General features: G+C 45.3%; 1 protein-coding gene across 1 annotated transcript; it reads left to right on the plus strand.

Moving 5' to 3' along the window:
* The first annotated feature begins 30,549 nt into the window (after nucleotides 1-30,549).
* On the plus strand, nucleotides 30,550-117,634 carry LOC138661588 (complement factor B-like). The gene is made up of 18 exons (XM_069746404.1): nucleotides 30,550-30,696; nucleotides 47,190-47,393; nucleotides 47,475-47,660; nucleotides 73,569-73,742; nucleotides 75,710-75,805; nucleotides 80,454-80,587; nucleotides 82,749-82,887; nucleotides 85,242-85,373; nucleotides 86,900-86,995; nucleotides 89,710-89,847; nucleotides 90,727-90,848; nucleotides 100,209-100,326; nucleotides 101,836-101,980; nucleotides 102,924-103,003; nucleotides 103,262-103,365; nucleotides 106,623-106,755; nucleotides 111,956-112,005; nucleotides 114,991-117,634. Exons 1-18 carry the CDS (start codon nucleotides 30,663-30,665, stop codon nucleotides 115,147-115,149), a joined length of 2,244 nt encoding a protein of 747 aa, XP_069602505.1. The 5' UTR covers nucleotides 30,550-30,662; the 3' UTR covers nucleotides 115,150-117,634.
* The last annotated feature ends 26,545 nt before the right edge of the window (nucleotides 117,635-144,179 follow it).

Below are 144,179 nucleotides of genomic sequence, written 5' to 3' on the forward strand. Positions count from 1 at the left end.
GATCCTTTAGCAGTTTCTCGTAGGACATACTTAGCAGTCTGCTCACCATCCTGGTAGTTCTTCTACGAACATGCTCCCATTTTTCAATGTCTTTTTTAAAATGTACAACGAACAATAAAGGAGGCCCAGGAAGCCTTCAGAATTAAACTTGAAAAGAAACTGTCCCACAATAATTCCAGGGAGGTTTGGTCAGGAATGAAATTACTGACTGGGCTTAAGGTGAGGCCTGAACATGATGGTGGAAATCTGGTCAAGGCTAATGAGATGAATGAGTATTTCAACAGGTTTAGCAGTACTGCAAACTGATAGGCGATGGGAATTGGGTGCAAATTCTGCAACATCGATATTGGAGGATGAGCAGACTAATTTTAGAGTATCCGAAAATGATGTGAGGAGGCAGTTTAAGTCATCACTTAACATTGGTAAAGCAGCAGGACCAGATGGACTCAGCTCACGTGTCCTTAAAGTTTGTGCAGACCAGCTGTGTACTGTCTTTACACTCCTATTTAATGGAAGTCTACAAACACAGAGGGTGCCTGTGTTATGGAAAACTTCCTATCTTGTGCCGGTACCCAAGACTTCTTCTCCTGTAACCCTAAATGACTATCGCCCTGTAGCCTTAACATCTCACGCTATGAAGGCCTTGGAAAGATTAGTGCTTGCTCACTTAAGACCAAGGGTCAATGCTTTTATCGATCCCCTTCAGTTTGCCTACCGACATAGATTGGGGGTGGATGATGCTATTCTTTCTCTGTTACATAGGGTACATTCATTTCTGGAGACTGACGGTACCATGGTGCGAGCGATGTTCTTCGATTTCTCAAGTGCATTTAACTCCCTGCAGCCACTTTTACTACACAAAAAGATGACTGATATGAAGGTTGAGGAGGGGATGAGAAATTGGATAACTGACTACCTATCAGATCGGCCACAGTTTGTACAGATGGGAGCAGTGGTGTCAAGCAGATTACTGAGCAGTGTTGGTGCCCCCCAGGGAACGGTGCTTGCGCCCTTTCTATTCACACTGTATACTTCAGACTTTCAGTATAAATCTGAACTTTGCCACCTTCAAAAATTTTCGGATTACTCCGTGGTTGTGGGATGCATTAGGGGAGATCAGGGGGATGAGGAATATAGAAGGGTGGTGTCGAATTTCGTGGATTGGTGCAATGGTAACTATCTACAACTAAATGTTAAGAAAACTAAGGAGTTGGTGGCCAACTATAGCAGGATAAAGATGGAATGCTTACCGATCACTATTGCTGGTCAGGAGGTAGAGCAGGTGGAGAGTTACAAATATTTGGGGGTCCATTTGGATAGCAAACTGGACTGGAGATGCCACTCAGAGTTTGTCTACAAGAAGGGGATGAGTAGATTGTATTTCCTAAGGAAACTGAGGTCTTTTAATGTGTGCAGCAAAATGTTAGAAATGTTCTACCAGTCTGTGGTGGCAAGTGCCATCTTTTTTGCAATCACGTGCTGGGGTAGTAGTGTGCGGGCCTCTGATGCTAATAAGCTGAATAAGATTATTAAGAAGGCAAGTTCTGCTGTGTGCTGCAATCTGGACTCTTTTGGGGAGGTAGTGGAGAAAAGAACGCTGAGAAAGTGTATGGCAATTATGAACAATAATGCACATCCACTATATGAGCTATTCATGAGACAGAAGAGCACCTTCAGCAACCGGCTAATACTTCTGAGGTGTAAGAAGGAAAAATATAGGAAATCGTTTGTGCCAACTGCCATGGGAATGTACAACAATAACATTAGGGTTAAACCACCAAGGTGAATGTCTACTTATTTCTCTACATTTCAGTTCACTCGTTGTGTATGTCTTATTCTAATGTATAATGTATAATGTTCTTCTGTCAACTCCACTGTCATGTCAACTAAGTAATCCCTTTATGATTTTTATGATTTAAGTTGTGCTGCTGTGATACCATAATTTCCCACGGGATCAATAAAGTGGAAACAGAAACACATGGGCTACTTGCACAGTGAACAAGTCTGTAGGAACATGTTCACACACCACCAAGAAACCTGAAGACACAAAAGAGAATAGTAAAACCAAAAACACTCAGTTTGAAAAAAATTGCAGTAATCCGCAAGTGCTAGTAAAAGATGTAAAAAACAGGGTATTTGGTTGATACGTTTTTTGCAAAAAATGTATACTAAGCTGCTCTACCAAACTTCACGGTATACCCATATCAGAGCAGAGGTCCTCTCTCTCCTGTAGAGTGTAAGCTCTTATGGTCAGCGGGGTCCTCTCTCTCCTGTAGAGTGTAATCTCTTATGGTCAGTGGGGTCCTCTCTCTCCTGTAGAGTGTAAGCTCTTATGGTCAGCGAGGTCCTCTCTCTCCTGTAGAGTGTAAGCTCTTATGGTCAGTGGGGTCCTCTCTCTCTCCTGTAGGGTGTAAGCTCTTATGGTCAGTGGGGTCCTCTCTCTCCTGTAGAGTGTAAGCTCTTATGGTCAACGAGGTCCTCTCTCTCCTGTAGAGTGTAAGCTCTTATGGTCAGTGGGGTCCTCTCTCTCCTGTAGAGTGTAAGCTCTTATGGTCAGCGAGGTCCTCTCTCTCCTGTAGAGTGTAAGCTCTTATGGTCAGCGAGGTCCTCTCTCTCCCCTGTAGAGTGTAAGCTCTTATGGTCAGTGGGGTCCTCTCTCTCTCCTGTAGAGTGTAAGCTCTTATGGTCAGCGGGGTCCTCTCTCTCCTGTAGAGTGTAAGCTCTTATGGTCAGTGGGGTCCTCTCTCTCTCCTGTAGGGTGTAAGCTCTTATGGTCAGTGGGGTCCTCTCTCTCCTGTAGAGTGTAAGCTCTTATGGTCAACGAGGTCCTCTCTCTCCTGTAGAGTGTAAGCTCTTATGGTCAACGAGGTCCTCTCTCTCCTGTAGAGTGTAAGCTCTTATGGTCAGTGGGGTCCTCTCTCTCCTGTAGAGTGTAAGCTCTTATGGTCAGCGAGGTCCTCTCTCTCCTGTAGAGTGTAAGCTCTTATGGTCAGCGAGGTCCTCTCTCTCCCCTGTAGAGTGTAAGCTCTTATGGTCAGTGGGGTCCTCTCTCTCTCCTGTAGAGTGTAAGCTCTTATGGTCAGCGGGGTCCTCTCTCTCCTGTAGAGTGTAAGCTCTTATGGTCAGTGGGGTCCTCTCTCTCTCCTGTAGAGTGTAAGCTCTTATGATCAGCAGGGTCCTCTCTCTCCTGTAGAGTGTAAGCTCTTATGGTCAGCGGGGTCCTCTTTTTCTCCTGTAGAGTGTAAGCTCTTATGGTCAGCGAGGTCCTCTCTCTCCTGTAGAGTGTAAGCTCTTATGGTCAGCGGGGTCCTCTTTTTCTCCTGTAGAGTGTAAGCTCTTATGGTCAGCGAGGTCCTCTCTCTCCTGTAGAGTGTAAGCTCTTATGGTCAGCGGGGTCCTCTCTCTCCTGTAGAGTGTAAGCTCTTATGGTCAGCGGGGTCCTCTCTCTCCTGTAGAGTGTAAGCTCTTATGGTCAGTGGGGTCCTCTCTCCTGTAGAGTGTAAGCTCTTATGATCAGCGGGGTCCTCTCTCTCCTGTAGAGTGTAAGCTCTTATGGTCAGCGGGGTCCTCTTTCTCTCCTGTAGAGTGTAAGCTCTTATGGTCAGCGAGGTCCTCTCTCTCCTGTAGAGTGTAAGCTCTTATGGTCAGCGGGGTCCTCTCTCTCCTGTAGAGTGTAAGCTCTTATGGTCAGCGGGATCCTCTCACTCCTGTAGAGTGTAAGCTCTTATGGTCAGTGGGGGTCCTCTCTCTCCTGTAGAGTGTAAGCTCTTATGGTCAGCGAGGTCCTCTCTCTCCTGTAGAGTGTAAGCTCTTATGGTCAGTGGGGTCCTCTCTCTCTCCTGTAGGGTGTAAGCTCTTATGGTCAGTGGGGTCCTCTCTCTCCTGTAGAGTGTAAGCTCTTATGGTCAGCGAGGTCCTCTCTCTCCTGTAGAGTGTAAGCTCTTATGGTCAGTGGGGTCCTCTCTCTCCTGTAGAGTGTAAGCTCTTATGGTGAGCGAGGTCCTCTCTCTCCTGTAGAGTGTAAGCTCTTATGGTCAGTGGGGTCCTCTCTCTCCTGTAGAGTCTAAGCTCTTATGGTCAGCGGGGTCCTCTCTCTCCTGTGGAGTGTAAGATCTTATGGTGGTTAGCGAGGTCCTCTCTCTCCTGTAGAGTGTAAGCTCTTATGGTCAGTGGGGTCCTCTCTCTCCTGTAGAGTCTAAGCTCTTATGGTCAGCGGGGTCCTCTCTCTCCTGTGGAGTGTAAGATCTTATGGTGGTCAGCGAGGTCCTCTCTCTCCTGTAGAGTCTAAGCTCGTATGGTCAGCGAGGTCCTCTCTCTCCTGTAGAGTGTAAGCTCTTATGGTCAGCAGCGTCCTCTATCTCCTGTAGAGTGTAAGCTCTTATGGTCAGCGAGGTCCTCTCTGTATCCCGTAGAGTGTAAGCTCTTATGGTCAGCGGGGTCCTCTCCCTCCTGTAGAGTGTAAGCTCTTATGGTCAGCGGGATCTTCTCTCTCCTGTAGAGTCTAAGCTCGTATGGTCAGCGAGGTCCTCTCTCTCCTGTAGAGTGTAAGCTCTTATGGTCAGCGGGGTCCTCTTTCTCTCCTGTAGAGTGTAAGCTCTTATGGTCAGCGGGGTCCTCTCTCTCCTGTAGAGTGTAAGCTCTTATGGTCAGCGGGGTCCTCTCTCTCCTGTAGAGTGTAAGCTCTTATGGTCAGCGAGGTCCTCTCTCTCCTGTAGAGTGTAAGCTCTTATGGTCAGTGGGGTCCTCTCTCTCCTGTAGAGTGTAAGCTCTTATGGTCAGCGAGGTCCTCTCTCTCCTGTAGAGTGTAAGCTCTTATGGTCAGCGGGGTCCTCTCTCTCCTGTAGAGTGTAAGCTCTTATGGTCAGCGAGGTCCTCTCTCTCCTGTAGAGTGTAAGCTCTTATGGTCAGTGGGGTCCTCTCTCTCCTGTAGAGTGTAAGATCTTATGGTCAGCGAAGTCCTCTCTCTCCTGTAGAGTGTAAGCTCTTAGGGTCAGTGGGGTCCTCTCTCTCCTGCAGAGTCTAAGCTCTTATGGTCAGCAGGGTCCTCTCTCTCCTGTAGAGTCTAAGCTCGTATGGTCAGCGAGGTCCTCTCTCTCCTGTAGAGTGTAAGCTCTTATGGTCAGTGGGGTCCTCTCTCTCCTGTAGAGTCTAAGCTCTTATGGTCAGCGGGGTCCTCTCTCTCCTGTGGAGTGTAAGATCTTATGGTGGTCAGCGAGGTCCTCTCTCTCCTGTAGAGTGTAAGCTCTTATGGTCAGTGGGGTCCTCTCTCTCCTGTAGAGTCTAAGCTCTTATGGTCAGCGGGGTCCTCTCTCTCCTGTGGAGTGTAAGATCTTATGGTGGTCAGCGAGGTCCTCTCTCTCCTGTAGAGTCTAAGCTCGTATGGTCAGCGAGGTCCTCTCTCTCCTGTAGAGTGTAAGCTCTTATGGTCAGTGGGGTCCTCTCTCTCTCCTGTAGAGTGTAAGCTCTTATGATCAGCAGGGTACTCTCTCTCCTGTAGAGTGTAAGCTCTTATGGTCAGCGGGGTCCTCTTTCTCTCCTGTAGAGTGTAAGCTCTTATGGTCAGCGGGGTCCTCTCTCTCCTGTAGAGTGTAAGCTCTTATGGTCAGCGAGGTCCTCTCTCTCCTGTAGAGTGTAAGCTCTTATGGTCAGTGGGGTCCTCTCTCTCCTGTAGAGTGTAAGATCTTATGGTCAGCGAAGTCCTCTCTCTCCTGTAGAGTGTAAGCTCTTATGGTCAGTGGGGTCCTCTCTCTCCTGCAGAGTCTAAGCTCTTATGGTCAGCAGGGTCCTCTCTCTCCTGTAGAGTCTAAGCTCGTATGGTCAGCGAGGTCCTCTCTCTCCTGTAGAGTGTAAGCTCTTATGGTCAGTGGGGTCCTCTCTCTCCTGTAGAGTCTAAGCTCTTATGGTCAGCGGGGTCCTCTCTCTCCTGTGGAGTGTAAGATCTTATGGTGGTCAGCGAGGTCCTCTCTCTCCTGTAGAGTGTAAGCTCTTATGGTCAGTGGGGTCCTCTCTCTCCTGTAGAGTCTAAGCTCTTATGGTCAGCGGGGTCCTCTCTCTCCTGTGGAGTGTAAGATCTTATGGTGGTCAGCGAGGTCCTCTCTCTCCTGTAGAGTGTAAGCTCTTATGGTCAGTGGGGTCCTCTCTCTCCTGTAGAGTCTAAGCTCTTATGGTCAGCGGGGTCCTCTCTCTCCTGTGGAGTGTAAGATCTTATGGTGGTCAGCGAGGTCCTCTCTCTCCTGTAGAGTCTAAGCTCGTATGGTCAGCGAGGTCCTCTCTCTCCTGTAGAGTGTAAGCTCTTATGGTCAGCAGGGTCCTCTATCTCCTCTAGAGTGTAAGCTCTTATGGTCAGCGAGGTCCTCTCTGTATCCCGTAGAGTGTAAGCTCTTATGGTCAGCGGGGTCCTCTCCCTCCTGTAGAATGTAAGCTCTTATGATGAGCGGGGTCCTCTCTCTCCTGGGTGTAAGTTCTTATGTTCCGTGGGGTCATCTGTCTCGCCTTTAAAGTAGAAGCTCTTATGGTCAGATAAGATGGTCTCTTCTCTAGTAACACATCTTGCTATGTGCAGGCAGCCCTAAAAATACACAGGTGCAGAGCAGAAGCTTGACATGACTGGGTTTTACACCTTTTATCCATGTGTTGCTATTTATTACTGTAGGGTTTCTATACACTGTTGTTATTCTAGGACTGTATTGGGGCTGATGAATTCCAGATATCTGTATGATGTGCTGACTCCAGGAATCAAGTTCTTTTTATCTAGTCTCCAGGTATCTGAGAAATGCTAGAATGATTGATTTTAAGCTTATTTTTATTTCTCAAAACTTTTGCCATCCTGGAAAACACTGTGTGGCACACTAATATGCCGCAGCTTTTTATGACATATACACAGGAATTCTTCACCCTAAAAAGCTACCGTATATACTCGAGTATAAGCCGACCCGAGTATAAGCCGACCCCCTAATTTTGCCACAAAAAACTGGGAAAACTTATTGACTCGAGTATAAGCCTAGGGTGGAAAATGCAGCAGCTACTGGTGAATTTCAAAAATAAAAATAGATGCTCCATACTGTTCATTATTTCCCCATAGATGTACCATAGAAAGCTGTGCCATATAGTGCTCTGCACCGTTCATTATTGCCCCATAGCTGTGCCATATAGTGCTCTGCACCGTTCATTATTGCCCCATAGCTGTGCCATATAGTGCTCTGCACCGTTCATTATTGCCCCATAGCTGTGCCATATAGTGCTCTGCACCGTTCATTATTGCCCCATAGCTGTGCCATATAGTGCTCTGCACCGTTCATTATTGCCCCATAGATGTGCCATATAGTGCTCTGCACCGTTCATTATTGTCCCATAGCTGCCATATAGTGCTCTGCACCGTTCATTGTTGCCCCATAGCTGTGCCATATAGTGCTCTGCACCGTTCATTATTGCCCCATAGCTGTGCCATATAGTGCTCTGCACCGTTCATTATTGCCCCATAGCTCTGCCATATAGTGCTCTGCACCATTCATTATTGCCCCATAGCTGTGCCATATAGTGCTCTGCACCGTTCATTATTGCCCCATAGCTCTGCCATATAGTGCTCTGCACAGTTCATTATTGTCCCATAGCTGTGCCATATAGTGCTCTGCACCGTTCATTATTGTCCCATAGCTCTTCCATATAGTGCTCTGCGCCGTTCATTATTGCCCCATAGCTGTGCCATATAGTGCTCTGCACCGTTCATTATTGCCCCATAGCTGCCATATAGTACTCTGCGCCGTTCATTATTGCCCCATAGCTGTGCCATATAGTGCTCTGCACTGTTCATTATTGCCCCATAGCTGTGCCATATAGTGCTCTGCACTGTTCATTATTGCCCCATAGCTGTGCCATATAGTGCTCTGTACCATTCATTATTGCCCCATAGCTGTGCCATATAGTGCTCTGCACCGTTCATTATTGCCCCATAGCTGTGCCATATAGTGCTCTGCACCGTTCATTTTTGCCCCATAGCTCTGCCATATAGTGCTCTGCACCGTTCATTATTGCTCCATAGCTGTGCCATATAGTGCTCTGCACCGTTCATTATTGCCCCATAGCTGTGCCATATAGTGCTCTGCACTGTTCATTATTGCCCCATAGCTGTGCCATATAGTGCTCTGCACTGTTCATTATTGCCCCATAGCTGTGCTATATAGTGCTCTGCACCGTTCATTATTGCCCCATAGCTCTGCCATATAGTGCTCTGCACCGTTCATTATTGCCCCATAGCTGTGCCATATAGTGCTCTGCACCGTTCATTATTGCCCCATAGCTGTGCCATATAGTGCTCTGCACTGTTCATTATTGCCCCATAGCTGTGCCATATAGTGCTCTGCACTGTTCATTATTGCCCCATAGCTGTGCCATATAGTGCTCTGCACTGTTCATTCTTGCCCCATAGCTGTGCCATATAGTGCTCTGCACTGTTCATTATTGCCCCATAGCTGTGCCATATAGTGCTCTGCACCGTTCATTATTGCCCCATAGCTGTGCCATATAGTGCTCTGCACTGTTCATTATTGCCCCATAGCTGTGCCATATAGTGCTCTGCACCATTCATTATTGCCCCATAACTGCCATATAGTGCTCTGCACTGTTCATTATTGCCCCATAGCTGTGCCATATAAAGCTGTGCCATTGCTGCTGCAATAAAAAAAAAATACCATACTCACCTCTCTTGCTTGCAGCTCCCAGCATCCGGTCCCGGCGTCTCTCCGCACTGACTGATCAGGCAGAGGGCGCCGCACACACAATATGCGTCATCGCGCCCTCTGACCTGAACAGTCAGAGCAAGAGGACGCGAAGACAGAGCGGTGCCCGGCGTGTGGAACGCGGACAGGTGAATATGACATACTTACCTGCTCCCGGCGTCCCGCTCCCTCTGCCTGTCACACGGTCTTCGGTGCCACAGCCTCTTCCTCTATTAGCGGTCACCGGCACCGCTCATTAGAGAAATGAATATGCGGCTCCACCCCTATGGGAGGTGGAGCCGCGTATTCATTTTTCTAATGAGCGGTCCCACGTGACCGCTGAAGAGGGGAAGAAGCTGCAGCACCGAAGACCGTGGGACGGCAGGGGGAGAGCCAGGATCGCCGGGACTAGGTGAGTATGCCTCAGCGCCCTCACCCCCTCACCCGCCGACCCCACCGCTACCGTGACTCGAGTATAAGCCGAGAGGGGCACTTTCAGCCCAAAATTTTGGGCTGAAAATCTCGGCTTATACTCGAGTATATACGGTAAATAATATTTTTATATTACATATACATAAATCTGTACATGCATTTTATTTGTGATTTTAGAATGTATATTATATGCTTCAAAAATAGCAGTTAAAACTCAAAATGAATATATTAAAATGATACAGGAAAGATATATATCTTGGTACCGTGTTAGCCAGTAGATAGAATAATATTTGGAATTGAGAGTCCTCAGTGGTTGATACCTTTTAATGGCTAACTGAAAAGATGGTGACAAATTGCAGCTTTCGAGATTACTCAGGTCTCTTCATCAGGCAAAGACTAAAAGAAATTCTGAAGAATCACATATTTATGCACAACACCGCACAGAAAAATGCCATAGATAAGACCGGTGACTGTGAAGCAGAATTACCATTATGTGAGTGATAAACAGTTATGTCCATAAATATTGGAACAGTTCATAGATAAGGAGTGTGAATGTTTTATTGTCCTCTGATTGGGGTCTGGTTCTGTGTTATGAAGCCCTCACAGGGTCTGAGGAGCAAATTCCTTAATTAATTTTAATTATATTAAAATGTTAAATTTCTATTTAAAAAAATCTAAACTTTTTATGCATTTTACCAATCACTGTAAATAATGTCTTCACCGTATTGAACTGTTTGTTACAAGGATATCGGATACGTCTATATTATTTATCAGTTTGTGACTTTTAAAAAGTGGGATTATTTAAATTGATTTTCAGCATTTTTTAGTGATTTCATAGGAAAAATATGACTTTTATTTTATACTTAATATACAGGTATATATTAAGTTGCAACTTTCGATTTCCTGGAGGATCAATAATTCTTTCCACTCTTCCCTTTTGAAAAAAATTTGACTGGACTCCTGGTTCTCAAGACATTATTGAGGTGGATTTGGAGGAGGATCAGGAGTATGAGGTTCAGCAAGTTCTTGGGGGGCTACACGAGTAAGGAGACGTCTACAGTATCTCTTAAGTGAAGAGATTATGGCCCTGAGGATACTCCTGGGTCGATTCCAGGATCTTCGTGTGGATCGTTTAGTAAGGGACTTCCATCGGCAACGCCGGACGGCAGGAGCCTCTAATGGTCCGGTTACTTGTGTATGAGTAAGTTACGTGCATAACACAGATAATCGACTGTATACTGTATGTACATATGTATATAATATACAGTCATTGTTGGTCAAAATTGTTGTAGTGTGATTGTTTAGGGTATACTGTTGAGGGAACGGATCAATCCTATTGGTGCTACCCTATAAAAACTAGTGGACATTGATTGCGGCCATTTACCACTATTTTTCTTTTTCTTTTGAGGTTTGTCTTTTTTTTTATCTTTTAATTAACATTAATAAAGAGTATATTTTAGTTGGTGGTTGATTTGTTATGTTAGACACCTGTAATTCCTCCAGTCATATTTTACTTAGTCTATTTGCAGTCTTTGAGTATGGCAGGTTTTCTCACGGGTCCTGTCAAGGTGGATCTATTGGTATAAGATGCTGATCAGGTCTATCACACAAGAATATATGGTGGCGGAGGGTTATTAATTCCCTTACTTTGAAAACACTATCCATCTATCTACACCAGTTATGGATAATGTTAGACCATGGTGGGAAATCAAGGCCCTTTGAGAAATATGTTAAGCAAAATATAGTACCCAGTAGACTTCGCATTAATATCTCTCCTCCACTGAGAAAACAAGACTTTGACTTTCTTCATTTGGAAAAAAATCAATATTGTCATCTATTAGATTTATGACCCTTTTGGTAGAAGAGGAAAAAAGAATTTGGATAAATCGCCTAAACATCTGAACGAGCAGATAGCTAGACCACTAAAGTTTAAGTCAGACCCAGACTTTGCTAGGAGGGAGGCAATGTTACAAGTAAGCAGTTCCTTCGTGATTTGGGGGATTTCAGAGATAAAAAGGGACTATAATTTTGCAAGTGAGGATTCACACAAACCTTTTACTGATGTGTCTTCCTCAGACCGTGACACTGAGGAAGAACGGATGACAGATGACATCTATGGTTTAATTTCTTTGCCTGGGTGGATTGGATGGGTTGTTACCATCATCTGATGAGAATGTCATGTCAATAGCACCTTTAGAAATAGATTTACTTAGATAATTAGTGACGTGTTCAATACTCCTTTCACCAGGTGTGTGTGTGTGTGTATATATATATATATATATATATATATACATACATATATATATATATATATATATATATATGTATATATATATACATATATATATATATATATGTATATCTATATATATATATGTGTATATATATATACTGTATATATACATCTATTGTGTACAGACAGACCAACATGTTGACTCTGAGAAGGAAACAGAAATGTCACAAGCAGCATCTTAACCCAATGTCCTTAGTCGAAGGAGATCTACATGTTAGAAGTGCAAAAACACGTGATGGAAGTGAAAACTGCTGATGATCTCGGTTATTTACCAACTTCCCACTATGTGGTCAGCTTATCTTCTAGTGTGTTTATGGATTATTCTCAATAATATTGGGGCAACTCTAAAGCCCTCCATAAAAATTAGACTAATGTCGGCCAAAAGCACCCATATAGACGGGTAGGAACGGCAGTCTTATTGTAAGGTCGAATTCAGACATCTGTAAATCATTGTCCAAGTCATGTACCATGTTGTCTGGACCGGCTGAGAATCTGCTAACCCCTATTCATAAATGCCTGTGAGGCTGAGTCTGGGTTTGGGACCCCCTGGTTAGGTTGGTCATCACAGTCTGAACTCAGGCTGAACAGTCTAAAGGTACCGTTACACTAAACGATTTACCAACGATCACGACCAGCGATACGACCTGGCCGTGATCATTGGTAAGTCGTTGTGTGGTCGCTGGGGAGCTGTCACACAGACGTATCTCTCCAGCGACCAACGATCAGGGGAACTACTTCAGCATCGTTGAAACTGACTTCAACGATGCTGAAGTCCCCGGGTAACCAGGGTAAACATCGGGTTACTAAGTGCAGGGCCGCGCCTAGTAACACGATATTTACCCTGGTTACCATTGTAAAAGTAAAAAAAAAAAAAAAAACACTACATACTCACATTCCGGTGTCTGTCATGTCCCTCGCCGTCAGCTTCCCGCACTGACTGTGTCAGCGCCGGCCGTAAAGCAGAGCACAGCGGTGATGTCAACGCTGTGCTCTGCATTATGGCCGGCACTGACAGTCAGTGCAGGGAAGCTGATGGCGGGGGACATGACAGACACCGGAATGTGAGTATGTAGTGTTTTTTTTTTTTTTTACTTTTACAATGGTAACCAGGGTAAATATCGGGTTACTAAGCGCGGCCCTGCACTTAGTAACCCGATATTTACCCTGGTTACAAGTGAACACATCGCTGGATCGGCGTCACATGCCGATCCAGCGATGACAGCGGATGATCAGCGACCAAAAAAAGGTCCTGATCATTCCCCAGAGACCAACGATCTACCAGCAGGGGCCTGATCGTTGGTCGCTGTCACACATAACGAGATCGTTAGCGGGATCGTTGCTACGTCACAAAAAGCGTGACGCTGCAACGATATCGTTAACAAAATCTTTATGTGTGAAGGTACCTTAACAGTAAGTCTACCCCTCCCAAATTGCTCTATTCCCTCCGTGTAAAATAAAAACGGCTTGTACTCACCTCAGGTCTCCCGGGGCTTGCATGACATTCTCCCTTCCATTGGAGGTAAGTTACATTCGGAGGAGGTCAGAGAGAGCAGCAGCACACTCTCACTTCTGCCAGATGTCAGTTTCGTTGGAAGGAAGCAAGAGTGGCATTACAACATCATGAGAGCCCCGGGAGACATGGAAATGAGTATAGACTGTTTTTAGTTTACATTGGAGAATATAGCGATTGAGGAGGGGTTGTCCGAATAGTGGACAAGTAATCTAAGACAAGCTGGTTGTGAGGGGCACACTGCCTAACAAGGCCAAATGTGGACGATGGTTGTCAGGCAGATAATTCCTAGTAACTAAACAGTCAGGACAGTTTTTCTGGATATTATCGCTCTAGATGGAGTTGTTCTTTAATGCATTGTTCGCCATCTGCTTTTTAGGACCTTCCTGGTGACATTATGACCAATGTCCTGATCCTGTGCGTTCAGCTCCCGGCCTCACCAAGGTTGTTTGTGTAGTGAAACATTTCTGTGGAAATTCTCTTTCTGGTTTGTAAGTAAAGAGCAAAGGCCATAGAGATAGCAGAGGTGGAGGCATCTGTCGGGAGCATAACCATGTGTAATGGCCAGTGACAGGCTGAAATTCATGTAAAGTTGCCAGTACCCCTTAGATTTCATTTGCCCCAAAGCTATTTTGACCAACTCCCAGACACATATATGCTCGATTTGGCTGAGCATGCATGTGTTCTTAAAGGGGTGGTCCACTAATGTGATGTCATATCATCGGGATCTGACACCGGGTACCCAACCAATCAGCTGTCAGCAAGTCCCACAGCGGCCATTAGTGGCCGTTCTCAGGTACTGCAACTCAGCTATTATTGAAGTGAGTTGGAGATGAGCTGCGAAGCCTGAGAACGGCTATGACACAGTACAGGGCAGTGCTGTTCACATGCACTCTTCATTTCTGGCCGCAGATACTGCAAACAGCTGGTCGGTATGGGTGCCGGCTGTCAGACCTCATCGATCTGGTTTTGAAGGCCTATCCTAAGTATCTAAGTAGTATACAACCCCTTTGAGGGGAAATGGAGTACGCCTCTACTACACATTTCCAATGGAGGTTTATCTATTGTAGGAACACAAGGATTGGTCATTGAAATTCAACATGCCTGGTCCTTCTCCTCTAAAATCTGTTGGGGAAGAGTCAGGAGACTTCCATACACATTTAGCTGTCAGAAAACTAAGACAAATACTGATGGCTGGAGGTCGGACCACTCGGACCACCAATTCCGAGAATGGTTTCTCCATTATCATTGAAGGGATTCTTTACTGTAAGAGCAGTCACAAAATCCTGTGGCAGAAAAGAATTGATGGAGAGGTAAGGGGGCCCAAAGAAGGTGGCCGCATTAATCACCAAGAATGATGTCCTCCCTCTCCCTCTGACCACTGTCCTGACTGACCCTCTCCTACTTTCCGTTCCCCTTCCTCCTCCTCATCTCTCCACATTGTAAACTTTACAATGTAAAGACTGGTGTCAGGAGGACAGAACATCCCCAGTACTCCATAGGGAGTCATTATTATATACCATTATCCTCCTCTTACTTACATGGTGACAGCAGGGTCTCGTGCACCTATTGGTCTATGTAATTTGTCCTATCTGTCAAGTATCCATATCTTTTGTATTTGTTATATGATATGTATTATATTTATCAATAAAATGTGTTGTTGAAATTTTTTTTATTATATATTGGATCAGTGCTCCTTCTTTGTTCTCTTGTTGTTTATGGCTTACATTATGTGAAGGGATCCCAAATATATGAGTGAGGAAATCTATTGGTGTAATACCAGTATAATTGTTCTGATGAAGGTCTGGATGTGGATCGAAAACGTTCAACTTTTGTCTCTATGGATGCACATTGAATAAATAACTATCCACGCTAAAGTTCTTTTTGAGTGCCAAGTTTCTCTATTGCTTAAACCAGTAAAAGATTTCCCTTCGTGCATGACCAACCCTCTCCCATGCTCGGCTGGTCCCAAACATTTAACTGTATCTGTTACTGCAGTCTGTTGCTGTGACAATCTAACCTTTCACCCATATTCCAGCACACAGCTTGCATTAGTTTCCTATATTAACACTATACTAACCACACTTATACTATACCTATCACTTATACACTAATAGGACCACTACTGCTTATTTGTACTAATTTTCCTACCGCTGAGCTGAGCGTACCACGTTATCTTAGGCATTACCAACACTATGCATTTTACATCAAATCACAATAAAGTGGCATGTTAATATTCACACTGCAATTGTTGTCTTCAGGGAAGGTATATGACAGTCTACTTACACAGTTCCACCGGCTGCATAGGCGATACAGTGCCTACAAGTAGTATTCAACCCCCTGCAGATTTAGCAGGTTTACACATTTGGAATTAACTTGGCATTGTGACATTTGGACTGTAGATCAGCCTGGAAGTGTGAAATGCACTGCAGCAAAAAAGAATGTTATTTCTTTGTTTATTTTTTTTTTTTAATTATGAAAAGTCTTTTCAGAGGGTCATTTATTATTCAACCCCTCAACCCACCAGAATTCTGTTTGGTTCCCCTAAAGTATTAAGAAGTAGTTCAGGCACAAAGAACAATGAGCTTCACATGTTTGGATTAATTATCTCTTTTTCCAGCCTTTTCTGACTATTTAAGACCCTCCCCAAACTTGTGAACAGCACTCATACATGGTCAACATGGGAAAGACAAAAGGAGCATTCCAAGGCCATCAGAGACAAGATCGTGGAGGGTCACAAGGCTGGCAAGGGGTACAAAACCCTTTCCAAGGAGTTGGGCCTACCTGTCTCCACTGTTGGGAGCATCATCCGGAAGTGGAAGGCTTATGGAACTACTGTTAGCCTTCCACGGCCTGGACAGCCTTTGAAAGTTTCCTCCCGTGCCGAGGCCAGGCTTGTCTGAAGAGTCAAGGCTAACCCAAGGACAACAAGGAAGGAGCTCCGGGAAGATCTCATGGCAGTGGGGACATTGGTTTCAGTCAATACCATAAGTAACGTACTCCACCGCAATGGTCTCCGTTCCAGACGAGCCCGTTAGGTACCTTTACTTTCAAAGCGTCATGTCAAGGCTCGTCTACAGTTTGCTCATGATCACTTGGAGGACTCTGAGACTGACTGGTTCAAGGTTCTCTGGTCTGATGAGACCAAGATCGAGATCTTTGGTGCCAACCACACACGTGACGTTTGGAGACTGGATGGCACTGCATACGACCCCAAGAATACCATCCCTACAGTCAAGCATAGTGGTGGCAGCATCATGCTGTGGGGCTGTTTCTCAGCCAAGGGGCCTGGCCATCTGGTCCGCATCCATGGGAAGATGGATAGCACGGCCTACCTGGAGATTTTGGCCAAGAACCTCCGCTCCTCCATCAAGGATCTTAAAATGGGTCGTCATTTCATCTTCCAACAAGACAACGACCCAAAGCACACAGCCAAGAAAACCAAGGCCTGGCTCAAGAGGCAAAAAATCAAGGTGTTGCAGTGGCCTAGTCAGTCTCCTGACCTTAACCCAATTGAAAACTTGTGGAAGGAGCTCAAGATCCACATGAGACACCCAAAGAACCTAGATAACTTGGAGAAGATCTGCATGGAGGAGTGGGCCAAGATAACTCCAGAGACCTGTGCCGGCCTGATCAGGTCTTATAAAAGACGATTATTAGCTGTAATTGCAAACAAAGGTTATTCCACAAAATATTAAACCTAGAGGTTGAATAATAATTGACCCACACTTTTATGTTTAAAATGTATAAAAATTTAACTGAGCAACAAAACTTTTTGGTTTGTAAGATTTATGCATCTGTTAATAAATCCTGCTCTAGAAGGGGGGCTGTAATGGGCGTAGCTTGATGGAAGCCCCCACATGACTGCGTGGCCGAGAAGGGGGTTTGGAGTTAATTTTGAATAAAAACAAGGATTGCAAGGGGATTGGTGGGAATTTTGAGTAGGGGGGTGTTTTCAGTGGAAGAAGGAGGCGGGGGCCGGAAAAGCGCGGGAAGGATCACTTGCGAGGTGAATCAAGAGGAGAGAAGACGTGTGCAGCTACTCACCATGGCCTCCATAGACAGCCTCGTGGAGCAGCTGTGCAGGGAATCCAGGTCCAGGAGCGATGGATGGCTGGAGGAGCAGCTCACCAGGCTGCTGGGCGACTGCGGGAGCCGGGGCAGCAGGACCAGGAGGACCCGGCCCCCAGAAAGATTGTCCCCCGACATGTCACCGCGCGGCAGGCGCAGGCCGCGGAGCCCCTCCGGGGACCCTGCGGGGGCTGCGGGACGCGGCGCGACCATCCAGCCCGCTTCCCCCTCCGGCAGGAATCCACCCGGCGGCTCTGCCGGCGCGAGTCGGCGGCGTGGAGCGGGGACCAGCCAGGCGCGGCCCGATGCCAGGGCCGCAACGGAAGTCAGGGCCGCACAGGAAGTGCGGCCTAGTCCAGGAGCGAGGGGGAGTGCGGCGCCCCCCAGCGGCGCCAGGAACAGCCGAGTTACAGCGCAACCAGCGGCGGCAACAACAGGAGGAGCCAGGAGTCCAGCGACGCCAGCAGTGAGGGGGAGATACGGAGCAGCGGTGGCAGCGGCGGGCTCACCTTCCCCAGGTGGGCCTGGCAGAGGCACCGGACGACAGAGCAGGGCGACGGGCAGGCTGGCATCGGTGGTTCAGCTGGGCCCGGGACGTGGTGGTCGTGGAGCAGGTGCCGGTCGGGCAAGTAGGCCAGGAGGCCGAGGTGGATTACAAACAGCCGTCAGGTCAAGATCCGCCAGGAGGTCCAGCGACAGGAGTGTATCGCCAGTCTCGGTCCCCCCTGGTGACGTGGAGGCCAGGGGCGCGGGCCTGGGGCACCTCAGTGGCAGCGACGACCCTGGATCTGGGAGCGAGCATCCAGACGATGGCGAGCAGCGGGATTCCGTAGACACGGCTGGTGGGGACACAGCACCTGCGCAGCCTCGTGAGTATATGTCTAGTCCTTTTTCGGTGCCGGGTTCGGCGGGGTTAGCGGAGGGGGTAGGGGAGGCCGGTTCAGGTTTTCCTGGAGTTAGAGAACTTTTGGCGGGCATGTCGCACATTTTGAGGAGATTGGATGCGGGGGCAGCAAGCAGTGTGGGAGGGTCACCCACTGGGGCTTGGTTGGTGGATTCTGGTAACGTAGCCGGGGGAGGGGTCCCTGGTGTTTTAGTGGGGTCTGGGGCTGCTGCGTCGGATCAGGCAGCTGGGGTGTCAGTCTCGGTTCAAACGGAGACGGGTAAGAAGGATGAGGTGAAGCTGGACGATCGGGCAAAAGGGGAAGTTTATGTGTGCTTTGAGGGTCCCCTCGGTGCCCATTTAAAGAAGGAGGTGAAAGAGAAGATTTGGAAGGACGAATTTGTGGAGATTTTCTCCCTCCTCCCTTTGGAGAAATTTAATTTGGACAAAGGGAAGAAGGATGATAGCAAAAAGGAGGAGGAGGAAAAAAGGCGTTGGCGCTTGATCCCGCAGACGTTTGTAAATTGGCAGCAGGCTTTTGCTATCTTGGCCAGTGTGATAGGAGAAAAATTCCTGGAGAATTGCTCGGGTCTTTTCTGTTATTTTGATTCTATCGGGGAGGCACATCGTACGTATGGAGGCCAGGCTTGGCTGCGGTGCGATGAACAATTTAGGCAGCGGAAGGCGGTGAGGCCCGAAATAAAATGGGATCAAAAAGATATTGGATTGTGGCTGAAGGTGATGGCCCCGGTGCGGTACGGGCAGTCCTTTCAGGGGGGGGGGGGTAATAGTCAGCAGTCCGGACAAGGGGGAGGAGGACAGGGGTCACAGGGGGCTAAAGAAAAAACGAGCACATGCTGGCAGTTCAATGACGGCCAGTGCAAGTATGGCAATACCTGTAGGTTTAAGCACGTATGCTCCCATTGTAGCGGAGCCTCACACGGGGCTTCAAAATGTTTCAGAAAAGCAAGGGGCAAGCCAGGGGTGGGTAGCGGTCATGGGGTTGACGCCGGTGAGGCTTCAAAAGATGGCCCCTTATCTAAGTAGATACCCGGACCGGTTGAAGGCGGCGATTATTAGGGACGGTTTTGCTGAAGGTTTTAGGATTCCTTGCCCGAATCATGCGGTCCCTTTTTCTACAAAGAATCTGAGGTCAGCAAGTTTGCATGCGGATGTTGTTTCATGTAAGTTAGCAAAAGAGGTGGAGTTAGGGAGAATGGCGGGCCCGTTTGGTTCGCTGCCTATGGAAGGGGTGATTGTTTCTCCGTTGGGAGTGGTGCCCAAGAAGGAGCCGAATAAGTTTCGTTTAATTCAGCATCTGTCGTACCCAAAAGGTTGTTCTGTTAACGATGGCATTGCAGAGGAATTATGTTCGGTTGTGTATACGTCGTTCGATGCGGCAGTGGAGTGGGTTCGTATGTACGGAGCGGGGGCCTTGATGGCAAAGACAGACATCGAGTCTGCCTTTCGGCTTCTGCCGGTGCATCCGGAGAGCATTCCGTTGCTAGGTTGCTTTTGGAATGGAGGTTTTTATTTAGATAGGTGTTTGCCGATGGGCTGTTCAATTTCCTGCTCGTTGTTTGAAACTTTCAGTACATTTTTAGAATGGGTAGTTAGAGACGTTTCTGATGTTCCTTCGGTCATTCATTACTTGGATGATTTCATGTTTGTGGGCCCCCCGGGCTCTGCGGTGTGCGGCAATTTATTGGCCACCATGGAATGGGTGGCCGGGCATTTCGGGGTCCCTTTGGCGCAGGAGAAAACAGAGGGCCCATGTACGTTTTTAAGTTTTCTTGGGATTCTTATTGATTCTGGTAAGATGGAGTGCAAGTTGCCCGATGACAAATTGTTGTTGCTAAAGCAGGAGGTATCCAGAATCGGAAAGTTGAGGAAAGTGACGTTGAAGGAGTTGCAGTCATTGCTAGGTCGCCTGAATTTTGCGTGCCGCATCATGCCCATGGGCCGCATTTTCTGCAGAAGGTTGTCCAGGGCTACGGCGGGTGTCCGTGCAGCTCATCATTTCATACGCCTGAGCAAGGAGCACAGGGAGGATCTGTTGGTTTGGCAGCGTTTTTTGGAGAATTATAATGGCAAGGCGTTGATTCAGCAGGAGGATTTGAATGCCTTCGATTGTGAAATTTATACGGACGCAGCAGGGGGTGTCGGGTATGGGGCCTACTGCGGAGGCAAATGGAGTGTCGGAGTGTGGCCGGAAGAGTGGCAAAAAAATGGGCTTACAAAAAATTTGGCATTGTTGGAGTTGTTCCCAATTGTGGTGGCAGCGTTTATTTGGGGCAACATGTTTAAGGATCGCCGGGTACGCTTTCATTGCGATAACTTGAGTGTCGTGTCAGTTATCAACAGTTTATCTTCTTCTTCTCCCCTTGTTATCAGGTTGGTTAGGGAATTGGTGTTAAGGTGTTTGGAATTGAACTCGTGGATTTCGGCAGTGCACGTTCCAGGTGTACAAAACACTATAGCCGATGCTTTATCTCGTTTGCAGTGTGATCGATTCCGGTAACTGGCGCCAGATTCGGAACCTACAGGAGCGGGATGTCCTTCGCATTTGTGGCAGGTTGTTGCGGACGGGGAGGTCGTTTAATACAGGCTTCATTGTCGAGGCGAACGTGGTCGGATTACGAAGCGGCATGGGAGATGTGGGAAGGTTGGTTGGTCCAATGCGGGCCGGTTGAGTCGGAAAGCGATAGGACTATGGCTTTGCTGGCATTGATGGGTAAGGCGGCTGAATGGGGATGGTCTGTGTCTAAGTTGAATAAAGTTATTGCGGGTTTGGCTTTTGGTTTTCGTTTGCAAGGTTCGGCGGACGTGACAAAGGATTTTTTGATAAGACAGGCGTTGAAGGGTTTCAGGAAAGGCAATGTGTCTTTTGATAAACGCAGGCCGATTTCTTTTGGGATGCTGGAACGGCTCGGAGAGGCTTTGGGCGGTATTTGTAGTTCTCAGTTCGAGGTTTTATTGTTTCGGTTAGCCTTTTCTCTAGCGTTCTTTGGGGCTTTGCGCCTGGGGGAGTTGGTTTCCCCGAATAAAGATAAGGCGGGTGGTCTGTTAGCGGAAGATGTTGACTTGTGGGCGGGGGGCATTGTTTTTTGGATTAGGCGTTCTAAGACTGATCAGCTCGGTAAGGGTAAGCGGGTGGTGCTGGGAAGAGTTGGAGGTAGCGTTATGTGCCCGCAGCACTGTTTGGAGTCCTATTGGCGTCTGTGGCCGCTGAGGGCAGGCCCTTTGTTACGACACCAGAACGGGGAATTCTTGTCATGCTTTCAATTCACGGCTCTATTGAAGAGGGGTTTGGGATTGCTGGGTGTCGACCCGAGGAATTTCGGGTCGCACTCGTTTCGAATTGGTGCTGCGTCCGAGGCTGATGATCTGGGTTTGGGATCGGAAGTGATTAAGAGAATAGGCAGATGGAGCTCGAATCGTTATCTGTCTTATGTTAGGCATTGAGTCTGGGGGTTGATGGTGGCAAGTTATGTATGGCGCTAATCATTGTTATATTTTTCAGGTCGATCCTCCCTCCTGGCCTGGATTATTGGACACTCATTTGTTCACTGGGGTGCGCTTCAGGCGGATGCCAGGCCAAATGGTAGGCAATTAGGCTTCGCACGGGATTCGGTGGTTATTAGATGGTTGGGCTTTCGGGGTATGTTATGGCGGAGGTTGTTGGTGGAAGTTTCTAATGCCGCCAGACTTGATCGCCCCCCGGACATTTTGGTGGTTCACCTTGGAGGAAATGACTTGGGTAGGAGGCCAGTGAGGGAATTGATTAGAGACATACGTTTCGATTTTCTAAGGTTGTGGGTAGCTTTTCCTGGTGTTCTGACTGTTTGGTCGGACATTGTGCCACGGCGTAAGTGGCGGGATGCACGTTCCCATAATGGGATTAATAGAGCCCGGGTAAAACTGAATAGGGCGGTGGCGGGTTTTGTGTCTCGGAACGGGGGTATTGCCGTGAGACATTTGGAACTGGAGGCTGGGGTTGGCAATTTTTGGAGAGATGATGGAGTGCACCTTAATGATGTTGGTATGGATTTATGGGCGCTCGGGCTACAGGAAGGAGTTGAAAGAACTCTGGTGGTGGTGGGGCACTCACGAGCCTGAGGTGGTCAGGGCTGTTCGTGTGTGGCGGGGGGTGGGGTTCTTGGAGGTGGTGATGACGTTTTACGGGGTTTGATCTGGCTTTTGTTTACGGGCTCTGGACGGGGAGTTTACCTCGGGAGCTTTGGGGTTTTGGTTTGCCCGAAATGGGTTACATGGTGCCCTTGAGCTGGGCAAGAGGGTAAAGAAGTGTGTGGTTTTCCAAGTTTTGGTGGTGGCTTTATGCCTATTTTTGAGCCAGATTTATTACCCCAAGAACCCTCCCCTCAAGGTTTATTACATATGGTTTATATGTTGTTATTCATGTTATTGTTTGTTTAATAAAATGGCCGCTGTGGCCAAATTATCCAAAGAAACTTACGTGTTGTGTGTTAATTTAAGGTTTAACAGAAGGCGGGGAGGATGGTATAATGGGTACGTGGGGATTTAGGAAGATGGGGCACGGAGAAGACCCAGTTTGGCGATACGCGGTCATGTTTGAAGGCTCTAAATTATTTGCATCTTATTAAACCTGCTAAATCTGCAGGGGGTTGAATACTACTTGTAGGCATTGTATGTCTGCCCCTGTTTCAAGATAGAGTATAGACAGTGGATAATATTGGTTTTTACTGTATGTGTCCAGAATGAAGAGAGTTGAAGACCGACACCAGCAACCTCCCAAGAGCGGTTTCCTCTGTATTTTAAGAGGGCTGCAGCCCTGCTCTATGTAGCACAAGCGACTTCTAGTCTCCCATAGGGACTTTTGAAGCGAGTAAAAAGTTTAAAAAAAAGTTTTAAAAAATATTTAAAAAATATAAAGGTTGAAGTTCAAATCACCCCCATTTCATCCCATTCAAAATAAAACAATAAAAAAAATCAAATATATACATATTTGATATAGCTGCATTCAGAATCGCTCGATCTATCAATATATAAAAATAATTAATCTGATTGGTAAATGGCGTAGCGAGGAATAAATAATAATAATAATAATAATTTTATTTATATAGCGCCAACATATTCCGCAGCGCTTTACAAATTATAGAGGGGACTTGTACAGACAATAGACATTACAGCATAACAGAAATACAGTTCAAAACAGATACCAGGAGGAGTGAGGGCCCTGCTCGCAAGCTTACAAACTATGGGGAAAAGGGGAGACACGAGAGGTGGATGGTAACAATTGCTTTAGTTATTCGGACCAGCTATAGTGTAAGGCTCGGGTGTTCATGTAAAGCTGCATGAACCAGTTATCTGCCTAAGTATGTAGCAGTACAGACACAGAGGGCTAATACTGCATAAAGTGTATGAGAACATGATGCGAGGAACCTTTTTTTTTTTTTTTTTTTATTATAAATAGGCCACACAGGGATCGTTAGGTTAATGCATTGAGGCGGTAGGCCAGTCTGAACAAATGAGTTTTTACGGTACGCTTAAAACTGTGGGGATTGGGGATTAATCGTATTAACCTAGGTAGTGCATTCCAAAGAATCGGCGCAGCACGTGTAAAGTCTTGGAGACGGGAGTGGGAGGTTCTGATTATTGAGGATGCTAACCTGAGGTCATTAGCGGAGCGGAGGGCACGGGTAGGAAAAAATCAAATGTTAGAATTACATTTTTTTCACTGCAACATTGCATTAAAATGCAATAACTGGCAATCAAAAGATTGTATCCACACCAAAATGGTATAATTAAAAACATCAATCTAAGTACGCAAAAAAATAAGCCCTCATCCAGCCCCAGATCACGAAACATGGAGACGCTACGAGTATCGGAAAATGGCTACATTTGGGATTTTTTTTCACCACTTAAATAAAAAAGAACCTAGACATGTTTGGTGTCTATAAACTCGTAATGACCTGGAGAATCATACTGGCAGTTCAGTTTTAGCATTTAGTGACCAAAGTAAAAAAAAAATCCAAAAAATAATTGTGGAATCTCACTTTTTTTTGCAATTTTACCGCACTTGGATTTTTTTCCCCCCATTTTCCGGTACATTATATGGTAAAATCAATGGTGCCGTTCAAATGTACAACTCGTCCTGCAAAAAAAAGCCCTCACATGGCCATATTGCCGGAAAAATAAAAAAGTTATGGCTGTGGGAAGAAGGGGAGCAAAAAATGGAAACGTGAAAACGGAAATACCCCTTAAGGGGTTAAAGATGAAGCTAGGACATGTTGTTGTACATGCATTTCTCCTTGAAAGAAGAGAAATATGGGTTGTGCGAGACATTGATGAGAAGAAGCGTACCTTGAGTAAAAAGTTGATTATAGAGAAGTGCAGACAATGATCGGCTGTTCAGCTAAAATGATCTCCAATGCTTTATAATGGAAAACCAAACCTGAGAGACGAGGAAGAAAAAGGAAAAAGGAGGACGACCATTCTAATGGATGGAAGAATAGCCAGAATGGCAAAGACTCAGCCAATGATCAGCTCCAGGATGATTAAAGACGGTCTCAAGTCACCTGTGAGGACTGTGACAGAAGACGCCTGTGTGACGCTAATATCTTACCAAGAAGTCCCTGCAAAGTCCCACTGTTAAAAAACAGACATGTACTGAGGCGGATGTAATTTGCCAAAGAACATATCAACTGTTCTAAGGAGAAATGGAGAAACGTTTTGTGGACTGATGTTTTCTTTGGGACCAAGGGCCCCAGACAGTTCATCAGACGACCCCCAAACTCTGCATTCAGGCCACAATACAGTGTGCACACAGTGAAGCATGGTGGAAGCATCATGATATGGGCAGGTTTCTCTTACTATGGTGCCGGACGTATATACCACATACCAGGGACCATGGACCAGTTTAGATATATTAAAATACTTGAAGAGGTCATGTTGCCTTACGTTGAAGAGGATATGACTATGAAATGGGTTTCAACAAGACAATGACTCTAAACACACCAGTAAAAGAGCAAAATCTTGGTTCCAGTCCAACAAAATTGAGGTTATGGAGCGGCTGGACCTTACTCCAATAGACACTTGTGGGTGACATAAAAAAAATGCCGTTTCTAAGGCAAAGCCAACAAATGCCAAAAAAATGCGGGATGTAGTCCGAGCATCCTGGGCTGGAATAACAGGTGACCGGGGCCAGAAGATGGTGACTCCCTGCAACAAAGATGTGAAGCCGTTCTAAAAAACTGTGGGGAACAACTAAATATTAGGTCAGTGATTCACAGGAATGAGAAATCCACAAAAATACATATTGTGAGTCTGGAAAGACAAATGCAGATACTGCTATTTTTTAGAACAGGACAATGTTGTTATTTTCTGTAAAGTAGTTAAAAATTATTATCCACATTTCTCTTCGATTAGAAAACAGTGTGCGATGTTCCCAATGCTGGAAATAAAAACCAGGAGAAAGATTTTGTTATTAACTTTTTCTATTACTGGTAAAAAGTGCAATTGCAGAAAAGGGAAAGTCCATTATGGGACACTAGAAAAAAAAACAACTTGTAAATAGAGGAATGGGGAGGGAAGTTTTGGCCGCAGCGAGAAAGCTGATGGCACATATTCCCCGAACAACACAGTGAACCGCTCCCTTATTAACCCAATGTGGCCTCATTACATGTGTCGGAATTAATTAATCCAAGCTCTGGACCGAGGCCCAGCAGGAAATCGCTGCACGAAACCACACGGATAATCGCAACCTGAGTTTACATCAATAATTCGAAAAGTTCCTGGTTTGCTGCTGGGGAAACCTTTGTAACAGCAGAATCATCCGCCGGTTATCTTGGCATTTCAGCGTCTGTGCTACTGTTCCATGCCAATATTGGATTACATATAAGTCTAAACTAATAGGTGCAGAGTACATGAAGCAAACAGGGATTAAAGGTGAAACTCCCAACACGGACATTGTATAACACATACACTGGGTACGGAACGCATTCAGACCCCTTTAAATTTTTCACTCTTTGCTTCATTGCAGCCATTTGGTAAAATTCAAAAAAGTTATTTTTTTTCTCATAAATGTACACTCTGCACCCCATCTTGACTGAAAAAAACAGAAATGTAGTCATTTTTGCAAATTTATTGAAAAAAAGAAAACCTGCGCTCTATAAACAATACATCAAACAGACTACCCCCTATAGGCAGCAACTCATTTTATGTACTTCACTTACTAAAATCTGGCTACCTCTTCCGGCCAGTGGGGGAAGCTCACTTAATTGTAAATATGCAGCCAGCTCCCTCCAGTCATGGCAGCCGTTAGTTTTTTTCGTGGAGACTTTCCTACTTTGCCAGTAGATCTCTCTTATTTTAGAGAAGATCTAAATGGCCTATACCAGGAATAGGGCAACCAAAACGAAGTGGAGATCGACCACTGTAACTCGGGAGGAGAAGATGATTCCTAGAAGGAGGGGGAGGTGTTGCATCCTGCTGGTGTGGCACAGGGAGGAGAGGTCGATCCAGAGGTGGAGGAGAGAGCAGTTGTATCCCAGTACTGGGTGCAAAAAGGAACAGGTTGTTACTCGCCTGTTTCGGCTTAGGCAGTGTGGCTTGTTTCCGTCCCCTATGCTTGGCTCCCTTTCTGCTAGTCCAAGCCAGGTTACTGTGATGCCCACCAACTCTGACATCATCACCCAATGCCTTTTAAGGCCTGCTCAGGCAACCATGTGATGTCTGAGTATTGAATAAGCATAATTCTCAGCTACTATGTGTCTGTCTGGAGTTAACTTCATCTTCCACTGATTATATTATTTAATATATAATATTTCATGGATCCGTACATTCCTAAACCAAGAATCTGCAAAAACCCTAGTCCATGCCCTCATCATCTCCCGCCTCGACTACTGTAACCTCCAACTCTGTGGCCTCCCTTCTAACGCTCTCGCACCCCGCCCGACTAATCCACCTGTCCCCCCGCTATTCCCTGGCCTCTCCCCTCTGTCAATCCCTTCACTGGCTCCTCATTGCCCAGAGACTCCAGTACAAAACCCTAACCATGACATACAAAGCCATCCACAACCTGTCTCCTCCATACATCTGTGACCTTGTCTCCCGGTACTTTCCTGCACGCAACCTCCAATCCTCACAAGTTCTCCTTCTCTACTCCCCTCTTATCTCCTCTTCCCACAATCGCATACAAGATTTCTCTCGCGCATCCCCCCTACTCTGGAACCCTCTACCACAACACATCAGACTCTCGCCTACCATCGAAACCTTCAAAAAGAGCCTGAAGACCCACCTCTTCAGACAAACCTACAACCTGCAGTAACCACCGATCGACCAAACCGCTGCACGACCAGCTCTATCCTCACCTATTGTATTCTCACCCATCCCTTGTAGATTGTGAGCCCCCGCAGGCAGGGTCCGCTCTCCTCTTGTACCAGTTGTGACTTGTATTGTTCAAGATTATTGTACTTATTTTTATTATGTATACCCCTCCTCACATGTAAAGTGCCATGGAATAAATGGCGCTATAATAATAATAAATAATAATAATAATAATTATCGCCTTGCTACTCCTGATTCCCTTCAACTTCCAAGGTTAACTTCCAATCTCAGTCCAGCATCTGTAGGTGCTGTTCACTTTTACAAAATCTAAAATTAAGGTACCACAGCTACAAGTTCCAGCTTTTATAAACCTTGTGGCTATTACCAGCCAGTATATACATATCTGTTCCTGTGATTAACTGCATCCCTGTTTGAAGTCATCAAATTCTATATACTCCTCTCATTCCTGTGGTTAACTACATTCCTGCTTGAAGATAGATTTCTATCTATATACTGTTCTTGTGTGTATCTGCATACCTGGCTCTGCTTCATCTGGTGCTTCCTGCTCTGTTTGTCTGCTGTCCTATATCTTCTGACGTTATGGTCCTTGAGCATCCACAAATTGTCCATCAAGACTTGTACCGCTGCACTATTGCCTTAGTCAGCTCTGTTCACCCTGACCTATAGCTTAAGTAATCCACCTCATAAAGAAAGCCCCTAACATAGTTTATCCAGAGGTGGTGGAAGAGGTATCAGTATCCACAAGGAAGTATAGTTGATCCAAAAAGCAAGGAGGAAGAGGAGTCACCTCCTACCATTGAGGCACAGGTATGAAATTATTTGGAGGAGAAAGAGGAGTTACCTTCTGACATTGTGGCACAGAAATAGGTGCGGGTGATCCAGCGGAGGAAGAGGGAGGGGTATCCAGGGGCAGACATATCATTGGTGCAAGCTGTGCAGCCACATGGGGCCCAAGTGGTAAGGGGCTCCATTTGCATCTCTAAAGTAAGTGAAATTGTGCATTTTGACTGCGATGGGCCCATATACTGTTCTTGCACAAGGGCCATTTTCCGTCTGTGTCCGCCAGTGGAGTTACCACATACAATCATTGTGGTACAGGTAGGAGTATGTGATCCAGAGAAAGCAAAGGCGGGAGAAGAGTCAGGTTCCTCTAGTGTAGTACAGGGAGGAGCAGATGATCCAGAATAAGAAAAGGACAAGAAGAGGTGCGGAGTCACATCCCGACAGTTTTGTAAATGGAAGCGGATGATCCAGAGGAGGAGGATGGAAAGGAGTCACATCCCATCAGTGGGGAACAAGGAGGATCAGGTCATCAAATAAGGAGGAGGACAAAGAGGAACATCTTATTAGTGTTGCACAGGGAGGAGCAGGTGGTCCATAGGAGAAGGGAGAGGAGTCACCTCTAATCAGTATGGAGCAGGGAGGAGTAGGTGAACCAGAGAGGGATGACAGAGAGGAGCCACATTCAGCCAGTGTAGCTCAGGAAGGTGAAGATGATCCAGAGGAAGAGAGAGGGGAGTCGCAATCTGCAAGTGTGACACTGGGAGTATAAGGGGTTGTAAAGTCTATCATCTCTTGCTAACTCCTTAAGAGATGTCCCGGTTGTATTTGTTGCTGCTGTATGTATATTCATTGTATGTCTGTGTAATATATGTGTTTGTGTAGTACCATTGTACTGTTGGGGTGAGTGTAGTGCCCAAGGTTGGCCACAGGTTGGGGTGCACCATAGGTGTAGTTGTAGCATTGTAGTAGTTAAATAGGAGTGGCATGATGGATAAGGCAGGGAGGACATCCTTGTAGATCTCAGTTGGGGCCAGGGAGCCCTTGCAGCTCACTCGGGCTAATTAGCCCTGGGCCGCACCATGCCACACAACGTTGGAGAAGTTTAAGGCCCAGTCATATAGCATCTCTGGCCAGGACCTCATCAGAAGGAGCAACAGCAACAGTGTTAGTGGTGCAGTATTAGTGGGACTGCAGTTGCTAGAATAGGCAAAGCGGTACGGGCAGGTCGCTCATCATGTGGCAGCTTATTGCATGGGCTAATGCCCTCAGAACTGGTGCGAAACGGCTGAGGGATACTCCAAATGGAGTAAGGCTGAGCAGAGAGAATGTTGAGGGATCGAAAGGTACAGTCAGAAGCGAGCTTAGAGACAGAGAGAGGACAGGGTCAGAGGAGGCGTTGCACATTGTGAAACCTGATGTTGATGCTGGAAAGAATGTGAATATGCTGCATACCGAACCTAGTAAAGCTGTTGTTGTTAATGTTGAGGTTTACTGTGTCTCCCTTTGTGCGGTACCATCTACAAAGAACCTCTTGCGGACCAGGGTGGACCCTGATGGTGAGGAGACCCAGAACACAGGTATGCAGAAGGAAAGACATTACTGTATTGTGAGTGGAGGCCAGGGTGTGATACAGGGTTTGCTCTCAGCCATGACTACCGCCCTGGCCCACTCCAAAAGGAGGAACAGGTGATACAGATGATAAAGAGGGAGAGTAGTCACATCCCACCTTCCTGCCAGTGTGGTGCGGAGCTTACATCAGGCTATAAGGCAGGACAGTTGAGAGGTATGCAAATGCATTGACTCCAGGAAAGCGAAGCCCATCCCTTCCAAAGCTCCATTACTATACATTGGATATCAAACGTTATTTTACTTATTGAACTACCTTCTGCAATCTACTTTGTACTCCCCATCAATCACCTGATCCAGTTGTTCAGGGGGCTTGGGTGTGGCTTCGCTATAAAGCCTAACAGCTATCGCACGACATATTATAGCACAGCCAATCAGGAAGGACTATCGTAGTCTGCATAAAAGCAAAAACAGGAAATGCAGCAGCCATTTTTTTTAATCGTGAATCAAGATAATTAGAGGCTGTCACAGCACGCAACTTAGCAAAAGAAATAAGGAAAAAAGCCATAAGATACTGAAGAAACTGAGCAGACAGTGTGTGACAGCAAGAAGATTAATGTGTGAGGAAAAGAAAATAATACACATTTAATGGATAAAGAGAGAAAATGGACACCTTGGAGTGTTATAAACAAGCAAAATAAATAAGAACAAATGATAATTGCCTTGACAATTTTAGGACTATTTCATCACAAATTGCACTTCCCTACGCTACATTACACACTTCTTGCTCCACTGTACCTTGTCTCAGCTTTACCTAATTGCCCCACAGTTATGTCCTGCGAGACTCGAATTTTTACACAATAAATAAGGAGGAATTTCCCTATTTTCATGTCTCTGGTGAATTGGGTAACATCACTCAGCTCCTCCTCTCTGCAAACACCTGTTGTGAAATCGAACTGTTTATTTTATCATTTACTGGAATTCACTTTGTCCTCAACCCCTGTTATATACACAGCACCAAACCCACAGCGAGGCTCAGATCCCTGGAGGAGAGGGACGCAGAAAGACGACGGGCACAAGATGTTACCGCTATTGCTCGTCAGCCAAATAGCACGTAAGTAACGGAGAACTCGGGGCGTTTATTGGGATTTACAGATGGAGCAGGTTTTATGGTACGAGTGATACGATAGAGCTAGAGCAGACGTTCTATAAAATGGAGACTCAGATTGTCTCTGAGGTTGCATTTCATGTCTCGTCCATTGAAGGTCATCATTATTTAAGTTTGGATATTTTTTTTTTAAATGTGACTTATATGATAAAGGAACCATCCTCCCTGCAGATCTCCTTACAGCGAAATGTATCTATCCTGATAATCTACAAACTGGATCATTCTTGACGACACATAGGAAATGCACCCGAGCATAAGGGATCTAAAGATCTGCAGAATTTTATCCATTTTACAAGTTTCTACCATATAGAAAGAGAATTTATATACTATAAAATAATGAAAAACGAACCAACAAATCCCGCCATAGGACCAGGACCTGTACATGTAACCTTAAGAAGATGTCTTATTTCTCGTGGCCAGATTAGATTATACATTTGCAAAAAATAAAAAAATTATTTTGCAATTCATTTATAGATTTCGGATTTTACCACTGACATCTTCACAGTTTAGACATTGTATGGCAGCATTGTTTTTTGGGTAACATTGTGTGGGAAATATATGACTGTGTTATGTGGACACTATATAATAATATTATTTGTACAGTATGTGTATGTATACATTGTATACTGCGGTGTATAGCGGTATTTTAACACTTGGTTAGAACACATTTTGGTGTTGATGTGCTCTGTTGTCTGGGAAGTATACATCATTGTTATGTTATTCAGCAGTATTATTTGTGGTATTAGTTAGGTGGTGTTACAAGTGCTTCTCCCAAAATTAGAATATCATCAAAAGTTAGTTTATTTCAATTATTCAATGCAAAAAGTGAAACTTATATATTATGTAGAGGCATTACAGAGGGATCTATTTCACGTGTTTATTTATGTTAATGTTGATGATTATGGCTTACAGCCAATGAGAGCAGAATAGTGAGTGCAGCTCTAGAGCATAATACAGTATGTGACCATGACGCTAGTCACTGCTCACGGACAAGTCATGAGGCTTGGGTAGTCAAGAGGTCCGGGATCAGATACCAAGAGGGCTTGTCATATACAAAGGGGTAAGGCAAAGGGGTAGTCAGGTTACAGTCTTACGTCAGAATTCCGGGAAGGTAGAGGATCAAGACAAAAGGGCGAGGCAAATGGATGGTCAAAGGGAAGGTCCAAAGTCGGACAACAAAGATCAAATACAGGAACACAGAGAATAGAGCAAGTGCACATCATTTGATCAAAGCTACAACTAGCACTAATTGTTGAGATCCAGCTAAATAGACAGACACATGGACACAGACACATGAAGGGAGCTCCGTCACTCCCTGGCCCTGATTAGATGGCTGAACTGGCAATCAACACACTGACAGCTCAATACGCCTCAGCCTCCGATTTGACGGCTGAGTTGTCCATAACAATACACACAGCTCAGTATGCTCATGTCCTAGATTGGGCAACTGAACTGTTACTCATTACTTCCAGATGCACAGATAATTGGAATTGTGATCAGATGATCAGCACATGATGAGCCGGAACTCAGGATCTCTCTTTGGGTCTATATCCCCCCAATTGAAAGATATATTGGAGAGAATTTTGGACCCACCGAGAATCCATGATCTTCTGCACCTCATACGCCAAATCTCCATCAACAGAAATAGGAGGAGGCGGAGACGAGGCAGACAACAACAAAGGGACAAATGGTTTCAACAAGGATCTGTGGAACACATTTGGAATGTGAAGAGTCGGAGGAAGTCTTTAAGGGGTTGTCCAGTCAAAATCGATAAGTCTGTAGTCACTCTGTGCCGGGACTGGGTCGTTATGTATGAGTTATACATATTCCCGGCCAGAGCCCGTCTAGTGGAAGCGACCTTGCTCCAACACTTGTATGGAATGAGGCTGCACCCTCTAGTCTGCCACATCCACTAGTTGAAGTGCGTTCTCGCTCAATAAAAACAAAACCATTACTTTAGAAAAAAGGCAAGTAACCTGGGAACATTCTGAACTATGATTAAGAACTAGCCGGATTGAAATGCGTAAGGCCATGAGTTTCCCGGGTTACTTGACTTTTTTCTAAACTAATGGTTTTATACCATAATTTTAACCATGTCATACATTAAAGGTTTTTGTTTTTAAATAATCCTTCACCAATGGATCTGTTGCTGGATACCTTTCCCTCTTTGATACTGCTCGTTTGCTGCTAACACAAACTTCTTTCCATGCACGGCCATTGGATTCTACTGCGGTGAGCTGGATTTTTTCTAGAAAGTTGTTTTACAACTCATACTTACTCTGCGGTCCTGGCTCAGAAACCAACGAGTCTTCGTAGTGCACAGTGCGTGTGCTGGGGGGATTGATAAGTCTGCAGTCACACAGAGTGACTGCAGACTTGTCAATTTGGACCTGACAGCCCCTTTAATCTAAATTTCACTGGAATAACATCCTCCATAATCTCATACCCATGAATTTAGGATCCATCTTCATTGATCCTACTTTCAGCTTAATATTTTTGGAAGATAAACAATCCTTATATCACCTTCTTTGAAGATGGGACCTGCCAAATATTTCCTATCAGCCTTCCATTTTTGACGACGCTGAGCCACCCCAATATTCTTCTGAACCTCCCTCCAGACATCCCCAAGTTTCTGTATGGCAACCTCTACCCCAGGACACCCAGAACTCATCCTGGAGAATTCACCTAAATGGGAATGAAAACGGTAATTATACCTACCATCTAATTACCTACCATTAGATTCCATCCTGACAGCACCATTGGAGGACGTCCTTCTTACCCTCAGTGGGACAGGAACAACAAGCGGTTAAAAGGACCCTCCCCACTCCACCCACCAGTGATTTTCCAAGTACCACATCTGGATGGATGCAAAAAGAGAGTTTATTAACAATTTTATACCAATGTTACATCACATTAGTCTATATTACAAATTTGCAGTGGGAGGGAACTAGTAGTGCTGTCAGGATGGAATCCTGGAAATACAATTACCGGTAGGTCTAATTACCGTTTTCCAGTTTACGACCTGACCGCACCATTGGAGGAATACCAAAGAATGGAAACCTAGGGTGGGACTACTGCATGTAATACTTTTCTACCAAAGGCTAACTGCTCTGATGAGACATCTAGTTCATAGTGCCTAGCAAAGGTAGAAAGACTGGTCCAAGTCGCAGCCCTACAGATCTGCTCTTCTGAAGCTCCCCCCTTCTCTGCCCATGATGTAGCAATAGCTCGGGTTGAGTGGGCTCTAAGAATATCTGGGGGATCCTTCCCTTGGGCTGTATACGTTAGATTTACAGTAGTTTTAATCCACCTTGCAATAGCTGATTTTGCTGCCTTACAACCTTTATTTAGTCCCCCTGTACTGTATGAACAGGTTTGTGTCTCGTCTCCAACCTTCCGTCGCCCCCAGGTATTTTGAAACCATCTCTGTTATGGCTGGCAATCAGGCAACACAGCGTGCAGTAATCAGCGCACATACAGAGATCTGGCAATAACCAAAAACAATAGGACGAGCTCTGAGACGTGGAATCTCTGTAGACTGCAGTACCTGATCTATCCTCACACAACTATAAGCAGCAGTGGATTGCGCCTATAACTACCTATGCAACTCGACACTGCCTGAGGAGCTGACTAGCCTGAAGATAGAAATACAAGCCTGACTTACCTCAGAGAAATACCCCAAAGGAATAGGCAGCCCCCCACATATAATGACTGTTAGCAAGATGAAAAGACAAACGTAGGAATGAAATAGATTCAGCAAAGTGAGGCCCGATATTCTAGACAGAGCGAGGATAGCAAAGAGAACTATGCAGTCTACAAAAAACCCTAAAACGAAAACCACGCAAAGGGGCAAAAAGACCCACCGTGCCGAACTAACAGCACGGCGGTGCACCCCTCTGCTTCTCAGAGCTTCCAGCAAAAGACAATAGCAAGCTGGACAGAAAAAACAGAAAACAAACTAGAAGCACTTATCTAGCAGAGCAGCAGGCCCAAGGAAAGATGCAGTAGCTCAGATCCAACACTGGAACATTGACAAGGAGCAAGGAAGACAGACTCAGGTGGAGCTAAATAGCAAGGCAGCCAACGAGCTCACCAAAACACCTGAGGGAGGAAGCCCAGAGACTGCAATACCACTTGTGACCACAGAAGTGAACTCAGCCACAGAATTCACAACAGTACCCCCCCCTTGAGGAGGGGTCACCGAACCCTCACCAGAACCCCCAGGCCGACCAGCATGAGCCACATGAAAGGCACGAACAAGATCTGGGGCATGGACATCAGAGGCAAAAACCCAGGAATTATCTTCCTGAGCATAACCCTTCCATTTGACCAGATACTGGAGTTTCCGTCTAGAGACACGAGAATCCAAAATCTTCTCCACAATATACTCCAATTCCCCCTCCACCAAAACAGGGGCAGGAGGCTCCACAGATGGAACCATAGGTGCCACGTATCTCCTCAACAACGACCTATGGAATACATTATGTATGGAAAAGGAGTCTGGGAGGGTCAGACGAAAAGACACCGGATTGAGAATCTCAGAAATCCTATACGGACCAATAAAACGAGGTTTAAATTTAGGAGAGGAAACCTTCATAGGAATATGACGAGAAGATAACCAAACCAAATCCCCAACACGAAGTCGGGGTCCCACACGGCGTCTGCGATTAGCGAAAAGCTGAGCCTTCTCCTGGGACAAGGTCAAATTGTCCACTACCTGAGTCCAGATCTGCTGCAACCTGTCCACCACAGAATCCACACCAGGACAGTCCGAAGACTCAACCTGTCCTGAAGAGAAACGAGGATGGAACCCAGAATTGCAGAAAAATGGAGAGACCAAGGTAGCCGAGCTGGCCCGATTATTAAGGGCGAACTCAGCCAACGGCAAAAATGACACCCAATCATCCTGGTCAGCGGAAACAAAACATCTCAGATATGTTTCCAAGGTCTGATTGGTTCGTTCGGTCTGGCCATTAGTCTGAGGATGGAAGGCCGAGGAGAAAGATAGGTCAATGCCCATCCTACCACAAAAGGCTTGCCAGAACCTCGAGACAAACTGGGAACCTCTGTCAGAAACAATATTCTCAGGAATGCCATGTAAACGAACCACATGCTGGAAGAACAAAGGCACCAAATCAGAGGAGGAAGGCAATTTAACCAAGGGCACCAGATGGACCATTTTAGAAAAGCGATCACAGACCACCCAAATGACCGACATTTTTTGAGAAACGGGAAGGTCAGAAATGAAATCCATCGAAATATGTGTCCAAGGCCTCTTCGGGACCGGCAAGGGCAAAAGCAACCCACTGGCACGTGAACAGCAGGGCTTAGCCCTAGCACAAATTCCACAGGACTGCACAAAAGCACGCACATCCCGTGACAGAGATGGCCACCAGAAGGATCTAGCAACCAACTCCCTGGTACCAAAGATTCCTGGATGACCGGCCAGCACCGAACAATGAAGTTCAGAGATAACTTTACTAGTCCACCTATCAGGGACGAACAGTTTCTCGGCCGAACAACGATCAGGTTTATTAGCCTGAAATTTCTGCAACACTCTCCGCAAATCAGGGGAGATGGCAGACACAATGACTCCTTCCTTGAGGATACTCGCCGGCTCAGATAACCCCGGAGAGTCGGGCACAAAACTCCTAGACAGAGCATCCGCCTTCACATTTTTAGAGCCCGGAAGGTATGAAATCACAAAATCAAAACGAGCAAAAAATAACGACCAACGGGCCTGTCTAGGATTCAAGCGCTTGGCAGACTCGAGATAAGTCAAGTTCTTATGATCAGTCAATACCACCACACGATGCTTAGCACCCTCAAGCCAATGACGCCACTCCTCGAATGCCCACTTCATGGCCAGCAACTCTCGGTTGCCCACATCATAATTACGCTCAGCAGCAGAAAATTTCCTGGAAAAGAAAGCACATGGTTTGAACACTGAGCAACCAGAACCTCTCTGTGACAAAACCGCCCCTGCACCAATCTCAGAAGCATCAACCTCGACCTGGAACGGAAGAGAAACATCAGATTGACACAAGACAGGGGCACAGCAAAAACGACGCTTCAACTCCTGAAAAGCTTCCACGGCAGCAGAAGACCAATTAACCAAATCAGCACCCTTCTTGGTCAAATCGGTCAATGGTCTGGCAATGCTAGAAAAATTACAGATGAAGCGACGATAAAAATTAGCAAAGCCCAGGAATTTCTGCAGACTTTTTAGAGATGTCGGCTGAGTCCAATCCTGAATGGCCTGAACCTTAACCGGATCCATCTCGATAGTAGAAGGGGAAAAGATGAACCCCAAAAATGAAACTTTCTGCACACCGAAGAGACACTTTGATCCCTTCACGAACAAGGAATTAGCACGCAGTACCTGGAAAACCATTCTGACTTGCTTCACATGAGACTCCCAATCATCTGAGAAGATCAAAATGTCATCCAAGTAAACAATCAAGAATTTATCCAGATACTCACGGAAAATGTCATGCATAAAAGACTGAAAAACAGATGGAGCATTGGCAAGTCCGAACGGCATCACCAGATACTCAAAATGACCCTCGGGCGTATTAAATGCCGTTTTCCATTCATCTCCCTGCCTGATTCTCACCAGATTATACGCACCACGAAGATCTATCTTAGTAAACCAACTAGCCCCCTTAATCCGAGCAAACAAGTCAGAAATCAATGGCAAGGGATACTGAAACTTAACAGTGATCTTATTAAGAAGGCGGTAATCAATACACGGTCTTAGCGAACCATCCTTCTTGGCTACAAAAAAGAACCCTGCTCCCAATGGTGACGACGATGGGCGAATATGTCCCTTCTCCAGGGACTCCTTCACATAACTGCGCATAGCGGTGTGTTCAGGTACGGACAAATTAAATAAACGACCCTTAGGGAATTTACTACCAGGAATCAAATCGATAGCACAATCACAATTCCTATGCGGAGGTAGGGCATCAGACTTGGACTCTTCAAATACATCCTGAAAGTCCGACAAGAACTCTGGGATGTCAGAAGGAATGGATGACGAAATAGACAAAAATGGAACATCACCATGTACTCCCTGACAACCCCAGCTGGTTACCGACATAGAGTTCCAATCCAATACTGGATTATGGGTTTGTAGCCATGGCAACCCCAACACGACCACATCATGCAAATTATGCAGTACCAGAAAGCGAATAACTTCCTGATGTGCAGGAGCCATGCACATGGTCAGCTGGGCCCAGTACTGAGGCTTATTCTTGGCCAAAGGTGTAGCATCAATTCCTCTCAACGGAATAGGACACCGCAAAGGCTCCAAGAAAAATCCACAACGTTTAGCATAATCCAAATCCATCAGATTCAGGGCAGCGCCTGAATCCACAAACGCCATGACAGAATACGATGACAAAGAGCACATTAAGGTAATGGACAAAAGGAATTTGGACTGTACAGTACCAATAACGGCAGAGCTATCGAACCGCCTAGTGCGTTTAGGACAATTAGAAATAGAATGAGTAGAATCACCACAATAGAAACACAGTCTGTTCAGACGTCTGTGTTCTTGCCGTTCTACTTTAGTCATAGTCCTGTCGCACTGCATAGGCTCAGGTTTACTCTCAGGCAGTACCGCCAGATGGTGCACAGATTTACGCTCGCGCAAGCGACGACCGATCTGAATGGCCAAGGACATAGACTCATTCAAACCAGCAGGCATAGGAAATCCCACCATTACATCCTTAAGAGCTTCAGAGAGACCCTTTCTGAACAAAGCCGCTAGTGCAGATTCATTCCACAGAGTAAGTACTGACCATTTCCTAAATTTCTGACAATATACTTCTACATCATCCTGACCCTGGCATAAAGCCAGCAGATTTTTCTCAGCCTGATCCACTGAATTAGGCTCATCGTAAAGCAATCCGAGCGCCAGGAAAAATGCATCAACATTACTCAATGCAGAATCTCCTGGTGCAAGAGAAAACGCCCAGTCCTGTGGGTCGCCGCGCAAAAAAGAAATAATAATCAAAACCTGTTGAATAGGATTACCAGAAGAATGAGGTTTCAAGGCCAAAAATAGCTTACAATTATTTCTGAAGCTCAGGAACTTAGTTCTGTCACCAAAAAACAAATCAGGAATCGGAATTCTTGGTTCTAGCATCGATTTCTGATCAATAGTATCTTGAATCTTTTGTACATTTACAACGAGATTATCCATTGAGGAGCACAGAGCCTGAATATCCATGTCCACAGCTGTGTCCTGAAGCACTCTAATGTCTAGGGGAAAAAAAAGACTGAAGACAGAGCTAAGAAAAAAAAATGATGTCAGGATTTCTTTTTTCCCTCTATTGGAAATCATTGGTGTGGCTCCTTGTACTGTTATGGCTGGCAATCAGGCAACACAGCGTGCAGTAATCAGCGCACATACAGAGATCTGGCAATAACCAAAAACAATAGGACGAGCTCTGAGACGTGGAATCTCTGTAGACTGCAGTACCTGATCTATCCTCACACAACTATAAGCAGCAGTGGATTGCGCCTATAACTACCTATGCAACTCGACACTGCCTGAGGAGCTGACTAGCCTGAAGATAGAAATACAAGCCTGACTTACCTCAGAGAAATACCCCAAAGGAATAGGCAGCCCCCCACATATAATGACTGTTAGCAAGATGAAAAGACAAACGTAGGAATGAAATAGATTCAGCAAAGTGAGGCCCGATATTCTAGACAGAGCGAGGATAGCAAAGAGAACTATGCAGTCTACAAAAAACCCTAAAACGAAAACCACGCAAAGGGGCAAAAAGACCCACCGTGCCGAACTAACAGCACGGCGGTGCACCCCTCTGCTTCTCAGAGCTTCCAGCAAAAGACAATAGCAAGCTGGACAGAAAAAACAGAAAACAAACTAGAAGCACTTATCTAGCAGAGCAGCAGGCCCAAGGAAAGATGCAGTAGCTCAGATCCAACACTGGAACATTGACAAGGAGCAAGGAAGACAGACTCAGGTGGAGCTAAATAGCAAGGCAGCCAACGAGCTCACCAAAACACCTGAGGGAGGAAGCCCAGAGACTGCAATACCACTTGTGACCACAGAAGTGAACTCAGCCACAGAATTCACAACACATCTCTCTAACGTCAAGGTTATGGTAGACCCCTTCCTTCAGGTTTCTAGGGTGTTGGCAGAATGAGTGAAGAATTACTTCTTGGTTTATATTTGTGGACAAAACTACCTTGGGGAGAAAGGCTGGATTAAGTCTTAAGACTATCCTGTCGTCAAAGATCTGGAGGTATGGGTCCTGTATGGATAGAGTCTGCATTTCCCCTAATCTCTTAGCTGAAGTGATGGCCACTAGAAAGGCTGTTTTAAAGGCGAGAGTGGCTATGTCCAAGTCCTCTGATAACAAATACGGGGATCTACACAGGGCATTAAGGACCAAATTCAGGTCCCAAGGAGGAGACGATTTCCTCACAAGAGGTCTCATTCTCTGTGTGGCTCTAGAGAATCTTGCTATCCAAGGATGGGAGGCTAATGATGAATCAAAAAAGACTCTAAGGGCCACAATCTGTACTTTTAAAGTACTAGGCCGGAGGCCTTTTTTAAACCCCAGTTGTAGGAAGTCAAGAATTCTAGGAATGTCCGGATTTGAAGTATCCACAGGGACTTCTAAAAAAGAACAATACCGCTTCCAGATCTTATTATAGATCGCTGAGGTCACTGGCTTTCTGCTTGCCTGAAGTGTGGTGATCACATCTTCTGACAGGCCTCTGGATCCTAGAGTCAGGCATTCAGGATCCAGGCAGATAGCCGCAGTGAGTCCGGATTGCTGTGAAACACTGGACTTTGGCACGGAAGGTCCTGCCTCTTCGGTAGGAGGATCGGTCTTTCTGTCGACATTCTGGATAGTAGAGAGAACCAGCTTCTTCTCGGCCAAAAGGGAACCCCCAAGATTACTGCTGCTCTTTCGTCCCATATCTTCTTGAGTGTTTTCGGGATCAGTGGAAGAGGTGGAAAAACATACAGGAGACTTGAGATAAAGCGTTGACTCCTATTGTCCCATCCAGGGGATTGAGAGAAAAAAATGCTCTGGTCTTTGCATTTGACCTGGTGGCAAAAAGATCCACTTGAGGTGCTCCCCACTGCTGGTGCAGACTGCTGAACACTTCTGGATTCAATTCCCATTCTCTGGGATCTACTGGCGTTCTGCTCAAAAAATCTGCCACCTGATTTTTGGCACCCTCCAGGTGAACTGCCGAGATGGATCTGACGGATTTCTCTGCCCATCTGCAAATTTGATCAGCTAGGTGCTGTAGAGATGGATGTCTCTGGCTTCCCTGGTGCCTTAGAAACGCCACCGCCGTCACATTGTCGGACAGTATCCTTACGTGTCTGTTTCTGACTTGTGACTGGGTCTGGTAGAGCACTTTCCAGATTGCATATAGTTCCCTGAAATTTGATGACTTGGCTGACATCTCCGGACTCCACTTCCCCTGGTAGTATGTCTTTCCTATATGCCCGCCCCATCCGAACTGACTGGCGTCCATGGTAAGAGTGACAAAGGGATAGAGGACCCATGGAACTCCCACCTTCAGGTTTTCCGGTACGGTCCACCAGGTTAGAGATTTCTTTCCTGAGGGAGAAAGAATCATCTTCTCCAGAGAATCTTGCCTCCTGTTCCAAGATTTCAAAATCTCCTTCTGTAAGCCTCGTGAGTGAAATTGGCTCAACTTCACACAGGGAATACAGGCCGTCATTAAGCCTTGAACCCTCATTGCTTCCCTTATGGAGGAAGTGCTTTTCCTGAACTGGTGTATGTTCTTGATTAACGTCTTCTGTCTTTTTTCTGGTTGAAAAGACGTTCTGACGATGGAATCTAATATGACCCCCAAAAATTTCATTCTGGAATTTGGGACTAGGCATGATTTTTCCCAATTCACAATCCACCCCAGATCCTGTAGAATGGAGAGTGTGAAGTTGCAGTCGATCTTGAGAAGCTTCTCTGATCTCGCCATTATCCAAAAGTCGTCCAAGTATGGTACTATGGAAATACCTTGATTTCTTAAGTAGGCCACTACCTCTGACATTAGTTTGGTAAATATCCTGGGTGTTGAAGCTACCCCGAAGGGGAGGCACTTGAATTGAAAATAATAAATTACCCCTCTGTTCATCAGGGCGAATCTTAGGAATTTCTGGTAGGAAGCATGTATTGGGACATGGTAGTATGCACTTTTTAGATCCAAGGTGCACATCACCATGTCTTTGTCTATGAGAGGTATTGTGGACCTTATAGATTCCATCCTGAATCTCCTGTACCTGATTCACCTGCTCAGGGGTTTTAGATTTATAGTCGTCCAGGAGTCCCCCGATGTTTTTTTTTATTGAAAATAGATGTGAATAATGGCCCTTGCCTCTCTCTGAGATGGGTACTGGGACGATTGCCTCTACTTCTAACAACTCCTGGATGTCTGACCACAAAGGGGAGTTTAAGAAGGGATTGGATCTGGTTACTATGAACCTTTCTGGAGGAAGACTGGTGAACTCTAGTTTGTAACCTTGAGTAACCACCTGCAGAATCCATGGGTTTTTGTCTATTTTCTACCAACCCCCTAGAAATCTTTGTAACCAACCTCCCACTTTGATGTCATTTATTCGGTTTCCCTGAACCTGTACCCGGGAAGATGGAATCTCTACCTCTTCCACCTTTGGGATAAGACCATCTCCCAGACTTCCCTTTCCCCCTGTAGTCTGTCTTTTGACTAGTTTGGGATCTATGAAAGGCTGGTATTTTTTCGTATTTTCCTCAGGGAACCCTTTCTTTTTGTCTGAGGCTTTTTCTAATATGTTGTCTAGAGTAGGCAAAAAACACTTTACTCCCTGAGAACGGGATCCCACAAAGCTTATTCTTTGATTGAATATCCCCTGACCAAGTTTTTAGCCAGATAGCTCTTCTGGCTGCCTTGGACAAAGACTCGCTTCTAGCGGCGAATCGTACAGATTCTGCTGAAGCGTCCGCCATGAAACCTGTTGCGAGCTTTAGTAATGGAAGGGATTTGAGGATAACATCTTTGGAGGTTTTAGCCTTGAGATGCTCCTCCAAATCGTTCATCCATAGATGCATGGACCGGGCTACCGAGGTTGCTGCTATATTGGCCCGCCGAGGATTCCCAAGTTCTCCTAAGCAGTCCATCTGCTTTGCAATCCATTGGATCCTTCAACGCGGAGGCGTCCTCAAATGGAATCGCCGTCTTCTTTGCCACTTTAGCAAATGGCACATCTATCTTGGGAACTTCATCCCAAACCTTTATATCCTCTGGATCATAAGGTAAATGGAGTCTAAAGTCTCTAGGTACCACTAGTCTTTTCTCCGCCTCCTGCCATTCCTCCAATATCATGGAACGGATATGATTGTTAACCGGAAAGACTTTCATGACCTGCACATCCAAACCGCCAAACATTTCATCCTGAACCGAGATTTCCTCTGGAGTGTCCTGTAACTGCATGGTGTTACGTACTGCATGTTGGAGTTCATCCATATCTGCCGCTGAGAAGAGATATTTCTTTCCTCTTCCCAATGGTTCTTCTCTTTCTTCTTGATCTGACTTCTCTGTATCTTCTTCATCCGAAGATGGACTGGACTGTCTCTGTCTTTTCCGCGATGTTTGCGGTTCTGGCTGGCTGGTCTGGGGAAGATTCAGGCTATAGATGGATGCCTGAACCTCCTGACGTATCATTGCTCTCATATTGGTGAACAATGAAGTCTGTTCTTCGCCGACGATTTTAGACGTGCACAACTTGCAAAGTGGCTTCCGCCAGTTCTTCGGGAATCTAGTGGCACAAATGGGACATTTATTCTTCCCAGACCTTTTCTTTTCAGGTGCAGGGGTGGGAGGCTCTCTCGAAACCACACAGAGATTCTAGTATTTATCTCTGAACAAATAGGGGGATAAACAAGAAGCATTGTGGTATGGCTTTGAGTAGCCTACTCACGTGCCCCTGTGTTTGTTCTGGGCCCTCAGGTCTGCCTGTCTCCTCCATTATGAAGACACATTAGCCGGGTGCTCCTTATCAGGATGGCCGGAGCACATAGATCCCCATACCCCATTTTTATATGCTTCTTTACCTGGTTTATCCTGCCCTCCTTGCCACGTCCCATGTGGCTTGACCGTGCTAAAAGACCTCACCTGAGGCCGGCGCTGATGCTGGTATCTCCAGTGAGTGCGCTTGTCGCGGCCAGAAGTGACGCGGCCATCGCGGCCGGAAGTGACGCGGCCGCTGGACCCGAAGGCTGGAAGCGGCTGCCGCGCTGAAAGCGGGTGCCGTGGATTGAAGTGGCCACTTGCTGGAACCAGCCGCCGTTTTGGAGGCGGCCGATGCACGCACCCCTCAGCGGTCAGGCGCCCGGACCGAGAGCCCCCAACATGGAGGAGACGGACCCGAACCCAGGAACAGCGCTACACTGGGGAGGCTGAGTGACCCCCCATGGCAGGTATCAGCAGCAGATTTCTTGCAGTGGGAAAGGGAAAGGCTGGGCCCCCCGATCTCCACCAACTGCACAGCACCGTCGGAGGATAAGCTTGCCGTTCCTATCCACAGTGGGACAGGAAAAACACTGGTGGGTGGAGTGGGGAGGGTCATTTTAACCGCTTGTTGTTCCTGTCCCACTGAGGGTGAGAAGGACGTCCTCCAATGGTGCTGTCAGATGGTGAACTGGAAAACCATATTTGCAAGAAAAGGCGAGGTTAAAGTTGACTGGTTAACCCGACTGTTAAAAGCGAATTCAGCAAGAGGTAAAAATGAGAACCAGTCCTCCTGCTGAGGTTCAACAAAACACCTTAAAATTTGTTTCAATGATTGATTTGTCGTCTCAATCTGACCGCTGTTTTCATGGTGGTAAGCAGAGGAAAAGGACAAATCAATCCCCAATTTCTTACAAAATGCTCTCCAGAGCTTGAAGACACATTGCACACCCCTATGATCTGACAGATTCTAAGCAACTTCACGACATGATTGAGAAACAACCTGGAAAGTGTTTCAGCATTCAGCAACCCAAATAACGGGACAAAATGTGTCTGTTTAGTGAATCGGTTAACTATCACCCATATATACATTCCTGTAGAATGTGAGTCCGCAAGGGCAGGGTCCTCTCCCCTCTGTACCAGTCTGTCATTGTTAGTTTGTTTACTGTAAGTGATATTTGTATTTTGATGTAACTCCTTCTCATGTACACCAATATGGAATTAATGGTGCTATTTAAATAACTAAATAAATAATAATAATAACATAGTAGTTTTTCCTCCAGACAAAGGCAAATCAGTGATGAAATGCATGGAAAAATGTCTATGGCCTTTCTGGAATAGGCAATGGAGCCAATTCCCCAGCCGGCCAGTTATGACAGACTTTAGAGCGTGCGCAAACTCACGCAACTCATCTTCTTGTCTACCTTCTTTTTTTGGGGGGGGTAGTGTGCCAGGGCTGCCCCCTTTCACCACTGCGTTCACATTGCTAAAGCCAATGATGGCTCCAGCCACATGAATACAAATTTAAAAAAAAACTGACCATCACATCCAAACATATACTAGGTGTGAACAGGTGCTAACCTAGAGTCACCAACTCATATACAATCAAATAAATAAGGCAGCATCTGTAGAGCCAAAACTTGCAAACGTGAAATATGAAAATTGAATTGCATTACTGTGCTAGAAATATGAAAAATTGAGAAAGTTTAGCGCATAAATTGGCCAATTTAGCCACGATGTAGCCACGATAAGGCATTTCTCGTTTACCAGGACCTAACAATGCCATTCCTCTCTTAGAATAAAGTCTTCATCTGTATGGGAACCTGTGAATCCTTAGACTAAAATCTATATCTCTGTGGAGGGGTATGGTCCTGCCTTGATTAAAAACACCTGTAGCTAAGAAGCGGAGTGCTCAGTCAGAAGGCTAATGAACACAAATTTAAAAAAATCTGACCGTCACATCCAAACATTGACTAGGTGTGAACAGCCACATGTGCACACCGGCATCTGAAAATCGGGCTGGCGGACCCCCAAGAGGTGTTACACCATGGCCCACTGGGAAAATTCGCAGTCCGGGCCTACTTCTGGATCTAATTTTTACATTTTTGCACTGTGCAGGAGCAGTGAATTATGATTACAGACACTTTGACCACTTTTCCTTAAGCTCTTGCAGCACTAGTGCTCCCAGTCAACCATTATTCCGCTTGCCCTTATACGTACGTGTTGACCCCATACTACTTCATACTTGAGTCTCTTTTTACAACTCTTGTGTTTTTATGTGTAACATGTATTACAGGTTTTGTGTATGATTACAATTTAATACATTTATACTCATTTTTTATCAATGGACCCTCCTGACTCGTTTTTTTGTATTATACTCTATGTTTGGAGGGTGTAGCTGCCTAACCAGTGTTGGCTCACTAGACTATTAGGTCCCCCCTTTATTGTACAAATATATATGATGGTTTATATTGTTTTGATATTGTTTAAATGGTGATAGACTTTGTTGGATTCATTCACGCAACTGTAGCTTGTGTTGGTTGCAGCTCTTGCTAACCTCTGATGTCAGGCAGGGACAGACTAATTTTAGAGAAGGGTTTTTCCTAGTCTGAACAGGGACTTGTCAGGTTCAGGTATTTGTACTCCTGGAACTGAATGAGAACATTATTAAAGAATGGAAAGTGGGGACATTATAACTGGATGGGGAATGGCGACATTATTACAGGATGGGAAATAGGGACATTATACCAGGATGGGAGAAATATATTACTGGAAGGGACCAAGATGGGGACAGTACACCAGGATGGGGGATAGTAATACTGGATAGAGTACAGGATCGGGGACATTATACCAGGAAGGGGCCCAGGAATCGGAACATATTACTGGATGGGCCAGGATTGGGATATTACACCAGGATTGGGGACATTTTTACTGGAAGGGACTCAGAATATTATTACAGGAAGGTGCCCAGGATGGGGACATTATACCAGGAAGGGCCTAAGATGTTGAACATTATTACTGAAATGTCCTGGATTGGGGAAATTTTTACTGGTAGGAACACAAGATGTTGGAGATTAATACTGCAAGGGGCTCAGGATGGGGAACATTAGTACAGGACGGGGATGGTGACATTATTATATAAAGGGGGGTCACACGTATGTCTTTATAGGAATTAGAACTCTACAAGGGCCCATAGATCTGACCAACAAGCAGGTGGGGCGCCAGGTCCTAATTTTGCTCTGGACCCATCAGACTCTAGGTACGCCACTGAGTGTAATAGAGGGTGAAACCCAGAATTGGGACCTGTACTATCATTCATATTGAGGTAACAGTGCTTGCCCTACAATAATACAAATCTATGCCCAGGCTAATTGTTTTGCCTCTCCTTGAAGGTCATTTGTACATTCACTCTATTACTGTTTTTTTTTTAGTGTGTATTGCAGCCCCTACACCTGAATGTGATCTTAATAAAATAACCATTGCCCGTGGGACTTACACTGTGACTAATGGAGGAAATGTTGGCAGTACGGTGGAGTACAGCTGCCCTCAAGGAATGTACCTGCACCCATCCTTCTCACAGGAATGCCTCCACACTGGTCGGTGGACGGACGAGAAAGTGAAGGTGCAATGTAGAGGTAACTGACTGCACGTCTTCTTACTGAGAACCAGTGAGGCTTATAGGCAATATGTGATGCTTGGTTCCTTTACCCCCACAGTTGTGCAGTGCCCCCGACCAGAATCGTTTGAAAATGGAGAGTTCTACCCTCCGAAAGGGGTATACATGGTGGGAGATGTCCTGACCTTCGAGTGCTGGGGAGGATTTAAAATGTTTGGACCTGAAAACCGCACCTGTCAGGCAAATGGAAAATGGAGTGGAGAAGTTACGAAATGTGACGATCAAGGTATAATTTAGTGTTGAAATTAAACCATACATAAAATAAATATAAAAATGTTAAATATATATAATTTAGTATGTAAAATAATAAATAATAAAGTGAAAATAACAATTAATAATAGACTGTATAATACAAAATAATAAAAACAGCTATAATAAATAATATACTTAAAATCAAGTTCATTATTATAATACATAAAATAATGTAGAAAGTAGAAAAATAAGTCATTTAGTAATAACAATAAGTGAAATAGTATAACTAATAATATAACAAAAGGAGAGAGTAAATATTATAGTAAGTAACATAATAAAACAAGTAACATAATAATAAAGATATAGCAAAAACAACAAGTAAATTAATAAAATAACTAATATCATAAAAACAAGCATAATAATAATAACACAGTAAAAACAGCAAGTAAACTGTAATAAACAATGTAGTAAAAGCAGCAACTAAAATATCATAATAAATAACAATACAATAAAAAAAGTATAATAATAAAGTAGTAAAAACCACAAGTAAAATATTATAATTAATAAAATAATAGAATAAAACAATATGCAAAGTAACACAGTAATGACACAGTTGTGCCACATCGACTAACTGATTCTTATGTTTTCTTATGCCATGATATAAAAAAAAAAATTCTATTTTTAATAATCATGTATGGATTTTGCACAAAACGTGCATGAAATTACCGTATATACTCGAGTATAAGCCGAGATTTTCAGCCCAAATTTTTGGGCTGAAAGTGCCCCTCTCGGCTTATACTCGAGTCAAGGTGGGTGGCAGGGTCAGCGGGTGAGGGGGTGAGGGCGCTGAGGCATACTTACCTAGTCCCAGCGATCCTGGCGCTGTCCCTGCCGTCCCACGGTCTTCGGTGCTACAGCTCTTCCACTGTTCAGCGGTCACGTGGGACCGCTCATTAGAAAAATGAAATCTTTATGGTAGCCAAAAATGTACCCAATATTATATGAAAAAATGTATTGAACATTTATTTATGCAACTTTATTGGAAATTATTATAAATATTATTTATTATTATAGTGCCATTTACTCCATGGTATTTTACATGTGAGGAGGGTATAGATAATAAAAACAAGGGAACTAGTCTGATTGCCGTATGTGGAGTCGGGAAGGAATTTTTTTCCCCAAAGTGGAGCTTACTCTTTGCCACATGGGTTTTTTTTGCCTTCCTCTGGATCAACATGTTAGGGCATGTTAGGTTAGGCTATGGGTTGAACTAGATGGACTTATAGTCTTCCTTCGACCTTAATAACTATGTAACTATGTAAGTCCAATAATCTTAAACAATACAAGTCACGATTGGTACAGGAGAAGAGAGGACCCTGCCCGCGAGGGCTCACAATCTACAAGGGATGGGTGAGGATACAGTAGGTGAGGATAGAGCTGGTCGTGCATCAATTATTACGCTTTTTCCTTTTCTTCTTCTGAAGCTTCTCTTGATACCTTTTCTATTACACAAGGCCTGCGGATCTTCTCTGTGAAGCATCCAGCAGTGGTCTCCCATGTTCACGTTACATGTACCTAGATATCGTCGTTCCATCTCCTTGATATTCTGATGAAATCTTTCTGCTTGCTCTTCCCTAACAGCGCCAGGGTTTTCAGGAAAGTAGTCCAAATGATGGAAATGTAAAAAATCTATCTTCAAATTCATCAGACAACCCAAGACTTCGAAACGTTTCTGCAGCGTTTCTCCACGATGGACTAAAATTTTGGATCTTTGTTGTTACCTAGGAATTTCTTCACAACTTTAAGAATCCTAATCCCTTTTCTAAACCGCTTTCAGTTGTGCTTCGAACACGGTGGCCTTCTTGAGCTTTTGAATATCCAGACCCACAAAAATGCCTCCCTTTAGTTTTGCTTCTGAAAGTCCCTGAAACTTGGTACACAGGTACTTAAAAGAATAATTTCTCCTTCTTTCGGTAGAGCTTTCACAAACTGCTTCGTCTGTCCAAACTTAATGTGGAGTGGTGGCAGGAGAAATTAGAGGGATCAACTAAACTTTCCATAACTATGTTCTTGAGTCTAGGTTGCAAAGATGTCCTTGTCGCTCAACCATGTTTTTGCTGTCCAAGGAGCAAATAGAGAACTTTCAGATCACCACATCCTTGATCCTCGTAGTTAAGTTTCCTGAGAATAATGTCTAAATTCTCCTAGCTTTCCTTCAAGTGCACAGAATGCCCTAAAAGCTCTCAAGCATATTTGCTGCCATTGTGCAGTAGCACAGCTTTCAGATTTTTGGGGGATGAATCAATAGAGAGTCTCACGTAGCTCACAATGTGCTCAATGTTAATTTTTTCCTTCAGTTAAGGAACATCACTGCAATACAGAAAAGCACCGTCTTGAGAAAAGTATGGAAGGAGTTCATTTTCTTTGTTTCTGTACCATGAAAAACAGGTACTAGGAACTAGCAGGTTCTTTTACTTTAGTCTAGAGGGGAAAGGTTCTGCAGAATGTTTAGGAAGGTCCAAGTCCCCGACTAAATCATTTAATTCGAGCGTGAAAGTCTCCCTCAGAATCCTGCCTTCTTGTTCTGAATCTTGCGAATCAGGTGTATCTTCAAGTTTCTCAAGAAGTGAAAGCACAGGTATTCCTAGACCATGATGCACAGAGCGAATCATTGACGGGAGGTTTGGGTATATCATTTCCTTCTTATTTTTAAGGTTGAATCCCTCCACATTGTGCGTACAAAAGTAGCAGTCATCACTATGATTTTGAAGTTCCCTCCAAATCATAGGCATGCCAAAACAAAAGCTCTCTTTCTTCCCTTTAGACCACTGTGGTAGTTCTTCTACACAAACAGAACACAATACATATGGTTCTGGAGCCCACAACTTGTACTCATCACCTAGTTTTACACGAAAGTACACACAATACGCTTTTCTAAAGAAGTCCGTGATGATCCTTTGTTGTTTCGACAAAGCAACTAGAAATATAGGAAAAGTTGTCGGATGAATTACGACACCCTCTTGTAGCCATTTCGATCACGTTGTTAGAAACAGAAGCTTAATCCCCCACAACCATTAAATACTGAAAGGAATCATGGTACACACACCGCCACACTCTTATGAACGCTGTCTAAAAGAAAATCTGCCTTGGCTTCAAATAGCAACCAGTCACCACTTTCAGTTCTTACACTGCTGAGGTAAAATGAAAGCTGTGCTCTGATTGGTTGCTACTACACAGTTATGATTTGTCTTTACTACTGTAAGACTCATGCTGGTGTGGTAGTTGGAGGCAGATATATATCGCCCAGGTGTTTGTCCTATGTGAATTAGGCCACTCAGTATCTTCAGGGTGCTAATGGGTTAATGATTGCAGGAATAAAAGATGACCAGCTGGGTGTTTCCAGTGTCTGCCTGGGGCACACAGATTGCCTGCCTGTGTGGGACAAACGTGAGTGAAGAGCTCTGCTCAAGAAATTGTGTGATGTTAGCTGGGTGGGAGAAGCCCCCCAGTTGTTGAGATAGCAACGTATTTGTTTAGTTAGTGCCGGACAGGCTAGGATTTATTTTTATGTTTTGTTTTTTGTGTTGCTTTCACGTTAATAAATCTGACCTGAGGTCAGCCTGCTCAGAAACCTGCTGTACGCCTCAGATTCAATGCACAAACCACGTGTCCTTTGACCCCAGCAAAGGCGATCCCAGAGTGTTTTGTCACATTGTGGTGGAGAACGCGGGCATACCGTGGCACACGCGACAGCATGGAAGACGTGGTGAAAGCCTTAGTACAGTCCACTGCCGTACAGCAGCAGGCCACTGCCGCACAGCACGAAGCTAATCGCTTGATGGCCGCACAGCTGAAGGAGTTACTGGACATGACGGTTGCAGACCGCCAACTTCTCCAACAGGTGGCGCAGCGCCTGGTGAGCATGCCTGACGCTGACCCGGAAGCAGAGTCCAGAAGGATCCATGTGAGTCGATACTGGCAAAAGCTGACTGCAGAAGATGACGTCGAGGCATACCTGACAACGTTTGAGCGGACGGCATTGAGAGAGAAGTGGCCGAAGGCACGATGGGCCGATTTGATTGGCCCGTTTCTCTCCGGCGAGGCCCAAAAAGCTTACCATGATTTGGACCCGGAGGTCGCTCAGGACTTTGAGAAGCTGAAAGCTGAGATCCTGGCCAGGCTGGGTGTGACGACGGCTGTCCGTGCACAGAGGGTACATCAGTGGACATACCAGCAAGATAAACCGGCGCGGTCTCAGATGTTCGACCTGATCTACTTGACAAAGAAATGGCTGCAACCCGAGGTACTGACAATACCCGAAATAATCCAGCGGGTTGTCCTGGACAAGTACCTGAGAGTACTACCCCCAGCGCTGAAAAGGTGGGTAAGCCAAGGAAATCCCACGACAGCGGATCAACTTGTGGAGTTGGTCGAGCGTTATTCCGTTGCAGAAGGACTTCCCGATGACACCGCCAACCCCCGGTCTGTGCCTCCTCCTCGTGGAACCGGTAAGACTGTTCCAGGGACCACGGGTGAAGGAAAATCGCTTAAAACTGTGGGGGAGGAGTCCGGGACTGCTCGCACTCCAAGACCAAGAGTATTGGACGGTGGTCTCAGTAGGGGACCTGTTAGGTGTTTCCGCTGCCATGAGAAGGGTCATGTTTCTGCGAACTGTCCTGTTACCGCTGAACCCATGCAGTGCGACGTTATAGACTCTAGAAAACGCATGTCTTTGGTTACACAGCTAGTGAGTGTGAATGTGGGTCAAAATGATACAGCGAAACACCTGTGTGAATTATCTGTTGATGGGAAAAATGTTGTGGCATTACTAGACTCTGGAAGTGTGGTGACTCTGGTGAAAGCTAGTCTGGTGGCACTTCCGTCTGGTCCGGCTGACAAGTTTTCTGTGACGTGTGTGCATGGTGACACCCGCTCGTACTTAACAGCGGTCATATGGATTTCTACTCCCTATGGGTCGGTGCAGCACAAAGTGGGACTCGTCCCCGCATTGTTACAGGATGTAATCCTGGGCAGGGATTTTCCCTATTTCTGGCAGTTGTGGGAGAATCAGTTGCTCCTTCACGGTAGCTGTACCTGTGACTCTTCTCCCATGCCATCTGGAGGTCCCGAGTCCCTAGAGGAGACCCCACAGGAAGATGTTGCTGGGGATGTTGGTGAATCTAACCTTCAGTACCCCTTCTCCGTCATGGCGGGGGAAACGGAGGAAACTGAGGAACCTCAGCGAGAGGCGGAGGCAGACAGCCATCCGGCACCCTGCCTGCCAGATTTGGGAGTCCAGGTGGATGACTTCCACAGCGAGCAAATGAAAGATCCTACCCTAACTCCGGCTAGGAAAAATGTAAAAATGATAGATGGGGTACCCGTAGAACCTGACACTAGGCTAGCGTACCCATATATGGTTCTTGAAAATGATTTGCTCTACCAGGTAGAAAAAAAAGGGGAAGACACAGTGCAACGGTTAGTGGTACCCAAACCTTATCGGCGGAAGGTACTGGATTTGGCCCACGGACATATAATGGGGGGACATCTGGGGGTACAGAAAACCACAGAAAGGATATTGCATTGTTTTGTGTGGCCTGGAATACATTGTGATGTGCGTAACTATTGTGAGTCCTTTCCAGAGTGCCAAATCGCGGCCCCTAAATCTCAGTTCCGTAGCCCTTTGGTACCCCTTCCTATCATCGGGGTCCCTTTTGAGAGAATTGGGATGGATTTGGTTGGGCCCCTTCCCCGATCCGCACGTGGGCACCAACATATCCTCGTCATCATGGACTATGCCACTCGTTACCCGGAAGCCGTCCCTTTGCGTAACACAGCTACCAAGACGATCGCCAAGGAATTGGTACAAGTGTTTAGTCGGGTGGGAATTCCAAAACAGATACTCACCGACCAGGGGACTCCCTTTATGTCGAGGGTAATGAAGGAGCTCTGCAGGCTCTTACAAATAGACCCGTTGCGTACGTCTGTCTATCACCCTCAAACAGATGGCCTGGTTGAGCGCTTCAACAAAACCTTAAAACAGATGCTCCGGAAGGCGATAGACAAAGATGGGAAGAACTGGGATTACTTGTTACCCTATTTGCTGTTTGCCATTAGGGAAGTTCCCCAGTCTTCCACAGAGTTTTCGCCTTTCGAACTGTTGTACGCCCGTCGTCCCCGGGGACTGCTGGACGTCGCAAAAGAAACCTGGGAAGGTCAAGTCACTCCCTTTAAAACGGTGATCGACCATGTAACACAAATGCAGGATCGTATTGCCGCTGTCATGCCCATTGTTACAGGCCCAGGGAGCCCAGAGGCAAAGTTATGATAGAGGCGCTAAGGTCCGTACATTTGCACCCGGCGATAGGGTGTTGGTCCTAATCCCTACGGTGGATAGTAAATTCCTGACGAAATGGCAGGGCCCATTTGAGGTCCGAGAAAAAGTTGGTGAAGTGAACTATAAAGTGTACCAGCCGGGTAAGAGAAAACCGGAACAGATTTATCATGTGAATCTGATAAAATCCTGGAAAGACCGCTCTGCCCTAACGGCGGATCTGCCCCGTCCGGTTTGTTCACCTACTGAACCAGAGGTGCAGGTTGCTGAGACTCTCTCATAACGACAAAAATCTGAGGTTAAGCAATTTTTGTTACAGAACCGACAGTTTTTCTCCGAAAAACCTGGCCGGACTAAGTTGGTGAAACATGAGATTGTCACAGAGCCTGGCGTCACTGTTCATGTGAAGCCCTACCGGATTCCGGAAGCCCACCATGAAGCCGTCTCCCGGGAAGTGATGGCAATGTTTGACTTAGGAGTCATTGAGGAGTCACACAGCGCCTGGTCCAGTCCAATTGTGTTGATACCTAAACCGGATGGCTCCATCCGGTTTTGTAATGACTTTAGGAAACTGAATGCAGTTTCTAAATTTGATGCGTACCCTATGCCCCGGGTCGATGAGTTGATCGACCGGCTTGGTAAAGCCCGATACATTACGACCCTGGATTTAACAAAGGGGTACTGGCAGATTCCTCTGGCCGAGGCGGCCAGAGAGAAGACGGCCTTTGCTACACCGGAAGGTCTGTTCCAGTATGTCTATATGCCGTTTGGACTTCACGGAGCTCCCACAACGTTCCAGAGATTGATGGATCGAGTCTTGAGGCCTCACAGACAGTACGCTTCTGCCTACCTGGATGACATCGTAATTTACAGCATGGACTGGGAAACTCATCTCCAGAAGGTACAAGCGGTGATTGATGACCTGCGAGATGCAGGTTTAATGGCAAACCCCAAGAAATGCCACATCGGGCTTGAAGAAGCCCGATACTTGGGCTACGTGATTGGCCGAGGAGTGGTTAAACCCCAGATCGACAAAATACAGGCAATTCAGGGCTGGCCACAACCAGTGAACAAGAAACAAGTGCAGGCTTTCCTGTGGATTGCCGGCTATTATCGCCGGTTCATACCCAATTTTGCAGCCATGGCTACTCCCTTGACGGATCTTACCAAGGGGAAGGGTTCCGTCATGGTAAAATGGACCTCAGCTGCTGAAGAGGCCTTCCACAGCCTGAAACGGGCTTTGTTCTCTCAGCTCGTACTAGTGACTCCTGATTTCAGCAGCGAGTTTGTGGTACAAACTGATGCCTCTGATACTGGTGTCGGAGCTGTACTTTCCCAGGTGAGGGACGGAGTCGAACACCTGGTCCTCTACCTCAGTCGGAAACTGAATGTACATGAGCAGAGGTATGCGGTGGTTGAAAAAGAGTGCCTAGCCATTAAGTGGGCTCTCGACTCCCTCAAGTATTACCTAGCCGGTAGGAAGTTTAGGCTGGTCACAGACCATGCCCCTCTCAAGTGGATGCACCTCCACAAAGACCGTAATAGTCGGGTAACCCGGTGGTTCCTTGCCCTGCAGGCTTAGTCTTTTACGGTGGAGCACCGACCTGGGGTGCAGATGGGGAACGCCGATGCCCTATCCCGAGTGCACTGTTTCAAAAGTGTTCTTGCTTGACCGGAGTGGTCTGAGCAAGGGGGGGGGGATATGTAAGACTCATGCTGGTGTGGTAGTTGGAGGCAGATATATATCGCCCAGGTGTTTGTCCTATGTGAATTAGGCCACTCAGTATCTTCAGGGTGCTAATGGGTTAATGATTGCAGGAATAAAAGATGACCAGCTGGGTGTTTCCAGTGTCTGCCTGGGGCACACAGATTGCCTGCCTGTGTGGGACAAACGTGAGTGAAGAGCTCTGCTCAAGAAATTGTGTGATGTTAGCTGGGTGGGAGAAGCCCCCCAGTTGTTGAGATAGCAACGTATTTGTTTAGTTAGTGCCGGACAGGCTAGGATTTATTTTTATGTTTTGTTTTTTGTGTTGCTTTCACGTTAATAAATCTGACCTGAGGTCAGCCTGCTCAGAAACCTGCTGTACGCCTCAGATTCAATGCACAAACCACGTGTCCTTTGACCCCAGCAAAGGCGATCCCAGAGTGTTTTGTCACACTACCCATAACAACCAATCACAGCCCAGCTTTCATTTCTTGTACTGGTGAGATAAAATGAAAGATATGCTATGATTGGATGCTATAGACACCATCACACTCTTTGGTAGCTGGGCTAAGGAAGTCTTCTCTGCCCACAGCAGTCAATCGCAGAACAGTGTCCATTCATTTCTAATCAATCTAATGACACCAAAATCATTCACCAAAAGTCCCGTAAAGGGGTCAAAGTATGGTGCAAGAAAAAGCCAATGGAGTCAGTGTTTGTGAAAAAAGCTGTACATGATGGAATTTTTCTGATATTTTTACTGAGTTCAGCAATCAAAAGTATATAACAATTTAGTCTTTGCAGACCTGTGTAACTATACACTAAAAACAAGTAAAATATTCTAATAAATTATATAATAAAACAGGTATACGGTAATAATAAAATCATAATAATTGCAGGGGGCTTAGTGGGTGAGTAATAATTCATTATTTGACATTATAGTGCTCCTACTCTTAAGCCACTGTTTTAATAACATGGACAACCCCTGTAAGCACAGGTATTAATAACAAATACATCTAGACTAAGTCCTCCTCTTGGTCTCACTCTTCTTGGGCAATGAGTAAAGGTACCTTCACACATAACGATATTGTTAACGATATCGTTGCTTTTTGTGACGTAGCAACGATATCGTTAATAAAATCGTTATGTGTGACAGCGACCAACGATCAGGCCCCTGCTGGGAGATCGTTGGTCGCTGAATAAAGTCCAGAACTTTATTTCGTCGCTGGACTCCTGCTGACATCGCTGGATCGGCATGTGTGACACCGATCCAGCGATGTCTTCACTGGTAACCAGGGTAAACATCGGGTAACTAGGCGCAGGGCCGCACTTAGTAACCCGATGTTTACCCTGGTTACCATCCTAAAAGTAAAAAAAAAAAACACTACATGCTTACCTACCGCTGTCTGTCCTCCAGCGCTGTGCTCTGCACTCCTCCTGTACTGGCTGTGAGCGTCGGTCAGCCGGAAAGCAGAGCGGTGACGTCACCGCTCTGCTTTCCGGCCGCTGTGCTCACAGCCAGTACAGGAGGAGTGTAGAGCACAGCGCTGGAGGACAGACGGCTGTAGGTAAGTATGTACTGTTTGTTTTTTTTTACTTTTAGGATGGTAACCAGGGTAAACATCGGGTTACTAAGCACGGATCGTTGTCGGTATCGCTGCAGCGTCGCTTAATGTGAAGGGGCCTTAAGAGTTATGGCAGCTCAGCTCTGGATTATTTCTTGCCTATGGAGTTGGAATACAGGTCAAGGCCTGGTAGACCCCAGCAGGAGAGTAATGTGATCATCTGAACGCTTCTGTAAAGTCAGGAGGGCTGTCTGAGCATCAATGAGCACTATTTGCAAGGAAGGTATGGATTCAGATTGATTTTCTTTACCTATTTTGATATTTGTGCACAAAAATCATAAGTTTCCATAACAAAACTTAGATTGGGTGCATCACACAGGGTCAAGAAATAAAATTATAGCAGCTTGCAGCCACCACTAGGGTTGAGCGACCTTGACCTTTTTAGAGTCGAGTTGGGTTTCGCGAAACCCGACTATCTCAAAAGTCGAGTCGAGTGGAATCGGCCGATTATCGCGAAAAGTCAGGGATCGACCGAAACACGAAACCCAATGCAAGTCAATGGGGGAGCATAGTCGGCAGTGAGTAGAGGCCAGGAAAACATGTACAGAGCCCATTTTAATGGCAAAAACATCCATTCTTGTTACTGAAGCTTGTCAATCTTAATTTAGCTTATAATAATTGTAAGTCATTTGAAATTGGGGGTCATTTGGCTAAAGTTGTGGGGGGTAGGGCCGGTTCAAGTAATTAGTGGGCCCAGTAAATCCAGACCACGTCACGGCAGTGGAGCAGGGAGAGATAAGTATTTCAACTTTGCAAATGCTGTGATCCTGAGCAAGCAGGGGGGGCCCCCTCGTTGGCATTGGCACTGGCACAGGGCCCCTCAAAGTACAGCGGTGTGTTTGCAAGGCGGGGGCGCCTCCCACCGGCAGCAACACTTTTGCGTACTATGAGGGGCCCTGTGCCAGTGACGTCGCCAACGAGTATTCCTCCCCCCACCTGATGAAGGAACCTGCACCTTCATCTGCACCTTCCTCTTTGTCCCTGTGTAAGGTGGTATGGTATGCGGGAAGGGGGACCTGACTTTCAGCAGGGTCACAATCTTGCAGTGTAGCGTGCACGGGGAATGTAGCGTTCTGGGTCAATGTACCAGCAGACTCATCTATCACTGGCTGGGCAATGGGCAGGATGAGGAGGAAACACAGATATAGGCCCAAAGAATAAAGTGGGCTAAATGCAGTTCAAAATTGGTAACAGGACTAACCAGGGGGCATTGTTTTGTTCAGTGGAGGACAACTGGAATGAGAGGCTGACACAGAGAGTAGGCTCAAATCAGTAAGTAGTCTAAATGCAGTTCAAAATTGGTAACAGAAGTAAACAGGCGGCACAGCTTTGTTCACTGTAGGAGAACAGCAAGGAGCAGCAGACACAGATAGAAGGCCCCAACCCAACTAGTAGGCCCACTGCAGTTTTAAAATTCCGATAGGCTGAAAACCAGATAATTGTAGGTCATTTTTTGTAAAGAGGACAGCTGCATTGAGTGGCGCAGCCAGACACTACAAGTAGGCCTTAAACCACAAAGTTGGCTAGACGCTGGTTTAAAAAAGGTTACATGGGTACACGTTCTGCATTGTTGTGCTCAGTGGAGGACAATTGGAAGGAGGGACCGCAGAAAGACTTTGTAGGCGTAAAATTACAAAATAGGCTCTATGCAGCTTCGATTATGTGGCAACCTGGAGAACACCTTGGAGCGGCAGACAACGTCTCTATGACCCAGACCCAACTTGTAGGCCTAATGTAGTGTTGTTTCAACAACTACTTAAGACGAGCATGAAGATTGAAGCTATGGAGAGGAAACCTGGAGAACACCTTGGAGTGGAAGACACCGTCTCTACAACCCAGACCCAACTTGTAAGCCTAATGCAGTGTTGTTTTCAACAACTACTAAACGAGAGCTTTAAGATTGAAGCAATGGAGAGGAAACCTGGAGAACACCTTGGAGCGGAAGACACCGTCTCTACACCCCTGACCCAACTTTTAGGCCGAATGCAGTGTTGTTTTCAACAACTACTTAAGAAGAGCCAGAAGATCGAAGCAATGGAGAGGCAACCTGGGGAACACCTTGGAGTGGAAGACACCGTCTCTACACCCCTGACCCAACTTGTTGGCCGAATGCAGTGTTGTTTTCAACAACTACTAAACGAGAGCCAGAAGATTGAAGCAATGGAGAGGCAACCTGGGGAACACCTTGGAGTGGAACACACCGTCTCTACACCCCTGACCCAACTTGTAGGCCGAATGCAGTGTTGTTTTCAACAACTACTAAACAAGAGCTTTAAGATTGAAGCAATGGAGAGGCAACCTGGGGAACACCTTGGAGCAGAAGACACCGTCTCTACAACCCAGACCCAACTTGTAGGCCGAATGCAGTGTTGTTTTCAACAACTACTTAAGAAGAGCCAGAAGATCGAAGCAATGGAGAGGCAACCTGGGGAACACCTTGGAGTGTAACACACCGTCTCTACAACCCAGACCCAACTTGTAGGCCTAATGCAGTGTTGTTTTCAACAACTACTAAACGAGAGCTAGAAGCTCTAAGCTATGGAGAGGCAACCTGGGGAACACCTTGGAGTGTAACACACCGTCTCTACACCCCAGACCCAACTTGTAGGCCGAATGCAGTGTTGTTTTCTACAACTACTAAGCAAGAGCTTTAAGATTGAAGCAATGGAGAGGAAACCTGGAGAACACCTTGGAGCGGAAGACACCGTCTCTACAACCCAGACCCAACTTGTAGGCCTAATGCAGTGTTGTTTTCAACAACTACTAAACGAGAGCAAGAAGCTCTAAGCTATGGAGAGGCAACCTGGGGAACACCTTGGAGTGTAACACACCGTCTCGACACCCCAGACCCAACTTGTAGGCCGAAAGCAGTGTTGTTTTCTACAACTACTAAACAAGAGCTTTAAGATTGAAGCAATGGAGAGGAAACCTGGAGAACACCTTGGAGCGGAAGACACCGTCTCTACAACCCAGACCCAACTTGTAGGCCTAATGCAGTGTTGTTTTCAACAACTACTAAACGAGAGCTAGAAGCTCTAAGCTATGGAGAGGAAACCTGGGGAACACCTTGGAGCGGCAGACACCGTTAGTAGGCCCTACCGAAGTAGTAGTAGTAGCCCCAATGCAGTTTTCAAATTCCTATAGGCTGAAAACCAGACTATTGACGCTCAGCTTTTTTAAAAGGAGGACAGCTGTATTGAGTGGCGCACACAGACACAGGTAGTAGGCCTTAAACACAACATTTGGCTCAATGCAGTTTAAAAAAGGTTACAGGGGTACACAGGCAGCATTGGTCTGTTCAGTGGAGGACAATTTCAATTATGGACCACAAACAGAGTTTGTATGCCTACTATTAAAAAAAAGATGCTCTATGCAATTTAAAATAGGTTCCAGGGGTACACGGGTAGCAGTAGACAGGTCACTGGAGGACTAGTGGAAGAAGGGACCTCAGACAGGCGTAGTAGGCCTAACATAACAAAATTTGGCTGTAGGCACTTTAAAATTGGTTCCAGGGGTACACGGGCAGCAGTGGTCTGGTCAGTGGAGGACTAGTGGAAGGAGGGACCGCAGACAGGCGTAGTAGGCCTAACATAACAAAATTTGGCTGTAGGCACTTTTAAATTGGTTCCAGGGGTACACGGGCAGCAGTGGACAGGTCACTGGAGGACTAGTGGAAGAAGGAACCTCAGACAGGCGTAGTAGGCCTAACATAACAAAATTTGGCTGTAGGCACTTTTAAATTGGTTCCAGGGGTACACGGGCAGCAGTGGTCTGGTCAGTGGAGGACTAGTGGAAGGAGGGACCGCAGACAGGCGTAGTAGGCCTAACATAACAAAATTTGGCTGTAGGCACTTTAAAATTGGTTCCAGGGGTACACGGGCAGCAGTGGACAGGTCACTGGAGGACTAGTGGAAGGAGGGAACTCAGACAGGCGTAGTAGGCCTAACATAACAAAATTTGGCTGTAGGCACTTTAAAATTGGTTCCAGGGGTACACGGGCAGCAGCGGACAGGTCACTGGAGGACTAGTGGAAGGAGGGACCGCAGACAGGCGTAGTAGGCCTAACATAACAAAATTTGGCTGTAGTCACTTTAAAATTGGTTCCAGGGGTACACGGGCAGCAGTGGACAGGTCACTGGAGGACTAGTGGAAGGAGGGATCGCAGACAGGCGTAGTAGGCCTAACATAACAAAATTTGGCTGTAGGCACTTGCAATTCTCTTGCAGGGGTACACAGGCAGCATTGCTGTTGTCAGTGGAGGCCGATTGTAATGAGTGTCTGCCAGTTAGTACTCCAAAAAAATAAATAGATGTTAATGTCTCACATTACAACAAAACCAAAACACAAAAGGGTGGAATACTTAGGTACAGGGGTGGGCTCCTCTACTGAGTTTTAGACCTAGTAATTTGCCGCTAATTATTTAATGGTGTAAATATAGGACACTGCCCCTATGTTTAGTACCATCATACTTGTCAACACAATGGTATTGTCAGTGCCAGGCATTGAATGATGTCAGCGCATAGACTAAACATTGGTGGAACTGTGAGAGATAATTGTGCAAGTGGTAGAGCAATGTTTGAGCAGGGGGGGGAGAACTCTCTTGTGGCCGGCGGTACAGGCCCAGGGCCCCTCATGTTACAACAGTGTGTCTGACGTTGGGTGCGCACCACCACCGCCAGAGACACTTTATTGTACTATGAGGGACCCAGTGGCAGTGCCGTCGACCAAAAGCGGGCACACCCACCTCTTCAGACAAACTGCACTCTCACGGGTGCTTGCGCCAAGTGGCGAGACCACGGCCCCGTGGGGGGAGTTTGGCCATTTAGGGAGGTGTAAACATGTCGTATGCTGGACAATCAGCTGCTGCAAATTACGCGATTTGAAAAGTCAGTCAGAGTAGTCCGCAAGATCTTTTCATAGGAAAGCTAGGTGTCAGCCGGAGAAGGTGGGGCAAAAGAATTCGAAATCCAGTTGTGGTTCATTTTAATGAAGGTTAGATCATCAACATTTTGGGTAGCCAGACGAGTCCTTTTTTCGGTTAATATTGAACCTGCAGCACTGAATACTCTTTCTGATAGGACACTAGCTGCCGGGCAAGCAAGCTCCTGCAATGCATATTCTGCCAATTCTGGCCAGGTAACAGGAACACATGGGCTACTTGCACAGTGAACAAGTCTGTATGATCATGTTCACACACCACCAAGAAACCTGAAGACACAAAAGAGAATAGTAAAACCAAAAACACTCAGTTTGAAAAAATGTTGCAGTAATCCGCAAGTGCTAGTAAAAGATGTAAAAAACAGGGTATTTGGTTGATACGTTTTTTGCAAAAAATGTATACTAAGCTGCTCTACCAATCTTCACGGTATACCCTTATCAGAGCAGTCCTAACTAATGTATGCAATCCCTATCTGATGTATTTAAAAACCTGATCATCTGTATATAACCTGTGTGAACAGGGTTCAGAGAGGAAAAATCCATGTGTGCATACAGGGTAGAACAGCTTTTGTGCAGATAGCCCAAGAGGAGTGGTGGAACTCCCCAGTCTTGTAGACACAAGAGAACAATTATGGAAACAGGAACACATGGGCTACTTGCACAGTGAACAAGTCTGTATGATCATGTTCACACACCACCAAGAAACCTGAAGACACAAAAGAGAATAGTAAAACCAAAAACACTCAGTTTGAAAAAATGTTGCAGTAATCCGCAAGTGCTAGTAAAAGATGTAAAAAACAGGGTATTTGGTTGATACGTTTTTTGCAAAAAATGTATACTAAGCTGCTCTACCAATCTTCACGGTATACCCTTATCAGAGCAGTCCTAACTAATGTATGCAATCCCTATCTGATGTATTTAAAAACCTGATCATCTGTATATAACCTGTGTGAACAGGGTTCAGAGAGGAAAAATCCATGTGTGCATACAGGGTAGAACAGCTTTTGTGCAGATAGCCCAAGAGGAGTGGTGGAACTCCCCAGTCTTGTAGACACAAGAGAACAATTATGGAAACAGGAACACATGGGCTACTTGCACAGTGAACAAGTCTGTATGATCATGTTCACACACCACCAAGAAACCTGAAGACACAAAAGAGAATAGTAAAACCAAAAACACTCAGTTTGAAAAAATGTTGCAGTAATCCGCAAGTGCTAGTAAAAGATGTAAAAAACAGGGTATTTGGTTGATACGTTTTTTGCAAAAAATGTATACTAAGCTGCTCTACCAATCTTCACGGTATACCCTTATCAGAGCAGTCCTAACTAATGTATGCAATCCCTATCTGATGTATTTAAAAACCCGTTTTTTGCAAAAAGCTGTTCTACCCTGTATGCACACATGGATTTTTCCTCTCTGAACCCTGTTCACACAGGTTATATACAGATGATCAGGTTTTTAAATACATCAGATAGGGATGGAGGGCTGGGATGGCTTTTCTCGAAAAGAAGTGTCGACTGGGTAGCTCGTAGCGTGGTACAGCATAGTCCATCAGGGCTTTGAAAGCTTTGCTTTCAACTAACCGGTAGGGCATCATCTCTAACGAGATTAGTCTAGCTATGTGGGCGTTCAAACCCTGTGTACGCGGATGTGAGGCTAAGTACTTCCTTTTTCTAACCATAGTCTCATGTAGGGTGAGCTGGACTGGAGAGCTGGAGATCGTGGAACTAGCGGGGGTGCCGGTGGACATGGCAGACTGAGAGACGGTGGGAGACGGTATTGTTGCCGCCGGTGCCCTAGATGCAGTGTTTCCTACTATGAAACTGGTGATTCCCTGACCCTGACTGCTTTGGCCTGGCAAAGAAACCTGCACAGATACTGCAGGTGGTGCGGAAAATGGTGGCCTTACACTGCCGGAAGGGATGTAGCGTTGCTGACTAGCTTCATTGGCCGAGGGTGCTACAACCTTAAGGGACGTTTGGTAGTTAGTCCAGGCTTGCAAATGCATGGTGGTTAAATGTCTATGCATGCAACTTGTATTTAGACTTTTCAGATTCTGACCTCTGCTTAAGGTAGTTGAACATTTTTGACAGATGACTTTGCGCTGATCAATTGGATGTTGTTTAAAAAAATGCCAGACTGCACTCTTTCTAGCATCGGATCCCTTTTCAGGCATTGCAGACTGAGCTTTAACCGGATGGCCACGCTGTCCTCCAACAGGTTTTGGCTTTGCCACGCGTTTTGGGCCAGATACGGGCCTGGCAGATGGAACCTGTTGCGATGTTGATGCCTGCTGCGGCCCCTCCTCCTCCGCTTCAGAACTACTGCCGCCTGCACCCTGTTCCCCCAATGGCTGCCAATCGGGGTCAACAACTGGGTCATCTATAGCTTCCTTTTCTAGCTCATGTGCAACTTCGTCTGTGTCACCGTGTAAGTCGGTGGTATAGCGTTCGCGACGGGGCACCATAGTCTCATCAGGGTCTGATTCTGGATCAGTACCCTGCGAGGGCAATGTTGTGGTCTGAGTCAAAGGACCAGCATAGTAGTCTGGCTGTGGCTGTGCATCAGTGCACTCCATGTCAGATTCAACTTGTAATGGGCATGGCCTGTTAACTGTTTCACTTTCTAAGCCAGGGACGGTATGTGTAAAGAGCTCCATGGAGTAACCCGTTGTGTCGCCTGCTGCATCCTTCTCTGTTGCTGTTTTTGCTGAAGAGGACAAGGAAGTGACTTGTCCCTGACTGTGAACATCCACTAACGACGTGCTGCTTTTACATTTACCAGTTTCAGAAGAGGAGGCAAAAGAGCTAGAGGCTGAGTCAGCAAGGTAAGCCAAAACTTGCTCTTGCTGCTCCGGCTTTAAAAGCGGTTTTCCTACTCCCAGAAAAGGGAGCGTTCGAGGCCTTGTGTAGCCAGACGACGAACCTGGCTCCACAGCTCGAGACTTAGGTGCTATATTGTTTTTCCTACGACCACCCGATGCTCCACTACCACTACGATCATTACCAGCTGGCAATGAACGCCCACGGCCACGACCTCTTCCACCAGACTTCCTCATTGTTTTAAAAACGTCACCAAACTAACGGTATTTGTTACTGTCAAACAACTTACAAGGTGAACTCTAACTTCTGTATGATTTAGATATCCCTTTATAGGTGGGTGAGACCGCAAGGAAAATCAGGCACGATGTTACACACTCTGTTTTCTGTGGCACCAAATGAGAGAGATGCCACACACGCAGGACTGTCACTCAAGCACAAAGGCCAATATTAATCTCCCACTGTTTTTTTATTTTTTCAGGGAGAATTTAGATACCAAATTAAAAAAAAAAAAAAAAACACGGGGCTTTCTATGGCCCACTATTTAAGAGAGATGGCACACTCAGGACTGGCACACAAGCAGAAAGGCCAATATTAATCTCCCACTGTTTTTTTTTTTTCAGGGAGAATTTAGATACCAAATTTAAAAAAAAAAAAACACTAGGCTTTCTATGGCCCACTATTTAAGACAGATGGCACACTCAGGACTGGCAAACAAGCAGAAAGGCCAATATTAATCTCCTACTGTTTTTTTTTTTAGGGAGAATTTAGATACCAATTTTTTTTTTAAAAACCACTATATAGTATATACCTGTGCACAGTATATACCGTATGGGAATAAACATACTAGAAATAGGAGGAAACCGATATGGCTAAATAGAGCTGTAAGGGGTGCAATAAGTGACAAAAAGAAAGCATTTAGAGAATTAAAGGAAGTAGGTAGTGAGGAGGCATTAAATAAATACAAAAAATTAAATAAATTCTGTAAAAAGCAAATCAAGGCAGCAAAGATTGAGACAGAGAGACTCATTGCCAGAGAGAGTAAAAATAATCCCAAAATATTCTTTAACTACATAAATAGTAAGAAACTAAAAAATGATAGTGTTGGCCCCTTTAAAAATAGTCTGGGTGAAATGGTGGATGAGGATGAGGAAAAAGCCAATATGCTAAATGACTTTTTTTCATCAGTATTTACACAAGAAAATCCCATAGCAGACAAAATGACTAGTGATAAAAATTCCCCATTAAATGTCACCTGCTTAACCCAGCAGGAAGTACGGCGGCATCTAAAAATCACTAAAATTGACAAATCTCCGGGCCCGGATGGGATACACCCTCGAGTACTGCAGGAATTAAGTACAGTCATTGATATACCATTATTTTTAATCTTTAAAGACTCCATAATAACAGGGTCTGTACCACAGGACTGGCGTATAGCAAATGTGGGGCCAATATTCAAAAAGGGAACAAAAACTGAACTTGGAAACTATAGGCCAGTAAGCTTAACCTCTACTGTGGGTAAAATCCTGGAGGGCATTCTAAGGGACGCTATACTGGAGTATCTGAAGAGGAATAACCTCATGACCCAGTATCAGCACGGGTTTACTAGGGACCGTTCATGTCAGACTAATTTGATCAGTTTCTATGAAGAGGTAAGTTCCGGACTGGACCAAGAGAACCCAGTAGATGTAGTGTATATGGACTTTTCAAAAGCTTTTGATACGGTGCCACACAAAAGGTTGATACATAAAATGAGAATAATGGGGATAGGGGAAAATATGTGTAAGTGGGTTGAGAGCTGGCTCAGGGATAGGAAACAAAGGGTGGTTATTAATGGAGCACACTCGGACTGGGTAGCGGTTAGCAGTGGGGTACCACAGGGGTCAGTATTGGGCCCTCTTCTTTTTAACATATTTATTAATGACCTTGTAGGGGGCATTCAGAGTAGAATTTCAATATTTGCAGATGACACTAAACTCTGCAGGGTAATCAATACAGAGGAGGACAATTTTATATTGCAGGATGATTTATGTAAACTAGAAGCTTGGGCTGATAAATGGCAAATGAGCTTTAATGGGGATAAATGTAAGGTCATGCACTTGGGTAGAAATAATAAGATGTATAATTATGTGCTTAATTCTAAAGCTCTGGGCAAAACCGTCAATAAAAAAGACCTGGGTGTGTGGGTGGATGACAAACTCATATTTAGTGGCCAGTGTCAGGCAGCTGCTACAAAGGCAAATAAAATAATGGGATGCATTAAAAGAGGCATAGATGCTCATGAGGAGAACATAATTTTACCTCTATACAACTCACTAGTTCGACCACACTTAGAATACTGTGCACAGTTCTGGTCTCCGGTGTATAAGAAAGACATAACTGAACTAGAGCGGGTGCAGAGAAGAGCGACCAAGGTTATTAGAGGACTGGGGGGTCTGCAATACCAAGATAGGTTATTACACTTGGGGCTATTTAGTTTGGAAAAATGAAGACTAAGGGGTGATCTTATGTTAATGTATAAATATATGAGGGGACAGTACAAAGACCTTTCTGATGATCTTTTTAATCATAGACCTGAAACAGGGACAAGGGGGCATCCTCTACGTTTGGAGGAAAAAAGGTTTAAGCATAATAACAGACGCGGATTCTTTACTGTAAGAGCAGTGAGACTATGGAACTCTCTGCCGTATGATGTTGTAATGAGTGATTCATTACTTAAATTTAAGAGGGGACTGGATACCTTTCTGGAAAAGTATAATGTTACAGGTTATATACACTAGATTCCTTGATAGGGCGTTGATCCAGGGAACTAGTCTGATTGCCGTATGTGGAGTCGGGAAGGAATTTTTTTCCCCAATGTGGAGCTTACTCTTTGCCACATGGGTTTTTTTTGCCTTCCTCTGGATCAACATGTTAGGGCATGTTAGGTTAGGCTATGGGTTGAACTAGATGGACATATAGTCTTCCTTCAACCTTAATAACTATGTAACTATGTAACTAGGCTTTCTATGGCCCACTATTTAAGAGAGATGGCACACTCAGGACTGGCAAACAAGCAGAAAGGCCAATATTAATCTCCCACTGTTTTTTTTTTTCAGGGAGAATTTAGATACCAAATAAAAAAAAAAAAAATAGGCTTTCTATGGCCCACTATTTAAGACAGATGGCACACTCAGGACTGGCACTCTAGCAGAAATGCCAATCTTAATCTCCCACAACTTATTTTTTTAGGGAGAATTAAAAAAAAAACAAAAAACAGGGACTGTCCTTCAATTACTATCTCCCTGCAGTAATCTCAGCCAGGTATGGCAGGCAGCAATAAGGAGTGGACTGATGCACAAATGAAATAAAAAGTGTGGACAAACAAAAAAGATAGCTGTGCAGAAAGGAAGGAACAAGAGGATTTGTGCTTTGAAAAAAGCAGTTGGTTTGCACAGCGGCGTACACACAGCAATGCAGCTATCAGGGAGCCTTCTAGGGCAGCCCAATGAGCTACAGCGCTGAGAAAAAAAAAAAAAAAATGTAGCTTCGCTATCCCTGCACACCGAAGGTGGTGTTGGGCAGTGGAAATCGCTACAGCACAAGCGGTTTGGTGGTTAATGGACCCTGCCTAACACTATCCCTGCTTCTGACGAAGCGGCAGCAACCTCTCCCTATGCTCAGATCAGCAGCCAGGGGTGGATTAAGGGTAGCCAGGGCCCCGGGCTGTTCATACACTGTAGGCCCCCCCGGTCATGTGACGGGGGTCATGTGACGGGGGTCATGTGACGGGGGTCATGTGACGGGGGTCATGTGACGGGGGTCATGTGACGGGGGTCATGTGACGGGGGTCATGATATACCCGAACCAGATTATTCCAGAAAAATGGCCGGGCCCTACTCTACTGTAACCTATTCAATATTTGTTAAAATCTGCAATACAATTTAGGTATATCTTGACCAATAATATCACATACAAGGAACAAATACCACCCTACCATGACCAGACCACAAATTACAACCACAGTGATCGAATAATATCACATACAAGGAACAAATACCACCGCACCATGTCAAGACCACATATTACCACTTGGTGACCAAATAGCACATACAAGGGACAAATACCACAACACCATTTCCAGACCACATATTACCACCACATAGTGACTGAATACTACAATACTGATCAGTAAAAAACAAAACAAAAAAAAAACACAATACTATCACCATAAGTGCCAGTATTCACAGGAGATCTGTACTTAGTATGCAGTGTCTGTGTAGAGATAATACAGAGATCACTGGTGACATTGTACACAGGACCTCTGTATATAGTATACAGTGTATAGTGTCAGTGTATAGGTAACACTGACTCACCAGTGATGTCTCTAGGTGAAGTCCTTCATCTTTCATCCAGCACAGACCGCCATCATTTCTTCCAGCCAGGACTCGTTTCTGCAGGAAATAACACAGTTATCTCGAGCTCCGCTTGTAGAGCACATTACTTAATTTTTCACAACTTCTACATTACACCACATGAAGAGAAAAAGGCGATATAGTGTCACTCTGCACAGTAACAGGACCGCCCCCCCATTTAAAACAGTATACTCAAAAAATAAAATAAATACATCACTGCAGTAATAATATCCCCTATGGTAATACTATTCCCCACCCCATGTATCTCATTCCTCGCTCCAGCCATATGTTCTCCCATCCTGCACTCATGAGTATCCATCCTGCCCCATATGATCTCCCCATCCTGCCCCATCTGTCTCCATCGTATCCATCCTGCCCCATGATCCAATCCTGCCCCGTGTCTTTCATTCTACCCCGTGTCTCCAATCATGCCCTGTGTCTACATTCTGCCAATGCCTCCAGTCCTGCCCCCAGTGTGTCCAGCAATCTGCCCCAGTGTGTCCAGCAATCTGCCCCACTGTCTCCAGCAATCTGCCCCACTGTCTCCAGCAATCTGCCCCACTGTCTCCAGCAATCTGCCCCACTGTCTCCAGCAATCTGCCCCACTGTCTCCAGCATTGCCCCCCAGTGTGTCCTCCAGCATTGCCCGCCAGTGTGTCATCCAGCATTGCCCGCCAGTGTGTCCTCCAGCAATCCGCCACACTGTCTCCAGCATTGCTCCCCAGTGTGTCCTCCAGCATTGCCCCCAGTGTGTCCTCCAGCAATCTGCCCCACTGTCTCCAGCATTGCCCCACTGTCTCCAGCATTGCCCCACTGTCCCCAGCATTGCCCCACTGTCCCCAGCAATCTGCCCCACTGTCTCCAGCAATCTGCCCCACTGTCTCCAGCAATCTGCCCCACTGTCTCCAGCAATCTGCCCCCAGTGTGTCCTCCAATCTGCCCCAGTGTCTCCAGCATTTCCCCCCAGTGTGTCCTCCAGCAATCTGCCCCACTGTCTCCAGCATTGCCCCCCAGTGTGTCCTCCAGCAATCTGCCCCACTGTCTCCAGCATTGCCCCACAGTCTCCAGCATTGCCCCACTGTCTCCAGCATTGCCCCACTGTCTCCAGCATTGCCCCACTGTCCCCAGCATTGCCCCACTGTCTCCAGCATTGCCCCACTGTCTCCAGCAATCTGCCCCACTGTCTCCAGCAATCTGCCCCCAGTGTGTCCTCCAATCTGCCCCAGTGTCTCCAGCATGTCCCCCAGTGTGTCCTCCAGCATTGCCCCCCAGCAATCTGCCCCACTGTCTCCAGCATTGCCCCCCAGTGTGTCCTCCAGCAATCTGCCCCACTGTCTCCAGCATTGCCCCACAGTCTCCAGCATTTGCCCCACTGTCTCCAGCATTGCCCCACTGTCTCCAGCATTGCCCCACTGTCCCCAGCATTGCCCCACTGTCCCCAGCATTGCCCCACTGTCTCCAGCATTGCCCCACTGTCTCCAGCAATCTGCCCCACTGTCTCCAGCAATCTGCCCCCAGTGTGTCCTCCAATCTGACCCAGTGTCTCCAGCATTTCCCCCCAGTGTGTCCTCCAGCATTGCCCCCCAGCAATCTGCCCCACTGTCTCTAGCATTGCCCCACTGTCTCCAGCATTGCCCCACTGTCTCCAGCATTGCCCCACTGTCTCCAGCATTGCCCCACTGTCCCCAGCATTGCCCCACTGTCTCCAGCATTGCCCCACTGTCTCCAGCAATCTGCCCCACTGTCTCCAGCAATCTGCCCCACTGTCTCCAGCAATCTGCCCCACTGTCTCCAGCAATCTGCCCCACTGTCTCCAGCATTGCCCCCCAGTGTGTCCTCCAGCATTGCCCGCCAGTGTGTCATCCAGCATTGCCCGCCAGTGTGTCCTCCAGCAATCCGCCACACTGTCTCCAGCATTGCTCCCCAGTGTGTCCTCCAGCATTGCCCCCAGTGTGTCCTCCAGCAATCTGCCCCACTGTCTCCAGCATTGCCCCACTGTCTCCAGCATTGCCCCACTGTCCCCAGCATTGCCCCACTGTCCCCAGCAATCTGCCCCACTGTCTCCAGCAATCTGCCCCACTGTCTCCAGCAATCTGCCCCACTGTCTCCAGCAATCTGCCCCCAGTGTGTCCTCCAATCTGCCCCAGTGTCTCCAGCATGTCCCCCAGTGTGTCCTCCAGCATTGCCCCCCAGCAATCTGCCCCACTGTCTCCAGCATTGCCCCCCAGTGTGTCCTCCAGCAATCTGCCCCACTGTCTCCAGCATTGCCCCACAGTCTCCAGCATTTGCCCCACTGTCTCCAGCATTGCCCCACTGTCTCCAGCATTGCCCCACTGTCCCCAGCATTGCCCCACTGTCCCCAGCATTGCCCCACTGTCTCCAGCATTGCCCCACTGTCTCCAGCAATCTGCCCCACTGTCTCCAGCAATCTGCCCCCAGTGTGTCCTCCAATCTGCCCCAGTGTCTCCAGCATTTCCCCCCAGTGTGTCCTCCAGCATTGCCCCCCAGCAATCTGCCCCACTGTCTCTAGCATTGCCCCACTGTCTCCAGCATTGCCCCACTGTCTCCAGCATTGCCCCACTGTCTCCAGCATTGCCCCACTGTCCCCAGCATTGCCCCACTGTCTCCAGCATTGCCCCACTGTCTCCAGCAATCTGCCCCACTGTCTCCAGCAATCTGCCCCCAGTGTGTCCTCCAATCTGCCCCAGTGTCTCCAGCATTTCCCCCCAGTGTGTCCTCCAGCATTGCCCCCCAGCAATCTGCCCACTGTCTCCAGCATTGCCCCCCAGTGTGTCCTCCAGCAATCTGCCCCACTGTCTCCAGCATTGCCCCACTGTCTCCAGCATTGCCCCACTGTCTCCAGCATTGCCCCACTGTCCCCAGCATTGCCCCACTGTCTCCAGCATTGCCCCACTGTCTCCAGCAATCTGCCCCACTGTCTCCAGCAATCTGCCCCCAGTGTGTCCTCCAATCTGCCCCACTGTCTCCAGCAATCTGCCCCACTGTCTCCAGCATTGCCCCCAGTGTGTCCTCCAGCAATCTGCCCCAGTGTGTCCTCCAGCATTGCCCTCAGTGTGTCCTCCAACCTGCCCCAGTGTGTCCAGCATTGCCCCCCAGTGTGTCCTCCAGCATTGCCCCCCAGTGTGTCCTCCAGCATTGCCCCCAGTGTGTCCTCCAACCTGCCCCAGTGTCTCCAGCATTGCCCCCCAGTGTGTCCTCCCTCCAGCATTGCCCCCCAGTGTGTCCACAGTCCACCGTTTAACTGATCAAAAAAAAAAAACAGTCTCCTCACCTGTCCACGCTCCCGGCGGCGAGCTCCCTTCTGCAGTGCACACTCGCCGGCGACTGACAATGACGTCAGACGCCGGCGACGTGTGCGCTGCGGCCGGCTTCAGCCGCCAGCCTCCAATTGGCTGGCGGCTGTTGTTGTTAACTATTGACGTGCGGGCGCGCGCCCGCACATAAATAGGAGACCGCTGCAGCGCCGGAAGGGGCCCGGTGAGCAGATGAGAAGGGGCCCGATGCAGGCCCCCTCTCTCTGCCCACCGGGTCCGGGGGCACATAAACGCCGCCCGGCGGGCATTCACAGATGATTTTCAGAGGGTTAATCTGTGCGGTAGCCCAGGGCCCCCCCAGACCACTGGGCCCTGTGCTACCGCCCATATTGACCCTCTGATAATCCGCCCCTGTTAGCAGCAGTAAGATGGCGGTCGGTGGGAACGCCCCTTTATAGCCCCTGTGACGCAGCAGACAGCAAGCCAATCACTGCAATGCCCTTCTCTAAGATGGTGGGGACCAGGACCTATGTCATCACGCTGCCCACACTCTGCATCCACCTTCATTGGCTGAGAAATGGCGCTTTTGAAAATGAACGATCCGTTTCGCTCAACCCTAGCCACCACTAGGGGGAGCCAACAGCAAGTGTTGAACTCCAAGAAAAGTATGAATATCTGTATGTAATGTGCTGCCTCTAGTGGTGGCTGTAAGTAAATGCTAATGAAAGCAACAAAAGCACAACACTATACTACTACACTATATTATCCTCTGCTGATTTCTCTCTTTGTATTTCACTTGCAAGTTCCAATCCTGTTTGACTCTCTTTTGTGTTCCACACATTTACCCTCATACAGAAGGCGACTGTCCAAATCCAGGAATTCCCATCGGAGCTACAAAAGTAGGCACTTCCTACAAGATTGAGCACAAAGTGACGTATAAATGCCATCAGAATCTTCGTATGTTCGGCTCTAAGGAAAGAGTGTGTATGGAGAACAAGCGTTGGTCCGGGGCAGAACCGTCCTGCCGAAGTAAGATCATGTACTGTTTATGGAATAAGCTGTTCGACTTGTGTAGTTTTCCATTATTCATCTTTTACTTTTCCTAATCCATTTGTCTTATCCTACAATTACCCTGCCTGAATTTTTGGGCTAATATGATATACAGGTCCTTCTCAAAAAATTAGCATATAGTGTTAAATTTCATTATTTACCATAATGTAATGATTACAATTAAACTTTCATATATTATAGATTCATTATCCACCAACTGAAATTTGTCAGGTCTTTTATTGTTTTAATACTGATGATTTTGGCATACAACTCCTGATAACCCCAAAAACCTGTCTCAATAAATTAGCATATTTCACCCATCCAATCAAATAAAAGTGTTTTTTAATAACAAACAAAAAAACCAACAAATAATAATGTTCAGTTATGCACTCAATACTTGGTCGGGAATCCTTTGGCAGAAATGACTGCTTCAATGCGGCGTGGCATGGAGGCAATCAGCCTGTGACACTGCTGAGATGTTATGGAGGCCCAGGATGCTTCAATAGCGGCCTTAAGCTCATCCAGAGTGTTGGGTCTTGCGTCTCTCAACTTTCTCTTCACAATATCCCACAGATTCTCTATGGGGTTCAGGTCAGGAGAGTTGGCAGGCCAATTGAGCACAGTAATACCATGGTCAGTAAACCATTTACCAGTGGTTTTGGCACTGTGAGCAGGTGCCAGGTCGTGCTGAAAAATGAAATCTTCATCTCCATAAAGCATTTCAGCCGATGGAAGCATGAAGTGCTCCAAAATCTCCTGATAGCTAGCTGCATTGACCCTGCCCTTGATGAAACACAGTGGACCAACACCAGCAGCTGACATGGCACCCCACACCATCACTGACTGTGGGTACTTGACACTGGACTTCAGGCATTTTGGCATTTCCTTCTCCCCAGTCTTCCTCCAGACTCTGGCACCTTGATTTCCGAATGACATGCAAAATTTACTTTCATCAGAAAAAAGTACTTGGGACCACTTAGCAACAGTCCAGTGCTGCTTCTCTGTAGCCCAGGTCAGGCGCCTCTGCCGCTGTTTATGGTTCAAAAGTGGCTTTACCTGGGGAATGCGGCACCTGTAGCCCATTTCCTGCACACGCCTGTGCACGGTGGCTCTGGATGTTTCCACACCAGACTCAGTCCACTGCTTCCTCAGGTTCCCCAAGGTCTGGAATCGGTCCTTCTCCACGATCTTCCTCAGGGTCCGGTCTCCTCTTCTCGTTGTACAGCGTTTTCTGCCACATTGTTTCCTTCCAACAGACTTACCATTGAGGTGCCTTGATACAGCACTCTGGGAACAGGCTATTTGTTGAGAAATTTCTTTCTGGGTCTTACCCTCTTGCTTGAGGGTGTCAATGATGGCCTTCTTGACATCTGTCAGGTCGCTAGTCTTACCCATGATGGGGGTTTTGAGTAATGAACCAGGCAGGGAGTTTATAAAAGCCTCAGGTATCTTTTGCATGTGTTTAGAGTTAATTAGTTGATTCAGAAGATTAGGGTAATAGGTCGTTTAGAGAACCTTTTCTTGATATGCTAATTTATTGAGACAGGTTTTTTGGGTTATCAGGAGTTGTATGCCAAAATCATCAGTATTAAAACAATAAAAGACCTGACAAATTTCAGTTGGTGGATAATGAATCTATAATATATGAAAGTTTAATTGTAATCATTACATTATGGTAAATAATGAAATTTAACACTATATGCTAATTTTTTGAGAAGGACCTGTACTTGCTTGAGATTAAGTTGAGCTAAAATAAGCAAAAGTGTCTCCATGGTTACAGACTACAAACAAACCCTGTGTAGTCAGATCCTCCTGTGCTAATTTCCACCTTCTGCCTTTTCATTTGGAAAAGAACAAGGATTTCTTTTATAATATCATAAAACCCCTTTAAGTAATAGATCCCGGCTATATGTGTAAGGTGTCTGATATGTCTTTTTCTTCCACAGACTGGTATACATTTGATACCCCCGAGGAAGTGGCAGAAACTTTCTCTTCCTCCCTTTCTGAAACTATTGAATCATCAGACAAAGATAAAGAAGAAGGTAGGAGAACAGTACGCGAACTCTACAATGGGGCGGATACCTATGTTATAGCGGGAGTTGGACTGGCAGTAAACAAGAAATGCTCAAATATTAGATATGGCAGTCAAGCAAGCAGAGCAAACAGGGCTGGGTCCAGGGTCCAGGATTATTTGGCACTCGGGCTTCCTAGGAGGAGAAAGTTGATGTTTAGTTTGCAGTGGGAAAATTTATCTTTCAGTAAATGAGATCATGAAAGGAGTAGATGAGATTTGCCAAGACGAGCCGGAGAAGAAGCGTAGATTAAAGGTTCTGTATTAAAGCAACATCTACAGGATAGGTGAGAGAAGAATGATTAGTGGGGTCAGTCCGATGTGACCACCATCGATCATGAGAAAGGAGGTTCAGCATCCGCCGTGTAAATGGATCTGTAGTGCGCATGCTCATCCTCTGGTTCATTCATGGTGTGGCGGTCACGCATGCGCACTCCCATTTTTATAAATTCATAGAAGAGAATGGAATGGTGGTCATGAATGTCCAATAAGTTATGATAAATAGTATATAATGTCCTATAGATGCTGTTTTGGGGGGATTACCCGTTCAAGGTGTATACTCCTACTTTTAAGACTCATTTTCAGGGAGATGTAGTACTTTTTTTCCGGCATGCCTAGTGCAAGTAAGAAGAATCCCCTGATTCTTATTTGCGATCTGTAGAATAGCAGCAGTTATTACACCTCCCATGTAGGAGGATCCAGGAGATGGGACTGAGCTACTGAGCACGTGTGACCACTGTCACCAGACACCTCAACAGGACGGTCTGAGAACAATCTATAAGATCACCATGATCCCTGTGTAACACTGTCATTGAGACTCAGGAACATTTTGTTAAAAGATATTAATTAAATATATCATGACTGCCCACTCATTCCCACAAGAGAAAAGAAAACAACAAAAGCAAAAATGTAATTGCAAAAAATTCCCATAGAATTAACAAATTAAAGTCTTTTTTTCCCCCAAACTTTGTGATAAAAGAAAAGCTTCTTCCATTCCTTATATAAATAACATTCAAATAGCAATTATCTAGTAAACTGCAAGTAATAACAATTCTTAGAGGACCTTCATGTGCTATTTTTTTAAGATAAGAAACTTAGTCATATACAGTGCCTTGAAAAAGTATTCAAACCCCGTGAACTTCTCAACATTTTTCAAGATAGACCCACAAACTTAAACATATTTTATTGGGGGGTTTATGCGATACCAACACAAAGTTGCAAGTATTTGTGTTGTGTAAAGGAAATTATATGAGGTTTCTAATTATTTTAAAAATATAAATCTGAAAATTTTGATGTGCATTTGTATTCAGCCCCGTGTAGTCTGAAACTTCGAAATTAAATCTTCAGTAACCAATTGAGCTCAGATGTCACATATTTAGTACATTGAGTCCACCTGTGTGTAATTTCTTCTCAGTATAACTACAGCTGTTCTGTGAAGGCCTCCAAGGTTTGAGAACATTAGGGATGAAACAGCATCATGAAGACAGAGGAACACACCAGACAGGTCAGGGATAGAGTTGAAAAGAGTAAAGCAGGGTTAAGTTATAAAAGAAAAAAATAGCCCAAGCTCTGAACATCTCCCAGATCACTGTTCAATCCATCATCTATACAGTTAGGTCCATATATATTTGGACAGAGACAAGATTTTTCTAATTTTGGTTATAGACATTACCACAATGAATTTTAAACAAAACAATTCAGATGCAGTTGAAGTTCAGACTTTCAGCTTTCATTTGAGGGTATCCACATTAAATTGGATGAAGGGTTTAGGAGTTTCAGCTCCTTAACATGTGCCACCCTGTTTTTAAAGGGACCAAAAGTAATTGGACAGATTAAATAATTGTAAAGAAAATGTTCATTTCTAGTACTTGGTTGAAAACCCTTTGTTGGCAATGACTGCCTGAAGTCTTGAACTCATGGACATCACCAGACGCTGTTTCGTCCTTTTTGATGCTCTTCCAGGCCTTCACTGTGGTGGTTTTCAGTTGCTGTTTGTTTGTGGGCCTTTCTGTCTGAAGTTTAGTCTTTAATAAGTCAAACGCATGCTCAATTGGGTTGAGATCAGGTGCTGACTTCACCATTCAAGAATATTCCACTTCTTTGCCTTAATAAACTCCTGGGTTGCTTTGGCTTTATGTTTTGGGTCATTGTCCATCTGTAGTATGAAACCACGACCAATCAGTTTGGCTGCATTTGGCTGGATCTGAGCACACAGTATGGCGGCTCTGAATACTTCAGAATTCATTCGGCTGCTTCTGTCCTGTGTCACATCATCAATAAACGCTAGTGACCCAGTGCCACTGGCAGCCATGCATGCCCGCGCCATCACACTGCCTCTGCCATGTTTTACAGATGATGTGGTATGCTTTGGATCATGAGCTGTACCACGCCTTCGCCATACTTTTCTCTTTCCATCATTCTGGTAGAGGTTGATCTTGGTTTCATCTGTCCAAGCAATGTTCTTCCAGAACTGTGCTGGATTTTTTAGATGTTTTTTGGCAAAGTCCAGTCTCGCCTTTTTCTTCTTGATGCTTATGAGTGGCTGCACCGTGCAGTGAACCCTCTGTATTTACTTTCATGCGGTCTTCTCTTTATGGTAGATTTGGATATTGATACGCCGACCTCCTGGAGAGTGTTGTTCACTTGGTTGGCTGTTGTGAAGGGGTTTCTCTTGACCATGGAGATTATTCTGCGATCATCCACCATTGTTGTCTTACGTGGGCGCCCAGGTCTTTTTGCATTGATGAGTTCACCAGTGCTTTCTCTTTCTCAGGATGTACCAAACTGTTGATTTTGCCACTCCGAATATTGTAGCAATTTCTTGGATGGGTTTTTCCTGTTTTTGCAGCTTAAGGATGGCTTGTTTCACCTGCATGGAGAGCTCCTTTGTCCGCATGTTTATTTGACAGCAAAACCTTCCAAATGCAAGCACCACACCTCAGATCAACTCCAGGGCTTGTATCTGCTTAATTGAGAATGACATAACGAAGGGATTGCCCATATCTGTCCATGAAATAGCCTTGTAGTCAATTGTCCAATTACTTTTGGTCCCTTTAAAAACAGGGTGGCACATGATAAAGAGTTGAAACTCCTAAACCTGTCATCCAATTTTAATGTGGATACCGTCAAATGAAAGCTGAAAGTCTGAACTTCAACTGCATCTGAATTGTTTTGTTTAAAATTCATTGTGGCAATGTCTATAACCAAAATTAGAAAAATGTTGTCTCTGTCCAAATATATATGGACCTAACTGTAAATGGAAAACGTATGGCACAACTGCAAACCTACCAAGACATGGCCGTCCACCTAAACTGACATCTCAAGCAAGGAGAGCACTAATTAGAGAAACAGCCAAGAGGCACATGAACACTATGGAGGAGCTGCAGAGATCCACAGCTCAGGTGGGAGAATCTGTCCACAGTACAACTATTGGCCATGTACTCCACAAATCTGACCTTTATGGAAGAGTAGCAAGACGAAATTCATTGTTGAAAGCAAACCATAAGAAGTCCTGTTTGTAGTTTGCAAAAAGCCATGTAGGGGAACACAGCATGTGGCAGAAGGTGCTCTGGTCAAATCAGAGCAAAGTAGAAGTTTTTGGTCTAAATGAAAAATGGTATGTGTGGCGGAAAACAAAAACTGCACATCACCCTGAAAACACCATCCCCACAGTAATTCATGTTGGTGGCAGCATCCTGCTGTAGGGAGGCTTTTTTTCAGGGACAGAAGAGGTGGTTATTGTTGATGGGAAGATGGATGAAGCTAAATACAGGACAATCCTGGATGAAAACCTGTTAGAGACTCAAAAAGACTTGAGACTGGGGCACAGGCTCACCTTCCAGCAGGACAACTACCTTGAACATCCTGCTGGAGCTACAATGGAGGGTTTATATTAAAGCATATTCATGTGTGTGACTGGTGTGTGACTGGCCCAAAGTTCAGACCTAAATCCCAGAGAATCTGTGACAAGACGTGAAAATTGCTGATCACAGATGTCTCCATCCAATCTCACTGAACGACACAGAGTGTACAAAGGAGAAGGAGCAAACATGTCACCTCTATATGTGGAAATCTGGAAGAGACAGACCCCAGCAAACTGCAGCAGTAATTGCAGGGGAAGGTGGTCCTACAAAGTATTTACTCAAGGGGGTGGAATACAAATGCATGTCACAATTTTCAAATTTATATTTTTAAAATATTTTTTTTAAAAATCTATCATTCCACAAATACTTGCTACCTTCTGCTGCATTATTATCTTGTGAGCCAGCCCCCTCCACCTTTGTAAAGACCGTAAAAATTAGCCCTAAAGATAAAGGCCCTTATAGCTGGAACCCTATAGGGGATTCTAAATAATACAAATAAATAAAACACAAAATTCAAGGGGGAAGCGGGAATAAGATAAGAGCAAAAACTAGACACTTTTGACCTGGTGACGGGTCTCTTAAGGTGATAGATTTGGGTCATACTGGTTTCTATTGGCACACTAGATGGGCGAGCCATTGAGGAGGTGCTCTACTGTAAGCATTTTACTTTCCGCAGATTAAAAGGGTCCCCCGAGGGCCACCGCTCATATTAGGACAGATATACAGATCCTGACACTTCTTTTATTTTTCACATAGGGGAGGCTGTTCGTAAAATAGGAGTGAAAGAAGGAGGTCTCATGAACATCTTCATTATCATCGATGCCTCTAAAAGCGTCGGACCAAAAAACTTTGAAATCGCGAAGGATATCAGTGAAGTGTTCATAGAAAAGGTACGGAGAATATATGTAGACGGTCGCTACCCTCTTAGGCTACTTTATACAGGACCTGTGTGATAATGGCTCACCTTCTGCTGTCCAGCAATGTAACTATACCATATAGTGCCATACAAGTGTGCCGCCTTATGTTATAATATGTAATACTGCCATACAGTTATACAGTGCTACTACCACCATACACTGCAAATAATGCACCGTGCAGTAATTGTGCCAACAATGTATATGTACCGTGACACATCCTAAAGGAGTTTGTATCAGGTACTATAGAGGATAGGGCATAACTTATTGACAGCAGAGGGTACCACCCATCACAAAAACAGGGCTTTCCCGAGTCTCGTCTGAATGAAGCAGAGGTTAAGCATGATCACCTCCGCTCCATTCATTCTTTATGGTATTATTGCATGAGTCCAGCACTATCAATAGGGGATAAGATCTATTTGGCACAACCCCTGACTACACAATATAAAATTGATTTTTGTTGTTGCAATCCTTAGGTGGTAGCATATCGCACTACAGCACCTGATGTGCTTGTGTTGGATGTTTTTCTTGTTAAAAAGGCCTTCATCTTTCAATCCTACCCCACGGGCCAAGACATACTATATGAAAAATATGGGAGATTAGTGTCACGTGAAATACACAACCAGGACTCGCTACAAATTCATGCAGCTTCTTTAATGTTGCTGTAGCCCTCTTGGCAGCCTACCGAACCAATTTTCTTCTTGTATTTTCACCAATTTATGAGGGACGTCTAATTCTAGGTAAAGTCACTCTTGGTGCCAAATTTAAGCCACTTCTTCATGACAGTTTTCAGTGTCCCATTGTATATCTAATGCCTTGGAAACATTTTTGTAACCTTTTCCTGAATAATAACTTACAACAGTGAGATCCCTTTGCCATGTTGTCAGCTGTTTACAGCTTTTGCTGTACAACCAGGAGTTGCCAGAAATTCATGCAGCTTCTTTAATGTTGCTGTAGCTCTCTTGGCAGCATACTGAAACCAATTTTCTTCTTGGATTTTCATCAGTTTTTGAGGGACGTCTAGTTCAATGTAAAGTCACTCTTGGTGCCAAATTTAAGCCACTTCTTCGTGACAGTTTTCAGTGTCCCATTATACAGGTCTGGCAAAAATTAAGAGACCACCACATCAAAACCCTGTCATGGGCAGCCAAATCTCCAGACCTGAACCCCATTGAAAACCTCTGGAATGTAATCAAGAGGATGATGGATAGTCACAAGCCATCAAACAAAGAAGAACAACTTACATTTTTACACCAGAAGCAGTGTGACAGACTGGTGGAAAGCATGCCAAGACGCATGAAAGCTGTGATTACAAATCATGGTTATTCCACAAAATATTGATTTCTGAACTCTTCCTGAGTTAAAACATTAGTATTATTGTTTCTAAATGATTATAAACTTGTTTTCTTTGCATTATTTGAGGTCTGAAATACCTGTTTTTTTTAAATTTTTACCATTTTTCTTTGTCAGAAAAAAATACAAAATTTATTGCTTGGAAATTCGGAGACATGTTCTCATCAGTTTTTTTTTTAGAATAAATGAACAAATTACATTTTACTCAAAAATATACCTATAAAGAGAAAAAAACAGACAAACTGAACATTTTGCAGTGGCCTCTTAATTTTTGCCAGAGCTGTACAGTATATCTAATGCCTTGGAAATATTTTTGTAACCTTTTCCTGAATAATAACTTACAACAGTGAGATCCCTTTGCTGTGTTGTCAGCTGTTTATGGCTTCTCCTGTAAAATGCAACTAAGAAAATACTAAGAAAATTCTAACAGAACAGCTAAAGTTTATGTGAGGTTAATCAGAATCTTTGTAAATGATTGTGGCCGTGTACTGACTACTATGTAACATGAATTTACATGTGATTGGATTCTGAACACAACCACATCCCATAGGATGGTGTTTACACTTATACACCCACCATATTTTAGTTTTGTTATTTTTATCTCCCTCCTCAAAATGATTTCAGTTTGTTTCTCATTGGATTTGTACAAATTATGGGCGACATTAAATGTGAAAAACGTTCTGAAATGATTCTTCTCAGTATGTTTTTTTTATTACGTGACCTGGCATTTTAACAGGGGTGTACAGACCTTTTATATTGATTCATATATCAATATCTGTTACAGATATCCAGCTTTGACTTTACCCCTCGCTATGCTGTCATCTCATACGCATCATTTGCCAAACCCATTATGCTACTGTCTGATGATGACAGTGTGGACGCGGACGCGGTCATCGAGAGGATTAAAGCGTTTAAGTACACAGGTAATGGACCTCACGTCACCTTCCCAATAACTTAATTATATAAAAAAAGCACAAAAGCTAGCACACTATTGAATAATAATTGAAGACATATTATAATTTAGAGAACCCATGTCCATACAAGCCAGTACATAAGGGTTCATTCATACAAGAGGAAAATAAATGTCACAAGCCCCCTACATATAATAAACTAGAACCCTTTAGTGCCTTTCATTTGACAGTAAAGGTTGTTTAGCCCCATTATTTAACCTATTAAATAAATGAATAAATAATTTTAAAAATTTGACATGGGTTCCCCACTAATTTTGATAACCAGCCAAGGTAAAGCAGACAGCTGCAGATTTATGTTATCAGGCTGGGGAGGTCCATGGTTAATTGTCCCTTCCCAGCATAAAAATACCAGCCCACAGCTGCTACATAATTGGCACATCACATGAGATACGCCAATTCTGGTGCTTTGCCTGGATCTTCCCAATTGCCCTGGTACGATGGCACTCGGAGTATTGATAGTTGAGGTTGATGACAGCTGTGATTTGTCAAAAATCAGAGCTGCTATCAACCCCTGGGTTTAGTAATGGAGAGGTGTCTATTAGACCCCCCATTACTAACCCAATATTTAAAAATAAAAAGACACACACAACAGGTCCCCATTGTCCAGGGAATCCGCCGTAGTCCACCGACTACTGGGTTATTAATGGGGGTATCTGATAGACACCTCTCCATTACTAACCCCAGAGGTTGATGGCAGCTATGATTTTCGAGAAATCACAGCTGTCATCAACCCCAACTATCATTACCCCGATTGCCATCACCCCAGGGCAATCCAGAAGAGCCAGGCAAAGCACCAGAATTGGCGCATCTCATGTAACCCGTCAATTCTGGGGTGGCTCAGAATTGTATTTTTAGGCTGAGAAGGGCCCGATAACCATAGACCTTCCCAGCCTTATAATTTAAGCTCATAGCTGTCTTCTTTACCTTGGCTGGTTATCAAAAAATAGGGGGGACCCCACTTATTTTTAAATGTATTTATTTATTTATGTATTTAATATATTAAGTAAGGCGACACACTCTACTGTATATCTGTATATAAGATTGCTTTATTAGATTGTAAACTAGCTTTAAATTACATAGAGAATTACAGTATGTAAAAGATGATGTTAAAAACGAACTGCATGTAGAGCAGATGCTAGGTGAGAAAAATCGCATTGCGCTCTCATGACACTTTTCCTACTTTTCTGGTTCAAGTACGGACTGGTTTTTTATACGAAGCAAAAACACAAAAATTTACCTTGGTTTAGTGGGTATACATACAGCACATTATCGCATGTTTACTTTGGCCATAAAGCATAAAGGACCTACAAGAAGCAAAATAAGCATAAAGCCTGCTGTAACTAAATAAGTAAAAAGCAAAAGTGCATCTAAATAACACAGGGTTCTTAGTAATACTCTTTTTGATCAAAAATAGCATAAAAGCCGTCCCACCATCGACAAGGTGACCCTGATCGGGACGGTCCTACGGTGTCTAATATTAAAAACCTTATGGTTTTCTATGCTTTATGGCCAATGTGAACATGTGCTGCATGTATACCAACTTAAACCAAGCTCAGTTTTTATGCTTTTTCTTTGTATTTTTGCATTCTGTGCAAGCCGGGGTGTGGCCTCCCTCCCTTGAGATGAAAACTACATTTAAGAACTTCTCTAGACTGGTGTCCACAGGTAGGGACTCGGTCCTTTTGTCAGCCCTTATTCACACACTGAGGTCAACTCTGACACATGGTAAGGTTTTTAATATTAGATAGCGTAGGACCATCCCGATCAGGGTTACCTTGTCGACGATGGGATGGCTTTTATGCTATATTTTTTTTAATCAAAAACTGTATTACTAAGAACCCTGTGTTATTTAGATACACATTTCCTTTTTTTCTTATTTAGTTACAGCAAGGTATATTTTGCTTCTTGTAGGTTTTTTGCGACTTTTTTATACGGTAGTGTAACTCCAGCCTAAAGGCGTGTGGCGACGAGATGATAGAGAGTCTTTCGTTCTGGAGGACTCGTCCTGTCCTGCGTTACACAGACGATCCATTCATCTGAATGGACACAACGTAATACTTATGTTGCCCTGTGGTGGCATTGCAGGAAAACGAACCACTTCTTGCCACAAATAACAAGTGGTAATAACTGAAGATCCCAGCATTGTCTAAGAGACCCTCCTAACAAGTAGATGTAGTACAAAGTGTGTTATCTTCTCTATAATAACCCTTTAAATCACCCTTCCACTCCTGAAGTGATGAGCTTTCCATAATAAGCTTGATACAAAGCTAACATGTATAAATCTGTATTTTTTTTTTTCCAAAAAGCACATGCAGATAAACAGGGAACGAATACTCGGGCTGCCCTGAATGAAACTCACAATATGTTGTCACTGGAAAATACGAGAGATCCCAAAAAGTTCCTGGAAACAAGAAATATAATCCTGCTGATGACAGATGGCAAGTATCGGGTCACAGATAGTCCTTCAGATCTCTAGTGAAAGTATTAGTCAGTGCTTAATCCTTGTCTACTTCAGCTTCTAGTCAGTGATCCCTCTTCCTCCTAAAATTTTTCGCCAAAGGATCATGGGGCGGGCTAGGCTGTGACCGTATAATAGGTCCTAAATGTCCAGCAGAGGACAACCCCTTTCGGTAGTAGCTTTGGAGACAATCACTTACATTTTCTTATAGGTTGATAAAAAAAGTAAATACATTTTATTCCTTTTCGATTAAGTGATGTGTGCAATAACAGCTAGAAATGAATGAATCTGCCAAATTTCAAATTTGACAGAAAATTCGATTGACATCAAATTTTTGGATGGAAATTGAATAATCCTTACTATGCTTACTTGTGACCCAAGAGTATAATAAATGTAGTAGAAGAGTTTACTCTTGAGGCTGACGCCATAGACCACTTGGCTATCTTGACAAACTGCGCCCTGATTGCCACAACTGTTCCTGCTTTATACTCACCTCTCCCCATCCCTCACCTGTTGCTCTACACAACTCTCTACCATGTCCAGTTCTCTTTTAGAAGCCTACGGTCCTCTTCTATCTCGACACTGGTCTTCTGCGCTGATATAGCCTTGCAACATTTTGAGGCCTAGTGAGTAATTAGGCCCCACGCGCAGTCATGAAGTGTGTCGCCCCGAGTAATCATCAAGGTCTAATCAGTGTTGGAGGTGTCAAAGACCATTGTGACATTGAAAGAGGACCATAGGTACCCAGAAGAGGATCAGATGACCAGGCGGGGGCTGTGCTGGGGTACAAGTGAGTGGCTGGAAGGGCAAAATATTATATTATTTTATTGTCCTCTTCCTGTTCCTTTACAATTCAGCATAATGGCTGCTGTCCATGGCCTCTTCGGACCCTAGAGCATAACACACGTAAGGTTTAAAAAGGAAAAAAGATTATACTCGTCTCTTCCTGGCCCTCGCCTGTTCTTTCACGCTGGTCCCAGCCTGGTCGTCCAGTCTTCTTATAATTGCCTTTGGTCCTCTTTTGCCTTCACATTGGTCGGCCTTTAATGCTGAGTAGCCCTTGCATCGTCATGAGTAGAGCCTAGTTAATGACTAGGCCTCAATCGATATTATGTAGTGTGTTTCCCTAAAACATCGAGAGGAGAAAATGGTCAGGAGTGAAGCTGTAATACAAAGGGGGTGAGAGTGGTGAATATAAAGCGTTTAATCCCTTCCCTACCATTTAGAATCACAATTTTTATTTGTAAAATTAGAAGCTAATTTGATCATAATGCATTTTTTTTTAGTAGTGCACATTTTCTGAATAGATGAAGGATGACTCCTCAAATCATTTCATCTGTTATGTCCAAAGAACTCAGATCTGATGCTCAGCTTATCAAATTCTTCAGACTTTTGAAATTTTCAGTCAGTGCTTTATCCTCACCTTAAAGCCAATGTTTTACATCTCCACAAACACATTCAACATCATTGTCTCTTCTTCACGACAACCATCTTTCCCCTCCTTAGGAAAGCACAATATGGGAGGAGACCCTACTGTGGAGATCAAGAGGATCAGAGAAATTCTGAACATCAGGAAGGACAATAAGCGGGAAGATTATCTAGGTATGGAATATATATGTTATGGTACCTGTGTCTCGTTTCAGTAGACTGTGATGAAAGCCACTATCAGGCATGAAGATCCTACAATTCAGCAGCAATGTTGGGTAAAGAGTTGTCCGATACAAAAGTCCGGGGAGAAGACAAATATATTTCATTGCCACTTCTGTTTTCTCTATTACATTACACACATTACTCGTCAGTGTCACCGTCACTGTATCTTTTGTACCTGGTGATCAAGTGAAATCCAGATCATCTCTGTGTCTTTGTGGTTCTTTGGTGACAAAGACCGTAAACGCCAGGGAATAATCATATTATATCCAAATGACTAACGTCTTATGGCCACAACGTCTATAGGACTTTGAACTAAAAAGGCTATGCACCAAAACAATTGGACGCCGGCAAGATACAGTTTTGGTGGCTGTCTCCCCCTCCCATACATTTCCTCCGTGTCCATGGAAAATATGTTGATAATTTACATTATATTAATATCTATCTATATAATCGTCTAAGGGTCACTTCCGTCTGTTTGTCTGTCACAGAAATCCTTCGTCGCTGATTAGTCGCGGCCGGCCGCAACCAATCAGCGATGGGCACAGTCCGCCCGCGAAGTCGCCCTTCCCTACTCCCCTCCAGTCAGTGCCCCTTCCCTACTCCCCTCCAGTCAGTGCCCCCATAGCGGCATAACGTGGTGTAACGTAGTCTGGTCATGCTGCTATTAACCCTGTGTGACCAACTTTTTACTATTGATGCTGTCTATGCAGCATCAATAGTAAAAAGATCTAATGTTAAAAATAATTTAAAAAATAAAAAATCGTTATATTCTCACCTCCGGTCCCAAGAATGCATTGCGGCGATGACTCGAGATCACGTAGCGGTCTCGCGAGATGATGACGTAGCGGTCTCGAGACCGCTACATCATCACGTGTTATTGCCGCGATGCATTCTTGGGACCGGAATGTCGCAAGGAGCATCGCTAAACGCCTTGGCTGGATCCGGGGGCCGCCGGAAGGTGAGTATATAACTATTTTTAATTCTTTTTTTAACAGGGATATGGTGCCCACATTGCTATATACAGAGACAAATATGAGGCTTTCCCAGTAACAAAGGCGTAAAACAAGGCTGTGTGCTTGCTCCAACCCTGTTCAGTATGCTATTCTCTGCAATGTTATGTGATGCCTTTTACAACTGTGAAGATGGAATCCAGGTTAGGTACAGGACTGATGGCAAGCTATTCAACCCAAAACGCCTGAAGGCGGTTACGAAAGTGCATGAGACTGTTATCCGTGAATTATTATTTGCTGATGACTGTGCACTTAATGCTAGCACTGAACAGCAGATGCAGCATGAAATGGACAGTTTTTCGCAAGCTTGCGACAGTTTTGGTCTCGAGATCAACATTAGAAAAACTGAAGTCATGTATCAACCTGTTCCAGGAAAACTGTACAAGGAGCCACGTATCACGGTGAAAAAGCAAAACCTCAAAGCAGTCGATAACTTCACCTACTTAGGCAGCACACTTTCCCGTGAAGTAACCATAGACGCTGAGGTTAATAATAGAATTGCCAAAGCCAGTGCCGCCTTCGGGAGACTGCGTAAGAACGTCTGGGAGTGAAGGGGACTCAGCCTTACCACCAAGCTGAAGGTCTACTGCGCGGTGGTCCTCACCACACTTCTCTATGCTAGCGAGACCTGGACAGTGTACAGCCGGCATGCTAAACAGCTTAATCATTTCCACATGAGTTGCCTCTGCAGACTCCTCCACATCAGGTGGCAAGACAATGTCCCGGACACGGCAATTCTGGAACAAACTGGGCTCTGCAGCGTTTACACTCTCTTGCTGAAAGTCCAAGCCAGGTGGACTGGACACGTGGTTAGAATGCCTGACAGCCGACTACCGAAACAACTGCTGTACGGAGAACTGTGACAAGGAAAGCGAGCAGTTGGGGGCAGAAGAAGCGCTATAAAGACTGCCTTAAGGTGTCTCTCAAAAACCAGGAAGTCAACACCAATGAATGGGAAAAGCTTGCCCTGGATCGTCCAGGTTGGCGGGGCAGGATCACCTCAGGAGCACGTGCAGCAGAAGATAGGAAAATCTTTGACGCAAAAAGAAAGCGCGCTGTCCGCAAGGCACAAGTAGAATTTGGTGTACTGACCACATCTGCTTCCTTATGTCAAGTATGTGGGCGAATCTTCAGGCCCTGTATTGCACTCATCGGCCACCTCCGGACCCATAACTACTAACTCTCTTCTAACCCTGAAGTCATGGTCATCTTTGACTACGAAGGACGAACATCATCATCATATACTACGTGGGCTGTGTTAGATACTATGTGGTCTGTGTTATATATTGCGTTGCCTGTGTTATATACTACGTCTCTGTGCTATATACTACGTGGCTGTGTTATATACTACGTGGGCTGTTCAATATACTACGTGGCTATGCTATATACTACGTGGCTGTGCAATATACTACGTGGGCTGTGTTATATACTGCGCGGCTGTGCAATATACTACGTGGCTGTGTTATATACTACGTGGGCTGTGTTATATACTGCGTGGGCTGTGTTATATACTATGTGGGCTGTGCTACATACTACTATACATATTCTAGAATACCCGATGTGTTAGAGTCGGGCCACCACCTAGTCATTTATAGTCTCATTGTTCCTCAATATTTAAAATTATCCCCGTTTAAAATATTTTTCTCTCATTTATAGATGTTTATGCCTTCGGCCTGGGTAAAAACATAAGCGAAGAGGAAATCAATGACATTGCTTCCAAGAAAGATAATGAGAAGCATGTTTTCAAGATGCAAGATATAAAAGACATGAAGTTGGCTTTTGACAAAATGATAGGTCAGAACATTTACATTTCTTTCCTCCTTATTGTGTGCAATGAATTAATTGTTCATGTTGATATGGAGCCGCAGGAAGCCTTGACAAAAGTCAGGAATAGTATTCTGCCACTGATGTACGAAGGTCAGATGTGTTTGAAGGATCTGACTACAGATCTCTGTACAGCAATGGTAGATAGGTTATTCGCTATCCTCTCCTCTCTTGCCTGACCAGCTGCACGTGAACGATCCAAGAAGGAAGATGCAATGGACAAACTTTTAGGTAGTTTATTAACTGTACCTTGATAAATTATGTCACAGAGGATGAAAGGACATGGATGAGGAATAAAGATGGAGGGTGGAGGATAGAGGTAACAGGAGAATCCTCTCTCCAGCTCTAATGCAATGTCTTCCAAGATGGCACTGACCAGAAAGAACATGATGTGCAGAAACAAGATAGGATAGTTACAGGGAGAGAGACAGAGAGAGAACATATGAAAACATATAATAACAATGGCCAGTAAACGGCAGCAACAGACAACTAACACTGTATAAACATCACAACTACTGTATATATAAAGAATGACTCAAGACATGCTACATTAGGCATGAAGATTTTCTGGACAGCACAAATAGGCTGCCAAAGTGGTAATGAGAACAGGTAAGTATATTCATGGCTGTTCTTTTTGGGAAGTTTAGGGTTCTTAGACCTTAAGTCCTAAAGGCCAGCAATGAAGCCACTCCTATATACAGTATATGCTTGAGGTGGGGTCATTTGTGGTTCAAATCTCATACAGTATGTAGGATGGTGGCACCACTATAAGTTTTTGCCACCAACTGACCCTGTTTGCAAAGGTTCTGTCTTTCATCAATTCTGCTTCTTCTAACAAATTACTTTTAGATGATACAGAAGTTCTTCAGATGTGTGGACTTTCCAAAGAACGACTTGAAGATAATGAGGGCCAAGACCCTATTGATGGCCTACAGGAAGTGTTTCCCTGGATAGCTAAAATTACCATCACAGTAAGTCATTATCTGCTTGGTTCATTACATTATACCCGGAGTAAGAATTCCCTAGATGTACAAGAGGAGATGTAGTGGCTAGATTCACATTGCGTTAGTGCAATCCGTTTAGCGGATACGCTAACGGAATGCGCTAACGCAATGTCCAAAAAGGGATTGCGTTTGGCGATCCCGCTAGCGCAGATGCCCGATCTGTGCTAGCGAAGAACGGACCCTGAATGCTACAAGCAGTGTTCGAGGTCCGTCCGAAAATAACGGGACATCACTGATGCATGCCAAAAATGGCATACGCTAGCGATCCGTTAGCACATTGCGGTCAATGGGTGCGCTAACGGATCCGTTACATAGCGTTAATTTCGCCAATTTTGCCATGTAACGGATTCCGTTAGCAGACACCCACTAACGCAATGTGAACCCAAGAAAGTCATAGGTGAGCATAACATAAATATACACCAACTATATCACATAAATCCAAGGTTACCTTACAACTGCATTTAAAATTGATAAAGAAAACCTCTATCTGGTGCCAGTAAGCTGCCAGAAAGTCATGACAATCTAGTAAAGTGGTCTTGAAATGAGATTGCTGCACATATGACACCCCTGAATCTGAAAGGAATAGTTACTCATATGTGCAAGAGTCCCGTCTGGATCCTGGGGTAAGGTGACCAGGATCCAGACAGGACTCTTGCTCATATGGGTAACTATTCCTTTTATTCCTTTTATTTAATCACATTTTATTCTGCATGAACTCACAAAGATGTATAGTGATTACATTATCACTAATCTAATTGCACTATTGTTAATCACTATATCTCTGATATATATGCACTCATTTGGTAGCAACTGACATATATGCTGTCCATTTGTTGAAATCTCTTGATTTTGTGGTAATTACATATGTCCCGTCCTGTATTCCTGGGGCATTGATTGTATCAATGGATGTAGTCACAATTTTATTGTAAACCATATACTGTAAATTCTTTTGTGACAACATGAATTTTTACGTGTAAGTTAGTGACAGATTTTTCAATAATGTTGTTTTGTAATTTATTGACTATTTTTTTACTCTTTTGCTTCTCCTGTTATAAAGCATTGCTTTTGAGTCGCCATTTGATGTATGTATATGGCATAGTTTATGACTGATATTCTTTTGTTTATAGTATACAGTGTATTGTGTCAGCGTACAGGTAACACACTGACTCACCAGTGATGTCTCTAGGTGAAGTCCTTCATCTTTGCTTTTCATCTTCATCCAGCACATCTGCCATCATATCTTCCAGCAAGGGCACGTCTATGCAGGAAATAACAGTTATCTAAAGCACCACCTGCAGAGCACATTACTTAATTTTTTCCCAACTTCTACACTACACCAGATGAAGAAAAAAAAGGCGACATAGTGTTGCTCTGCACAGTAACAGGACCGCCACCATTTAAAAAATTATCCTTAAAAAAACAAACAAATACGTCACTGCAGTAACAACGTCCCTAAATTAGCCCCTATGGTAATAATATCCCCCATGCTGGCCCCCATGTGTCTCATTCCTAGCTCCAGCCATATGTTCTCCCATCCTGGCCCCATATTTTCTCCCATCCTGCCCTCATGAGTGTCCATTCTACCCCCATGTGATATCCAATCCTGCCCCATCTGACCCATGATCCTGCCTCATCTGTCCATGATCCTGCCTCATCTGTCTCCATCATATCTATCCTGCCCCATGATCCTGCACCATGTGTCTCCATCCTGCGCCATGTCTCCATCCTGCCCCATGATCCTGCACCATGTGTCTCCATCCTACCCCATAATCCTACCCCATTTGTCTCCATCCTGCCCCATCTGTCTCCATCCCGCCCCATGATCCTGCACCATATGTCTCCATCCTTCCCCATGATCCTACCCCATCTGTCCCCATCCTGCCCCATCTGTCTCCTTCCTGCCCCATCTGTTTCCATGTCTCCATCCTGCTCCATGTGTTTCCATCCTGCCCCATGTGTTTTCATCCTGCCCCATGTCTCCATCCTGCCTCGTGTCTACATCTTGCACCATGTCACACGGTGCAGGATCATGGGGCAGAATGGAGCTAGATGGGGCAGGATGGAGACTCACGGTCCATGTGTCTCCATCTGGCCATCAAAACATATTGCGGCTTGCCGCTTTCAATACAAATTTTAAAAAAACTTTCTCCTTACCTGGCCGCGGTCCAGCGACGATGTTCCCTCCGGGCATTTCAAGTGCGGTCTCACCAGAGAATGAAAATCACGTACGCGCTGATGTCAGCTGCCAGCCTGCTATTGACTGGAGGCTTTTAACTATTGCCGTGCGGGCCCGCACGGCAATAGAGTTTAACTTAACCTGCGTCTCGGATGCAGGTTCAGTTACTGCACCGGCAGAGTCCTGCCGCTGGGGCCCAGTGAGCAGAAGAGACGGGGCCCGTTGCGGGCCCCCCTCTGTTCATCAGGCCGCATACGCCAGTCAGGGCAGTAATGCCCTGATGGTGTCCCTGACTCAGAAAACTGTAAATAAATACTGATGTATTTATAGTCTTCTACATAAACTGTGTGTCATTGCAGTAACTTGCATGCCTCCTCGGCACGACCCTACTCACTGTGGGCACTGCATGACTTCTCGAGTCAGGCCTTCTCGCTGAGTTTGCCTTTTGCAGCACTTCTTGGCACTGCTGCATTAGCATGTGGTTTGCTTTTGACTTTAGGGGGCATGGCTGGTCTTTACAGAAATGTAACCCTGCTGTGTCCTGCAGAGATTAGGTTCCCTGGCCTATCCTGTGCCAGCAGGATCTGTATTAGGCAGAGATCCTCCCACCGCTCTTTGTTTGAATGTTTGTCCCTAGCCTGCTAGCACTTTGTTTATGCATGTCTCCATACTCTGTCTCCTGTTATCGACTGGCCTGTTTACCCACTCTGACTTCTCCATCCTTTGCACCGGATTTGTACTGTGAAACCACGCTGCCTACCCCATGCTCGGACTGTCTGACTACGCTTCTGTCTCGCCCACCTGTACCTCGTACCAACGCCTCTGGCCCATCAGCTGCAGCAGTCCCAGGCACTGCCCTGTAGTGGTACATGGTGTCTACCGGCAACCCAGCCTATCCTCACCATCAGAGGTCCTAGTGAAGACTCAGTAGACACATAGTCACACACCCCTCCAGTGTAAGCCCGGCCTGTGGCACAGTAGGTCTACACCTACCAGTGTTATATTACGGTAAGGCCATGGACCCCGCTGACAAATCGGGACCCAGGAATCTCAAGTCTAGTGTACAAGGATTGTACAAGGAGGTCCGCTCTCAGCGTGAGCATCAGGACCAGCTTATGCAAGCCATCAATGTGGTGGCAACCCAGCTGTATGGTCTGTCCATCGCAATGTCCGTCCTGCCTTCAGCTTCTACCACATCTGGCCAACCATCCTCTGGGCAGTCAGCCTCTCTGGGGAAACCACCTAATGCTCAAGTTTTTGTGGGACTGCTAAGCTCTAGCTTCCAATTCTGTCCCACTATGATGGAGACCCAAAGGAGAACCATGGCCTCATCAAACAGTGTCAGATTCATTTCACACTCCAGGCTCACCTCTTTCCTCCAGACCAGACCAAGATAGTGTTTATGGTCTCTCTGCTGTCTGGATAAGCCCTGGCCTGGGCAATCATGGGGAAGACTGCTGACTTGACAGATGTCCAGAAGGCAGTCACTGACACACTTGTCAAGGAAGGTAAGCCACAAAAGGTCATTGCTAAAGAAGCTGGCTGTTCGCAGAGAGCTTTATCCAAGCATATTAATGGAAAGTTGAGTGGAAGGAAAAAGTGTGGTAGAAAAAGGTGCACAAGCAACCGGAATAACCTCAGCCTTGAAAGGATTGTTCAGAAAAGGCCATTCAAAAATTTGGGGGAGATTCACAAGGATTCCTTGTGTCAAGCCACTCATGACCAATAGACAACTCCAAAAGCTTCTTACCTGGCCAAGGAGAAAAAGAACTGGACTGTTGTCAGTGCTCCAAGGTGTTGATTATAGATGAAAGTACATTTTACACTAAATTTGAAAATCAAAGTCCCAGAGTCTGGAGGAAGAGTGGAGAGGCACATAGGCCAAGCTGCTTGAGGTCTAGTGTGATGTTTCCACAATCAGGGATGGTTTGGAGAGCCATGTCATCTGCTGGTGTAGGTTCACTATGTTTTATCAAGACCAAAGTCAGCGCAGCCGTCTATCAGGAAATTTTAGAGCACTTCATGCTTCTCTCTGCCGACAAGCTTTTTGGAGATGGAATTTTCATTCTACAGCAGAACTTGGCACCTGTCCACACTGCCAGAAGTACCAATACCTGGTTCAAAAACAGCAATATCACTGTGCTTGATTGGCCAGCAAACTCACCTAACCTTAACCCCATAGAGAATCTATGGTGTATTGTCATGAGGAAGATGAGAGACACCAGACCCAACAATGCAGACGAGCTGAAGGCTGCTATCAAAGCAACCTGGGCTTCCATAACCCCTCAGCAGTGCCACAGGCTGATCGCCTCCATGCCACGCCACATTGATGCAGTAATTGATGCAAAAGGAGCCCGACCAAGTATTGAGTGCATTTACTGAACATACATTTCAGTAGGACACAGAGGCGTAGCTAGTGCTTTTGCCGCCCGGGGCTGCTCCCGAGTTTGGCGCCCCCCCCCCCCGCCCCGCTCAATACACACAAAGTTTACCAAAAATAGTTTTCCTGTTTTGTAGAACTTAAACTGGGCCTAATGGTGTCACCCCCACATGCCAAACCTGTGACTTTTAATTAATTAATATCAGAGAGAACAAATGACCGCCATACACAACAGAATCCACTATACCAAGACCAATAATATCACATACAGGAAGAAACACCAGCACACCATGACCAGACCACATAGTGACCGAATAATACTATATACAAGGGACAAACACCGCCTCACCATGACCAGATCACATATTACCACCACTTGGTGACCAATTAGCACATACAAGGGACAAATACCACAACACCATTTCCAGACCACATATTACCACCACATAGTGACTGAATACTACAATACTGATCAGTACTAAAAAAAACAAAACACAATACTATCACCATAAGTGCCAGTATTCACAGGAGATCTGTACTTTGTATGCAGTGTCTGTGTAGAGGTAATACAGAGATCGCTGGTGGTATTATACACAGGAGCTCTGCATATAATGTATAGGTAATACAGTGATCACTGGTGACATTGTACACAGGAGCTCTGTATATAGTATACAGTGTATAGTGTCAGTGTATAGGTAACACTGACTCACCAGTGACGTCTCTAGATGAAGTCCTTCATTCATCTTTCATCCAGCACAGACCGCCATCATTTCTCCCAGCCAGCACTCGTTTCTGCAGGAAATAACAGTTATCTCGAGCTCTGCTTGCAGAATACATTACTTAATTTTTAACAACTTCTACATTACACCACATGAAGAAAAAAAGGTGATATAGTGTCACTCTGCACACTAACAGGACCGCCCCCCATTTAAAACAGTATACTCAAAAAATAAAATAAATACATCACTGCAGTAATAACATCCCTTAATTAGCCCCTATGGTAATATTATTCCCCACCCTGGCCCGTTTATCTCATTCCTGGCTCCAGCCATATGTTCTCGCATCCTGCCCTCATGAGTATCCATTCTACACCATATGATCTCCCCATCCTGCCCCATCTGTCTCCATCGTATCCATCCTGCCCCATGATCCAATCCTGCCCCATGTCTTTCATTCTGCCCCGTGTCTCCAATCATGCCCCGTATCTACATTCTGCCCATGCCTCCAGTCCTGCCCCCAGTGTGTCCGGCATATTACCCCCAGTGTGTCCAGCATATTACCCCCAGTGTGTTCAGCAACCTGCCGCAGTATGTCCAGCATATTGCCCCAGTGTCCAGCAATCTGCCCCAGTGTGTCCAGCATTGCCCCCAGACAGTGTGTCCAGCAATCTGCCCCAGTGTGTCCAGCATATTACCCCCAGTGTGTCCAGCAATCTGCCCCAGTATGTCCAGCAATCTGCCCCAGTATGTCCAATTGTCCAGCATTGCCCACAGTGTGTCCAGAAATCTGCCCCAGTGTCCAGCATTGCCCCAGTGTGTCCAGCATTGCCCCCAGTGTGTTCAGCAATCTGCCCCAGTGTGTTCAGCATATTACCCCCAGTGTTTCCAGCAACCTGCCCCAGTATGTCCAGCATATTGCCCCAGTGTCCAGCAATCTGCCCCAGTGTGTCCAGCATTGCCCCCAGACAGTGTGTCCAGCAATCTGCCCCAGTGTGTCCAGCATATTACCCCCAGTGTGTCCAGCAATCTGCCCCAGTATGTCCAGCAATCTGCCCCAGTATGTCCAATTGTCCAGCATTGCCCACAGTGTGTCCAGAAATCTGCCCCAGTGTCCAGCATTGCCCCAGTGTGTCCAGCATTGCCCCCAGTGTGTTCAGCAATCTGCCCCAGTGTGTTCAGCATATTACCCCCAGTGTGTCCAGCATATTACCCCCAGTGTTTCCAGCAACCTGCCCCAGTATGTCCAGCATATTGCCCCAGTGTCCAGCAATCTGTCCCAGTTTGTCCAGCATTGCCCCCAGACAGTGTGTCCAGCAATCTGCCCCAGTGTGTCCAGCATATTACCCCCAGTGTTTCCAGCAACCTGCCCCAGTATGTCCAGCATATTGCCCCAGTGTCCAGCAATCTGTCCCAGTTTGTCCAGCATTGCCCCCAGACAGTGTGTCCAGCAATCTGCCCCAGTGTGTCCAGCATATTACCCCCAGGTTGTCCAGCAATGTGCCCCAGTGTGTCCAGCATATTACCCCCAGTGTGTCCAGCAATCTGCCCCAGTGTGTCCAGCATTGACCCCACTGTGTCCAGCATTGCCCCCAGTGTGTCCAGCATTGCCCCCAGTGTGTCCAGCATTGCCCCCAGTGTGTCCAGCATTGCCCCCAGTGTGTCCAGAAATCTGCCCCAGGGTCTCCAGCATTGCCCCAGTGTGTCCAGCATTGCCCCCAGTGTGTCCAGCGATCTGCCCCAGTGTGTCCAGCAATCTGCCCCAGTGTGCCCAGCAATCTGCCCCAGTGTGCCCAGCAATCTGCCCCAGGGTCTCCAGCATTGCCCCAGTGTGTCCAGCATTGCCCCCAGTGTGTCCAGCATTGCCCCTAGTGTGTCCAGCAATCTGCCCCAGTGTCCAGCATTGCCCCAGCGTGTCCAGCAATCTGCCCCAGTGTCCAGCATTGCCCCAGCGTGTCCAGCAATCTGCCCCAGTGTCCAGCATTGCCCCAGTGTCCAGAAATCTGCCCCAGTGTTATGATTAGGCAATTCAGTACCACAGTGAACATAGAGGTCAGAGCACATACAGTGATCTGACAATAATCCAAAAACATAGAACGAGCTCTGAGACGTGGGAACTCTGTTGACCGCAATCCCTAATCCTATCCAACAACACTAGAGGCAGCCGTGGATTGCGCCTAACGCTACCTATGCAACTCAGCACAGCCTGAGAAACTAGCTAGCATGAAGATAGAAAATAAGCCTACCTTGCCTCAGAGAAATACCCCAAAGGAAAAGGCAGCCCTCCACATATAATGACTGTGAGTAAGATGAAAAGACAAACGTAGAGATGAAATAGATTTAGCAAAGTGAGGCCCGACTTTCTGAACAGAGCGAGGATAGGAAAGGTAACTTTGCGGTCAACACAAAACCCTAAAAACCACGCAAAGGGGGCAAAAAGACCCTCCGTACCGAACTAACGGCACGGAGGTACACCCTCTGCGTCCCAGAGCTTCCAGCAAACAAGTAGATAAGCTGGACAGAAGAAAAGCAAACAAAATAGCAAAGGAAAACTTAGCTATGCAGAGCAGCAGGCCACAGGAACGATCCAGGAGGAAAACAAGTCCAATACTGGAACATTGACAGGAAGCCAGGATCAAAGCACTAGGTGGAGTTAAGTAGAGCAGCACCTAACGACCTCACCACATCACCTGAGGGAGGAAACTCAGAAGCCGCAGTACCACTTCCCTCCACCAACGAAAGCTTACAGAGAGAATCAGCCGAAGTACCACTTGTGACCACAGGAGGGAGCTCTGCCACAGAATTCACAACACCCCAGGGTCTCCAGCATTGCCCCAGTCTGTCCAGAAATCTGCCCCAGTCTGTCCAGAAATCTGCCCCAGTCTGTCCAGATATCTGCCCCAGTCTGTCCAGAAATCTGCCCCAGGGTCTCCAGCATTGCCCCCAGACAGACAGTCAGACAAAGAAAAAAAAAAAAGTTAAATCCTCACCTCTCCCATTCCCAGCGCAGGTCCGGTGCATTCAACGTCTCTCTGGGTCTGCAACGCTCAGGACAGAGGCTGAGCGCGCAGTGATGACGTCATCGCACCCTCTGCCCTGAGACGTCGCAGAGTCAGAGGGCGCTGAAGACGCTGCAGCTACCGCGCAGTCGCAGGAACCAGGAGAGGTGAGTATTAGCGCTGGCATGGGGGGCGCCCGAAGATTTAAAGGGCACACATCTTTTTTTTTTTTTTCCCTCCTCCTGCAGCGCCGGCCGCGGCCCGGTGACCCGCCCCCCGCAGTGTGCCGCCCGGGGCGGCCTGCCCCCCCCCCCGCACCCCCCTTCCTACCCCACTGGTAGGACAACATTTCGGATTAAAAAATAATTTTTCCAACTGGAGTCATAAAGTATGCTAATTTACTGGGAAATGACTTTTGTGTTTTTATTGGCTGTAAGCCGTAAGGGCAGGTTCGTCACCCCTCTCTATCAGTCTGTAATTGTTAGTTTGCTTACTGTAAGTGATAGCCGTAATTTGTACGTAACCCCTTCTCATGTACAGCACCATAGAATCAATGGTGCTATATAAATAAATAAATAATAATAATAATATATGAGTTTCACTTTTTGTATTGAAGAACTGAAATAAATTAACTTTTTGATAAGATTCTAATTTTGTGAGAAGCACCTGTAGACATTACACAGTACATAGCAGGGACACATTTATAAGATTATCTCAGCACAGGAACATCTTTTTAACACATCAAATTGTGGAACAAATTACTATTCCAAGATTTATTAATTAAAATGTATTCTGCTTGGGGGAAAATCCCTTTAAGAAAGCACTTTGGGGGAGATTTATTAAGAATGGCCAGGCTTATTCTAAAGTAGGAGTAGAATAAATCCAATCTATTAAAAGGTACACGACTGTGGGCATCTTGAGCTGCTAGGTCCAAAAATTAGATCTAATTCAGCTATGAGCAGGCGTAAATTAAGATTAAAATTTGCTCCACTTTCTCTCTTTTCTGTTCACTTGTAACCAGACTTTGTGACACTTTCTCTTTCTTGTTACTTTAAGCGTCCAGGGTCTCAAGAGACATGTAAAGGGACCGTTGTGAGCAGATCTTTTATCCTGACGGCTGCTCACTGCTTCCACCTGGATGAAGAGCTCCATACTGTCAGTGTCAAAGTTGGAGGTAAGTTCTCCCATCAGTTTTACTTGAGCTCTATCTCTTGTCCTACTACAACAGGGGTGGGCTGACAATTATATTTTCTTCGGCGTCCTGATAGATTCCTGGGGACTGCAGTGCTTGAGCCGCTAACCCATTTTGCCAGCAGCCAACCCTCCTTAGGTTGCGAGCACTTGCACGTAGCGTTCAATACTGAATTTTGCAGCAGTATACAGAAGCCACAGTATATCCTATGTGATGTTTTCAGCAATCTCAGTGTCTCCTATCTGATGTATACAGCAATCTCAGTGTCTCCTATCTGATGTATACAGCAATCTCAGTGTCTGCTTTGTGATACATACAGCAATATCAGCGTTTCCTATGTGATGTATATACAGCAACTCCAGGGTCTTCTATGTGATGTATAGACAGCAATTTCAGTGTATACTATGTCATGTATATACATTGGTCTCGGTGTATACTATGTGATGTATATACAGCAGCCTCAGTATATCATGTGTCATGTATACAGCAGTCTCATTGTCTCCTATGTGATGTATGCAACAGTTTCACTGTCTCTTATGTTGTGCATGCAACAATCTCGTTGACTCCTGAGGAATGTATATACAGCAGTCTCAGTGTATAATATGTGATGTATATACAACAGCATCAATGTATCTTATGTAATACATATACAGCAGACTCTGTCTATCCTATGATGTATATAGCAGTCTTAGTGTCTCCTATTTGATGTATATATAGCAGTCTCGGTGTCTCCTATGTAATGTGTATACAGCAGTCTCTGTGTCTCTGATGTGCTGTATACAGCAGTCTTGGTGTCTCCTATGTGATGTATATACTGCTTGAGTTCTATAAACATTACATGAGCAGTGATGAATTTCCCACTGTGAGGAAACTTGAAGTAAAATGTACATCTCTGTTCAGAACAACTTACTGCTGCAAGTTCTTTACAAAACTTAAAAAATCGATTCGGCACTCCAAAGTAGATGCAAAAATTATAAGGATATTTTATTGATACAGGTTCATCCACTGTATAGAAAAAGTTAACGTTTCGGCCAATAACATGGCCTTCATCAGAACAGTGGGACCTTCTTAGGAGTAGTGTCTCATGGCGCTGTGGTCATGCACTACCATGCAGGGGATGTGGTGCTCTTTATTTATAAAACATATCATTGCAAATAGTTGACTGTGCTCCAGATGGATACAAGCCTGGGAAAGCAGTTTTGAGTAACAGTATCACCCATTCCACCTAACATCACACATCAAAGAGAAGCAGTTCCAGCCATCACATTTGGGAAGGGCTAATTAAATATTTGACCAAACATAGCAGGATCATTTTTAAGTTGGTGATTTTGCACGGCCCCCAAATTATGGTAGAAATATCCTTTGGCAGAAATAAGGTTCCCCAACCCTGATATACAACCTCCAAAATGCTCGCTAGTAGAGGCATGAGCACTTCGGAGCCAATTCTACAAATGTGAGGACTATGTATGTTTTTCCTTTCATCTATTGTAGGTAAGGTCTACAAAGCGAAGGAACTCCACCGTCATAGTGACTACAACCCAATTGGCAAAACGGACAAGGGCGTGGAGAAATCCTATGATTACGATATGGCTCTCATTGAACTGGATAAGCAACTTGAGTTTTCCAGTAAAATTAGGTAAAATAAGTGAAGATTTATTTTGACAACTTGGTTAAATTGAGCATGAACATGTTTAGCAATTGTGACATGATCACCACATCTTGAGGCACCATGACTAACCTTGTTATGGGCCACTGGACGTGTAGATACTATGGAGGCACTGTGGTCATATATGTTATGGGGACATCATGACCTGTATTGTCCCAGGTATCATGGCTAGTAGGATAGAGATGAGCATAAAGGTCCTGTGCGAAATCATAGTTGTGGCATGACGTTGTGCTGGGCCACCTAATCAGAAGAGGCGATGGGACTCTCTAAATCATGGACCACTAAACTGGCAGGTTGACCAAAGTCCGGCAAACCTTTTTGCTCAAATATACTACTGGATGTGTCATTGGTTGTGGTGTGAGACACTGGAATCTTTGGTGGATCCGTATGGTCGCACAAGTGCCCCCTTTTGCTCCTCATACTGAACAAAACATAATAAGAACACCACAGAGTGAGGCATTGTCACCACAAAATGCCACAGAGAACATCCCATGGTGTGTTTTATAACAGAGAGAGGTTTCTTATACATGATATACACAACGAGGAGCATTTTATTAAGACGTATATAACATAGACAGACCTTGCCAGCGTTAATAAGATGCCGAGAAATCAAAATCATATAATGCCAGAAAGATGCGAGTAAACAGTGTCAATAAGCTGCCGAAAAGCCTTATCTTCTTATTGTGAGGTCAGTGTAGACTGGATAGGCCTAAACCATTGATTTTTGTTGCATCTGTTGCCTAATAATGAGTGAACTAGTAGGTTGTCCTACAAGACTTTCTTTGGGTCTGTTCTTCCACATAAAACCTATGAATTAGGATTTTTCTTGTTGGAGCTGGTGTTTATTCGGAGAGAATGGAACAGAATGTTTTTATGTAGACAGCAGGAATAACCTCTCTCGTTGTTCCCGCAGACCTATCTGTCTCCCATGTACAACCGGGGCATCCTGGGCTTTAAAGCAGCGAGGGAAATCTGTCACGTGCAGCGACCATGGTGAGTGTCGGAGGGAATGATTTCATATGACGGGCTTGTGGACTTCCAGCTGTAAACTTCGTTTTGTCTTTTTCCATATCTCTGTTTTTGTGTGGCTAGTTTCAGAATTTTGCTTCATAGTGATCGGAGATTATTCTTTGTGATACAAAGCTCCAAATACCCTGCTGTGCTTCGGTTATCCATAAAGTATCATAATCCAACTGTACAGTCTAAAATTGTAAAAAGAAATGTTAACCAATGCCATTTTATATTTCGTAGAGAAGACATTGCTCTCGGAAGAGTTGGTTAAGGCCATGTTTGTTGCAGAGGAAACTGATAGAGCGCTTGAGCGGAAAGATGTGATCATAAAGCGAGGGAGTAAGGTAATGAAATGACGATTTATCAGGTCGACTGAATGGTCATAACATTGCCGTACTGCTACAGTGGAGCAGTAGAGCTGCCATGTGTGCTGCTGCCAAAGAGCTGCCATGTGTGCTGCTGCCAAAGAGATACCATGTGTGCTGCTGCCAAAGAGCTGCCATGTGTGCTGCTGCCATAGAGATGCCATGTGTGCTGCTGCCATAGAGATGCCATGTGTGCTGCTGCCATAGAGCTGCCATGTGTGCTGCTGCCATAGAGCTGCCATGTGTGCTGCTGCCATAGAGATGCCATGTGTGCTGCTGCCATAGAGCTGCCATGTGTGCTGCTGCCATAGAGCTGCTATATGTGCTGCTGCCATAAGTGCTGCTGCCATAAGGCTGCCATGTGTGCTGCTGCCATAGAGATGCAATGTGTGCTGCTGCCATAGAGCTGCTATATGTGCTGCTGCCATAAGTGCTGCTGCCATAGAGCTGCCATGTGTGCTGCTGCCATAGAGCTGCCATGTGTGCTGCTGCCATAGAGCTGCCATGTGTGCTGCTGCTGCCATAGAGCTGCCATGTGTGCTGCTGCCATAGAGCTGCCATGTGTGCTGCTGCTGTAGAGCTGCCATGTGTGCAGTTGCCATAGAGCTGCCATGTGTGCTGCTGCCATAGAGCTGCCATGTGTGCTGCTGCCATAGAGATGCCATGTGTGCTGCTGCTGCCATAGAGCTGCCATGTGTGCTGCTGCCATAGAGCTGCCATGTGTGCTGCTGCCATAGAGCTGCCATGTGTGCTGCTGCCATAGAGCTGCCATGTGTGCTGCTGCCATAGAGCTGCCATGTGTGCTGTTGCCATAGAGCTGCCATGTGTTCTGCTGCCATAGAGCTGCCATGTGTGCTGCTGCTGCCATAGAGCTGCCATGTGTGCTGCTGCTGCCATAGAGCTGCCATGTGTGCTGCTGCCATAGAGCTGCCATGTGTGCTGCTGCCATAGAGCTGCTATATGTGCTGCTGCCATAAGTGCTGCTGCCATAGAGCTGCCATGTGTGCTGCCTCCATAGAGCTGTCATGTGTGCTGTTGCCATAGAGCTGGCATGTGTGCTGCTGCTGCAATAGAGTTGCCATGTGTGCTGCTGCTGCCATAGAGCTGCCATGTGTGCTGCTGCCATAGAGCTGCAATGTGTACTGCTGCCATAGAGCTACCATGTGTGCTGCTGCCATAGAGCTGCCATGTGTGCTGCTGCCATAGAGCTGCAATGTGTACTGCTGCCATAGAGCTACCATGTGTGCTGCTGCCATAGAGCTGCCATGTGTGCTGCTACCATAGAGCTGCAATGTGTGCTGCTGCCATAGAGCTGCCATGTGTGCTGCTGCCATAGAGCTGCAATGTGTGCTGCTGCCATAGAGCTGCCATGTGTGCTGCTGCCATAGAGCTGCCATGTGTGCTGCTGCCATAGAGCTGCAATGTGTGCTGCTGCCATAGAGCTACCATGTGTGCTGCTGCCATAGAGCTGCCATGTGTGCTGCTGCCATAGAGCATATAGAGACCATATATATGCTGCCATATATAGTATAGGGACCCCACAGCTTGCTGTAAATGAGGACAAAGGAGTTGAATCAAAAAAATATAGGACTATCCACATACATAACAAATATCTAATTAAACTAAATGGATGCCAAAACCTATTTCACCATCAATGGACTTAATAACGGTTCAGTACAAAACGACATGAAAATCTGATAAAAAAATGTACACAAGAACCAAAGGTATAAAAAATACAAATTTTATTGAAAAGAAAACACAAAAATAAAAAATACAAAAAATACCAACATAATAGGCATTAAAAAGTGGGAAACCAAAATTTGGCATAGGTACCGACCGTACTGTCAAAAGAGGTACTATACAAAAACCAAACAAACCAATGCATTGCACATGATTACTCTATAAGTTAATATAAAACATCTCTAAACATGGGAGCACTCATAAGTACCTCTTTTGACAGTATGGTGGGTTCGAATGCCAAATTTTGGTTTCCCACTTTTTAATGCCTATTATGTTGGTATTTTTTGTTTTTGTGTTTTCTTTTCAATAAAATTTGTATTTTTTATAGCTTTGGTTCTTGTGTACATTTTTTTTATCGGATTTTTAGCTTGCTGTAAATGGTATAGGGACCCCACAGCTTGCTGTAAATGGTATAGGGACCCCACAGCTTGCTATATATAGTATAGGGACCCCACAGCTTGCTATATATAGTATAGGGACCCCACAACTTACTATATGTAGTATAGGGACCCCACAGCTTGCTATATATAGTATAGGGACCCCACAACTTACTATATGTAGTATAGGGACCCCACAGCTTGCTATATATAGTATAGGGACCCCACAACTTACTATATGTAGTATAGGGACCCCACAGCTCGCTATATATGATATAGGGACCTCAATAGCTCCCCATATACAGTATGATGGTTCTGTAGCTCCCATATGTATAGATATGAAGGCCCTGCAGCTCCCCTATATGCAGTGTGATGCCCCCCAGCTCCCTGTATATAATACAGGGCCCCCACAGCTCTTCTATAAAGAGTGTGGGGGGTCCACAAGTAGTGACGGATACAATAATAATAATACACAAATACTCGCCTAGCCGCGATCCCCGCACATGATGCTACGGTCTCTGCATGGTGTGACATGAGGCGTGATTTTGTGCTGCCTCGGACGCAGAGGCTGAATGTCAGAGGATGGACAGAGCCATTGGTTCTCATCTCCACCATTGTATTCAACAGTATCTGCATCCTTACACAGTGGGGGTTGGGTGATGGGGCCCAGGGTTCTCTCTGACTCAGGGGGCCCATAGCGGCCATGAGGTCTGCCACTATGGCCACCCATGAAGGAGAGGCAATGGCCCATTGGAGGACTCTCCAGTCTTCCAGGATGGGACGCCCATTAGTCCCCTATATACAGTATGTAGCCGCTCTGACACTGTGTATAAGTCAGAGCTCATCGTTTCCATCATAACACTCCAAATCGCCTGCATAGTCGTGAATTGACGCAGACATAACCCTGCGACTGCTGACAGTAGTGGCAGAGTTTTATTGCCTGAATCTATACCTCTACCGGGAGTATGAAGCTCTGGATCACGGAAACCGATCTAGACAACTGAATTAAAGATATATGATACAATAGCGCAGAACTTTTGATGATTTTTCACTTGGCAATTTACTACAGCCAATAGTTCTATTTTTGCTCATCACTACAACTTCCCTTCTCCTCCACAGAGGTTCGCCTGTCTAGATGATACCAAGAAGATCGACAAATTCAAGAATGTTCCAGACATTAGAGACGCAGTGACCGACAATTTCTTATGTACAGGTGGCATAGATCCTCAGGTGGATCCACAAACCTGCAAAGGTAAATCAAGTGCAGGTGTCATAAAGTGTTAGAAGTTTTACTAATTTTTCCTATCTTGATAATTGTCATTACCAACAGTACCTGTGATCCGTGCATATAGCTTTAGTTTTTCGGAGTGTGTCCGCTTCAAAACGGGCCTGAAGCATTTCAATTAATTTCTATTGTAAAACCACTTTGTTGTTCGTATAATTTCATGCCAATCTTTGCATCCTATGGGGCATGGGATTATAACACCCCCTTCAGTGTGCAGCTGCTCAGGAGGGGGGACAAGCCTCAAAGGGGGGGACAAGCCTCAAAGGCTGTGAGTGACAGATCTAACACCTTGAGTCAGCTCAGAGCAGAACAAAGGTCTTGCTTGTTATCTGGATCCAAACTATGTTGTGGAATATCTTTGCTGAGTCAGATATGATTTCATAAGGTGAATATGGACTTACCATATGACCTGGCAACACACCGGTTATATTTCCGAGATCCCCAGAACATGGCAAGTGCCCGGCTGGATCTTAACCCATTCTCGCACCCAGGGGTATGGAGAAACATAGAACTGCTAGTAAAAAAAACAGATAAAAAGCTGAATTTGGTTTTCACGCATAGCAGGGGCCCAGCTGGATCCAATAGCACAAGATCTGCCACCCTAGAGCAGCCCAGAAAGGAGTTATGATCTTTTATAGGTTTTGGAGTTTGCAGCTGCAGAGGCAAAGGGAGGGGATTTCTGTACAGCCCAGAGAGCAGGAGGGGAGTAACCCAAAGGGGATAAAGGCTAGTGTAAGGCCATGTGTTGGCTCTCTCTGTGATGCATGTGGTCCTCCTTAGAATCAAAAGAAAACCGACCAGAAAAAGTCCAAACAGTATTATAAGAATAAAATGTATAATTTTTATTGGGTACCAGTTTAAAAACAATGAGATCACATGATCTGTACAAATAATAAAAATGAGTATAAATATACTTGATTTATTGTATATTGTTATAGGAACGCCACCAAATCCAGAGAAAGCAGTAATTCTTAGGCAGTGGAATATACTGAAATTATAAATGGCTCATCTACTATATAATTGTCTAAGGGTCACTTCCGTCTGTCTGTCGCAGATATTCATTGGTCGCAGCCTCTGTCTGTCATGGAAATCCAAGTCGCTGATTGGTCGTGGCAGAACGCCCACGACCATTGCCATGACCAATCAGCGACGGGCACAGTCCGCTGGCAAAATGGCCGCTCCATCCTCCCCGCAGTCAGTGCCCGCTCCATACTCCCCTCCAGTCAGCCCTCACACAGGTTTAATGGCAGCGTTAACGGACCGCGTTATGCCGCGGTGTAACGCACTCCCTTAACGCAGCTATTAACCCTGTGTGACCAACTTTTTACTATTGATGCTGCGTATGCAGCATCAATAGTAAAAAGATCTAATGTTACAAATAAGAATAATAATAAAAAAAAAAGGTTATTCTCACCCTCCGACGTCACGTCCTGTCCTCGGCAGTGCAAGCGGTAGGTTCCGGTGCTAAGGATGGTATGCGAGAAGGACCTGCCATGACTGTTGTGGATTCTGTTTTTGGGCTCCCTCTGGTGGTTACAGATGGTACTGGGTGATTTGTGTTTTCTGCGGTCTCTGGTGTCCACCTGTTCTATCAGGATATGGGAGTTTCCTATTTAACCTGGCTTTCTTGTCATTTCCTCGCCGGCTATCAATGTAATCAGTGTGTCTTGTTTCCTCTGCTTCCCGCTTCTGTAATCTTCAGGACAAGCTAAGTTTTTGATTTTCCTGTTCCACGTTTTGCTTAATTTTTGTCTTAGTCCAGCTTGCAGATATGTGATTCCTTTTTGCTGGTTGCTCTAGTGGGCTGATATTACTCCTCATGTTCCATGAGTTGGCACTTGAGTTCAAGTAATTTCAGGATGGTTTGTTGTAGGGTTTTTCGCTGACCGCGCAGTTCACTTTTGTATCCTCTGCTATCTAGCTTTAGCGGGCCTCATTTTGCTGAATCTGTTTTCATAACTACGTATGTGCTTTCCTCTCATTTCACCGTCATTACATGTGGGGGGCTGCTATTTCTGTGGGGTGTTTCTCTGGAGGCAAGAGAGGTCTGTGTTTCTTCTAATAGGGGAAGTTAGTCCTTCGGCTGGCGCGAGACGTCTAGGAAACATCGTAGGCACGTTCCCCGGCTACAGCTAGTTGTGTGTTTAGGTTCAGGATTCCATCACCCTAGAGCTTGTTTTGTTTTTTGTGCTTGTCCTTTTGTGATCCCCTGCCATTGGGATCATGACACATGACGTCACGGTCATGTGACCGCGACATCATCACAGGTCCTGCGCTCATACCAACCCTGGGACCGGAAGCTGCCGCGTGCACCGCACCGCACAGGCGCCAGGACTACAAGGGGCCCTCGGATGGTGAGTATATGTTTATTTTTTATTTTAAGTCTTTTTTAAACGACGCATATAGTGCCCACATTGCTATATACTACGTGGGTTGTGTTACATACTGCGTGGGCTCTGTTATACACTACGTAGCTGTGCAATACACTACGTGGCTGGGCAATATACTACGTGGGCTGTGCAATATACTACTACGTGGGCTGTGCAATATACTACGAGCCTGTGCAATATACTACGTGGCTCTACAATATACTACGTGGCTCTGCTATATACTACGTGGCTGACCAATATACTACGTGTCTGTGCAATACACTATGTAGCTGTGCAATACACTACGTGACTGTGTTATATACTACGTAGCTCTGCTATATACTACGTACGTGGGTGTTACATACTATGTAGCTCTGTTATATACTACGTGGCTGTGTTATATACTACGTAGCTCTGCTATATACTACGTATGCTGTGTTACATACTACGTAGCTCTGTTATATACTACGTCGGTTGTGTTATATACTACGTCCCTGTGCAGTATAGTACGTAGCCTGTGCTATATACTACCTACATATTCTAGAATACCCGATACGTTAGAATCAGGCCACCATCTAGTAGATGTATAAATGTATATAGAGTGCATATAGAACAATATGTGTAATGTGCTATTAAATAGTATCCAAACACTGCAGAGCTTATTATAAACCTCATAGAGTGCATATATAAGACATATCCAACAAATCCATGTGAATAATATAGGAAAATGCAAAAATATACATATTTAAAGTGCAATAGTGCAAAAACTAAAATAGCCAGTAGGAGTCAGTGTTTCCACATACCTAAATATTTAGAATTGAGAGTCCTCAGTGGTTGATACCTTTTAATGGCTAACTGAAAAGATGGTAACAAATTGCAAGCTTTCGAGACTACACAGGTCTCTTCATCAGGCAAAGACTAAAACAAATTCTGAAGAATCACATATTTATGCACAACATAGTATAGGAAAAAAAAAAAAAAAAAAAAAAAAAACCATGGATAAGCCAGGTGACATGAGGACTCTCAATTCTAAATATTTTTCTATCCACTGGCTAACACGGTACCAAGATATATTTCTTCCACATACCTATACATAAGACCAGGACCATAGCGTAACTGTAAGCTTAACTATTTATAGTCAGACCTCAAATCAAGAGAATACAACAGAGTAAAATACTTACAGGGCAGTATAATATGTGCCTGGTCTCCTGGAATGGCGTCCAACACCCGACGCGCGTTTCGGCTCCTTGCCTTCGAAGGTCTTATGTATAGGTATGTGGAAACACTGACTCCTACTGGCTATTTTAGTTTTTGCACTATTGCACTTTAAATATGTATATTTTTGTATTTTCCCGTATTATTCACATGGATTTGTTGGATATGTCTCATATATGCACTCTATGAGGTTTATAATTAGCTCTGCAGTGTTTGGATACTATTTAATAGCACATTACACATATTGTTCTATATGCACTCTATATACATTTATACATCTATGAGCCATTTATAATTTCAGTATATTCCACTGCCTAAGAATTACTGCTTTCTCTGGATTTGGTGGCGTTCCTATAACAATATACAATAAATCAAGTATATTTATATTCATTTTTATTATTTGTACAGATCATGTGATCACATTGTTTTTAAACTGGTACCCAATAAAATGTATACATTTTATTCTTATAATACTGTTTGGACTTTTTCTGGTCAATTTTCTTTTGGTTTCGTGAGGTTATTGATTGCATCACCGGCTGTCCCAATTATTCTTACCTCCTTATATTCTATATGTGTGTATGTATATATATATATATATATATAATATATATATATATATATATATATTATATATATATATATGAATAATAAATAATCGAAATAATTAATATTATTATTACACTAGGAGGTACCCCTGATTCTTGTTAATCAGTGATCCTCTTTAGAAGTGGAGGCCACATCAAGTAACATGCTGAGAAGGGACCAAGGAGACAGCTGGCAACCCATGCACCCTGTGGACAAGCACACCTATGATCTAACATCACCCATTAATTTACATATATTCAGCTTATATCTTTTTTTCCTACCACTATCTGTATTTGCATATCTGACCACTGCATATGTCTAACCAACATCTTAAGCATTTGCTTCAGGGTGCCATTGAACCGTTCATCTCGATCCGTGAATCCACATTTCCGTTTCTCGGTTTAACTTTCCATGCTACCAGGGCTGGTTTCTGGCCCAATATAATCCTGTTTATGTACTGGGCTTATATCTAGCGAGGAACTGGTGGCAGTCCTACCAGGCTGGCAGCGCTGTTTCACTAGTGCTAGTGAAAGGGGCCTCTCAGCCTTTCAGGGTTGTGTGTGAGTGTGGTGCCATGTCAGTGACTGGGTGGGCCCCATCCTCTCACTCCCTGTGCCTCCCAGGAGCTGTGTGTGTAAAACTGCACCGAGCCGACCTTGCGTGTCCCAAGGTGGTGCGAACGTCACATTAGTGCCAGGAGACCATTCCTCATGATTTCGCTGATGTAATAGTGACGTCAGGGTGGTGAGGTGCAGGTTCATCACATGTGGTTGCAGCAGAGTGATTCTGTGTGATCTCTCTGGTGTCATACTTCACATTCCCAAAGAACGTTTCGAAATGAAAGCTCATTGTTTTCACCACCTAGAAAAGAAATTCATGAACACCTTTTATAAGGCTTCTAGATCTTAGCTGTAAATGGATAGATTCAAGTCCCTAGCAGACTATACTGTATGACCAGCTGTGAAATTCATCTATGTCTCCTTTTCTTCTGATTCCAGGTGACTCTGGAGGTCCTGTTATTGTGCCCTACAAACAACGCTTCATCCAGGTAAGTGACTGTGCTCTAGTTATAGGTAGGGATGTCCTAATAGAAATGTCAATAATGGTGCACCGGATAGAGAGGAAGGAACGGGATCTTTGTCCCCCCAGCAATCCTCTGTGTGCAGATCAACTGTAAAGTGATGGCCGTACAGAGGGATGCTGGGAGGAAACATCAAAGATGAAGGGTGATGTAGGTCGAGCACCTATTCGGCATCCTGTGACTTATATTTTTCCGATCTAAATAATGTTAAATTAAAAAAGGAAAAAAGAATTTTTTTTTTAAAAAGTGCGTTTTGCCTCATTTTCCCAATATAAAAATGAAACAGTCATCTTTGCCCCACAGAAAAAGAAAGGTGAAATCCAGGAATTGGACGGCCTTGGTGTTTAAAGGGTTAGAGAGGTTGTCCACTACTTTAACACTGATGATCTATCCTTCTGATTGGTGGGGGTGCGACACCTGGCACCCCCCGCCTATGAGCGGTGTCTGATGTCGGCAGTTTGAACTGCCTAGTTGCGGAGCCATGCAGCACAGCTCCACCAACTCTATAGTGGCCACAACCGGGTACTGCATATATGCACCCTATTCAAATCAATAGGGGCGGATGTGCAGTACCTGGCCTCGCCCATTATACAATTGACAGAGTTGCGCTCTATCACCAGCCCCAAAAACAGCTAGTTGGCGAGTGTGTCGGGTGTCGCACCCCCACCGAACAGACATTGATGACCCATCCTAACAATAGATCATCAGTGTTAAAGTGGTGGGCAACCTCTTTAATGTTCAGTACCGTGCAAGAGTTCTAAGGAGGTGTGAAAAAAATGCTTTTAAAAATCAAAGTGTTAATAGTTTATTTTTTATCAATTAATAAAAACGCGAAATGAATGAAAATCAAATTAATATTTGTTCTTAATTACATTGGCTGGATGTTTGGGGTCTTCGTCCGACTGCAGAATAAATTTGGAGACAATCAGATGCCTCCCGATGGTTTTGCATGATGGATAAGTATCTGACTCAATTTCTCAGTATTGAGGACGGTATTAATTGTGACCAAATCTTGAGCTCCTTTTCCTGAAATGCAGCCCTAACCTGGCATACCCTACCCCATGCTTCACTGCTGCTGCAGAACCTCATTATTGTACTGCTCTGCAGCCTCTCTGTGACATACTGTCTTCTGTTACAGCCAAATATTTCATGTTTTGGCTCATTAGTCCAGAGCACCTGCTTCCATTTTGTGCACCCATTTCCTATGTTTTCATGCATAGATGAGTTGGTTGGAAAAGTTCTTTCCTTATAGAGGGTTTGATTTTTTTTTTTGCATTCAATTTTTCCATGAAGCCACCTTTGGCCAGACTTTCCAAACAGTAGATGGGTGTAGCTGTGTCCTGTTGTTTCCATCCAGTTCTGAACTGATGGCGCTGCTGGACATCTTCTGATTTTGAAGAGAAGTAAGCATAATGTGTCTCATATCTGCTGCATTGTTTCTTTAGCTGACTATGGCATCTACGATTCTCAAAGTTGCCCTTTTTTGGTGCTTTTTCAAAAGAGATTGTACGGCAGCACATCTTGAGAACCGGTCTGCTTTAAATCTTTTCCTTAGAGACACCTTGCTGATACAGTAGAACTACCTTGTGTCTTGCCATAGTGCATGACCTGTGATGATACTGTTTTCCACAACCTTAGAGTTTGTCTATTCCTCACCCAGTTTTAATCCTCCTACACAGCTGTTTCTGTTTCAAATTAATATTTGAGTATCAACATACATATGAAAATTATGACTATTATCACCTGATTGGTATAAATGGTTGCTCATACACCTGACTATAATTCTACAAAGTCCCTCATTCTATGCAAGTGTATCTAGAAGAATTGATGCTGAACACTTCTGTTTTTGAAAGCTTCTTACTTTGCATTAGCATTTTGCACACCTGCCTAACACTTTAGCACAGTACTGTACACGAAAAAGGTTATTAACCCCTTCACATCCAATGACTGATATTTATGTCACGGAATGAATCGGAGACTGTAGAGCTCCACACAGGGCCGGTGGTGTAATTCAGCCAGTTCATGTCTCTAACTGCAGCGACCGGAGCTAACTCTGATTGCTGCTATCCCTTAAATGTCACTGTCAGTCACTGACGGCAGCATATAGGGCATGCGGCCCATAAGAATTGAAATCATCTTACTTTTAACCACATCTGTAGAAGTCTGATCTATGGAATTATAAAATGTTTGAACCAGCATGGTAAATGTCATTAAAAAAACGAGAAAAACTAAATGTAAAAATTGCTGTTTTTTTGGTTGTTACACTTCCCACAAAATACAATAAAAATTAATCAGAACATTTTATGTACAACCAAACATTACCATTAAAAATGAGAAATGCTAAAAACAAGCCCCCATACAGGTACAGTAAAGGAAAAATAAAACACGTATGCGTCTTAGAAAAATGGGAACACAAGCTAATTTTTTTTTTTTTTGTATCAAGTTCTGAATTTCTTTAAACTCCTAAAACAGTAAAAAAAAGTTCATATTTAGTATGACTATAATAATCCTAATCTAGAGAATAGTTTTGTCAGGTCATTTTTATTGAGCTATTAATGCCGTGAAAATTAACCCCCCAAAAAATACCAGAATTGCGGAATTGGGTTGTTGTTTTTTTTCTCTTTTTTTCACCATTTGATCTCATTTAATTTTTTTCCCTGGTGTTGTGCAATTTAGAAAAATATTAACCCTTCGATAACACTGATTTTCAATACATTTTATACTTTAATAAACTGCAGCACATCCCAACAAAAAAAGTTATGGCTCTTGAAAAAAGGCGAGCATAAAACGAAGACTCAAAAATGAAAATTGTCCGCGTTCTAATGGGATTAATGTTATGTTAACAAAATGCTGAAAACTTTGTATGTTTTGTAGGTCGTTGTAAGATTTCGATGTTTGGGGTTTTTTGTTTTATAAGGTTTGTACTGATTTCACCTGTCCTTGACCGTTTAGGTGGGCATTATTAGCTGGGGGACAATCATCAGCTGTAATGGACCTAAAAGAAATCGTGAGCCGGTGCCGGCACTGTCTCGTGACTTCCATGCTGATATCTTTAAGTTGTTGCCTTGGCTAAAGGAGAAGTTGAAGGAAGATTTGACGTTCCTGAACTAAACCTTCCAGGCGGTGGAGCTATACGCGTAACGATTGGACCACGTTAAAGACATAAGCTATGATTGGACTGGCTTCACGAAGTGACACAAAGCACCACCGGTGTTATATTTTACAAAGGATCCACTGCACAAATGCAATAAATTTAATTTTTGGAATTATATACACATTACTTCTCAAATTAAGACTATTGACCCCTTGACTTCCTGAATATGAAAAATATTGTAAATTTTAGTCTTATGCAAGATCAGTAGTGCAGAGAGTAGGTGGCAATGTTATCTACTTCTGTTATTTTCAAATATACGGAATACATAAAGACTGTAATGTGATTGGCTCTTGTAACACCCCCGCTTATTGTCTGATCCAATATTAATGCATGAAATCCTGTTTAATCTGTTTTACTCAATATAATGTACCGTATGTTATTCATTTTTCTTACATTGTAAAAAGATTATACCTGACACACACAAAAAAAAATTTTAATTTTCATTTTGGACAGACCAACCCTCCATCTATAGTTTTTACATATTGAGGAAAATCTCATTTAAAGGTGTTGTCCAGTGAAAACAAGTTATCCCCTTTCCATTGGTAACTAGAAATGGGTACATCAATTTTCAGAATTCCGTTACATTGGCCAGGTCAGTCGTTTTTGGCCACTGGACGGAAGGCTCGTGAAACTTTTAACTTTCGGGATCCCTAACGTGGCTTTTGATTAGTCAGGGCTGGTGTGACAGTGTGCACAGGTGTTTGAATTCTTGCCTGTCCAGGTGATTCAATTATCATACTAAGGAAATCCTGAAAACATGACCTTTTGGAAGCTCTTGAGGACCGGAGTTTGGGAACACTGGGCTAGAAACTAGTGACCTGTCCTGTAAGTCAATCCACCCATTTCTAATGATAGGGTAATAGTAGTGGAGGAGGAAAAGGGAATTGCAGAGACGTTGTAGATCGAAAGTCAGGATTTCCTACTGGCATTCCTCCTGGTGATTAGAAATGAAATGGTAGAGAAAGAGAGGTTTGTCTGCACAACCATCCAGGATATGATATGTCATTGGCAAATGTTATCATATCCCGGACTGTTGTGCCGATGAACTTCCCTTCCTCTACCATCTCTAACGATAACTTATAGGGGTTGTCCAGTATAAAAATGTCTCGTCAGGGACAAAAATTCCACATTCTGCCAATCGATGCGGGTCATACCGGTCGTACCCCCAACAATCAATAAAGGAGTTGTCCACTACTAGGACAAACCCTTCTCATTCCTCATGTTTGGCCTCGTTAAAATAACAAAAAGCTTATACTCACCTCCCTTGCCGGCGCTGTTCAACGGTATCAGCACTCACTCTTCCAAGGCTCATGTGATGTTGTTAATCAGGGCTGGAGTCACTGTCCCTGCCTTTGGACGTATAATTAATCAACAGGAAGTAAGAGCCGTGGCCGGCTGCCCACTTCCTGTGAAATACTTATACGCCTGAAGGCGGGGACAGTGACGCCAGCCCTGATTTGGCGCAAAGCTCATGTGACATATCAACCTCATGTGAGCCCCGGGAGACTGAGTGCTGACCCCAATGGAACAGCGCCGACATGGGAAGTGAGTACAAGCTTTTTAATTTTAACAGGACCAAACACAGGGAATGAGAAGGGGTGGTCCTAATAGTGGACACCTCCTTTATTGATTGTTGGGGATATGACCTGTATCGATCGGCAGAATATGGAATTTGTCCCTGAAGAGACATTTTTAGACCCGTTAGAATGGAGAGCTACAACCTATGTGAAAGAAGTCTTTACCTCCTCAGCACCAGAATTCTGGAGATGAGGTCCCTCACATTTATTTTATTTTTTACTGCCAGGAAAACTATTTGTATATATATATGTAATCAAACTGATCTGTAGAATAAAGATAATACAGTATTTAAGCCACATTATGAATGGTTCAGAGTATATTAAAAATGTTTTTTTTTCAGAATGAATTAGTAAAAGTTTATAAATTTTATTCGCTCCAAAGCGGTTCTAATTAGACCACGCTAATGACATAAGCAACGGTTGGGCACACGTCAAGAAGAGTATTTGGAAGTGACAGTAACACAAAGGACCACCGGAGTTACATTTAACTAAGCGGCATAAGATCCACTGTGCAAATGCAATAAATGTAATTTCTGGGATTATGTAAATATTACTTCCAGGATTAACGCTATTGACCCCTTGACTTCCTGTCAGCTATGGTTAGCGCCAAACACAAAGTTGAATAAAGAAATACAAAAAAATATTGTAAGTTTTAGCCTTATGTAAGATCAGTTTCAAATATATACATTAAGGCTTTAATCTGATTAGCTCTTGTGAGTAACACACCCGCTTATTGTCTAAACTAATATTTATGCATGAAATCCTGTATAATCTGCTTTGCTCAATGTAATGTCCGTTATCCCTTTTTCTTACACTGCAAAAAAAACTATTCCTGGACAAAAAATAAAAACTATTTAAAGTGTTATTTTGACCAGACCAACCCTCCATCCCTAGTTTATACATATTTAACTGATTTGAGGAAAATCTCATTTAAAGGGGTTGTCCAGTGAAAACAAGTTAGCACCTATCAATGGAAAGGCGATAACTTGTAATAGGTACATCAATTTGCGGACCTCCAGTCCATCGGCCAGGACAGTATTCTCTGACCACTGGACAGAAAGCTCACCTAAGGCCAGCGTCACACTTACCGTATGAAAAATCGGTCCGAGTCTCCCTGCCGAAAGTCGCGGGAGTGTAATGCAAGTATAATCCGATTTCTCACACCTGGCATACGATTTACATCCGAATGCAGTGCGATTGCAACACTTTGCAGCTTTTACATACAGCAATTCTCTGTCATTTCCACATTGTTTTAAAAGGAAATATTCATCAAAACACACACACACACACACATTATATATATATATATATATATACTGCTCAAAAAAATAAAAGGAACACTTATCACTTAAACAACAGATTATAACTCCAAGTAAATAAAACTTCTGTGAAATCAAACTGTCCACTTAGGAAGCAACACTGTTTGACAATCGATTTCACATGCTGTTGTGCAAATGGAATAGACACAGATGGAAATTATTGGCAATTATCAAGACACCCTCAATAAAGGAGTGGTTCTGCAGGTGGGGAACACAGACCACATCTCAGTACCAATGCTTTCTGCCTGATGTTTTGGTCACTTTTGAATGTTGGTTGTGCTTTCACACTTGTGGTAGCATGAGACGGACTCTACAACCCACACAAGTGGCTCAGGTAGTGCAGCTCATCCAGGATGGCACATCAATGCGAGCTGTGGCAAGAAGGTTTGCTGTGCCTGTCAGTGTAGTGTCCAGAGGCTGGAGGTGCTACAAGGAGACAGGCCAGTACACGAGGAAACGTGGAGGGGGCCGTAGGATGGCAACAACCCAGCAGCAGGACCGCTACCTCAGCCTCTGTGCAAGGAGGAACAGAAGGAGCACTGCCAGAGCCCTGCAAAATGACCTCCAGCAGGCCACAAATTAACCAACAGTTAGAAAATGACTCCATGAGGATGCTCTGAGTGCCCGACGTCCACAGATGGGGGTTGTGCTCACAGCCCAACAGGACGCTTGGCATTTGCCGCAGAACACCAGGATTGGCAAATTCACCACTGGCGCCCTGTGCTCTTCACAGATGAAAGCAGGTTCACACTGAGCACATGTGACAGACGTGACAGAGTCTGGAGACGCCGTGGAGAGCAATCTGCTGCCTACAACATCCTTCAGCATGACCGGTTTGGCGGTGGGTCAGTATCGGTGTGGCGTGGAATTTCTTTGGAGCCCTCCATGTGCTCGCCAGAGGTAGCCTGACTGTCATTAAGCACCGAGATGAGATTCTCAGACCCCTTGTGAGACCATATGTTGGTGCGGTTGGCCCTGGGTTCCTCCTAATGCAGGACAATGTCAGACCTCATGTGGCTGGAGTGTGTCAGCAGTTCCTGCAAGATGAAGGCATTGAAGCTATGGACAGGTCCGCCCGTTCACCAGACCTGAATCCGATTTAACACATCTGGGACATCATGTTTCACCCCATCCATCAACGTCACGTTACACTACAGACTGTCCAGGAGTTGGCGGATGCTTTAGTCCAGTTCTGGAAAGAGATCCCTCAGGAGACCATCTGCCGACTTATCTGCAGCATGCCCAGGCATTGTATGGAGGTCATACAGGCATGTGGAGGCCACACACACTACTGAGCATCATTTCCTTGTTTTGAGGCATTTCCACTGAAGCTGAATCAGTCTGTACTTTGATTTTCCACTTCAATTTTGAGTATCGTTCCAAATCCAGGCCTCCGTGAGATATTAATTTTGATTTACATTGATAATTTTTATGTTTCATTGTTCCCAACGCATTCCACTATGTAATGAATTAAGATTCACAACTGGAATATTTTATTCAGTGATATCTAGGACTAGATAGTCGCCCAATTCTAACGCATCAGGTATTCTAGAATATGTATAGTAGTATATAGTACAGCCCACGCAGAATATAACACAGCCACATAGTATATAACACAGCCACGTAGTATATTGCCCAGCCACGTAGTATATTGCACAGCCACGTAGTATATAGCACAGCCACGTAGTATATTGCCCAGCCACGTAGTATATTGTACAGCCATGTAGTATATTGCACAGCCACGTAGTATATAGCACAGCCACATAGTATATAGCACAGCGACGTACTATATAACACAGCCACGTACTATATAAAACAGCCACGTAGTATATTGCCCAGCCACATAGTATATTGCACAGCCACGTAGTATATAGCACAGTCACGTAGTATATTGCCCAGCCACGTAGTATATAGTACGGCCACGTAGTATATTGCCCAGCCACGCAGTATATAACTCAGCCCACGTAGTATTTAGAACAGCCCACGTAGTATATAGCACAGAGACGTAGTATAAAACACAGGCCACGCAATATATAACACAGCCCATGCAGTATATAACACAGCCCACGCAGTATATAACACAGCCCACGTAGTATATAACACAGCCCACGTAGTATATAACACAGCCCAGTATATAGCAATGTGGCCACGATATCCCTGTTAAAAAAAGAATTAAAATAAAAAATTGTTATACACTCACTTTTCGGTGGCCCCCGGATCCAGCCCAGGTGTTTTATGCTCCGGTCCCAAGAATGCTTTGCGGCAATAACACATGATGATGTAGCGTTCTCGTGGGATTTCCATAACAGACAGACAAACAGACGGAAGTACCCCTTAGACAATTATATAGATAGATGTGGTATTTTTTTGAGCAATGTATGTATATATATACAGTACAGACCAAAAGTTTGGACAAACCTTGTAATTTAAAGATTTTTCTGTATTTTCATGACTATGAAAATTGTACATTCACACTGAAGGCATCAAAACTATGAATTAACACATGTGGAATTATATACTTAACAAAAAAGTGTGAAACAACTGAAAGTATGTCATATATTCTAGGTTCTTCAAAGTAGCCACCTTTTGCTTTGATGACTGCTTTGCACACTCTTGGCATTCTCTTGATGAGCTTCAAAAGATAATCACCGGAAATGGTTTTCAATTCACAGGTGTGCCCTGTCAGGTTTAATAAGTGGAATTTCTTGCCTTAAAAATGGGGTTGGGACCATCAGTTGTGTTGTGCAGAAGTCTGGTGGATACACAGCTGATAGTCCTACTGAATAGACTGTTAGAATTTGTATTATGGCAAGAAAAAAGCAGTTAAGTAAAGAAAAACGAGTGGCCATCATTATTTTAAGAAATGAAGGTCAGTCAGTCCGAAAGATTGGGAAAACTTTGAAAGTGTCCCCAAGTGCAGTGGCAAAAACCATCAAGTGCTACAAAGAAACTGGCTCACATGAGGACCACCCCAGGAAAGGAAGACCAAGAGTCACCTCTGCTTCTGAGGATAAGTTTATCTGAGTCACAAGCCACAGAAATTGCAGGTGTTCTAGCAGCAGACACATCTCTGCAACAACTGTTAAGAGGAGACTTTGTGCAGCAGGCCTTCATGGTAAAATAGCTGCTAGGAAACCACTGCTAAGGACAGGCAACAAGCAGAAGAGACTTGTTTGGGCTAAAGAACACAAAGAATGGACATATGACCAGTGGAAATCTGTGCTTTGGTCTGATGAGTCCAAATTTGAGCTCTTTGGTTCCAACCACCGTGTCTTTGTGCGACGCAGAAAAGGTGAACGGATGGACTCTACATGCCTGGTTCCCACCGTGAAGCATGGAGGAGGAGGTGTGATGGTGTGGGGGTGCTTTGCTGGTGACACTGTGGGGGATTTATTCAAAATTGAAGGCATACTGAACCAGCATGGCTACCACAGCATTTTGCAGTGGCATGCTATTCCATACGGTTTGCGATTGTTGGACCATCATTTATTTTTCAACAGGACAATGACCCCAAACACACCTCCAGGCTGAGTATGGGCTTTTTGACCAAGACGGAGAGTGATGGGGTGCTACGCCAGATGACCTGGCCTCCAGTCACCAGACCTGAACCCAATCAAGATGGTTTGTGGTGAGCTGGACCGCAGAGTGAAGGCAAAAGGGCCAACAAGTGCTAAGCATCTCTGGGAACTCCTTCAAGATTGTTGGAAGACCATTCCCGGTGACTACCTCTTGAAGCTCATCAAGAGAATGCCAAGAGTGTGCAAAGCAGTCATCAAAGCAAAAGGTGGCTACTTTGAAGAACCTAGAATATAAGACATAATTTCAGTTGTTTCACATTTTTTTGTTAAGTATATAATTCCACATGTGTTAATTCGTAGTTTTGATGCCTTCAGTGTGAATATACAATTTTCATAGTCATGAAAATACAGAAAAATCTTTAAACGAGATGGTGTGTCCAAACCTTTGCTCTGTACTGTATATCTTGATAACGTGTTAACCAGTGGATAGAAAAATAATATTTTTCTTGAAAGACTGGTATGCTGAGCACAATTGTTCCAGGGCTCCCTCTGGTGGTAACTCATGAGCGTCAGGCATAGAGCAATAGATAAGACAGTCAGTTGATTCTGCACCCTATGCCATAGGGAAGATACACTGGAAAATAATTCACATTTGGCGGTTTCTAGATTGTCTTTGACCTTCCATGTAGGTTTAGTCAAGTGTTTGGATCTTTCTCTGAAGGCTTAGTGAGATCCTGTGTCTTTTTCTTGCTGTTGTAAATCAGGCAGAGAATTAGAAATCCTTCCTGTCTTTGCCATTGTACATAGGAATGCAATGGTGGGGGCTGTCCTGCTCCTCGCTGCAGAGGAGCTCACATACAATGTTGTTTATAAGCAGCACAGGCAGTGTCTGCAGACTCTATGAAGCTGCTGTCTCTTCACAATTAGCTTGATAGATGTTCCTTTCTCTGGATTGTAAGCTGTATACTGTTCTTGGTGGCAGGACACTCTTTCCACTATTCTGACTCTGCAAGGCAGTACAAGTCTCTAAATCCTTAGTCATCAATCCCTTAGATAACTGTATGATTGTTTTGGTTCCTTATCAGGAGGTAGTAGGGCATCCCAGTCCTTGACGGTTTCGGAAAGCTGTCTCGGAAGTGATTTACCTTGTATGGTAATTGGTGCTATGACGGGCGAAGGACTGTTCCCGAATACGTGTACCCTCATGCGATACTCCATCATCTCTTTGCTGGGGTTATTGTCCTTGTGCCACAGGAACCTGAGGAAATTCCTGTGGTCCTCTCTGACTATGAAACAGTGGAACATCTGTTCAATGTCGGCGGTGATGGCGATGGGCTCCTTCCTGAACCTCATCAACACTCCTATTAGGTTGTTTGTCAGATTAGGACCTGTGAGGAGGACATCATTGAGAGATACGCCTTTCCTTAGGTTTTCGAGGGTAGGTACCAGCACTCCTCGTTTTCCTTTAAGGGAGGCGCTGGCTCCACATAGTTGTTATGGAATATTTTGCCCATAAAGGTGACGATGTGTTCTTTAATCTACGGTTTATTGCTCAGTGTGCGCTGGAGAGAGTTGAATCTGGACAAGGCTTGTTCACGATTGTTCGGGAGCCTTATCCTGGTAGCTCGGAAGGGTAGGGGAAAAACCCAGTGATTAGTCTCATCCTTAAGGAACTCATTGTCCATTATCTTGACGAATTCCTAGTCTTCCATAGACGGGGCTACTTTGTTGTCATCCTTAGTGGTACGAAACACCAATCTCCCCAAGTCGTCTGCATAGGGAGAAGGGATAACATCAGGCAGATGTACGGGATCTGGAGGCTTTTCCTTCACCTCATATAGATGAGGACATGGTTTGCAGAAAGTAGTGCGTCCATTCCAGTATACACAGGTCTTAAAGGAATAGACACCTATTCGGTCTAAACATACATTTCCTATGACCCCAAATCGAGTCTCTGGACGTAGGGTGTGTAGTCAGGCCATTACATTGTTGACGGACCTTATGTATCCTCAAATTGTCTCTGCCAAGCAGAAGTAGGATTTCAGCATCTGTGTCGATAGGTGGGATAACGCTGGCTAGGTGCCTTAAGTGTGGTTGGTGGAATGCAGCTTCAGGGGTAGGGATCTCATCCCTTTGGTTGGGTATTTGATCGCACTCGATTAGTGTAGGTAGGGGTATTTCTACGTCTCCATTGACAGGAGAGCAATGAAACCTTGCGCTCTTCGGCCGCTAGTCTCTATGCGCCCCGAGCAAGTATTCAGAGTGTAGGGCATTGCTGGTCCCTTGATTCCAAAGGCTTCAAAGAACTTAGGTCCAGCTGGGGATTGATTGCTCTGATCGTCAATGATGGCATACATTTTTACTGCCTTCTCTGGTTGCCCTTCTGGATAAACTCCGATTAGGCATATTCTGGCACAGCATTTAGCACTTTGATTCTCCCCACATACCTCTGAGTATAAGCATGAAACAGCTGTGGTGGACTTGGTGTGATGCTGTGGCTTCCCACTGGGTTCACCCCCTGGGCAGTGTCCAGGTAGCACAGTCCAGACAGACGAGGGTCTCTTTTAGCAAGTTTCAGCTCCATAATCAGATCACTTAAGTCCAGAAGCTTGTGGGCTTCCTTAAGGTTGATCCGAGGAACATTCTGCAGTCTCTTGAATAGGGACTCATCTGTGGCTTCAGCGCTGCCGTAGGTTCTTTCGAGTCTCTGCCAGGCCGCAGCGAGACCTGCTTCAGCTTGCCCCACATAGACGGTCCTAAGACTCTTAATACGATTTGTGGATTTGGGACCCAACAATTTTACCATGAGGTCGAACTCCTGCTCCGCGGATAGGTTGAGATCAGCAAGGGTGGCCTTGAAGGTTGGTTTCCAGGCTCTGTAGTTCTCTGCACAGTCGTCGAATTTTGAGAGGCTAGTGCTGATTAGCTCTCTGCTCACCATGAACCTGGCAAACTCGGACATGTCTGATCCTTTACTCCTTGTTACCGTAGTAGCTTGTGGTGCCCTTCGGGCGTATAAGCTGTGTGGCGCGGAAGGGTGAATTGTTCCCGGGTAAAATGATGTTGCTGCAGGGTTGAGCTGTGGTTTAACCTCTGGAGATTCCGATGACTGCTGCTTGAACTGTGGAGGCGGGCTGGAGTGTGCCTTGTGGACGTCTTGCAGTAATGACTGCTCCTGAGGGGACACATCATGGCGTTGGTCTTGGGACTCTGCGGGAGCTGTGGGTGAGACTGGCACCATTAGTTGGGCTGACATGAACGTTTCCGCAATGTTGGGTTGAACATCGCTGGAAAAGGTGTGTGCTGCAGGTATCTATTTCTGCACGTAGTCACTGGTACAAACAGCTGGCTTGTCTTCTTCCTGTGGTGGTAGGCAATTAGGGTCAAGGTTTTGCTTCAATGCTTGCTCGAGTATTTTTACTTCAGTTAGCACAATTTTTTCCTCCATTTCTGTTTGAAGAATCTTTGCTCGAGTCTCTGTTTCTGCTTTCCTGGCTTCTGCTTCTGCCTCTGCTTCTGCTTGAAGAATCTTTGCTCGAGCCTCTGTTTCTGCTTTCCTGGCTTCTGCTTTTGCCTCTGCTTCTGCTTGAAGAATTTTTGCTCGAGCCTCTGTTTCTGCTTTCCTGGCTTCTGCTTTTGCCTCTGCTTCTGCTTGAAGAATCTTTGCTCGGGCCTCTGCTTTCTTTTCTGTGTATGAACGTCTTAGTTTGGATCGCTCTGCGTTTAAACAGGCCTCTAGAATTCTGTCGCTGAGGCCTGAAGTTCTTGAGCATGATGATTTGTATGACCGAACAGAGTGTTTAGACGAGGCTGACCTGTGTAATCTAGTTTCTTGCAGATGGGCGATACGAAGCTCCACTTTATCTTTGGCGTCTTGCACGGCGGCATCCCTTTCCCTGTCTGTCGAATCTGCCTTGCTTAACTCTGATAGGGCTTCGTCAATTTTAGAGTCATTTAGGAAGGCAGCATACTTTGTGGACAGTCTCTTGTATCTGCCGTGGGCCATGTCTAGCTGTCTTATAGTGTCATGTAAACTCGCTGCATCATCTTTGTTGGCATTGGACGCTTGACATGAGGGAGGCAACTCGTTCCCATAGGTCATCCAGGTTGTTATTGAACTCATCCCTTGTGGAACGGTAATTCTCGAGGACGTTTAGTGTTGGCTTGAGGGAGCGTACTGGTCGTGCATCTGGGTCTGCAGCAGAAGCAGGCTCTGCTTCCCGGTCTTCATAATGGACATATCGGGTTGTATTTGCTCTGTTTCAGCATTGGGGGACTGCATAAGGACCTTTTCGGCCATTTTGATTTAAGGTGCGCTGTCTCTTCAAGAAACTGAACTTTTGAATTGGGGGCTGGAAATGGTGGTGCAGCTTTGCTGCGACCCCCTGATAAGATTACCAAGGTGTTTTTGGAGAACTGTGGGGTTCTGCAGTCCGACAATCTGCAGCGATGTGGTATAATATACAGAGAGTCTTTATGCACAATGCGGTCTGAGGTGATGCTGCAGATTTCTTAGCACAGCATGGATAGTGATATAAGGATGATTCTGGCCAGGCTTCAAGGCAGTCTTTCGACTGTTCTGTTCCCACATGAGGCGAATGGAGGTGTAGTTGACTAATAAGTGTTGTGAGAGAATCGTACCTTCAGTTTTCCTCGCTGTAGGGCAGACAGGACCAATGCTGTTCAGCATCCGGAGAGATGATGCACACCAGGTGTTAGGGCTAGCGGAACGCACCAAATAATAAGACTGATAGTGTACGGTGCGTTCGTAGCCCGGGGTCCACCGTGCAGAGATGGAACCTGCTGCTGAGTAATGACGGACTATATGGCGGTACTCATAAGTATACTCGCGTGGGTTAAACTTCACCCAACGTGAAGGAAGCGATCCTGTTGCGTCACAGGATCGCGGTACCGCACATAGAAGGCGAGCAAGCAGTCAGCGAACTTAACCCCAACTAGGATTGAAGTCCGATTAGACCACTTGCTGACACAACACCGCAACAGGGTGTGTTAGGCAACTCTTATAATTAGAGCACCGAAATGCGAACTGTGCCGTGCTGGCAGGCACCACTAAGCACCCAGACGTGGGTCAGGAAGCGCACTACTGGCGCGTGGCGCCGCACTGGCGGTCACAGCAATAGACGCTGATACGTGTGTGACACGTTGAGTGATTTGTCGGGCGCTAGATAGCAGCCATACTCCATACGCGAACAGTCATACAATAGGGTAGGGGTATTTAATGAACGACTTGCACTCACAACAAACACACGTATTCAATTGTACACTAGCGCATGGCCGTGCGGTCATGCGCAGTTTATATAATTGCAGGACAGGAAGTGGCCACAGAAACTTTGCCCTTCCAGGGCCTGCCAAGAGGACCAATGGAATGCGCTGCAGAGCCAGAGCACATGACCCTCGATCTCCAACGGGAGATCTTTCTCTGGGCATGCTCAGTGTGCGCAAACAAGGACTTAGTCCCAGGGAAGTCCGCTCGCCGCTGACCAGCACTGACTTTAATGGCAGGAGCTGAAGAAGCAGCAGTAACTCTCTGTACAGAGTGAGAGCGAGCAAGACACTGGGAGTGACGTCCCTGCTGAGCAGACTCCACTGCGGCTGGAGGAGAATGGGAGACCGCAGCGGAGACGGATCGAGATTCCCCCTGTGCAGCAGAGGAAACTCGACTCCTAACATTACCCCCCCTCCTAGGGCCCCCCCCCCCTTGGGCCTCGCTACACTCGAAGGCAGCAATGAGCTGTGGGGCCCGAATGTTTTCAGCAGGTTCCCAAGACCTGTCCTCTGGACCATAACCCTTCCAATCCACCAAATAAAACTTTTTGCCGCGTACCACCTTGCACCCCAAAATAGCGTTCACCTCGTAATCATCCGTAGACGAACCCGATGTCCCGGCAGATGACTCGGAAAACCGGGACATGTATACGGGTTTCAAGAGGGACACATGAAAGGTGTCGGTGATACCCAAGCGTGGAGGAAGAGCCAGGCGGTAGACCACAGGATTAACCTGTTCGAGAACCTTGAAGGGACCCAAGTAGCGAGGAGCAAACTTAGTGGACTCAACTCGCAGCCTGATGTTACGGGCGGAGAGCCACACCAAGTCGCCAGGGGCAAAAGTCGGAGCGGGGCGCCGATGAACATCGGCGGAGGACCTCATTCTCTCCTTGGAGGCCCGAATGGCATCCTGCGTGCGATCCCAAATGTCCCGTGCCTCCACAGCCCAGTCTGCCACCCTGGGATCAGCGGAAGACACAGGCATGGGCACAGGAACACGCGGATGCTGGCCGTAACTTAAGAGGAATGGAGTCTGACCGGTAGAGTCGGCTACGGCATTGTTAAGTGCAAACTCTGCCCACGGTAGCAAGGATGCCCAGTCATCCTGTCTAGCAGAAACAAAATGTCGCAGATATGTGACCAAGGTCTGGTTGGCCCTTTCTACCAACCCATTCATCTCGGGATGATATGCTGAAAAGAGATTTAACTCAATACTGAGTAGACGACATAGCTCCCTCCAGAATCGAGACGCAAACTGGGGACCCCGGTCACTAACAATTTTGTCTGGCATACCGTGTAAGCGAAAGATATGCTTGATAAACAAGACAGCCAACGCCCGTGCAGATGGTAGCCGTGGAAGAGGCACCAAATGCACCATTTTGGAAAAATGATCGGTGATCACCCAGATAATGGTGCAATTACGAGACATGGGTAAGCCAACCACAAAGTCCATCCCGACCATCTCCCAGGGCCTATCAGCCACGGGCAGAGGATAAAGCAACCCAGCTGGCCGATGCCGAGGAGTCTTGTTCCTGGCGCAAGAGACACACGCCCGAACGTACTCCGCGACATCACGAGCCATATGCGGCCACCAGTATGTCCTCGCCAGTAACTCTGATGTCCTTTTAGTACCAAAATGTCCACCCACCCTGGACGAGTGCGCCCAAGAGAGAACCTCCGGTCACAAACTAGATGGAACAAAAGTCTTGCCCGGGGGCACAGACTCCAGCGAAACCGGGGCCACGGTTCTCAAACTCTCGGTGGGGACAATAAGCCGAGGCTCCTCCTCCTCCTCCGCAGATGACACAACGGAGCGAGAGAGAGCGTCGGCCCGAATGTTCTTCTCCCCAGAAAGGAAATGGAGGGTGAAATGAAACCGGGAGAAGAACAAGGACCATCTGGCCTGGCGAGAATTCAACCGCTGAGCTGTCTGCAGATACACCAAATTTTTGTGATCTGTGAAGACTTGGAAGGGAAAACGTGCTCCCTCCAAGAGATGTCTCCACTCCGAGAAAGCCAACTTCATGGCTAGCAACTCCCTGTCCCCGATGGAATAATTCCTCTCTCCTGGTGAGAAGGTCTTGGAGAAAAAGAAGCAAGGATGCTTCCGACCTTGAGCATCCTTTTGGAAGAGGACTGCTCCAGCACCAACAGAAGAGGCATCCACCTCCATGATAAATGGCTTATCAACATCGGGGCGATGAAGAATGGGAGCGCTAGCGAAGTGTGACTTTATAGAGATAAAAGCCTTGGAGACCTCCTCAGACCACAATTTGGGATTCGCCCCCTTCTTGGTGAGGGCAACCAAGGGAGCTACCAAAGTTGAGAAATGCGGGATGAACTGGCGATAATAATTGATGAACCCCATAAAGCGCTGCACCGCTTTAAGAGAATGGGGTTCCTGCCAGTCCATCACAGCCTGTAGTTTGGCAGGATCCATAGCCAATCCCTGGGCTGAGATGATGTAGCCTAGGAAAGGTAAGGACTCCTGCTCAAACATACACTTCTCCAACTTGGCATAGAGGGAGTTTGCCCGTAGGAGGTCAAAGACTTTGCAAACATCTCTCCGGTGGGAGTCAATATCTGGAGAGTAGATGAGAATATCATCCAGATAGACTACGACCGAGGTGGAAAGCATATCCCGGAAGATATCGTTCACAAAGTCTTGGAAAACGGCTGGGGCATTACAGAGCCCAAAGGGCATCACCAGATATTCATAGTGCCCATCCCTGGTGTTAAAAGCCGTCTTCCATTCGTCCCCCTCACGGATGCGAATCAGGTTGTAAGCACCCCGCAGATCTAATTTAGTAAATACCCTTGCTCCCCGAAGCCTATCGAACAGTTCAGATATCAAAGGCAAAGGGTATTTATTCTTAACGGTGATGGCGTTAAGACCCCTGTAGTCTATGCATGGACGCAATTCCCCACTCTTCTTCTGCACGAAGAAGAACCCTGCCCCAGCAGGTGACACTGACTTCCTGATGAACCCTCTTGCCAGATTTTCCTGGATGTACTGTGACATTGCCTCCGTCTCCGGGAGAGATAGCGGATAGACTCGACCCCGGGGAGGCTCAGCACCAGGCAAGAGGTCAATAGGACAGTCATAGGGGCGATGGGGCGGAAGGGTCTCCGCCGCCTTTTTGGAGAATACGTCTGCATACGACCAATACTGCTTGGGGAGAGAGGAAAGATCTGCGGGTACCTCAGTTGTAGCTACCTGAACGCACTCCCTCTGACACCTACCCCCACAAGATTCACCCCATCCCAGAATTCTGCCTGAGGACCACTCGATATGAGGAGAGTGATACCGTAGCCAAGGTATTCCCAACAGGACTTCATCAATTCCCTCTGGAATGACGAGCAGAGAAATAATCTCCTGATGAGATGGCGACATGGACAGAGTAAAAGGGATGGTCTGGTGAGTTATCTGTGAGGGCAGAGTCGACCCATTCACCACTCGTACCGTTACAGGTTGAGCTAGCATAACCAGAGGTATTGCGTGGCGTTGGGCGAAGGCAGAAGACATAAAATTGCCCTCCGCCCCAGAATCCACGCAGAGCTCTACCGAGTGGGAGAATGAGCCTATAGTAATTGTCCCCTTAAAGGACAATTTAGAGGCAAACGTCGCCGTATCTAGTGTACCTCTACCTACGACCACTAGACGCTGACGTTTCCTCGACCGCTGAGGACATCTGGTGGCTAAATGTCCAGACTGCTGGCAAACATGACAGACCTTGAGTGCACAAGCGGTCCGGGACTTAGGTCCCGCTTGTGACACTTCCCTGGCCTCATGTGACTCAGGAACCAGGACCGGAGATTCCAGAGGTTTGGCGAAAGTAGGAGCCAGCCGAAACCTCTGCCTACACTGGGCTCGCTCTAACCTCCGCTCGTTAAAACGGAGGTCAATTCGAGTGGAGACTGTTATTAACTCCTCCAGTGTGGCAGGAATCTCCCTAGTGGCCAGAGCGTCCTTTACATGGTCAGCCAAGCCCCTCCAAAATATGGGGATAAGAGCTTTATCCGACCATTCCAGCTCAGATGCTAAAGTGCGGAATTGGACGGCAAAATGACTGACCAAGGACTCACCCTGAGTTAATGCCAGCAGTTGGAGCGCAGTGTCATGGGTGACTTGAGGTCCTAAAAAGACCTGTTTTAAAGTGCTCAAAAACAGAGGAGCACTCTGCACCACATGATCGCCACGCTCCCACAGCGGCGTAGCCCATTCCAACGCCCTGTCCGACAATAGAGACACAATAAATCCCACCTTAGCCCGCTCTGTGGGGAAACGTGCAGCCAGAAGCTCGAGATGAATAGAGCACTGACTCACGAATCCCCTACAAAATTTGCTATTACCAGAAAATTTTTCTGGCAGCGGGAGGCGAGAAAATGTCGGAACAGGGGTGGCAATGGACAGGGTTGCTGCAGCCACGCTGGCTGCCTGTACAGCAACTGCGGTAACATCCACAGCTGAGGTTGCGCTCTCGAGGGCCGCCAACCTACCCTCCAGCTGCTGTATATACCGCAGGGATTGCTGTTTGTCCGTCATCACTAGCCAGACCCTGGCGCTAGTGTAATGTTAGGGCTAGCGGAACGTACCAAATAATAAGACTGATAGTGTACGGTGCGTTCGTAGCCCGGGGTCCACCGTGCAGAGATGGAACCTGCTGCTGAGTAATGACGGACTATATGGCGGTACTCATAAGTATACTCGCGTGGGTTAAACTTCACCCAACGTGAAGGAAGCGATCCTGTTGCGTCACAGGATCGCGGTACCGCACATAGAGCGCGAGCAAGTAGTCAGCGAACTTAACCCCAACTAGGATTGAAGTCCGATTAGACCACTTGCTGACACAACACCGCAACAGGGTGTGTTAGGCAACTCTTATAATTAGAGCACCGAAGTGCGAACTGTGCCGTGCTAGCAGGCACCACTAAGCACCCAGACGTGGGTCAGGAAGCGCACTACTGGCGCGTGGCGCCGCACTGGCGGTCACAGCAATAGACGCTGATACGTGTGTGACACGTTGAGTGATTTGTCGGGCGCTAGATAGCAGCCATACTCCATACGCGAACAGTCATACAATAGGGTAGGGGTATTTAATGAACGACTTGCACTCACAACAAACACACGTATTCAATTGTACACTAGCGCATGGCCGTGCGGTCATGCGCAGTTTATATAATTGCAGGACAGGAAGTGGCCACAGAAACTTTGCCCTTCCAGGGCCTGCCAAGAGGACCAATGGAATGCGCTGCAGAGCCAGAGCACATGACCCTCGATCTCCAACGGGAGATCTTTCTCTGGGCATGCTCAGTGTGCGCAAACAAGGACTTAGTCCCAGGGAAGTCCGCTCGCCGCTGACCAGCACTGACTTTAATGGCAGAAGCTGAAGAAGCAGCAGTAACTCTCTGAACAGAGTGAGAGCGAGCAAGACACTGGGAGCGACGTCCCTGCTGAGCAGACTCCACTGCGGCTGGAGGAGAATGGGAGACCGCAGCGGAGACGGATCGAGATTCCCCCTGTGCAGCAGAGGAAACTCGACTCCTAACACCAGGGATTGTGCAATCCAGACTTGTTTATTTGGAAATCTGGAAATACAGCATAGGATGGTATACAGTAAATTCTCCAGAGTTGAGCCAGGTACAGCGAGTGTATTAGTGACAGCGAGTGAGCAGCAAAAGTTTCCTCATTGAAAATGTCTGGTTAAAGGGATCAAGTCTACACTAATATGATCTTTCAGATCATAATTCACCTTGTCTTGTTATCAGCACCTGATTACACATACACACCCAACCCCCTTGATTACTTTATGTGGGCCGGGTTGTGGGATGTTCTCAGCCCTTTATGATTTTAGGAAATTCCCAACATTAGCAATATCTTCCCTTTTGATGATCGCAGAAGTTTGAGATCACCACCATATTTTTATCAGGATTTTACCTTTCCATAGAAAACATGACATGGCTGACCACTATTGAATTGGGACTTATAAACAGGTGTCACAGTTATGAAAAAAATATGTATATTCTTCCTTGATTAGTCCTGAAGTTGAAAACGTATGACCCATCGCTATCTGATCTACACAAACCTCAAAAATCATAACTTTCTGTGGGAGACAAAAAGTATGGGGGAAGTTCTTTCATCATAGCAGCTGAAGAGAGCACAATAGGTATCCTTCCTTAATTGTTTTTCACACCAGAAAGGGAACTTGAATGTTTAGCTATTCATATCTTAATTGGCTTTCTCACCCCCTGGCTATATGCAAATTACCCACTTCACTATATCCATTGTGCAATTCTACATCTAAGAGATTTAAGGTACCGTCACACTAAGCGACGCTGCAGCGATACTGACAACGATCCAGATCGCTGCAGCGTCGCTGTTTGGTCGCTGGAGAGCTGTCACACAGACAGCTCTCCAGCGACCAACGATCCCGAGGTCCCCGGTAACCAGGGTAAACATCGGGTTACTAAGCGCAGGGCCGCGCTTAGTAACCCGATGTTTACCCTGGTTACCATCGTTAAAGTAAAAAAAACAACCACTACATACTTACCTACCGCTGTCTGTCCCCGGCGCTGTGCTTCTCTGCTCTGGCTGTGAGCACAGCAGCCGGAAAGCAGAGCGGTGACGTCACCGCTCTGCTTTCCGGCTGCCCAACGCTCACAGCCAGAGCAGAGAAGCATAGCGCCGGGGACAGACAGTGGTCCTCACTTTCTATGACATGCAATGAAAACAAAAAGACTGGCACATGTATGTCCATTTAACATTTAATATTCAACATCTATATGAATAAATTTCCATTGTCCGTATTGTGGTGGTGCAGAAATCTCATTAGGGTAATGTTGCCATCAGCTCAATTGTGATTTTAAAAAATGAAGAGAAAGATCTGAAAGAGATGTGCACGCTACATACATATAATCAACCTAAACAGAATAACAACCTCAAAAGGCACAAGCTGAAGGTTTTACAATGGCCCTCACAGTCCCCTGGTCTGAACATTATTGATAATCGTGGCTACACCTCAAAATAGCAGAGAATGCAAGACAACCCAGAAATCTTACAGAACTGGAACAATTTTTTGCAAGAAAGAATGGAAGAAAATCCCTTAAACAAGAATTGGCTCAAGCACTGTACCATACATCTACACTGAAAGTAATGTCTCGGTTCACCCTGGTTTCCTTGTTACCACGACAGACATTTGGCCTTGTACAATGATCAGCCTCCAACCTTTGGTGCTTGACTTGCAGTGTTTGGATATTAGGTCTTGACTTGTGAAGACATGACAGTGGGTCTTGACCAACAGAATCTGGGCCTTGTGCCTTGACCACGAAGTCTGGGTTTCGGTGCTTGATCAACAGTGTCTCGCCTGTCTGGGTCTCCAGCCACCCTTCGGTCTCTGTGCCTCTGAGTTCCACTGCTCATACATCCTCTTTGTCTTGCTTACTGTTACCAACTCTGTTCCCGCCTTACCACTCTGGCCTTTTATATTTGATAACTGCGAATCAGCTACCACCTGACTTGGTGTCCCCCTTCAAGTTCATCCCTCCAAAAATGCTTCTTCCATCTTTTAGTTCCGCCCTTCTCAATTCACTAAGCAGATGGCGACATTTGGTAGGGAGTGCCATAGAACATTGATGAACCATATCTTCTACTCCCCACCCCTTACATGATCTTCATTTATCTGTGTACTGTATATTAAAACTATTTTAGGTGGATCTATATGTGCCAGTCTTTTTTTGTTTAATTTCAGAGTATGGTTTGGAGATATTCTTTGTGATAAAGAGCTCCGAATCCTCTGCTGTACCTCGCTTATCCATAAAGTATAATAATCCAGCTGTACAGTCTAAGAGCCTTTCGGTTTTATGTCCAGTCATTTGAGACATCAAAAATGTAGAAACTTTTGAACTAATACTATTTATTATTTTATATTTCACAGAGAAGACACTACTCTCGGAAGAATTAGTGAAGGCCATGTTTGTGGCAGAAGAAACTAATAAGAATCTTGAGCAGAAGGATGTGAATATAAAGGAAGGGAGTAAGGTAGTGAGAGAATAAAATATCAGAAAAATTAAATGACTATAACACTGCTGTACTGCCACACCATTTGGATAAGTAGAACTGAGGTAAGAAGAGGCTGCTCATACTGCTGTCCACCCTGTCTGTCTGATCAAATACTAGAGATACCAGGGGTGCAGATGTAAGAATAGGCCACTCACACTACTGTCCACTCTGTCTTTCTGAATTAATACTGGAGATATCAGGGGTGCCGTCGTAAGAAGAGGCTGTTCACACCGCTGTCTGCCTTGTCTATCTGATTTAATTAAAAGAGAAAAATGTTCCAGCTTCTTGATAAAATGTAAAACTTTAATCCATCATATAAAATAGTAGAAGACACACTCCTGGGACAATGCCATGTCACAAAGAGTCAGGACGAAGTTCCGTGCTCCTTGCACATATCGGTGAGCTGGCTTTTTTCTTTCTTTGTACTTTATCTGATTTAATACTGGAAATGTCAGGGGTGTTGAGGTAAGAAGAGGCTGCTCACACTGCTATTCACCTGTCAATCTTATCTAATTTTGGAGATACCAGGGGTGTTTAGGTAAGAGGAGGCTGCTCACACTGCTGTCCACCATGTCTGTATGACCTAATACTGGATACACCAAGAGTGCTGAGATAAGAAGAGGCTGCTTATACTGCTGTCCACCCTGTCTATCTGATCAAATACTGGATATACCAGGAGTGCTGAGGTAAGAAGAGGCTGCTCACACTGCTGTCCACCTGGTCTTTCTGATCTAATACCGAATATACCAGGAGTGCTGACTTAGAAGAGGCTGCTCACACTGCTGTCTACTCTATCTATATGAACTAATACACCAGGGGTGTTGAGCTAAGAAGAGGCAGCTCACATTGCTGTCTACCCTGACTATCTGATCTAATACTAGAAATACCAGGAATGCAGATGTAAAAAGGGAATGCTCACACTACTGTCCACCCTGTCTTTCTAAATTAATATTGGAGGTATCAGTGGTGTCAATGTAAGAAGAGGCCACTCACACTGCTGTCCACGCTGTCTATATTATCTAATACTGAAGATGCAAGGGGTGTTGAGTTAAGAAGAGGCTGCTCACACTGATGTCTACCCTATCTGATCTAATACTGGAGATACCATGGCTGTTGAGGTAAGAAGAGGCTGTTCACATTGCTATCTGATCTACTACTGGAGGCGTTGAGGTAAGAAGAGGCTGCTCACACTGCTTTCTACCCTGTCTTTCTGATCTAATGCTGGAGATATCAGGGGTGCTAAGGTAAGAAGAGGCTGCTCACACTGCTGACCACCTCATCTGTCTGATTGCTGAGCGACTGTTGTGACCCGAACATATCTTAACAGTACATTGTACAGATTATTTGAAGGTCAGAGCATCGGAGCTTTCTACTGCACATGTTCACAGGTACCTCTTAATTAATATTCTAGGACAGGTTTCAGTAACAGGACGGCGGCCATTAAAATGTACAACACTGATTAGCCCTCTAAATAAAACAATTGTGATTTGTTAATTACAGATATTTAGAACTACTAGAATTACCTGTTCTTTCCTTCCTTCTCCTTTTTCCTTTTTTTCTCGTTTCCTTTCCTTCCTATTAAAGGAAAAGCCTCTTAATCTAATTAATTCAAATTACAGTTTGATTCTGATTTATTATCAAATACATCATTATATTAGTCACAGCTCAGCTTTTCCAATATAAAGCTCCAAATGGCATGCAAATATGTAGAAGGAAATCATAACCCTCCAACTTATGACTCTAGAGGCAGAGTTTTATCCCTTACATCTATATCTCAGCAGGGGATTTGCAGCTCTGTATCAGAGAAACTGATCTAGACAACTGCTATAAAGAAGAATGATAAAATTAACCAGAGCAGAACTTTTCACCTGACAATCACATGATGGCTGGAGATCCATCTTAAGGTGGAAATTTACTACAACCAAGAGTTTGGTATTAACATTGTAATGACAACTTCCCTTCTTCTCCACAGAGGTTCGCCTGTCTAGAGGATACCAAAAAGATCGACAAATTCAAGGATATTCCAGACATTAGAGACGCAGTGACCGACAATTTCTTATGTACAGGTGGAATATATCCTCAGGTGGATCCACAAACCTGCAAAGGTAAATCAAGTGCAGGTGTCATAAAGTGTTAGAAGTTTTACAAATTTTTCCTGTCTTCCTATATAGCTGCCAACCACATCCTTCTCACCCCTGTGCATTTACTCCGCCACCCTGCTTTGTGCCGCTGTGCTTCCTAATTTATAAAAGAATTGGGTGGGGGTGCCAAGCAGCAGTCTTCTCTGAGAGTTAATTTTGGAAAGAGAGTAGGGATTTGGATTAAGAACAGGCAGAATGTGTGGTTTGTAATTGGACTGCAATGGCGACTGCACACCGTCACCTGAAGTCAAACAATCCATGGCACTTGGACAGGCTGCAATGGTCGGCATAAACAAGGTCTTGCAGAGCATAGACATCACCCTCGCTCCCAAATGCATGTTGGTCAACTCAATTGTCCTCTCAGTAGCAACTTACAGATGCGAGACCTGAACACTCAAGATGGCTCACAGGAAGAAAATTTACGCAATTGAACTTACAATAATCCAGGCACAGTAATGGGACATATTTTATCAAGCAAAGTCCGCCAAAATTCTGTAATAATTTGCTTAAAAACGCCTGTCTTTCATGACTTCCAGCATATTTATTATGTGTTTTAGACACTTTCTACGACTTATATACCCTGGGCCATTGCCTCATTGAATAGAGGGTCGTCTCTAGGGTCCCGGAAGAGCTCCGAGCCTTCCCGTCATACGGGTGCGTCCTAGCCATATAACATACCTGGGGGACGAGAAACTAGTAACATCTGGAACATGAGAGAGAGAAAGAACTAGAAAGAACGAACGAGAACAGAAGTTGTGAGGACTATTCCGAATGCTCAGCAGGGTAGCACTACAACACACAGGCGCTAGTGGTAGGCACTGATTTCCACCTGCAAAGGGAACTCTGGAAGTGCCCATCGGACCGGCCGGTCTCAGACAGCCCTGTTAGCAGGGTTCTGGATTGAGGATCCTGAAGTCTTCAGTAAAGAGGTAAAGAGACTGCAACTTTGTGTCCTCGTTATTGCCTGCACCTCACACCATCGCCATCCGCCTTAGAGTACCGTCACACAGTGGCATTTTGATCGCTACGACGGCACGATCCGTGACGCTCCAGCATCGTAACAATATCGCTCCAGCGTCGTAGACTGCTGTCACACTTTGCAATGTATGACGCTGGAGCGATAATTTCATGACGTATGTGCGATGTAGAAGCCGTTGGTTACTATGCGCACATCGTATACAATATCGTGCACACCTTTGTTACACCATGCGATCATGCCGCCACAGCGGGACACTTGACGACGAAAGAAAGTTTCAAACGATCTGCTACGACGTACGATTCTCAGCGGGGTCCCTGATCTCAGGAGCGTGTCAGACACTGCGAGATCGTAACTATATCGCTGGAACATCACGAATCGTGCCGTCGTAGCGATCAAAATGCCACTGTGTGATGGTACCCTTACTGGGAAGCCCTGGGGACATACTTCACCTGTGAGAAGGTATACCATCTAGCTGCCATTCCATCACCCCAGCGGACTCCACAGCAGCGTCGGTCACCCTGACCGAACACCACAGGTGGCGTCACGAATCCTTGACAAACTGTACCACCTTTATTGGACGCCCCTTAGCAGGGTCGCGGACCGTGTCTAGCCACCGTGACAGCCTCAGATCGAATCAGAGAGGCCCGGTACCGAGAACTCGTGGCCCTGTGTCTGGGGGCGCTCCACATAGCCTAGGGTTTCTAGATTTTGGTTGCCGATAGATTTATTCAAGTCACTAGTAGGAGTCGGACCATATATCAGCTGTAAAATGCATCTACAGTATGTCTCTTTTTCTTCTGATTCCAGGTGACTCTGGAGGTCCTGTTATTGTGCCCTACAAAAACGTTACATCCAGGTAAGTGACCTTCACAAAAAAGATCACTGCATATTCTCTTTTTGCTTCATGTTAAGTCACTCGTGAAACTTTGCTCCAGTTATATGCGGTGGTGTCCTAGTGGAAATGTCAGTAATGGTGCAACAGATAGAGAGGAAGGAACGGGATCTGTGTCCCCCCAGCAATCCTCTGTGTGCAGGTCAACTGTAAAGTGATGGCCATACAGAGGGATGCTGGAGGAAACATCAGGTTGACATTTGTTCTCAGGAAGAAGATGAAGATCGAGCACCTATTTGGTATCGTGTGACTTTAATTTTCTGAGCCAAATAATAATTACCGTATGTTAACTTAAAAAAGGAAAAAAAGATTTATTTTTTTAAAGTGCTTTTTCCCTAATTTTCCCCAATATCGAAGTGAAACAGTCATCTGTGCTCCAGAAAAAGATAAAAAAATGTTTCTAGATGATGAATTATGAGAGATGTGACATTCAGGCATTAGAAGACCTTGGCGTTTATAGCGTTCTAAGGAGGTGCAAGAAAAATGCTGCAGAGCAAGAAGCTTTCACAAATAGAAGTGTTAATAGTTTATTTTTTTATCAGTTACAAAAATGCAAAGTGAATGAACAAAAGAGTAATGTAAATTCCAATAATATTTGGTGGCCGCTCTTTGTATTCATCACTTCTTTTCGGTCAGTTGCATGCAGTTTTTGAAGGATCTCGGCAGGAGGTTGTTCCAAACATCTTGGAGCACTGACCGCAGATCTTCTGCATACGAGGCTGGTGCGGATCCTTCTGTCTCTTAATGTGATCACAGACCGACTGGATTATGTGAGATCAGGGCTCTGTGGGGCCGTATCATCATGAAGACCATATCTGGCCAGATTTCTCTGGACAGTAGATGGGTGTAGATGGATCTCACTGACTGCTGCCAGTTCTGAACTGATGGCACTACTGCATATCTTCCAATTTCAATGGAAAGTAAGCATGTGTCTTTCATGTTCTGCATGCACTAAGTTACCTTGGCCCACCACTGTGTCTACAGTCATCAACATTGCCCTTATCTTGTGCCAGGGTGGTCTCAAGCGGACCAGAGTATATTGGATGGTTTCCAATTATTATTAAGAGGACGCTCGAGCGGATGATGAATTCACACAGAGACAAATTGTATCTACACGGAAAACAATCATAATCCTTTATTCCATAGCTAGCATTATATACCCTTTCACCTTAGGGTGTTCACATCAGTGTTGTGTACAAACTATTGATTGGCTAAAAACATATTCTTATATGGAAAAGTACCGTTCTTATCAGGGCCGGACTGGGACTAAAATTCAGCCCTGGCATTTGAAGTTACACAGGCCCACTTGTCACATGGTGACTGTATAATATCTTTGTACACTTGTAGGCAGGGCCGGTTTTAGGCAAAGCGGGGCCCTACGCCTAGGCAAAGTTTAAAATGTGGCCCCAAATGCTAACATATTGCACATCACACAGAAGCATTTTGGTTGTATTTACAAGCGCTGATCTCAGGCTGCTAAACGAGTGTGATCAACAATACTGAAGTTGTTCAACACTTGTTTCCCGGCCTCTTTCCACCAGCTGAGGAATAATGATGGTACAGAACGATCACTAACAGATCACTAACAGATCACCGGCGATGTGCTGCTGAGAACAAGGATTTCTGTTCCAGCAAAAACAATCTGAATATGCATTTTACTTGTTTAGTAAAATATACCCCATAGTACTCCAAATATTAAAATGTGCTCCACAGTCCTCCATATAGTATAATACAAACCCTATAGTCCTCCATATCTTAAAATACACTGCTCAGTCCTCCATATAGCATAATACACTCCTCATAGTCCTCCATATAGCATAATACACTCCTCACAGTGCTCCATATAGTATAATGCACCGCCATAGTCATCCATGTAGTCCAATTCACTTCCCATAGTATAATGCACCCCAGAGTTCTTCATATAGTATAACATATTCCCCATAGTCCTCGATACAGTATAATGCAGCCCACATATAGTATAATGCAGCCACCACCCTACAGAATATAATGCAGCCACCCCAGAGTATAATGCAGCCACCCCATAGAATATAATATACAACCACAATAGTATATAACAGCCACATAGTATATAACACGGCCTCCCCCATATAATATAATATAACACAGCCCACGTAGTAGTATACAGCACAGCCCACGTACTAGTATACAGCACAGCCCACGTTGTAGTATACAGCAGAGCCCACACAGTAGTATACAGCACAGCCCACGTAGTAGTTTACAGCAGAGCCCACACAGTAGTATACAGCAGAGCCCACACAGTAGTATATAGCACAGCCCACATAGTAGTAAACAGCACAGCCCACATAGTAGTATACAGCACTGCCCACATAGTAGTATACAGCAGAGCCCACATAGTAGTATACAGCAGAGCCCACATCTCTCCTCCCCCCTACAATGGCCCCACAGTCCAGTAAAAAAAGAAACACTCCTCACCTCCCCTCATGCCTGCGGTGCTCCCTGCTCCTGTCTCAGCGGCTGCCGCTGCACTGCCTGTGCCCGGTGCCACCTTCTCATTTTATCATCTTCTATTGCCCTGATCCATTACATGGGGATGCTACCTTGGAGGCCTGGTACATTTTGTCAGGTAGTATAGGACGCCCTATTGTTTGACAATTCCTAGCCACGGGGGTCTCTCACTTGGATTCCTTGGGTAGTTTTCAGGGTGGCACTGAGGTTTGACCTTATTACAGGTCTGGTCTTTATACTTTTTTGCTATGCTTTTGCAATTTTAATTGTTTTTAACTGCTTTGTGTAGTGTTCTGTAAGTGTGGTTTAATAAAATTGTTATATTTTGGTAAATCTCTTTGGTGATCCCTTTAGTATGCATGCTACCCTTTTTTTTCGTTCATTGGCCTGGGACACAGTGCAGTGTCAGAGGCAGAGCGGGGAATGATGGGAGAGGGAGCGGCAGGTGACGCTCTCTCCTTCATCATTGCATTCAACTGTACCAGCGTCATAGACGCCGGTATAGTTGTATGCGTTAGCGGCGGCGCTGGGGGGGCAGGGTGAGTCGGCGCGCAGCGGCCCACTTCTGGCACCGGCCCTTCTGGCATTTGCCAGAACTGCCCGATGGCCAGTCCGACCCTGGTTCTTATACAGAAAAGTAGATAATTAGTATAATTAAGGTGGACAACACTCATTAATCATTACTATCTGATAGCTCCCACCACCAACACCGTTATTAACTATTCCCTTAAGCAATATAGTGTTTGTCAGCAGTTTCAGTCACGTAACTGAAAGAATACAGTGCTTCAGCAACAGAGGTGAAACATAAGTCACGTGTAAGGATTCATATATGTGAGGATAAACTATGAGGGTCCCTGAATACCCTATCAGTCCCCCCTTTTGAGAATAAATATGAGTGCAGCGCCCCAGAGTCCTGGTCGTTGCAGTAATGTCGTTCTTCCACCAGGAGGAGCAATGTTACGTCTGATGGCACCAAAGGAGTTCACCCTGCCAGGTATCACAGCCACACACACACTTCACACGCCGGCCACCAGAGGGAGCAAAAGGTTCTATCTATTAGGCCACTCCTCACACTTGGGTAAAACTGGGGGTTTGGTTAGGAAGTGAGGTCAGTTCTGACTGGAGGGAGAAGGAGATAGTCAGGAGGAGAGGAGCAGACTGGGCTCGGCCCAGGAAGGGAAAGAAGGACACGGAGCTGCGCCTGCAACCCATGCGGCAGCCTCCTAAGAAAGAACAAGAAAGAAAGTGTGCCGTAGTGAGTGAGCACAGAAGTCGTAGCAACAAGAGTAAAACAACAGTGGGAGACCAGCTAGAAGCAGGCTGCCTCCCACTGAGCGCAGATATGGTAGCTGGAACACCGAGGGAGTAATAGACTCTACGCTTTACTTCAGAGACCGGCAGGACAGTCGATTCCAAGTTGGCTGCCCGACCTAAGAACCTAAGCAGACAAGGTGGCAACACAGAGGAGGGGCGAAACTAGGGTCCCTATAAAATAGCCTCAGGCCACCACCATCATACGGGTTTGTCCTATCCATCTGGGGGACAGAGAGAAGAGTAACAAGAGTGAGGACCCTATGGGAGCTAATGCACGCAGGGACCTACTATGTTCCTGTGCGCAAGGGGAAGGCTACTGATTTCCACCTGGATAAGGGGACTCTGGAATTGCCATCAGACCGGCCGGACTCTGCCTGCCCTGTCATCCGGCACTCTGGACTGTGGATGCTGAAGCCTTCAGTAAAGGTAAAGAGACTGCAACCATTGTGTCCTCGTTATTCACCGCTCCTTGCACCATCCACCATCACCATCTACACTTCTGGGAAGCCCTGGGGATATACTTCACCTGTGGGAAGGTATACCATCTAGCTGCCATTTTTCTCTCTTAAAGGGAATGTTCGGTTGTTGCACATTAATAATGTTTACATGGCTGTTAATAAGTATCTAGATAGTGATAGAATGTTAATAACGTACTTTAGATACAGGAGGAAAGATACAGTAGGCCCGTAGGGGTAGACAGAAAGTCCTGCATGTTAAGAAGAAGAATAAAGAAAAGGTTAAAATTGCACATTAAGGGTTAATGATAGTATACCCTTAGAGAGTACTTGCACTTAGTAAGATAGAATACCTGTATGGGTAATTGTATTTCATAGTAAGTTAGTAATTGTTCTCTTTTATAATATGCATAATGTGAATATGTTCTTGTTTGCAACGTTCAAGTGTTCTCACCTCCCATAAAGGGAAGCACTGTTAATTTATTTGTTCAACCCCTTAGCGACCGCCGATATGCCTTTTAACGGCGGCCGCTAAGGGTACTTAAACCACAGCGCCGTTAATTAACGGCGCTGTGGAAAAAGTAAATAGCGCCCCCCAGAGTCGGATTTTCTCCGGGGTCTCGGCTGCCGAGGGTAGCCGAGACCCCAGAGAACATGATTCGGGGGGTTTTTAACCCACCCCGCATTTGCGATCGCCGGTAATTAACCGTTTACCGGCGATCGCAAAAAAAAAAAAAAAACGCGATCTCTTTTTAATTTCTCTGTCCTCCGATGTGATCGCACATCTCCTGAATACGTCGATACCCAATATGTGGGGGTAAACCACTGTTTGGGCATTCAAAGTTCTCACCACACATCTAGATAAGTTCCTTGGGGGGTCTAGTTTCCAAAATGGGGTCACTTGTGGAGGGTTTCTATTGGTTAGGCACATCAGGGGCTCTGCAAACGCAACATAATGCC

This window comes from Ranitomeya imitator, chromosome 2 (assembly GCF_032444005.1).
Source record: "Ranitomeya imitator isolate aRanImi1 chromosome 2, aRanImi1.pri, whole genome shotgun sequence".
In the NCBI taxonomy this organism is placed as follows: Eukaryota; Metazoa; Chordata; class Amphibia; order Anura; family Dendrobatidae; genus Ranitomeya; species Ranitomeya imitator.

What these genes read in the sequence shown, in the direction of transcription:
- LOC138661588 (XM_069746404.1), top strand. Translation starts at nt 30,663, where the DNA reads ATGTTACCGCTATTGCTCGTCAGCCAAATAGCAC. An exon ending in TACGAAATGTGACGATCAAG is followed by an intron (nt 47,661 to 73,568) that starts GTATAATTTAGT and finishes ACCCTCATACAG; the next exon opens with AAGGCGACTGTCCAAATCCA. An exon ending in ACAAACAACGCTTCATCCAG is followed by an intron (nt 112,006 to 114,990) that starts GTAAGTGACTGT and finishes TTGACCGTTTAG; the next exon opens with GTGGGCATTATTAGCTGGGG.